We start from the raw sequence: 107,018 nt of genomic DNA on the forward strand, positions 1-107,018 counted from the left end.
GTTTGAGTTTGCCATATAGAAGTTTTAGTTGAGAACATGATCAAAAAGTGTTTCAGTCTGTTTCTGGTTTTCATGTCATTTTAGAAAGGCCTTCTCCATCCCAAGGTTAGAAGAATGTTCACCCATTTTTTTATTTTAATGTTTTGTTTCTACATTTAAATCTTTTGGCATAATGAATGAAATAGAAATCCAGCTTCCCACACTCTCCCAAGTAGCTAGTTGCTCAAGGAACAACCATTGAATAATATTTTTCCCCACCCTTAAAATACTACATTTATCATATACATGCCAAATTCCCATGTGCATTTGGAACTATTTCTGGACTCTATTCTGATGGATGTGCCAGTCCTATGCCAATCCCAGTACACTGTGCTTTTGTTTCAACTTTTTTTTTTTTTAAGATTTTATTTATTTATTTGACAGAGAGATAGAGAGAGAGCACAAGTAGGCAGAGAGGCAGGCAGAGGAAAGGGAGAAGCAGACTCTCCACTGAGCAGGGAGCCCGACGCGGGGCTCGATCCCAGAACCCTGGGATCATGACCTGAGCCGAAGGCAGACGCTTAACCAACTGAGCCACCCAGGCGCCCCTGTTTCAACTTTTAATATTGGTAGGCCAGGTCCCCCCATTACTCTTCTGTTTCAGAATGTTCTGGTTTTTCTCATTATCATTCTGGATGAACTTTTGCATTATTTTGTCAAGTTTCCCAACTCATCCTTTTGGAATTTAGAGACTGCATCAAATTTATGGATTCAGGGAAAACTGACATCTTTTATATTATGGCCTTCTTATCTAAGAATAAGTTATTACTCTGCTTATGCAAATATTCCTGGTTTAAAGTAACTCAAAGGACTTTAGTTTTATTGATTGATCGAATATAAGTCCTGCACGTTTCTTATTAAAGTTACTCTGAGGGGCGCCTGGGTGGCTCAGTCATTAAGCGTCTGCCTTCAGCTCAGATCATGATCCCAGGGTCCTGGGATCAAGCCCCGCATTGGGCTCCCTGCTCTGCGGGAAGCCTGCTTCTCCCTCTCCCACTCCCCCTGCTTGTGTTCTCTCTCTCTCTGTGTTTCTCTCTGTCAAATAAATAAATAAAATCTTTAAAAAAAAAAAGTTACTCTGAGATATTTTATGGTTCTTGTTGCTCTTATAAGTAGGATACTTACTTCCATTAATTTTCTAACTAATTATTAAAAAGGTATCAGAAATTGTGCTATTTGTGACAACATTGAGGCATTATGCTAAGTGAAATAAGTCAGACAGAAAGGCAAATACTCTATGATCTCACTTAGATGTGGAATCTAAAACAACAACAAAAAATTCACAGACATAGAGAACAGATTGGTGGTTGTCAGAGATGGGGTTGGGGTGTGGGCAAAATTGGTGAAGTGGATAAAAGGTACAAACTTCCAGTTATAAGATAAATAAGTCCTAGAGTAGTAATGTATACCATAGTGATTATAGTTAACAATAACATTTGAAAGTTGCTAAGAGGGTTGATCTTTAAAGTTCTCATCACAAGGAAAGAAACTGTAACTATGTGTGGGGATGGATGTTAACTATACTTATTGTGATGATCATTTCACAATATATACATACATCAAATCATTATATTGGACACCTGAAACTAATACAATGTTATATGTTGATATATCTCAATTTAAAAAATAAATAAAAATGTAGAAAGCTGGGGCGCCTGGGTGGCTCCGTCGTTAAGCATCTGCCTTTGGCTCAGGTCATGATCCCAGGGTCCTGGGATCGAGCCCCGCATCGGGCTCCCTGCTCCGTGGGAAGCCTGCTTCTCCCTCTCCCACTCCCCCTGCTTGTGTTCTCTCTCTCACTGTCTCTCTCTCTCTGTCAAATAAATAAATAAAATCTTTAAAAAAATGTAGAAAGCTATTTCTTGTTCATATTTTGTTCTTAACTCATATCTTTATCCAATTCTCCCTTATACAACTCAGTCTAGGCCCTGAGTATTATTTCTATGTTGATGATTCCTAATGTCTACAGTCTTCTCATCTTTCCCAAGCTCTCATTTCCTCTCCAACTTGGTGTTTCCTAAATTCCAAAAATTCTCATATTGCTGTCATAATTTTCCATATTCTGTATATCACACCTGTACCATTATTTATTTAACATTTTTCTTTAAAACAACTCATTAAAAATAAATTTAGCTTTATCTTGTGCAATAATATCCATGAAATAACAAATACTTTGATGTGCTGGTTATAATTTCTCTAATAGGAATGAAAATAAATAGAAAACTACTAAAGTTTAAAAAAAAAAAACATTCTTCTTGGGGCACCTGGCTGGCTCAGTCGGTAGAGCGTGCGACTCTTGATCTCCAGGTTGTGAGTTTGAGCCCCATGTTGGGTGTAGAGATTATTTAAAAATAAAATCTTCGGGGCGCCTGGGTGGCTCAGTCATTGGGCGTCTGCCTTCGGCTCAGGTCATGATCTCAGGGTCCTGGGATCGAGCCCCTCATGGGGCTCTCTGCTCGGTGGGGAGCCTGCTTCTCCCTCTCTCACTCCCCCTGCTTGTGTTCCCTCTCCCACTGTGTCTCTCTCTGTCAAATAAATAAAATCTTTAAAAAATAAATAAATAAAAAATAAAAAAATAAAAATAAAATCTTCAAAAAAAAAAAAGGCAAAAAAAATGTTCTTCAGATTGCTTAAAAACATCTCTTGTATCATCCACCACACTTTTTGAAAGTCTGTTCTAGCTGGTAACAAACCTTTCAACCTGGATATTAACCATTGTTTCCCATTCAAAGTTCTTCCCTCAAAATCCTTCTCACCCCCTTGCTTTGCTCTGTCAAAGTGATCATTTCCCCAATCACAGGTGTTCCAAAGTTGGGCTTCGAGGATGCCCCATTCGACTCCTTCATTCCCTACCTGAGGATGTTCTTTCGGCTGCATCTTGCAAACTGTCCCTTGCCCTCCATTCTCCCAGACACTTTTTTTATCCTCCTCCCTGACTGCTTCCTAAGGATCAGAATCTTGCTTTGATGCCTATCTCTCTGAATCAGCTTCATCGTGGTTGACTCATTGCCCTTTGCGTTATTTAAACACATTTCCTGCCCCACCCCCATCTTCTGTTCTGCAGACAATCATACGGTGTGTGTGATCTTGGGACTTTCCCTCCTCCCCTTGCTCATCCAAACCTTACCTGTCCTTTTAGGCTCACTTTCTAGAAAGCCTTCTTAGATGATTCCGTACCCACCTGCACCCCACTTACTGCTGTAGAACATCTAGTGTCCCAGGTGGCTCATCACCCTGAGCAGACGATACACTGCCTGAGGGCAGGCTTTAGTCTGAATGCTCCTTCTGCATGGGTGTATTGCCAAGCACACAGAGGCTGGCTCAGTAAATGCTTGCTGAGTCAGGGCATGGTGGCATTCCCAGACTTACCTCACACTCCACCTCTCCCTGTTACTTGTCACAGCCACTCACCCCTCCCTGCACCACCTCCAACTCCCACCAACCACAGGCAAGAGGGAAAAGAAACAGGTGTAAGAAAAGCAGAGCACACTGAAATATAAGAAGCCAGTTCTAGGATCGTTAGTCTTTTAATATATTATTCTGAAAAGAAAGGAATTAAAAAAAAGTTCCTGACATCTCTTCTGATTTTTTTAAAATTTAAATAAATACCCCGCCCTCCCCCCACCCGCTAAAATTTCCCTCCTTCCCCATCATCCCGCCCATCCCTGGTGCTAGACCCTCACCCCAGAGCTAAATAAGATGCCTGTTTCACAGCAGGCCACACTCACTACCAAATTCTGGCCACTCGTAAATACTGTAAATGAGTCTGCGGCCCTCAGCTCACCGGAGTCCCTCCCTTCTCTTGCTTGGCTCCCCAGTCCAGACCAATCCCCAGTGGCAGGGTGGGCGTGGATGGTGGGGCCTTCAGGCGTTGGGGAGAGCACAAACTTGGTTCCCTTTAATTGCCCACCACTGCCTACTCCCTGCCCAGAAGTAGGTCAGAAGAGCCCAGAATTGCCCTCCCAACTAAAATAAATAACGAAATAAATACCCCCTCCCCACTCCCGGCTCTATTAAAGAGCCCCTCTACCTCACACTCCCTAGCCTCGTCCTTCACCTGACCCGCCCCCATCTTCCCTACCCTTCCCTCCTCCCCCATGCTGACCTCTGGCTCGGCCCTCTCAGGAGGAGGAGGAGTCTACCTCGCCCAGTAGGGAGAGCAGCGGAGGGCCTCACTCCGAACCTCAAACCTTCCTCCCCCAAATTTCAGGGGGTGCGGCTGGTGCCCCATGCCCGATGGGCCTGGCAGATTCCCCGTCTCCGGGGGTTAGGGTGGAAGGCAGGGGGTTCTCCCTGGCTTTCTCTCACCTGGTCCTTCAAGTGTCCCTCTTTCAAGGCAAGTCTCCCGGAGAGCCGGGCACCCCCGCCCCGCTCCCCAGTCCGGTGCCCCGGTCTCCGGGCCTCCTCAGATGGCAGTGTCCCAGAGGACAGTGTGCTGCCGGCGGCAGGGCGGGGTGCCGGACTTGCGGGGCTCGGGCCCCCGCCGCCAGCTGGGGAGGATGGGCATGCTCTCCTGCTTGCAGAGGCCTCGGTCTGGGCGGTGGCGGGCCTTGATCTCCTTGCACACGCAGCGCTTGCGCTCTATCACCTCCAGCAGCTTGCCGTCGCGCTCCCGGGAGGGCTGAGGCGGTAGGGGCAGCGGCAGGGCGGGGTGGGTCTGTGCCCCTTCCTCCCGCCGCCGGCCCGCGACGAGGGGAGAAAGGAATGAGGGGGGCGGGTCAAGGACCTCAGAGTGACCAGGCCCTGTCCCCCACTGCAAAGACCAATGTCTTCCCCCAGAAACAAGTCCTCTCTTGCCCCCCAGGCCTCTGTCCTCTCCGCCTGGCTGGGGGTGTGTGTGTGTGGGGGTGGGACAGGAACAGAAACCCAGCTCTTGCACCCTCTTCCTGGCAGGGAGCCCTGGTGCCAGGCTGGGCCCATCTCACCCTGAGGAACGGGCACCTTTAAATCATTGTCTTCCCAGTAGAACGCACTTTTCAAATTGGTACCCCCCATTTTCTAAACGCACAAAGGCACACGGTAAGCTAGAGGTGGCGCTGCCTGGCTGGCTGTCCCCACCAAATACAGCCCTTTCCCAGGATCAACGCCGCCCCCCCCACCCCTCCCACCCCCCGCCACTGGGTCCCTATTCGACCATGCCAGGCCCCGGCTTGACCTCCTACTTTTCTTTCCACACCCAGGCCTTCTTCCCCACCTGCTCCTTCACAAATAAAAGAACACCCAACTTCGACTTCCTCCTCACCTGGCTTGGGGCATCTCCAGGCTGGCTGCAGGGCCGGGGGGTATGGAGCGCGGCCTGCCGGACTCCAGAGGTGGAGGCCGAGCGCCCCAGGCGGTAGCCTCCCGTGAAGTCTGAGGTGGAGAAAAGGTAAGTGAGGAGAGTAGGGGCCTCCAGGTTCCCCTTCTGCAGTTCCCAGACGGCAGCCCCTTCCAGGCTGCCCCTGACTCAGCAGGGGAGGCAAGGGGATGGCGCTGTGGTGTTAAAAAGGAGAGCCCAGGACGTGGACCCTGAGAGATCTCCCCCCCTTCCGGCCCCATCTTTGTCCGGGCGCGGGCGGGATGTCACCTCCATTGCGGTGGCAGGCAGGAAACGTCTGGCAGGGTACGGGCAGCGCCGTGCGACTCCCTCCTCGGTCCCCTCCGTGGTGGATCCTGGCCAGCAGGCCCTCTGCCCCCTGACTCCTCACTGGGATCCCTGATGCCATAGGGCCCCTGTCCTCACGCTCCACCTTGCCTGGACCCTCAGCACTGCCATTCCAGGCCCGGGCACCATCCTCGACCTCTGCTGGGATGACAAGGAGAGCTTAGTGCTGTACATGGGAAGGGTCTTGCTGTTCCCCCCAGCTACACACACTGCGGCGTGCATGGACCAGAAGTGACTGCCCTTTTGCAAGTCACAGCAGAGAAGGGAGGGACCCTATTTCACAGTCCCCAAACACAAACACACAGGAGGGACCCCAATACTGCCACTTTCCTTTCCACCCATTGGTATCATCTCTGGCCTGAGACACAAATATTTGCTGCTGCCAAACCCTTTTCTGTGGTCATAGGGGTCTCCCCTACCCCAACTTTAGCTCCAGAACCCCTCTGGCCTGATAGGGCCACAATGACCACCCTCTGAAACATAGACCAGGAGCACTGTTCCCCCAGGAGGGGGAGATCCCAAATCCTGAGCCAGGAAGTGGAAAGGGGGGGTGTTGGGGGAAGGGCTGCAAGTGAACTAAGCTCAGCTCCGAGAGGAGGCCTGGCAGAGCATTGCGTTGCCAGGCAACGGTAGGGGCCTCCCTCTCCTCTCCCTCCTGTCTGGATGGGTTGCCATGGCAACAGCTGGGAGGCAGCTGTGTTTAGCTCCTAGTGTGCGCACACTCACAAACACACACCCCTGCAGCCTAGCAAAGGGAAGGGCAGGGAGTAGAGCAGGACAGGGCAGGAGGAGGCGACCCTTGGGGACAGATTCTAGCCCCTCCCCATCGCAGATCTTCCTGCCCGTCCAGCACACACATGGGGACCCCAGCCCACCAGCCTGCTGCATGCCCTTATTCTCCAGTCTCCTTGAAAACTTCCCACTTCAGGACAATGGGTTGTGGCTTCCAAATAACCCCTCCAACACTTCCCCGAAATCATCCCAGGCATCCCCAGTCCCCCATCCCCAAATTCCCACCCCTCACTCACTGTCCAGCTCTTTTGCCTTCCTCCCTCCATACAGGACCTTCCTCTGCAGAGCCCAGCCTGCCCCAAATGTCGTGGCGCCCATCTCCTCTTCTTCCTCCTCCGGTGTCCCTGCACTGGCGATGACATGGGCGCAGGAGATGCTAGCAAAGGCACCCCCGTCGGTCCCCTGCTCCTGCAGCTGGATCTTGACCATGGGGGATGGGGCCCCCATTCCACAGCCCTTACTCAGCACCCCCCCGGCCTTGAGGCTCTCATAGGCAGGGGGTCTCTTGAGCCCAGCTGCTGCAGCTGGGTAGGTCCAGAGGGGAGTCAGGGGGCCTGCGGTTGGGTCCGGAAGGCTGTGTGGGGAGGCCAGGCAGCCACGATGGTGGAGGACCCCAGCTGCTGCGCCCATGGCCCCGCTGTGGGAGCTGGACTTCCCAGGCACTGGGGGCCTCGAGCTGGTGCACAGCATCCCGTGGAGGACTGAGATCTCCTTCTCCGTCTTTGGCTCCCCAACACCTAGGGGCGGACCAGCTGGCAGGACGGAGTGCGTGGTCACCTTGACTGCCGAGTACACCATGGTGTAAGACACAGCCTTGTCCTTGGGGGGGCCAGGGAGCAAGGCGGCCGGGGCAGGAGGGGCTGCCGGCGCCCCTGCCACCTTGGGGCAGATCATGCTGTGGGAGTTGGGGAGCTCCCGCTCCCCCCGGGGCTGGCCAGAGCCCTGGGGTGGCAACGGTGTTGAGTGGCTCCGGGCCCGGCCCGAGGGTCCCAGCAGCAGCAGGTTGGCAGCAGGAGGCGGAGGCGGTGGGGGAGGCGTCTCCCGCTCCCGGGCAGGCACTTGGGGAGCTGGGGTGGAGCCCACTGGCTCCTTCGAGTGGCAGAGGACCGGTAGCCTCGAGACCCCATCGCCAGGGGTTCGGGAAGCAGCCTTGGCTTGGGGGAAGGCCAGGAGCGGAGGACGGTGCTGGAGGAGGTTGGGGAAGGGCGGGGGGATTTCACAAGGAGTGGTCTTGGTAGGTGTCCCATCCCTCCGGCTTGGGAGGGCTGAAGCTGGCCGACGGTGGGTGTGGGGCTGCAGGGCAGGAGGCTGGTGTGGCGAGGAGCTTGCGGTCAATGGAGGGGCCCCGTTGGCCCGGCCTTCCCCTGCCTCCTCGGGCAGCGGGTACTTCATCTCCTCATATATAGCCTCGCTCTCCTCTGAGTCCGAGTCGGCGCCAGCTGGAGGGGTTGGGCCCCTACCCCCAAGAGGGGGCCCAGTCAGGCCCCCTCCACTTTGCCCTCCTCCCCTGAAGACATCCCCCACCATCTCAATGTACACGGGCTCCTCTTCCTGGGCACCCACCTCAGGGTCCCCAGCTACGCAGGACCCCCTACTGAGGCGCTGAAGGGGCAGATTCCCCCCTCGAGGAGAGGGGGCTGGGGGACAGGACTCATCGAAGGAGACAGAGAGCTGGGTGTTTGGGCTTCTCCTGGGCTTCTGTGGAGGAACCTTCCGGCTGGACTCTCGGCCCTCTGGGGTTGGCTTCTGTGAGCCTGGGCAGAATGGGAAGGAGAAAAACAAACTGGGCTCTTAGTGCGGGAAGGAGATGGGCAGACCCCTTCTGATCTCTTAACCCATCTGCAAGGGCACATGTGCGTCTTTATTTTCCCCACATTCCCCAACTTAAAGCACAGTGGGTTCCTTTTCTACCAGCCTGCTCTCAGTCCTTCTGATGAACTCCCCAGAATCTGCAGCTCCCGCCGTAAATTCTGTCCCACCTCATGTCCCTTCAAGGCCACCCCTTTCCCAGGAATGGACTTTTCAGGGAGCTTCCCCTGCCCTTGAATGGTTCATCTCAGGCCCTTCCAAAAAGAACCCCCCACCACCACCACTCCCACTGAGAATGGAAGCTTCCATTTCCTTGGTTCTTCCCTGAATGAACCCTCCCCTGCAGGCCTCTTCTTGGCCTGGAATGGATCCTCCCAGCTCCCGGGGACGGCTGGGGGTGTCTCACCTGCTTTCTTGCTGGGGGGCATCTCTGCCCCCGACCCTGCCATGCTGAGCTTGGTGCTGGGATGTCTCCGGGGCTTGGCAGGGGGTCTTCGGGCACTGCTGTCCTCTGTGAGACCCCCACCTCCCCCCCCAGGCCCACCCCCAACACTGTCCATGCTGCCCACTGAATGGCAGGAGAGTGAGCGTGGGGCCATGGCGCTGCGGCAGGGGTGGGGGGTGTGCTCCTGGGAGGCTGGCATTGTCATGAAGCCCATCCTGAGGGAGCGGCGCAGCGAGGCGATGTCCCGCACACGGACCCCAGGCCCCGGGCCAGCCCCGGGCCCTGCGGGGCCTGCAGGAGCCACCTCCTTACTGGAGCTGGGGAGAGAAGGCCAAGATGGAACAGAGGTTGGGCCTCAGGCCTGGGCCTCCCCATCCTCTACCCTCAGAGGGGGTGTGCAACCCTGTGGCCTCCCAGGAGGAGGAGGTAGGGGCCTGGGGTGGGGATGGGAGGCTGCCTGAAGGTCTAGGGCACCGAAGTAGAAACTTCAGGCAGAATCCCTCGGTTTTAAAACAGACAAGGAAATTGGGGAGGGATGGCGAGTAGGGATGAGTGAAGGGATGAGTACGTGTGCAGGGGAGCATCCCTGGAGCTGTCTGATCCCAGCCTGGGCATATCTGGCACGCGGCGCTTGTGTGGACGGCTTCATGCGCAGGTAGAGATGCAGACAGGCAGCACAGCCCCGCCTGGCACATACACCTGCCGCCACGGCTCTGCTCCTCGCGCGCGCGCGGGCCCACACCTGTCCTCTGGCCTCTGGCTTCTGGCCTCCCAGCGTGTCCGGCTCCTGCGGCCTCCGCTCCCAGATGAGGCCTGTGCAGCCGCATTGGCAGAACAGCCTCCTCCTGCTGATCCTTTTCCTCCCTTCCCCTCGCTCTCCCTCTCCCTCGGTGCTGTCCTTTCTCTGTCACCCTCCCAGGCTCACCCCCATTCCCTCTCACTGTCCCTGAGCTTCCGTGTGAGTGAAGGGAGGGGCGGCTGGTAGGGAAGAGGGGAGAGCCACTGTGGGGTGGGCTCTCATTAAGGCCCTGTCTACTAACCCTTCATTAGGGAGAGATCACTGCAGTCATAGCTCTGATTAATCTAATTAACAACAAGAATTAAACTCCACAGTTTCGAGGAGGGAGAAGGGAGCAGGGAGGTGGCTCTGACTCAGGCTCCAAGAGGCTGTGCTGTCAATGGGGGTGAAGAGAGAGGGGAGAGGCCAGGGTCCAGGTCCCGGGGAGGGCAAGGAGAGAGGGCAAGCAGGGGGAGGTCCCCAGCCCTGGCCCCTCTGCAGGGCCCAGCCTTCACCTCTCTCACCACCACACACACACACACACACACACACACACACACACACACCCCTGTCACTTGGCCACTGACCTCCCCCAGCAGCCGTGGTGGGGAGGGGGCCAAACGGATCTTTTCGGGTACCCCGCAAATGACCCCGTCCCTGGACCAGGAGGGCAGTAGGGCCTGCCCCTTCCAAGGTCAGGTGACAGGGAAGCCTGGAGCCAACCCCACATTGACAGAAAGAAGACTATAGGCCAGAGGTGAGTCAGGAAGGAGTGACTCGGGCCTCCAGGGGTCGGGAAGAGCCAACAGGGTGCTCCTGAGCTGGAAGCCCCCCCAAGAGGCCAGGACAAGGGCTAGCGCCAGGAGCCAGGAGCAGGGTGGGGACAGGGTGTATGCAATCCCAGCAATTCTGTACTGAGCACAGACTCTAAGATCAGACTCATGACCAGGCTGTTGGACCCAGGAAGGGCAGAGGGATGTGGCCCCAGCCAGCGGGGAAGCAGACGTGGGACAGCCCGGAGGGCAATCTGGGACTGCAGCCTTACCTCCTCTTGGCCTCCTCCTCCTTGTGCTGCCTCCACTCCAGCTTGGTTTTTCGGTAGAGGAGGTTCATGTCGTGGGGCAGGAGGTGGGGGCTGGGGGGCCCTGCTCAGCGCCACCAGGCCCGGGGGGCGGCCCTCCCTGGGTCCCGGATCCACTTGGTGGGGGAGATGGGAAGGAAAAAAAGAAAGATGTGGGGTGGGTGGGGGCCAGGAATGAATGAGAGAGAGAGAAAGAGAGAGAGAAAGGAGCAGAGATGTGACTTGGGTCCTCAGAGAGTGGAAAACAGATGGAGGCAGAGAAAACCCAACACTACCTCTAGGATCCATAGACAGACACGGAAGGCTATGTGTACACAGAGTCACACGCCCGACAAAGGTGTTCAGAGCCACAGATACACATCCCAGAGAGATCAGCTTGACACAGATTCCCATCCTGTAAATACATCCTGATCTACCACACAGACAGGCCCCACAAACACACATTCAGACACACGAACCACCAGGCCACAGACCCCTATCTACAAACAGAGGACCAGACCCATAGATCAGCGTGGGTAAACACAACCTAGGAACAGGCAGACACACACAGACATAAACACCCCCGACACACCCACAGCACACACAGACCTCCAGATACACACACCGGCTGCAGGGAACTGGACATACCTACAGACAAGGAGTTCTGCTACGGCCTACTTGCGTACAGTGCACCCCACTGGGGAAGGGGGAGATGGTCAGAATCCCCACCCGCTCTTGGGCCCTGAGGCTGGGGGTGTCATGAGGGCAGGGTGGGGATGCTAGCGAAGGGGTGGAGGCACTCGGAGTTGGGCATCTACAATACGACCCATCCGTCTATTTCCATTCCCTGCGGGCAGTTCCCCCTTCCAGTCCTTTGCCTGGGCCCCCGGCCTCTGTCCACCCCTATTCCTGTGCCCTGGCCCCTCAGTGACTGGCTCCACCTCCCTCGATGATGGCCCAGATCCCCTTCTTCCTCCAGGATCTGAGAGGCTCCCGGCTGCCCTCTTCCAGTCCCTGCCCTCAATCCCACCCGGGGGTCTCCGGTCTGGCCCCATAGCTACCTTCTGAGCTTCGGCCTCCAGACCTGCTCTGGTTTCCCTCCCCCCCCCCCAACACACTCTCCTTTTCGCCGTCGGCCTCACCTCTCCTCCTAGGCGCCCCTCCTCCCTGCCGTCCTCTTCCTTCCCTGTTTGTTCCAAACCTGGCGGCTTCATTCCCCTCTCCATCCAAGGGCCCCAGGTTCCCAGGCACCCCTCCCCTTCCCCTTGTCCTGCTACCCTGGGTTTCTCCGTCTCTCTCGCCCCGCCAATCCTCACTACTCCCTGCCCCCCACCTCCCCGCACCAAGGCTCCCCAATTTCCACATCACCGTACCTGGCCTGCCGGGCGCCGGCCCCCCCATGCCGGGCTCCGCCCGGAGCAGGAGGAGGGAGGAGGAGAGACAGAGAGAGACCGGGGGGAGCCGAGCTGGGCCCTGCCGCAGAGACAGCCCCGCCTCCGGGTCCGCCCCCAGACCCGCCCCCGGCCCCAAACCCACCCTTCCACACCCTCCAAGGACGGAGTGGGAGCGGCCGGGCTGCGCTGCGCCGCCGGGCTCGGGTGGGAGGCGCGGGGGACGCAGAGCCCGCGGAGCTCGCGGGGGCACTCGGAGAAAGGCCGCGGGTGCGGGGGACCTGCCGCCGGCCCGCCCCCGCTTTGAGGCGTCAGTTCCTCGTCGCCCCTCGGCCTCTGCCCGGCCGGGCGGTGTTCGGTTGGGTGTCCGAGGCCCCGGCAGAGCGAAGCGGGGCGTAGCGCGTAGCGGCGCCCCCCGGTGGCAGCCCGCGACCTGCAACCCCGCGCGTACCCCGCGCGCGCCCGGCGCTCCCTGGGTGCGCACCCCGCGTCCGGCCCGGGCGAGGCTGCAGCTGCGGGGCCGAGTGCAGTGAGGCGGCGAGGCCGGCAGGGGGTGCCGCTTTGCGGGCCGAGGGGCTCGGAGAGTCGTGAGCCCTACCATCCGCGTCTCTGCCCAGCAGGGGGCGTATTCCCTTGGCTGCGCCCCATCTTCCTGCCGCCCCCTAGGTGCGGGGAGGGCACCCGGACCTCGTTTCACGGCCTGGGCTCAAAGGCTTCCGCCAGTCCCCCCCAGCGGCTCGAGTCATCCTCCCGGTAACCTCTGACTCCGCGGCGGCGCCTGCCAGGTCCTGGGTGCCCCGGGGGTCGGCCTCTGACTGGCACCACCGCGGCAACGGCCCCGGGTGCGGTCGATGCAGCCGCTCAGGGTCGCGACCTCGCGCCCCCCTTCTCAATGCCCCATCACCTTTCTCTTCAGCTCCGAGAAATCCTCCCTCGGAAATCCCTGTGCCGAACATTAGCTGCAAGAAGATCTGAGTTCTACCCTTAAGTGGCTGAAAAACGGACCTCCAAAAGATATCCATCCCTAATCCCCGGAACCTGTGCACTTTACTTTATGAGGCAAATCTTTGCAGATGCGCTGTGTGGCTTTGGGCAAATCACACCACCTCTCTGAGAGATGCCTCATCTCGTACCTACCTCCATAAAGTTGTTGGGGGCAGCAAAGGAATTAATACAAGGAGCTTCGTAAGCTGTAAAATACTTAAAGGGCTATTGTTGCCCCCAGGAGAGGGAACACATTAAAGTATAAAACAGTCCTTTCGGGGCGCCTGGGTGGCTCAGACGGTTGGGCGTCTGCCTTCGGCTCAGGTCATGATCCCGGGGTCCTGGGATCGAGTCCCGCATCGGGCTCCCTGCTCCTTGGGAGCCTGCTTCTCTCTCTCTTTCTCTGTCTCTCATGAATAAATAAATAAAATCTTTAAAAAATAAAAATAAAATAAAATAAAACAGTCCTTTCACATTTACACCTTAGTGTGAATGAATTTTTATTTATTCATTCAATAAACATTTCTGCAGAGACCAGCCATGTCCCAGGGCCTGCAGACACGGAGGAGTCCCCAGCTGGTGCTGAGTGTCTGAGTTGGTGGGAAGGGAAGGGTCCAAAGATAAATTTTGAATAGTTTGTAGCGAGTCAGCGCTGAAGGAAGGAGGATCTGGGGGCGGAGCAGCGGGGCAGTGTTCTGAATATTGCCAGAGGGGAAAGAGTTGGGTGGGGGGGAGGGAGGTTTGTGTGGGAGGCTGCTTCCTGGACCTCAGGACTTAGGAGGCCTTTAGGACCTGGCCGTGGTAGCCACTGTTACTATGAGGGGAGGAGTGCAGATGCATTTTAACAAAGAAATTCAGAATAAATACATAAACGTGGAGGCAGGAGGCATCATTTTGTTTTTCCCTAACCCTAAAGAGTGGTGAGCTAAAGCTGAAGAAGGAGGGATGTGTCAGCCCAGTCCTAGTCTCAGTGCCGTCAAATACTAGCTCTGAGGCCTCGGGCAAATAACCGAATGCCTGTGAGCCTCTGTTTCCTCAGCAGAAACACTGGAGTTTAAAACCTACCCCACCCCTGCCCTGGACTGTTTTGAGAATCTCTGAGATAACTATACAAAGCAGACGAATATGAGGAATTTTCAATGTGCTCAAGAATAGTTCCATATGACCAAAATTAATTAGAATCCATTTCCTTCTGAAGCTAGGAGTGAGGGCAGATGTGGCCTTTAGACCCTGTTTTTGCTCAGATTGTCGGTTGAGGGTGCCAAAAAAGAGAAAATGGCCGTTGGAGGTTTATTTTTTCATGCCAAGCACACAGTAGGCCCTTCATGCGTGTGTGCAGATCCTCCAATAGCAAAGGAGGGATGGGTGGGAGAGGTGGGGTGCTTTGGGCCAGCTGGGTTTGTCTTTGGGTGCATCTGTGTGGGGGACTGTGTGTACATGATGTATAAATGTGTATGTGACCGGGGTTGGAGAGAAAGCGCAAGTCAGCACATTTCTGAGCAGATCTCTTTGTTTCTCTATATGGGGGCCAGACAAGGGTGCACCTGGGTATGTAGAATGTTCCAGTTGTACCACTGACAGCCTTTCTGAACCTTCCCGGTCTCAATATCCACGTCTAAGCAGGGGGATAATACGGTGCCTGGGATGTGGTTCAAATACTCCAGCACAACACTACAAAAGGTACTGGGTGGGAGTCGAGATGAACCAAGGCTGGTTGTGAGTTGATCATTGTTGAAACTGCACGATGGGGACCTTGGGAGTCCACCATATTCTCTCTCTACTTGGGGGCCTGTTTGCAAATTGTCACCATAATCCCCCTTTTAAAAAAAAATAAGGACAGGCGAGACTAACAGCACCTTCCTCATAGAGTTACTGTGAAAACCAGGGAAGAGACGCCAATAACAGCGAAGCAGCACCCTTACGGGGACGCGCTGCTTACGGGGTGGCGGGCTCCCAGGACGGCCCCGGGTTGGTAAGTTGCTTCCCACTCTTCGCGGTCTCGGTAGGCCAATGGTAGCGAGCGCCTACAAGTAAGGGAATCCCGGGCCTCCCTGCAGACTCCTCCCCTTTCACTCCGCCCTCCACGGCCCCGCCCTCCGAGGAAGCGCGGGGCTGGGGCCCAGCAGGTGTGGGGTTAAGCCCGTGCGGGGGCCCCGGGGAGCCGCGGCGGCAGCGGCGGCGGCGGCAACTGCACCAACAGCGGTGGTGGCAGGTCTGGCCCCGGGCCAGCTGGCCGGGAGCCCCAGGAGGCAGAGAGGGCGGAGGAAGGGGAGGAAGAGGGGAAGGAGGAGGAGAGGAGCAGTCAGCAGGCCGGAGGAGGCAGGACTTCCTGGTGTGGGGGTTGTCAACAGCCCAGAAAGAGAAAGGCAGAGAGACCGAAGCGAGAGGAGCTGGGGAGCGGAGAGAGACGCAGCCCGGCCACGCGGAGGAGATCTGGGAGACCCGCTCGCCCCCACCACCCAGGCGGCTCCACCTGGAGGCTCGGGGCGGGGGGCGCAGAGCCGCCTCTTCCCGCACCAGTCCCGAGACCCTTGGGGCTTTGAGAGGCCGCGCCTGGGCTCCACCAAGGAGGCGGGGGTTTCTTCTTTTCCGGAGAGCAAACTTTTTACTGAGATGCCTTGCGGGGCGAAGTGCGGCCCCTGAAGAGAACTGGACAGCCTCTGATCGCCGCCTGCGTCCCCGCCCCCCCCCCCCCCACGCTGCTGGGGCCAGGAGGCCCCGGAGGAAGGACAGCCCGACATCTTCGGCGGCCGGGACCCCCGGCCCCAGCTCGGTGGCCGAGGCCGAGAGGTAGGGCTCTGGGCCGGACGGGGCGTCGGGACTGCCCCAGGGATGGGGGAGCTGGGGTGCGAGGGGGGTCGCCTGGACACCCAGCAGAGGCCTCTCGGCGGCGGGGCCAGGCTGAGGAGCTGCTCACCCCTGCTCAACCAAGGCCCTGGAGCCCCCCTGCGGTCGGGCGACTGGGTCTTGTGAGTCTGAATCCCAGACAAGAAATGCCCAACTTTGGGTCTGGGCCGCCCCTTCCTACTCTGTGGGACCGCTGGGATCTCCGAGTCTCTGTCGTCTCTGCCTGTCTCTTTGTCTCTGGGTCTCTGGTGGTTTCCCCTTCCTCCCCCATCCTGCTCCCCAGAGAGGAAGCCCCGGAGGTGGCCTGCCCACTGCTTTCTCACACACACACACTCTCTCTCTCTCTTTTTCCAGTTTGCAAACTCAGCTCTGGACTTGGGCAGCGCCAGCGGCAGGAAAAACCTGCCCCTGCCCCCATCTCCCGCCACCTCCCCTGCCCTGTGCCCCCTTCACCAGCTAGGCACCCCCAGTTCCCTCAAGGCCCTCCTGCCATGTCGGACCCAGATGTCCCCAGGGGCCCTGATGCCCCCGCCATGTGGCCCCCCTGTTCCAGGGGAGCCTGAGCCCTTTGGAGGAGCCCCAGCTGCACCCCCCGCCCACCTTGGCCGAGTCCTGAGCCCCAGGGACCATGAGTGGGGGCAAGAAGAAGAGTAGTTTCCAAATCACCAGCGTCACCACGGACTATGAGGGCCCAGGGAGCCCAGGGGCTTCTGAGCCCCCTGCCCTGCCAGCCCCCACTGGGCCCCCACCCCGTCTGCCTAACGGGGAGCCCAACCCCGAGCCAGGGGGCAAGAGCACCCCCCGGAATGGCTCCCCACCGCCTGGGGCCCCCGCCTCCCGTTTCCGGGTGGTAAAGCTGCCCCACGGCCTGGGAGAGCCTTATCGCCGAGGCCGTTGGACGTGTGTGGATGTTTACGAGAGAGACCTGGAGACCCCTGGCTTCAGCCGGCTCCTGGAGGGAATTCGAGGGGCCTCGGGAGGCGCCGGGGGCAGATCTTTGGATTCCAGGTTGGAGCTGGCCAGCCTGGGCCTTGGTGCCCCGACCCCGCAGCCAGGCCTGTCTCAGGGCCCCACCTCCTGGCTCCGTCCGCCCCCCACCTCCCCTGGACCTCAAGCCCGCTCCTTCACCGGGGGGCTGGGCCAGCTGGCGGTGCCTGGCAAGGCCAAGGTGGAGACACCCCCGCAGTCAGCCTCCCCACCCCAGCAGCGCCCCCCAGAGCCCAGGACTGGGGATAGCGCTGGCACGTCCCGGGCTGCCACGCCCCTGCCCTCCCTGAGGGTGGAAGCGGAGGCTGGGGGCTCAGCAGCGGGGACCCCTCCACTGTCCCGATCCAAGGATGGAGCCCTGCGGCTGAGAATGGAGTTGGCTGCTCCAGAGGAGATGGGGCAGGTAAGAGCTGGGTTCTGGGGTGGGGGAGACACCTGAGGGGTGGTGCTTGCTCATCTCAGCCGGGGCCTAACCTCCAGCCTGGGCCTTCCTGCCTCCACCTCCATACCGCCCTCGCCCCACTCCATCGACACTGGTGTCAGGTCAGGTAGCCCCTCTTTTCTCTTCCTGCCCTCTCCCTGGGAAGGCGATCCTACTCTTCACACAGCCTTGTTTTCTTTCTCAGGCTCCCCTTGCCCCTACATTCTGCACCTTCTTTCTTTCCCTTTGGCCTTCAGTTTGTTACCTTTGGCCCCCGTCTCCGTTTCCATATAGCCCCCTGCTGTCCCCCCATCACAGAGATGTGCCTTCCTCACTTTGGTCCTCACCTTCTGTCTTGGTTTCACCTCTTCTGGCTTCGGGCATTGAGGGTGGGGGTCCCAGGTGGGGCTGGGTGCTTGGGTCTCTGGGAGAGGAGCTGCCAAGGTTGGCAGGGAGGGGTAAAAAGTAGGCTTTCCATTGTCAGTCTCCCTGGCAGCGCCATTCCAAAGGTGGGGGTCTGTCTTCTCATTAGCAGCCTATCCCAGCCCCATCTGCAGCTTTGTACCAAGTCAGATTTCTCCAAGGACCTGAAGGATTGGGTGGGATAGAGGGCTTGGTGGTTTGTCCTTTCCAGCCTCGGTGTCTGTCTCTGGTCCCTTCATCTAGGCCTCTCCACGATTGATAACTGGGGGTGGCCACCAGGGAGTGGGCGAGAGGCAGGAAGCAGTGGAGAAAGAGTTAAATCCTCTGCTCTTTCTGCTTCCTGTCTCCAAAAGAGGAACAAGTCTGGGCTGGGGGGCAGGATGCCTGGGTCCCTGGGGTGGGGGTGGGCAGCCAGGGATGTGGGGGATGGATGTGTCTGTCCTGAAGGAGAAAATAACACCTTGGACCTCAGGAGGAAAGGCAGGGAATGTGAGGATGAGAACTTTTCCCCCTTCCTGGCCTTGGGCACAAACCACAGTATAAAAATAACCTGGGACTGGATGTCTGGGCCCTGTCAGGACCGGTCAGGACGGCTCCCCCCACCCCCTCCTGGCCTCAAGCTCACATCTCTCATGTTGCTCCCCCTACTTTTCTGGAGCTTTCATTCAGTTCCTACCCCAGGGGAAAAGATGCTCTTTTTTTTTTTTTTTTAAGATTTTATTTATTTGAGAGAGAATGAGATAGAAAGCATGAGAGGGGGGAGGGTCAGAGGGAGAAGCAGACTCCCTGCTGCGCAGGGAGCCCGAAGCGGGACTCGATCCCGGGACTCCAGGATCATGACCTGAGCCGAAGGCAGTCGCTTAACCAACTGAGCCACCCAGGCGCCCCAAGATGCTCTTTTCTTTGCTGGTCCCTGTCCCCATGCTCTTGCATAGCAAGCCTCCTTTGCCCCAGTCTCTCTGTGTCCCTAAGCCCTGCCTGAGCTTCCCTTGGGCCTGCAGACCTCCCTCTCTCCCCAGTGCCCCCAGACCCTCTCCCGTGTGCACACCCCGATCCCTTCCTGTGAGCATGCATCTGTGCTGTCGTTTCCTGGCCCCTAAGTCTGGCTCCCTTCCACACCCCCCCATGTCTTCTCGAGAGAGAGAGAGAGAGGCTGGGAGGAGGGCCGGGGGGACACCACCTGGGCCCCCTTCCTCCGCTGTGTCCCTCTAACCACCCCGGACTCTCTGTTCTTGGCTTTTCCGAGAAGCAGGGGCCTCCTGGGGCCTCACAGAGGCGGCTTGTTCCTGTGGCCCCCGCCCCTTTGCAGCCAGGCTGTGTGGGTCCGTGCCCAGGCTCCCCCCCCCCCCCCCCCCCCCGTCTCCACCACCCAACCGCTCTCCCCGCCCCAGGGCCCAGCACAGGAGCAGAACTTCACCTGAATCCGAGAAGTTAGAGAGAAGAGGCTAGAATGGATAGAGTGGGGTGGGGAGGGTGTTGGGGGCAGGACCAGTTTCTGAGGATTCATTCATTCTACAAATAGCTATTGAACAAACTCTAAGCTCTGCCCTCTGGAGCTTACCTTCTAGCAGCAGGGAAGCAAAAATACTTTAATTTCAGATACTATTCGGTGCGCTTAAAAAAAAAAAAAATAGAGCAGTTCAGTGGAATTCACTAGTTGAATGATGGGGAAATGCCTCTCTGAGGAAGTGACATCTGAATCGCTTTAATAAGTCAGGTGACAGAAGGCAGACACCCTCTGACTAGCCTCTGACTGGGGGTTCCTGGAGGAGCTGGTGGAAGGGTGCTGGAGTGCAGACCAGAGCCCCTCTCTGGTACTCTGATACCCCATGGACCACTTTCTGGAAGCTGCTCACCCAGTCCTCAGGATGGGCACTGTTTTCCTTGCTCCCAATACCTGCCTAGTACCTCCACCAGACCTGGGGGAGAGAGGGCCTTTGGGGCAGGACTCCTGGGTCCTCAGAAGAGAGCAGAAGTACATGGGGAGAGCTGGGGAGGCAGACTACTAGGCAAGGTTGTAAGGTGGCTGGTCCCTCTCTTGCCCTTGATGTGATGGTTCCTACCTCTCTGCCTCCAGGTGCCCCCACTCGACTCTCGGCCCGACTCCCCAGCCCTCTGCTTGTTCCCCGATGCCAGTCGGGTTCACAAGTCTCCAGACCCCTTTGGAGCAGTGGCAGCCCAGAGCCTCAGCCTGGCCCGCTCCATGCTGGCCATCAGTGGCCACCTGGACAGCGATGACGATAGGTAGGTGGGCTCCAGGTCCCCACCCAACACGTGGGATAGCCGCATGAAACTGCCCGCTAGGTGTCCTTCCCCCAAGTTAAGCTTGGAGAGGGCCTCCTCAACAGAGAAACCTGGCCTGGGCACAACCACTGGGCAAAGTTGATCCGGGACCCACTCCCTCTCTGTGGAGAGAGCTGGGTGGGACTCCCTGGCTTAGGATTGTCAAATGGTAGACTTTTTTTAGAGTTTGAAGGGAGTCATTGTTGTCAAATTCCAGAGCTCTTGCAGATTTAGCGATCATTTGGCCAACCCTGAGGATTTACTGGCAAATGCGCTGGAGAGGAGAAAAGGGAGTGGGTCTCCTCCCTGGCTCGCACCTCCCTCCCCCTACTGAGGGGAATGGAGCTCCTGCCTTTGGAGTAACATCCTTAGGGACCATACGCACTACTTTAGGCTCCTAGGACCTCTAGTACCAAGAAGGCGCGTCCCTGGGGTTCTGTTCTCCGCACCAAGCCAGAGCCGGGGCAGGATGGCTGTGGGGGACAGGGGAGGCACGGGAGAGCAGGATCGGCTGGGGTTTGCCCTCCAGGGGAGAATGGCCGTTCGGTTCGGAGGCACGGTGGGCAGAACTTCCTGTTTCAAGGGCCAGGTTTCAACATAGGAATTTCAGCAAGCTGAAAAGGGAGGAACGAAATTGCGAGGGCGATAGGCAGGCTGCTCCCTTCTGGCGGCGGACTGATAGAAGGGCTGGGGAGTCACCTCCCAGGGATTTTGGAGGGAGGAGTGGGACTTCCTGTTTGAGGCTTGGGGGAGGGACTTCCTGTTTGGAAGGAAATAAGGGGTGGGGCTTAGCCCTGAGTTTTGTGGGTGATGGGGGGCATCTGTTCCAGAAGGGAGTCTCTCCTTCCTGCCTGCCCCTCGTGTGGCACCCGCCTGCACACCCTCACCCCTCGGAGTGAGGGACTAAGTCTCACCATAGAAAAGGGCTTGTGGCCTTGTGGGGAGCCTGAGGCAGAGAGGAAAGAGAAGGGGTGGCGGGGCCAGTGGGATGGAGGGCGAGGGACCTGGTGGCAGCTGGTGGAGAGTGAGGGACACAGTGGGGCAGGGCAGTGCGGCTTCTGGGCTCCCAGCTCTCAGGAATGTGTGAGGTGTGAGGTTGGCCAGGGCCGGGCGAGTCACCTGCCCTGTTGCTATTCTCAGCGCTTCCCACCCGTACTCCCTCCTACTTGGGAGGTTCCCTGGCACGAGGGCTCCCTATCCCTCCCCACCCCTGTTGATTTCAGAGCCCAGCCTCCTGCTTCTTAGAGGGCTCTGCCCTCCAGGAGCCTCCTCAGCTCTATTCTTTGGCTCGTGCCTTCCCTCTGTCCCACCCCTGCCCACACCCCAGTCTGACCGGTCAGGCACCCAGCCTCCACTTTATCCTGCTCCACTCCAAGCCTCGGGGGCTCTACTCTAGCCCAGCGCCTCTCTTGCCCCACCCTGCTGGGCCAGTAGGAAGGATTGGGTTGGGCCACCCCCTTGGTCCCCTGGAATGAGGCATGTAGCCCCCACCTCATCTCTCTGGTATGCCCAGAGCTGGCAGAAGAACAGGGTCTGAGTGGCATGGAATCTCCCTTTCAAGAGGGAAAGTGGGCTGGGGAGTTAAGTGCCTGGATCCCAGATGGGAAATTGGGGATGCCTGCCAATCTCAGAATCTGGGGATGGGAGAACAGAGGGTGCCTGGTGAATGGTGAATGCTCACGTGATCCTGGGTGGCAAAACCTTTGTGTCCCCGACAGGACCTGGCAGTTGGAAGGTATTGAATAAGTGGATGGATGGACGAATGGATGGGTGGGTAGATGGCCAGCATGGGGGATCCAGGCATTACAGGGAATGAATCCCAGGGACTTGGGAAAGAAAAAGTACATTTATTTATCCAGTGCCTCCTTTGGGTCAGGTGCTGCCTTTTATCTCACTAAAGCAACCCCATGATCCCCACTTTCCAGATGAAGAAGCTGAAACTCAGAGGAGTTAGAAACTTGCCCAAGGTCACCGGGCTAGTAAGGCTAGTAAGTGCTAGGACTGCATGCAGAGCCTGGGTCTGACCCCAAAGCCACATTCTACATTCTCCTACTGGGATGCCTACGTCCCAAGAGGAGGAGGCAGTCATCTCTAGGATGCCGTTTTTTTCCAGGACAGGGGCAGGGACAGCTTTCCTAAGCCGGGCAAGGAGCTCCCCCCCACCAACTCTGGCCTGGCCCCACCCCAAAGGCACCACAGATCCGGGAGGGCGTAGTGCAGAGAGGACAGCCCGATGCCACTTTGTTGGTCTCAGGCCCATCCCCTGCGGGCTCCTCAGAGCATAGCTAGGGAGCGGGGCTGGCCCTTGTCCCCAGGATCAGAACCTTTCCACCTCTCCCAGGTGTCCTGCTTCTTCGTCTGATCCTCATTTTGAGGCTGTTTCATTTGACCTTCAAAAAGGAAGGCCAGCCTCTAGGGCTGTCCTTGTCCCAGGCCCCAGAGTCCTCCTGCAGGGCTAGAGTCCTCAGCTGTGCATATCCTGCAGGCCCAACCCCAGGGGGCGCCACTCACATTTGAAGTCATTGTCGTGGACACTTAAAGTCATGACAGTTTTCCAGAAGATGGCAATAAGTGTCTTGAAGGAGGGGGCATTTTGTTCTAATGCACACAGTCACCTTTTGGGCTTGTGGTGGGGGCTGATCCCACACAGCCAGCTCCAAGTTTCGGGGTCCTGACTCTGCCTGGGGAATTCCGGCACAGTGCCCTCTCTTTACTTAGTGCGGGGCGGGGGAGGTTCTCAAAGGGAGGGTTTGGGTTGCCAGCCGGAGTCCTGGTCCCTTAAAGGGTTAACGTTAGAGTGTGACAGTGGAAAGTGCTGTCAAAAACTCTCCAGCACTAGACAAACAGGAGATAGTCATCTATCAGCCAAGAAATGTTTATTGTTGTATTATTCCTTTATTTCTGGCAAGAACAAACAACTTACTTGGCATCTTTACCTGAGTGTCCGCCAAGCAAGGCCAGTGTTCCTATTCCTGTGAATCTTCCCCTCTTTGGTCTCTGTGTGTGTGTGTGTACTGGGGGAGGGGGGACAGGGTGTGTGCCCTGTGGTCGCCCAGACTCCACCCAGGTGTCTCAGATTGAAATAGCTTAAAAACTGCCCTGGCTCTCCAGCTGGCTGGCTCACCCTCCACTCTTAAATTTGTCTTGTCTCCCCCCGCCCCCGCCCCAACCCCAGGAGTCCCAGTGTCCTTTCCTCACCCTACCCTGTCCCGCTCTCTCAGGTCTGGTCACCCCCTTGGTTACTCCACCTGTCAGTGCCTTCTGCACCCAGAGCTTGGACAGGAAATGGAAAATTCCCAGCTCCCTCGTGCTCCCTTCCTGGCTGCAGGGCCTCATCCAAGGGTCACCTTGAATGGAGTGCTCATTCCCCCACAGGGAAATGAGTTGGAGCCGACAATCAGGAGAAAGGGCTCAACAAGGGAGCACAAGAGTGCAGGATGCAGCATGTTGAGACCACCCACTCTGAGAGAGGCAAAGCTGGGGGCTGGAGGACAGGATCGATCCTGCAGCACAGGGAGGCCTGGGTGTAGAGCTGGCCCCAGGGCTGACGTGGCTGAGGGAGAAGCTGGACAGGGGTGGGTCGTGAGCCTTGGGATGAGGCAGGAGCCTGAGACCTGGGTGGTGACAAGAGGGAGACTTGGGGGAGGGGGGGAGGGCAAGGCAGAAAGGCTTGTGCAGGCCCTTCGCCTCCGAGAGGCAAGACATGCTTGAGGGATCCACAGGCTGACCCTGGGACCCATTTCGCTGGGCCTGAGTCGCCCTCTGCTGGCCATTTAACAAACTGCAGCCAGACCTGCTCTCCCCTGTCATTCGCTCCCAAGGATCTTCAAAGCCCCTGCTCCAATTCCCGATGTCCCACCTCCAGCCTCACCTTCCCACCTCTCCTCAAGCCTCTGTTCCCTCTAAGACCCCAGACCCGAGACCCAGGGTCCAGATCCATAGGCTGTGCTTGCCTTTCAGGGCTGTTTTCGTTGCTTTGGTGACCTTTCCATTTCTCTTCTCCCTCACCATGGGAGGTGGGAGATCCTCTCTGGCCAGGCCCCAGGTGTCACCCATGATGTGGGCTTTGTGTCTGGGATGGCCGGGGCAGGGGGCGATGCTTACAGTCCAAGGAAGATGACAAGTTTATCAGAAACGCCCGCTATCCCAGCTGAGTGGAGCTGAGAGCTTGAGGGAGGCCAGTATTAGCCCAGAGGGGCGGACGGGGTGGGGTGGGGGTAGGTCTCCCTCACCCTTCGCAACCCCCCCGACCCAGGCCTCTGGCCTCAGAGCCCCTCCCCTGACCCAGCCCACCAGCTGCCTTCCCTCAGCCTGCCCCCTTCCCTCTGCTCTGGGATTGGTGCCAGGGTGAGAAGGGGACACTGGCACTGACCGTGTCTGGGAATTCCCGCCCACCGTGGAGTCAGTGGGAGGGGGTCCCCGTGTCCCCGAGGAGCCAATAGCAGTCAGGCTTTGCCCTGGGGGGCGGCGTATATCTTGCAGACGAGCACCCCCTGGGCACTGTCTCCTCTCTGCCTGCCTGGCACCAGCCAGACCCCGCTGTGCCCCGGGGGGCTCTGAGCCCCCCAGGCAGTCCTTCTGATACAGCCCTCTCCCTTTGGAGGGGGCCTAAAGCCCTTTCCCTTGGGGATGGCCCAGCCAGGCACCTCTGTCAAGTCCCTGGTGTCATCTTATGAGACCCGAGTGGTGGGGATGGCGCCAGGGCCTCCCCGGAAAAGGGGCTGTGTCTCCTCTCCTTGCTCCCCTCGGGGAGCATCCCCCATCCGAGGGGCATCTGCACCCCCACCCCGCCGGGGCCTGGGGGTGCCTGGGCAACGGCCCCCACCCCGCCGGGGGACGGACAGAACTCTCCTCTCCCTGATTCTCTGTCACAGGTACAGGCAGGGGTGTGGGCGGGAGGCTGCAGTGAAGGGTTTGTGGAGGCGGCCAAAGCCCGCTCTGAGAAGCACCTGGAAGGCAGCCGGCTGGGGTGTCCAGACACCTGGCTTGGCACCTACTCCTCCTCACCTCTCAACTCCCTGTGTCTCTCCAGCGGCTCCGGAAGCCTGGTTGGCATTGACAACAAGATCGAACAAGCCATGGTAAGAGAAGCCATCTTGGTCCCGGGAGGTTCCGACTCGTCCTGCTGTCCTCATCAGGGAATTCCGACTCCTGGCTCCTCAGCCCGCTCCCCCCTGGGTTCCCTCCTGTCTCCACCTGAACTCCCGATCTCCCTTGGCCCCTGGCCTGGCCCCCTTCTCTGTCCTCAAGCCCTGACCTTGTCTCTGTCGGCATCCTTGCACACCGCAAACCCCCCTCGCCTCCCCCTCCCCGGCCTCTTCCCTGCTTTGCTGCTTCTCCAGTGGTCCTTCATCATTTGGGAGCAGGCAGGGGCATCTCTCACAGCCAGGCCCTCGAGGCCCTGGGCAGGGATGAGGTTGGGTGGCCTGGGACCCCTGACTCTTTGTCTGTCCCTGGGCCCCCAGGACTTGGTGAAGTCCCACCTCATGTTTGCGGTCCGGGAGGAGGTAGAGGTGCTGAAGGAGCAGATCCGAGACCTGGCCGAGCGGAACGCCGCGCTGGAGCAGGAGAACGGACTGCTGCGTGCCCTGGCCAGCCCCGAGCAGCTAGCCCAGCTGCCCTCCTCGGGAGTCCCGCGGCTTGGGCCCCCTGCACCCAACGGGCCCTCCGTCTGAGCCTCCCTTCCCTCACAATGTGCCTTTGGGGGCTGCCATGGCTGCCTGCCCCCCTTCCTATGCAGCTTTAATGCCTCCTGATCCCTGGGGATGGGAGTTGAAGGCTCAGATGTGGCCTGTCCCCCCCATTCTTCCTCAGTCTCTCCCTAGTGCCCAGGGACTGGGCGGGGGCACCCCCAGGCCTTGAAGGAGGAGGGAGGGCTTCAGGATGGGATGTTGGATGGAGCCCCCCTCCTGCCTCCCGAGGTGTCAGTGTTCTGGGACCCCTGGCAGTCGATGGCTGGGGGACTTGGAGTCTCTCCGGCAGACACACCATCCCCACCTTGTTCCCTCAAAGTACCCCTTCTCCTCTGCCCAGGGGAGGGAGTGTGGACAGTCTGCAAGTTCTGGGATTCAGGTTGTTATTAAAATAATAATTATAATTAAAAAATCCGAAGAAACTTGAATCTGGAGGTTGGCATCTCGTTGCTTGTGTCCAGATGTGGCCTGCAGTGGTATTTCCACGTGTGGGGGAAAGACGGAGGTGTGGGCTCCCTTGGAGATCTTGTCCAGACTGGGGAGGTTGAATGTGGTTTAGACACAGTGGTCGAAAGAGTTGAGAGGGGGGTGCGCCAAGGGCCCAAAGGGGAGTCAGCGGCCTGGGTCCTGGGAAGGGGCAGGCAGGGGGGGGGGGGGGGCGTCAGCCCACGTGCTGGGGGTGGGGGCCAGGGAAACAATGAGGCCTTTGGTGATTGTGCAGGATCCACCCCCAGCTTCCCAGTGTGTCCCCTCTGTGGGCTGGATCCCCGTGGCGGCGGCTTGGGGGGCGGGGCTGGGGGCCCTGAATGGGCCCCTTGTCTCAGCGCTGGGTGTGGGCCAGGTTCCCCGGGCACACGGTGCCCTCGCCAGGCCTGGCCGGCCTCCGTGGCTTCCACCCTCCGCTGGCTGAGGACCGGCCCTGTGGGTGAGCCGGGCCCCTCCCTGACAGCCTGGGCTGGGCTCCCACCCCGGGCAGCAGAGGCAGGTAGGGAGAAGGACCCCATCTAGTGGGGAAGGGGGGAAAGCAGCAGCCTCCGCTCAGAGCACCCGGGGCCCCAGACTAAAGGGGCCCCGTGAAGAGTGGGATACTGGAGGCCGCCCCAGGTTGGACTTCCCGCCCTATAGCTCCCTAGATTTATGACAGGTTCTTTGTGTTGTCTGCACCTCAGCTTCCTCGTGGGTAAAATACCTACGGGAGGGCCGCTCCGCTGGTTACGTGACATCATACGTGGGGAATGTCCAGGGAGGACCAGGAGCTCAGGAGCCCTCCCTCCTCCATCAAGGCCTGCTTAGTTTCCCTCCCCTGGACCTGGGGGAAGGAGGGCTGAGGGCACAGGGATTGGCTCCGCGGGTCCTGGAAGGGCCTCGGGGGTTGGGGTCAGGGCCAGGCAGGCTCTCACAATGGGCTAGAACTCTGCCTTCCTCTGAGTTCTCATCCACTTTGACTCCTCTCCCTGTCTCAGGGAGGGGAGGAAAGACTTAGGATGAGTCGTCGGTGAAGGCTTTCCCCCTGGATTCTCTCTTTCTTTCTTCTTGGCTGTGCCTGAAGCTCCTGAGAGACCCCTCAGGTGGTGGCCACTGGCCTGCAGCCTGTTCCCCTCCCCCCTTTGTACCAAATGCTTGTCCTGCCCCCTGCTTGGTGTTCGTGTATTGGGAGAAATGGCTGTGGTAATGCGGTTCTTCCGATGGATTTGGCAAAAGATTACTCGCTGGGTGAGTTTCAGAGAGAGCCCCTTCCTCATGACATGCTGGGGCGGGAGGTTCTGCTCAGTGACCTCTAGGTCACACAAACCCATTTGCGGGGGGAGGCGGGGACACTCACGGCCCCTTCCCCTCTGTGATGGCCTTCTTGCCAACCATGTGCCCCTCTCTTGTCTCTCCTCTCCCTGTCTCGGTTCTCAGGTTTTCTTCTGGAAACACAAAGCTAAGTCAACCGTCTTGGAACACCATGACTCCCAGAAAAGTGTAGTGAAGGTGGAGAAGAGTCCCAAGGTGATTGAGACTTTGAAGTTGGTTGAGCCCTGCGAAGAGGCTAAGGTCTCCAAGACGGCGGAGACCCCCAAGGTGGCTGATCCCTTCACGTTGGTCAAATCAACAGATAAGGGTGAGGTGGCACAGAAACGTGTGGGCCGGTCCCTGCTGCAGCTGCCCTGGACAGCTGTCAAGTCTGTCTCCACACTCATGGTCTCGACCCTGCACAGTGGCTGGCAAATGTGCAGCTGGAAGGTGAGCACCCTATTACCTGGTTCCCAGTGGTCCTTTCACCCTCCCTGATCCCTCATGACTCCTCCCCCGCTCCAATCACTTGGCTGACATTTGTTTTGTGTGCCTCTCAGGCACTGAGGCGGGCAATCGAGGCTACACGGTGAACGAGATTTACCCAGACTAAGGGAGCTACAGACAAGATCATAGGCATTGTTGGTTCAGTGTCTTAGGGCTATGACAGGGGAGGTCAGGGGTCTGTAGGAGCCCAGAGGAGGAGCATCTCATGCAGACTTGGCGAGTCAAGGAAGGCCTTCCTAGCAGAAGAGACGGTGAAGCTGAGACCCGAAGGATTGGCCCTGCCTTGGGGTGGAGTGGGGTGCAAGGAAGTGAGGGGGGCATTCCATGAAGACAGAATAGCAAGGGGGCTGGGGTGGGGGGTTGCCGGCCCAACGTGATGGGTTTGGGCAGTCCTGGGGCCAAGGGTCAGCTTGTACAAGGCAGAGTGGTTGGCCATCTGTGCAGTTTGGGTTTGACCCTAAGAGCAATGGGAACCCTTGTAGACATTTGAGCGGAGGAGTGACACAATCAGATTTTAATTTAGAAAGCTCCCCTGCTGTCATAGGTTGTGGTGTAACCGCTCTGGAAACAGTTTGGTAGTGTCTTTCTTTCTTTTTTTTTTTTTAAGATTTTAAAATTTTTATTTCAGAGGGAGAGGGAGCAGACTCCCCGCTGAGCAGGGAACCCGATGCGGGGCTCGATCACAGGCCCCCAACACCATGACCTGAGCTGAAGGCAGATGCTTAACCAATTGAGCCACCCAGGCGCCCCAGTTTGGTAGTTTCTTATAAAACTAAACTTGTAATCATCATATGCCAAGCAGTCATACTCTTGGCATTTATCCTAGATAAATGAAACTTTATGTTCACACAAAAATCTCCACGTGAATGTTCAGAGCAGCTTTATTTGTAATAGCCAAAACCAATCCAAACGTCCTTCAGTGGGTGAATGGTTAAACTGTGATGTCTCCATACCTTGGAATACTTCTCAGCCTTAAAAAGAAACAAATTATTGATGCACCCAACAACTTAGATGAGTCTCCGGAATTATGCGGAGTGAAAACAACTAATCCCCAACCAATATTATATATATATAATATATATAATATATATATAAAATGATTCTATTTATATTATATACCACTCTTAAAATAGCAAAATTATAGAACTGGAGACTTGATTAGTGGTTTAGTGATTGCCGGGGTCTAGGGGTTGGGGGTTAGCAGGTAGGTTGTTATAAAAGGAATGAGGAATTCTTGTGATGATGGAAATGTTCTGTGTGTTGACTGTGGCAGTTGGCGACATGAACCTGCGTATGTGAGATAAAATTGGGTAGAATTTAATACACACACAACTGAGTGCAAGCAAAGGGGGACATGTGAATAAGATCAGTGAATTGTATTGGTGTCATTATTCTGACCATGATTCAATATTATAGTTTCGCAAGATTTTACTATTGGGGGAAATTGGGTAAAGAGCATACGAGGACTCTAGTATTTCTCACAACTGCATCTGACTACAATTATCTCAAAGTCAGAAACGTAATTTTAAAAAGGGAAGTGTCTAGATCGCTACCAAACCAACTTATTTTGGCCTTGAATGAAGTATTACAGCACTAATAAAAAGTTCACTTGGCACCCTGTGATGGGCGGGTCAGAAAAGGACAAGAGGAGAGGCAGGGTATTTAAGAGGTAGAATTGTTGTACCAGCTGGTTGATTGGATGACAGTGAAGGGGGAGAGAGAGACAGAAGTCAGAGCGGGCTGGAGCCATTCACTTCGTTGGAGAATGAAGGAACAAGAGCAGACTTAGGGGAGCAAGTGATGAGTTGAGGGCATTGGGACAAGATGAGTTGAGATGTTGGTGGAATATTTGCATGGAGATACCTAGGAGACAGTGAGATATACAGGCCTGGAGATGCGGAGGGAGCTCTGGACTGAAGATGGAGGTCAGGGGGCCATTCTGACCTTAATTTTTTTTTTTTTAAGATTTTATTTATTTGACAGAGACACAGTGAAGAGAGGGAACACAAGCAGGGGGAGTGGGAGAGGGAGAAGAGGCTTCCCGCCGAGCAGGGAGCCCGACGTGGGACTCAATCCCAGGACCCCGGGATCATGACCTGAGCCGAAGGCAGACGCTTAATGACTGAACCACCAGGCGCCCCATTTTTTTTTTTAAGATTATTTATTTATTTGAGAGAGAGAGAGCACAGCTGGGGTGGGGGGCAGAGGGAGAGGGACAAGCAGACTCCCCGCTGAGCAGGGAGCCCCACATGGGGCTTGATCCCAGAACCCTGGGATCATGACCTGAGCTGAAGGCTTAACGGACCGAGCCACCCAGGCACCCCAACCCTGCCCTTCATTTTAACACAATCTCCCGGAAACCCTAGTGAGGACTCAAAGATGTGTGAGACATGGTGCCTGTCTTTCAGGAGCTCGAATTCTAGTGTTGAAAACAGGTCTGCAGAACAAAGAGCAGATGTCATGCCAAATGTTGAGGCAAACACAAGGGTAGAGACAAAGAACACCTAATGCAGCCTGGGAAGGCTTCCTGAAGGAGGCGGTGCCTGAGCTAGGCCTGACTGGAGGAGTTGGCTCTAGAAAAGCCTTTGCTGTTCATCTGGCAGTGGTTGTATCCCTGATTTCTCCCTAGATGAAGCTATTTACGTGTGCACATCTTCTCTCTCTCTCTATTGTAGTCCTCTGTGAGTTCTACCTCCATTTCCTCCCAGATGAGGCCTGGGTCCCCTCTGGAGACGCCGGAGGCTGAGATGCTGCGGGAAGTGCACCTAATATTGTGGGCCATCCGGAAACAGCTACAGCAGCTTGCTCGCAGGCAGGAGAGGCGGAGGCGGCGCCACATCCGGGTCCACACTGGCCCCCAACCTGACACAGTTCAGGGCCTGAAACAGGATGCCCGGAGTCCCCTCTAGGGGGGAGCCCCACATCCTCCAAAAAGCCCCACCTCACTCTTAGGTAAGGTTGATAGGAGAGGTTAGGGCAGCAGGCCAGGAGTTGTGGGTGAGGAGAAGTTTTCATACTGTCACCTCTCATCGGGAGCCCAAGTCCAGGCCTGGGGTCCCACTTATTCCCCTTCATTCCGTTTATTCAATTTATTTAAAAAAAAAAAATATTATCCAAATGTTGGGAAATAAATATCAGATATTTCGGAGTAAATATAGTCTGTTTGTGGATAGCCAGAGGCAATGAGGGGAACTTGGGTGGGGCAGGGCGGGGCACCTCGGGCTGGCCCAAACATGTGTGGGAGTAACTTGGGGGCTTGGGGGGGATCCCCATGTCCAGGGCCCCCTGGGCCCAAACCCACTTCCAGGGACTGATTGCCTTTGGCAACTCTGCCAGGCCAGCAACTCCGGGCATCCTGTCCGCAGCAGAACCCCTTTAGTGAAGATACGTGGCGCCTCCCAGGTCCTGAGCCCATGCTCTCCCTGGCAATCCTACAAAGACGGGCGTTTTGCAGAGGTTGAGGGACTTGAACAAACGAGACCTGCTGGAACTGCCCACTGCCCCGCCCCTCTGGCCCTCTGGGGCTCCCGCATAGCGAGGTCAGTGGGTCTGAAGACCCACGCGGCGGCGGCAGCCGGACCCGCATCGGTGGGTTAGGCTCGCAGGCCCTGCTGGCCGCGCCCTCGCCGAGAGCGGCCGAAAACTACAACTCCCAGGGTTCCGGGAGGCGCCGGGGGCGGGGCTGGGGCCGCGCGGCTGCGCCCGAGAGCCGACCGTGCTGCTGCGGGTGAGGGTGTCGGCCTGGCTCCTGGGGAGTTGGAGCGGGGGGGTGCGGGTCGGGGGCAGGCTCGGCGGGAGGCCGTGGTGTTTTGGAGGAGGTTGGGGGACGGGAGGCAACACGAGGGGAGACCCCTCTCGGACTTAGTCCGCCCTCTTGCCCGGCCACACGGAGGCGCAGCGGTGGCTCCCCAAGGAAAAGCAGAGATATTTCACAAAGTCTGCAAAATTAGGGCATTTCAGTGTCCACAGGGCTTGGGGGTGCGGTGGGGAAGGAGGAAGGGATGCCAGCAGAGGCCCCGGGGAAGGGGGAGAGAGGGAGAGGGGGAGGAGGAGGAAGGGTGCGGCTCGTTGTGCTGCTGGGTCTGGCTCGGGGAGTTGGTGCGAATAGCAAGCAGGTGGTGGGCGTGAGCAAAGCTGGGGTAGTGAGCAAAGGGGACGGATTGTTGGAAGCACCCAATTCCCTAGAGAAGTCAGCAAACTACTCGCCTCCCCCCAGAACCCCCTCCTCACCCCTCACTGCTCTGGAAGAGTTTGGGCCCCCTTGCTGGGAATCCGGGTTGCCTTTCCCAAAAGTCGGGAACTGCACCAGGCTGCCCAGCCCTATAGTCCTGCTACCCTGAGCCTATTAGCTGTCCACTGCACCTCAACCTTGCCAGCCAACGGAATACCAGTCACCGCTCATTAAGCTCCTACTGTGACTACTTTTAGGTCTCCTTCTAAGTAATTCTCACAACAGCTTTGTGATGAAGTATTAACTGCTTCCGTTTCTTGGAGGAGAAAACCGAGGGACAGAAAGGTCATGTTTAATAAGATCATGTAGCTTTCATTGATCCAACTGATGAGTCTAGCTCACACTGGACATGTAACATACATGTTACACGCACACATACACGTTACACTGCAGGTGTTCAGTACATGAAATGGCTTCACTGGGAATGTGTCTTGAGTTTGGCATGAAGGCAAAGACTGTTCGGGTGGGGAGTCAAAACAGGCGGATACACAGTGGCTCATTTCTGGGGCTTTCAATCACCAATTATTCCTCACCTCTGCCTGTGTGCCGGGAACCATTCTGGGGCCCAATGGCATTGGTGCAGGGTCTGTGTCCCCGGGTGTCCAGAGGCTGGAAGGTGCTTCACTGCGTGAGCAGCCCCTCCCAAGTCCTTAGAGACAGGCTCCTCTTCCGATTGGGGACCTTAAGGTTTTCAGTGGGAGGATGGTGGGGTAGGGTTAAGGGTGGCCTGGAGGGTCACTGGTAAATAGCCTTGCAAGTAGCTACAGGCCCAGGAGCCAATCCAGGCTGGAAGCTGGGGGCTTATGGGAGGGAATACTGCCTTCATTTTTCTTTGGCTTCTTTAGCATCTTGGGAGTGGGAGGGGAGGAAAGGAAGAAGGTGAGTTCAGCCCGCAGCCAAGGGAGCTGTTGGCACCTCCCATCGCTCCCTCCCTCCCCAGACATGATGGAGTCCTGTCTGGGCTTGGCCAAGCAGGGGAATGGAGACTTGTAGGAGAGAGGGGGGTGGGATGGAAGAGAAGTCCACAGACCTTGCTTTTCCTAGATGTCTCCGTGCACCCAGGTGGCCTCCTTCCTCCCCATCCTAAGTAATCCAGCCCAGAGCCCTAGGCAAGGCCTGTGGTGGGGCCTGGGGAGGAACTTTCCAACTGGGAGGGAAGTATAAGGAATCTCCCCGGGGTAGTGATTTACAGAGAAGGATGCTTACTCACCCCAGCCCTCTCCTGGTAGAAAGAAGTAGAGGACAGAGTGACCCCTGCAGAAATCTGCCTCCTGATGACAGTCTTGTGAAAAACTCCCACCTTGGACACCCTCCCCTCCCATCCCCATCAGACCTCAGGCACCTCTCCCCCAAAGCTGCTCGACTTCATGAGGCCAAAGCAGTAGGGCTATGGGTGGGCTGAGTTGGGACCAGAGTCCTCCTTTATTTTCAAAAGAGAGGGGCCCTAGGAATGTGGGGAGCAACATGAGAGTGCTGGTCCCAGATGCCCTCGCTCTCTGCCCCATCTCCCCTTCTCCTCCACCATCATCTGATGGCCTGAAAATGTCAAATCTTTTGTCCGGCTCCACCACACAGCAAAACATGTCATACCCTTGCTGAAACCTTCCAATAGTTTTCCATCCTTCTTGGAAAAAAATCCATACTGTTCCTTTTGTCTAAAATGCCCTTCTCTCAGATCTTGGCACCGTGGGCTCCTTGCCGGTCTGGATTCTGTGCAAATGTCGCCACGTGTCTTCCCGAACCCTTTCCCTGATGGCCTGACTTAGAAATCAAGAGAGACCCACTGTCCTGGCCATCCTCTGCCTCTTGCCATGCTTTGTCTTCGTGTAGTACTTAACAGTATCTGAAATTATATTTCCTTATTGGCCAGTATACTTGGGAGGCAGTGCAGTATAGTCGTGAAGAGCATGGGAAGCGATTTGAACTAACACTTTCTGGATGTGTAACCTTGGGTAAATCGGCTAACCTCTCTGAGCCTTGGTTTCCTCATCTGTAAAATGGGGAAAGTAGTAAGTAGTACCTGTATCACTGGGTTGTCGTGAGAATGAAGGAAATGATGCTCAGCACAACACAAGGACTCAGTACATGTTAGCTGCTAGGAGTATGATGATGGTTACGACGTACGGTGTACGGTTTCTATCCCCATGGCCTAAAACAGTACTGAATAAAACAAAGTAAACGTTCACCTAGTCTGTGGGAGGCACACTCCGACCAGCTGTGTTTTGGATGCCACGCCATTTTGGAAGTGACCAGAAATGCCATGTGCAGCGAGTAGCAGGAAGAGCACTTGACAGAGAGTCCAAAAGCCCTTGGTTCTGGACTCAGTATTGCTGCTACTGGGCCTTGGGCTCTTCAAATAAAATAATGGGTTGAAGCAAATGGTTCTGCTCCCTGCCAGCTTCCGGGGGTTCTGGTTTGAGCCCTGGGCTCCCTTTATCCACCACATAGTCTTCAGGGTTGGGGACACATGGTGCCTTCAGCTCCCCTCAACCCCACCACCTAACAGCCCAAAGCTGCCGGGAAGAGGGTCGACCCAGGGAAAACATTCTTGGTTTAAGCCCTTGAACCCAGAAACAAAGTCTCAGCCCTGGACAGCGGGTCTTCTCTTGACCCGCGTCACCCCCTCCCTTTTGGCCTCATCTGCTCTCCTATCTGACCGCTGGGGGGGAGCCAGCCCTGACCGAGCCCCACCAGGGGCTGGACCCAGGCCTGAAGGCTGAAGGCTTCGGCCTCAGTTATTCTCGGACGCGCAGACAGGGCGTGTGTGCAGAAGCACGCGCCTGTGTGCACTTGCGGGTATCGGTGGCTAAATTTTGACCTGTTCCTGTCTTCCCCCTCAGGAGTGGCAAGACCGAGATTAACTAGAGGGCTGGTAATGCTGTCTGCCCCTTTGCTGGAGGCACCTATCTGCTCCTTGGGTCATTCTGGGGGTGCTGGGCAGCCAGCCTGTTAAGATCTCTGAGGGGGAAATGGACCAAGGGTAGGGATCTCCTCTTTCCTTCTCGGTCCTCTTTGTCTCAAAAGCGGAGCCCACCCACCCCACACCTGTCTGCCCACCTCACCGGGGATGCTCGGGTCTGTGTCCCTGCCATAGCTGAGTCATGGACTTCTTCCTATTTCCCTTTCCCTCAGTGCCTCCCGGGGTGAGTGGCTGTAGAGGGGCAGGTTTTGCAAGACAGGCTTGGTGTTTTGTGTTGAAGGAGGAGTGCACAACTGAGGTGTGGCCGCGGCTGGCTCAAGCTGGGGCGGAGAAGGCCCTAAGAAGGCCGGTCCCCGGGATGCAGGGGGTCCGAAGCACCCTTCGCCGGCTTTCTCTCTCCCCTCCAAGTTTAAGAGCCAGCTGTTTTTCCTTTATTGTTTATATGCTCTGACACTTTTTCAACTGGGTTATGGGTCTTTTCTAGAGGCCCACGTAGTTCAATACAGAGTTTAAGAGCCTGCCCTCTGGAGCCAGACTCCCAGGTTTTGAGTCCCGGCTCTACCACTTACTAGCTATATGGCCTTGGGCAAGTTGCTTAACCCCTCTGTGCCTCAGTCACCTCAGCAGCAAAACGGAGGTAATGCAGGGATGTTGTGAGGATTGTATGAATTAAGGCACAGAAAAAAACTTAGAACAGTCCTTGCCACGTATTATGTGCTGTAGACATGCTTGCTTTTATTATTATTTCTTATTGATATCTAGAAGCTCTGGATATAGAAAGGGTGTTAACCCTTTCTGGGATATGAGTTGCTGAGGTTTTAACACAGTCCTCTGTTTTTTCTTTTAACTTTTTATTTTGGAATAATGTGGATTGGAATGCAGTCATCAGAAATAATATCCAGTTTTCCCACGTAGAAGTGAAATCTTTACAAAAATTACTTGGCATATATACTTTGTTTTTAAAAAATTATTCATTATCGAGGTGAGATCTTATGGTATCTGCCTTTCTCTGCCTGACTTATTTTACTTAGCAGGATGCCCTTAAGGTCCATCCATGTGGTCACAAACAGCAGGATTTCCTTTTTTTATGGATGAATAATATTCCATTATACATATATATACAGTTTCTTTATTCATCCACCAATGAGCTTGTAAGTAACGCCATTATAAATAATGCTCTCTTTTCTCCACATCCTCACCAACACTTATTTCTTGTCTGATGACAGACATTCTAACAGGTGTGAGGTTTTTACCATACAGATAGAGTTTTGACGTTTTTTTTTAAAGATTTTATATATTTATTTGTCAGAGAGAGCGAGCACAAGCAGAGGGAGAAGCAGACTCCCCGCCGAGCAGGGAGCCTGATGCGGGGCTCAATCCCAGGACCCCGAGATCATGACCTGAGCCGAAGGCAGACGCTTCACCGACTGATCCACCCAGGTGTCCCGAGTTTTGAAATTTTTTATGGGGTCAGAGAGATCCTTGTGGTGTAACTCGGAGCGCAGCGTGTCTCCATGTAAGACCTTTCCGGGGTGTCTTGTAGCAGTTAGGATGAAATCCAATCTCCTTACCTCAGTTCCTGGCTGGGGTCCCTGCCCACCTGCCTGACCTCATCTCTCCAGGTTTGTCTGTGCTGTCACTTCCACGGCGCTTGGCTGGTTTCCATTTATTTCCTCTAACCCCCCTGGGCCTTTGCAAATGCTGATTCTTCAGTTTTGGAAGTAGTTCCCCCACATTCTTCGCCTGGCTTGCTCTCCATCCTCCTTCAGAGCTGCTGCTTCTCCAGCTACCTCAGAGACGCCTTCCCGGAGTCCCTGCCCACCCTGTCCCCTGGGCCGTGTCCCAGGGCTTACCTCAGCACAGAGTCTGGCATGCAGAAGTGCTCAGTGGATGTTTGGGGTAGGGAATGCACTGCTTGGTCCTGGCCTGTCCGCTCGATGAGTTCAGCATGGGCTTCAGGGTTCAGGCCTCAGGGTTCAGACTCACTCCCTTTGGGGTCCTGCCTTTGGCTCCCTGACTGGGCTCCCCTTCCCAAGAAGATCTTTAAGACCCACAGGCAAGCAGGGCGAAGCACAAAGCTGGGGGCTGTAAGGGAGAGGCAGGGGAGAATAAGGACTGTCCAGAAGGACTGGGTGTGAAATAGACACGAGTAGGAAGTCACGGGGGAGAACCCTCCTCATCCCTAAAAGCCCATCCAGACTCGTTCTTTCCCCTGCCACACACATTGTCCTCTACCTGCTCGCTTCTCCAGCCCATCCACAGCCCCTGAGGACAGGGTGCTACTCAGGCCCTGTTGAGACAACAGCTCCAGGCAGCATTGACAGGTTCCCCAGGCCCTTGTGCGACAATGTCCCCTCCTTTCTCCTCTCGGGACCCAGCAGCCCTGCCTCCATCATCCTCTGGTGTCCTTCCCTTCTCCTGTTCCCTGGTGAATGTTCTGGAAACTCTGGAGCCAACCAGGGAGAAGCCAGAGGATCGTCCACTCCCAGTATGAATGCGAGCAAAGGAAGGAGGGGTCAGCACACACCACAGGTTGGCTTCCCTGTCCCCTCTCCGTGAGCTCTCTGCGCAAAGAACCTGGCACCGAGCAGAGTCAGTCCCCTGAACCCAGGGCCGTGTGGGAGGGGGACTTCAAAGCCCCATCGAGTACCTTCTCTGGCTTCAAGGGGTGCCGGCTTGACTTCTAGAGCCAGACCAAGCCCCTGGGAGCAGGTAATTAGCAGTTCACAGGAGGCGGGGCCAGCTCAGAAACACTTGGGTTCAAATCCTGTCCTTCCTGGCTGTGTGACCTTGGACAAGTGAGTGAACCTTTCTGAACCTTACTTTCCTTATCCAGAAAATACGGTAACTATTTATTTCACGTGGCTGTAGGAATGTGAAGTGTCTTGCACAGGGCTTGGTACCTAGGGAAGTGGCAACAGGTGAATAGCTCTTCTAACTATATTGGAGAAGTGGTTCTCAGGATGCGGTCCCAGACCAGCAGCGCCCCGGAAGCTGGCAGAAATGCAGACTCTCAGACCCTACCCCAGACCCACTGAAACAGAAACTCCCAGGGCAGGGCCCAGCAAACTGTTTTAAGGAGACAGATGAAGTTTGAGAATCACTGCCACTTTGGGAATGCAGACCGTCAGGTTCTGAAGGACACGTCAAAATCACCTGGGGGCTTGTTAAAAATACAGATTCCTGGCCTCAAAGCCAGGGATTGAGGTGAGGCCTGGGAACTATATTTTAACCTGAAATGAGTTTGGGGTTGGGGGGAGGTCCGAGCACCAGAGGCTGCCCTGGGGGAAAGTCATGGAAGGCACTTCGGGTAGTCGAAGGCTCCAGCCCTGGGGGGCTGAGGACTCCCATCCGGTGGCAGAGGGGATATAAAGCTGGAAACTGAAGGAATTTGCACTTTACCCTGAAGTCGCTGAGTAAGAGGGAGGACGGGCACACAATGAGGGCAGTGCGTGCCAGACCTGGCCACCCGCCCAACCCCGTGACGTCACCCCACAAGCCCGGGGACCCTGGCCGTCCGGGGGTCTCTCCCCGGCCTCCTCCCTCGGTCCGGCGGCTGCAGGGGGCGAGAGGCCCGGCCCGAAGGCACCACGCTCGGGGTGGGACGACGGCAGGACGGCCGCCGAGCCGGGAGACCCGCGCGGCCCGTCACCTCGCGCTCCTGGGCTCCAGGTGGCGCTGCGGTGCGCGGACGCGGGTTCCGCCCGGGCCTCCCCCGGGGCCCCGGGAAGCGAGCTGGCGGCGGCGGCAGGGTCCGCGAACAGGGAGGGGACCCCGTGTGAGCCCCCCGACGGCGTTAGCCCGCGGAGGGGCCGCCCGCCGTGGCGACGTGGGCCGTGGCACCCTGGTTCCACGGGACCGGGTATTTCTAGTTAGAACGACTACTCCGCAAGCTAGTGAAACCCGTCCCCTGTCCGGGAACAGCCGACCCCTCTTTTCCTCCCGTGTGTCGGCGGCTCCTGTTCTTGTTGCCATGTCCACCATCACGGGGCCCCTTACTTCAGGCCTAGCAGAGCTTTGCATCCATAATCTCATTTCGTCCTGAAGGCAGACCATCCCTTAGGCCCGAAAGCCATCACCGCCGTTTTCCAAATCAAAAAATTACGCTGAGGAGGGGTTCATAACTCCTCTAAGAGCTCACAGTGATATTGGACGGGACACAGGTCTGCCAGGCTGGAGCCTTCTCCGTCCTTCAGGGCCACCCGTTACTGTTGTGTAGGTTGTGCACTGCACAACTCTATAATCAACAAAGATGTATGGAACCATTAAGGCAATTTTCCATCACATGGCAGTGAAGGGCTTTGCGGAAGGGGCATTTTTCTAATTTGCCCAGAATTGCTTTCTGGGCTGCCCCAGTGTCCCTGCAGCCTTCTCTCCAAGTTTGCTCCTCCTCTTCCCAGCAGGTGCATCTGGCATCCAGATTCCACGGCCGCACTTGGCTTTCTGCAGGAGCCTGGCCCAAGGTATCTAATCTCAGGTGACATGGCATGACACTACTCCTCAGTGGGATCTGTACCTATTAACAAATCCATGCTTGTGTGTGTGTGTGTGGGGGGGGGTGTTGGGGGTCACCGCATCTGCCAGGCCATAACTATGCCTTACAGGTGAGAGTGTCTCGTGAGCAAGATGGGATTTTCCTAGCAGGATTCCTTGGGGGGCACAGGCCAGGTGGATGAGCCCTATGAACCAGGCATGTTGATCCTCCAAGCTGATACTATAAGGGCTAAGAGGAGGAACCCTCCCCTTCCCAGGGCCACACTGGGCACCCTGCAGTTTTGAGGGTGGACAGAGGGGATCTGGAGAGGATAGACATGGTCTCAGGAGCACTGAGCTCATTGCATGGATGGTTCCAGCACCAGTGGGGCAGAGATGATGCTGGGAGTGGAGTGACAGAAGCTGGCCTGGGGTCTGGAGAAGAGGAGGAGAAGGATATGGAGGACCAGTCTCCTGGAAGTGGAGGAGGGGAGGGATGCCTAGGCTGCACTGGGTGAGGGGGACCACCCCGGGCTGGGACCCCTGGCCTGAGGGTGGAGAAGGAAGAGGAGAGTTTGATCGGATCGGGGGACCCTGGTCTGGGTGCCCAATGTCCCAGCGTAGCTTCAGCCGGTGGTGGAGCTCTCTCGGAATGGTGGCTTCCCATTCCAGGGCTTCCTCTGTTCCTCCCTTACACCTCGGTTCCTTGCTCAATGGATGACTCCCACAGCACAGAACCTGCTCCTCCCCTCCAGCTATCACTGCACCCACTTCATGTTTCTAGGGTTTTCTCTATTGCCAAGGAGCAGCCATGACCTCAGGCCTGACTCTTTTAAGTTGCATCAGGATACCTGCTGCTTCCTGCCATGCCTGGTGGGCCTGGCTGTTGTGGGCACATCCATACAGTCATCCTGAGCTGCTGCTTCCGGCTGGGAGTGAGGCTTGGGGGGCTGGATGGGGAAGCTGCCTTGGCCAGTGGGGTGGGGGGAATGCTGGAGTCCTGAGGAGAAGTGAGGATCCTGGGCAGGAGAGAGGAAGAGGTTGGTTGCAGGGGATGCCAAGGGGAGGGGACCAGCTCTTGGGTGGTGGCAAAAGATTGAACTCAGTGTGTGTGTGTGTGTGTGTGTGTGTGGTGTTTTGGGGGAGGGGTTGTTCTCTCTGGAACACAAGCTGCTCAGAGATCAACTAATATAGCCCTGCCATTAAAAATGAGAAGACTGAGGCTCAAAGAGGAGAGAGATGGTGTTGTTGGAGGGGGCTGGGGGGTGGGAGGGCGGTCCTTTGACTTCTGGCCCCAGGCCCATCCTCTGCGGGATGAGTCCCTCCTACTCCTCTCTCTGTCCCCAAGAACAGACTTTGGACCGGGGACTGCAAATGTGGTATCTATGTGCACATGCGCACTTCCTCGGTGGCCCCACACTGGTGTGGAAGGCCTCTTTCTCTGCCACGTTCACGTCTTGCTGGGCTACCCCGTTCCCGCTGGCAGCCCCCTCCATCCGCCCAGCCCAGCACCAATCGACTCCAGCTCTCTGCTCATCCCGTTGGCGCCAGAGCAACAAGCCTTCCCTCAGCCTAGGATGTGGATAGGAAATGCACTGGGCCTCTGGGGGTTTTCTTAGGTCGAAGGACTGACACTGTGCATGGCAGAGACGAACTTGTGAGAAGGGGTGGGACCCCTGGCCTGAGGGTGGAGAAGGAAGAGGAGAGTTTGATTGGATCGGAGGACCCTGGTCTGGGTGCCCAATGTCCCAGCGTAGCTGATTCCTAGGGCTCTGCTTGCAGCCCAGGTTTCGCTCTCCTAAAACTCAGTGCCTAAGGCCTCAGTTCCTTGAGCAGGCTTCCTGGTCACCACGGCCACCTGACACTTTGGACATGATCAGAGACCAGTTGTGGGGCCCCCCAACCCCGGGCCTTAAGATGTGGGAGGCCACTGGATGGGCATGGCTGGACACGGGCCCTCCCCATTAACTTCTTGACATGGAGCTGACGTGGCTCCCACACAGAGGGACTCCCAGTCAGTCATTCCTCTACAATGTCAACACCAGGCTCCCCTCCCCAGTGCCTCCAACACTCCGCCAGTCTCCTACCTCCCACTCTTCCTCCTCTTGCCTTCACCTGTTTCCTTTGGCAACTCTCTGGAGCCTGGGGAAGCCCTCTCAGGACAAGATGGTCCTTCAAGACTAAATCCTTCCCACTCCGGGGCCTCCAATCTCAGCTCTCCAGGGATGGGGATGCTGCTGAGGTGAGTGTGTGGGTGGGATCCTGGGGAACACGGTGGCCAGAGCCCGAGGTGCAGCCCAGACCTGTCCCCCCAGCTGTATTCGTTTTCTGGGGCTGCTGGAACAAATTGCCACAAACCCAGTGGTGTCAAACACGAGAAATTCATTCTCCCCCAGTTCTGGCGGCCAGAAGTCTGAAATCCGTTTCCCTGAGCCGAAATCAAGGTGTGAGGAGAGTTGTGCTCCCTCCCGAGGTTCCGGAGGAGAATCCTTTTTTTTTTTTTTTTTTTTTTGCTTCGTCCCGCCTCTGGGGCCACATCACTCGGATCCCTGTCACATTGTCTCCTTCTCTTCTGTGTCACGTCTCCTGCTGCCTCCCTCTTTTAAGGACACTTGGGATGGGACCTCATATCTCTGGGAGGTCATTATTCAGCAGCATCCTACACCAGCAAAACCTGGAGGGGACAACCACATTTCTCCCCAAGTTGTGCATCCCAAATAGTATTTGCCCAAAGGCCTCTTTCATGTCCCCTGCCCCACCTCCTGGTTGGGAAGCACTAGGGTTTGTGGGTAAAAACCTGGGTATTCAGACAGACCCCAGCTGTGGTTCTCAAAGTGTGGGCCACGCCAGCAGGATGAGCATCACCTAGGAGTTTATTAGAAATGCAATTTCTAGGGGCGCCTGGGTGGCACAGTCAACTCTTGGTTTTGGCTCAGGTCATGATCTCAGAGTCCTGAGATCCAGCCCTGCATTGGGCTATGTGCTCAGTGGGGAGTCTGCTTAAGATTCTCTCCCTCTCCCTGTGCCCCTCCCCTACTCACACGTGCACTCTCTCTAAAATAAATAACTAAATCTTAAAAAAAAAAAATGCAGTTTCTTGGGCCATACTACAGACCTACTGGATCAGAAACTTCATGGCGGAGCCCAGCATTCTGTGTTTTAACACGCTCTCCAGGAGATTCTAATGCAGCTGGAGTTGGGAGAAACCACTACTTTCAACTCCTCATTTAGAAAAAAGTGAATAAAGGAGCACCTGGGTAGCTCAGTTGGTTAAGCCTCCGACTCTTGATTTTGACTCAGGTCATGATCTCAGGGTTGTGAGATCGAGCCCTGCATCAGGCTCCGTGCTCAGAGCAGAATCTGCTTGTTCCTCCCCCTCTTGCTCTTGTACACGGGCTCTTTCTCTCTCTCTCAAATAAGTAAAATCATTAAAAAAAAATGTGAATAAGACTTACAGCAAACACACAGTGATTGGTAGGATTAAAAGAAGTTATGTGCACGGAGGACTTACTCCGTGCCTGGATCTTCAGAGTAGCTGCTCAATAGATATTTGTAGCATAAATGAAGGAGCTATCCAGTGAGTAATGATGGAATATGAATGGTGTTTTTCACTTACTCGACAAACATTTACTCAGTCAGTGGGTTCTGCCTGGTATGAAAGGTAATTCCCCCCGACCTTGCCAGGTCACAGTGGAGAGGGGGTAAACTGATGTTCGCAGTGCAGGGTGAGAAGGGCCCCAGCTAAGGGGTGTTTGGATGGGCTGTATGAGCCCACAGATGGAAGGAAGGAAACCATTGTTGCTTTTCGTGCTTTCACACATGCATTATTTTTTCCATCTCTGAAAAGAGCACTAGGGTATGGTCTATTTCCTATGCTGACTTGCCGTGTGCCCATGAGTGAAATGCTTGGCCTCTGTGCACGCGGATGCATTTCCTCATCTGCAAAATGGGAATGAGCACACCCCACGGGGTTTTGTTTTAAGCAGCACGCACAACGCCTGGCTTAGAGGAGGTTCTGAAAGATGTTCGATCTCTTCTTGTAATTTCCCCCAGCGATCCTGTGATGTAGGTGTTAACATTCATTTTAAGTCCAGAAGGGAGAGAAACATGTTAGAGACCTAGGCCAAGGTTAGTTATTGCAATGGGGGGTGGGGGAGCCCAAACTGAGGCATTGAGCTCCCTGGCAGCGGGGGGGCAGACGATGAAAGGGATGGTTACTATCTTGAGAGCTCCTTAATTTACATAACAAAAGAGGCAACCAAGTTCCTAGGAGGAACCCTTAGGGCAGCTACCCCCAGGCTGGCCCTCTCCCGCTCCAGCTCCCAGATAGAGGCTTGTGGGAAGCACAGTTTGTTCAGCGAAGCTGCAACCGAGTCACAAGCCTGCTTTGATTCAAGGGGAGGGGACACAGACCTCACCTCTCAAGGAAAGGAGTGTCAAAGAAATTTTGGCCATTAAAAAAAAAAAAATCATCACATCGCACAAATCCCAAATTGTCAGAATCAGGGATAGTGTTTACAATGTGCAAAGAGTAATTTTCTCTTAATTATTCTTTTTTTAAAGATTTTATTTATTTATTTGACAGAGAGAGACACAGCGAGAGAGGGAACACAAGCAGGGGGAGTGGGAGAGGGAGAAGCAGGCTTCCCGGCTGAGCAGGGAGCCCGATGTGAGGCTCGATCCCAGGACCCCGGGATCATGACCTGAGCCGAAGGCAGACGCTCAATGACTGAGCCACCCAGACACCCAAGAGTACTCTTCTCTTATTTGACATTTATTTTCTCTCTCTGTGGCGGGCCAGGGGGCTTGGAGTCAGTGTGCTGGCCTGCAGCCTGACCTGTGCTCTCCTCTCTGGATCAGGAGAAAGGAGTGGTGGGCTCAGGGCACAATACCTCAGACTTGACCTTCTGCTGGGGGAAGGGGGTCTATCCTGCCAGCCCTGGGAATCAGGCAGAATGGGAAAGGGGGGCTGGGAGCATGGGTGTATGTGTGTGGCTGAGGGTGGGTCACAGCTGATGGAAGTGCAAGGTCAGCGACCCATCCTCCATCACTCCCCATGTGACGGGGACACAGTGTGGAAATGTCTCTGGGCTGGCCCCCACCTGTAGGCAGCAGCCAGTTGGGGAATGGGAGATGGGAAGTGAGGGTCCCTGCAGGTTTGCAGAGGGTGGTGGGCGAGGGCTGTTGCCTCATTTCTTTGACTGCCTTGGCTGTACTGGAGGGTAGCTTCCTGTGGAGCCTTTGCCCTTCCCCTGCCCTCTCCTCCCTGGCAGGACTCCTCAGCTGCCCTCTGCAATGGTCCCAGCCACTCCATGGGTCACTGCATTGGAAATCTCCCCCTGCCACTCACCAGCATGGTCCCTCGAAGGACCTCTGACCCTATCCTGTCTCCAGTCCCATCTAACCCACCCATAGCATCTGGCCCAGCAGAAGCTCAGGATGACCTTGAATGACCCCTTCCAGCACTCAGACTCACCTTCCCCAAACGAGGATCCAGGTCTGGAATCACCCCTCCCAGATGACTAAAGGGAACATCATACCTGGTGGGGTCTAACCCATCAAGACAGAACCTAAGGGCCTCAAGTGTGACCTCTTCCTGGGGACCTTCTCTGTGTCTCTTTCCCTCTTCCTTCAGCCTTCCCTCTTCCCTCCTCTCCCCACCCTTCCCTGGATGGGAGATGATGCAGAGGTGGGAGCTGCCCAGCCTGTGTGGGGGGGGCGGGGAGGGGTTAGTTGATGAGAGCTTGGGCAGGGCCCCCTCACTTGGCAATCTCAAGTAGTGCGGTCAGGGAAGCTTCTCTGCTTCTCCCCTCTTTTGCTTAGAGTAGAGGGGTGGGGGCAGTTACTGGACAATATTTGAAATTTCTCTCCTAACTCCTTCCTCCAGGGTTCCCCCTTCTCACCTTCTGCTGTCCCCAGACAGGGCTTGGTTTGGTGTGGCATGTAATTGAAATCCCTCTTTGCAGAAGAGGGTCCAGCTCTAGAACATGCCACCATGAGGAGACTCTAAAGTTAAGGATAGAGAAGGAGTCACTTGTCAGTACCTTCTTAAAGGGGAGTTTTGTTGTTTATTTTTTTAAAAGGAAAAGCAATTCTAAGCCTCTCCACTGGTCCAACCAAAAAATGTCTTAGGAAGAGTGGGGGCAGGACTGAGACCCCCTCCTTCCCTCACCTCCACCCACCCATCCTCACATGCGTATTGTTTCTGTAATGTCATTTGGTGGTGAACTTTCCACTTCCTGGAGGCCACCCATAAGCTGGCAAATAGAATGGCTTGTTCTTATCTCTGTCTACACCTAGGAGGAGGTCGTGGCTAAATTTTAAGGCTGAAATTGAGCAACTGAACTTACTGAATTCATGGCTAGTGTTCCTGTAGGGCCTTTATATCCCCTAGCAGCCAAGGCCTGCGGGCTAGTTTTAAGTTTCAGCTCTAACACTTCCTGTGTGCCAAAGCTATCTCAGCCTCCTTTAAACAAACAAACACAACTCTTTTTAAAAAAAGATTTTATTTATTTATTTGACAGAGAGAGACACAGCGAGAGAGGGAACGCAAGCAGGGGGAGTGGGAGAGGGAGAAGCAGGCTTCCCGCCGAGCAGGGAGCCCGATGCGGGGCTCGATCCCAGGACCCCGGGAACATGACCTGAGCCGAAGGCAGACGCTTAACGACTGAGCCACCCAGGCACCCCCAGACACAACTTTTTATTATAGAAACGCTCATATACAGAAGTAAAGGAGGGCGCCTGGGTGGCTCAGATGGTTAAGCGTCTGCCTTTGGCTCAGGTCATGATCCCGGGGTCCTGGGATCGAGTCCCGCATCGGGCTCCCTGCTCCTTGGGAGCCTGCTTCTCTCTCTCTCTCTGTCTCTCATGAATAAATAAATAAAATCTTAAAAAAAAAAAAAAAAGAAGTAAAGGAAATATTATAATAACCCCCCACGTACCCATCATCTGTCTTCAACAATCACCCACATTTGGCCAGTCCTGTTTCCTCTTCACAACCACCCTCAGACACTGCTCCTCTTCCCCAAACCAACATTACTTTTAATTAACATTTTTATTAAGATCCTTATAGATTCACACGCAGTTGTAAGAAATAACACAGAAAGATCGCTTGTACACTTACCCCAGTTTCCCCCCATGGTAACTGCTGGAGACTGAATATTTGTGTTCCGCCTTAAATCCTTATGTTGAAACCTAATCCCCAGTGTGTTGGTCTTTGGAGGTGGGGTTTTTGGGAGGTAATCAGGCAATCAGTACTCTTATAAAAGAGACCCCAGGGAACTCCCTTGCCCTTCCAACAAATGAGAAGACAACCATCCACAAACCAGGAAACCATTCCTTCCTAGACATTGAATCTGCCAGCACCTTGAGCTTGGACCTCCCAGCCTCTAGGACTATGAAAAATAAATTTCTGTTGTTTATAGCCACCCAGTCTATAGTATTCTGTTATAGCAGCCTGAGCCGACGAAGAGAGCAACGTTTTGCAAAACTATACTATCTCAAGGATACTGACATTCGTATAATCCACCAACCTTATTTGGATTTCCTAGTTTTGTACTCATTTGTGTGTGTATATTAATTCTATACAATTTTGTCACCCGTGTAGGTTCCTGAAGCTACCACTACAGTAAAGGAAACGAACAGTTCCAACACCAAAGGATCTCTGGTATTGCCCTTTTATGACCATGCCCACCTCCCTCCCTCCATTTCATCCCTAGCACTTGGCAATCACTAAATCTGTCTTCCGTTTCTAAACTCCTATCATTTCTGAAATGTTAGATAAATGGAACCATGTGGCATGTGGTATTTTATTTTGGGATTGGCCTTTATTATTATTATTATTATTATTATTATTATTATTATTATTGCCCAGCATAACCTAGCCAATTCATCCAAGTTGTCATATATCAATAGTTTGTTCATTTTGATTGCTGAGTACTATTCTATGGAATGGATAGGCCATAGTTTAACTCTTTACCTGGCGAAGGACATTTGGGTTGTTTCCAGTTCTTGGCTATTACAAATAAAGCTACTATAAACATGTGTAGAGGGTTTGAAGTGCTCAGGGAAATGGAATTAGCTACCACATTCTGGGGACCACAGGTGCTTACTGGGTCCATCATTGTTTCTAAGGGCTTTTCAGTGGACAGAATTAGAATATACTTTTCGGGGCACTTGGTGGCTCAGTCAGGTAAGTGTTTGCCTTCGGGTCATGATCACAGGGTCCTGGGATTGAGTCCTGCATGGGGCTCCCTGCTCAGCGGGGAGCCTGCTTCTCCCTCTTCCTCTGCCTGCCACTCCCCCTGCTTGTGCTCTGTCAAATAAATAAATAAAATCTAAGAAAAAAAGAATTCGGATATACTTTTCAATTTAAACTAAAATACACCAAGAGTTTCTAAGCTACTTCCTAAATTCAAGACAACAGGGAATTTGCATAACACCATTGATTTTGTATATGTATCTCTTTTCACTATGCCAAAATTCCAGTTCTGATAATATCAGCATAATTATGTTTTATCCTACACATTTTCACAGGTTCCTAACATGACTACTGAATACAATTTAAAATTTTAAGGCAGGGTTTTTTTTTTTTTTTTTAAGGTTTTATTTATTTATTTGTCAGAGAGAGAGCACAAGCAGGGAGAGTGGCAGGCAGAGGGAGAAGCAGACTCCGCGTTGAGCAGTGACCCAGATGCTGGACTCTATCCCAGGACCCTGGGATCATGACCTGAGCTGAAGGCAGACGCCCAACCATCTGAGCCACCCAGGTGTCCCATTTTTATTTATTTTTTTTATGGGAGTTAATTTTGTTCTTAGGGTAGATCTTTGGGATGTATAGTTAAATTACTGTGTTTTCAAATCATTTAGAAGAGTTCCCTTCTGTGTAGCTACCCCAGCAACTAGATACACATTTAGGTTCATCTGTTTCATTTTACTTTCAACTTAGGGACTGATTTTTTTAAATTAAAGATTTTATTTATTTACTTAACAGAGAGAAAGAGAGAGAGGGCGGAGAGATGCAGGCAGAGGGAGGGGGAAGCAGGCTCCCCGCTGAGCAGGGAGCCCAATGTGGGGCCCGATCCCAGGACCCTGAGATCATGACCTGAGCCGAAGGCAGACACTTAACCGACTGAGCCACCCAGGCACCTAGGGACTGATTTTTTTTAAAAATATTTTATTTATTTATTTGATAGAAAGAGACACAGGGAGAGAGGGGGCATAAGCAGAGGGAGTGGGAGAGGGAGAAGCAGGCTCCCCGCCAAGCAGGGAGCCTGATGCGGGGCTCGATCCCAGGACCCTGGGACCATGACCTGAGCCGAAGGCAGACGCTTAACGACTGAGCCACCCAGGCGCCCCCGGGACTGATTTTTAAAAATTAATTTTTGTCACATAATAATGGAAAACATAGGTTTCCAAAGTCAAAGAAAACGAACTATATTCAAAGTCTAGCCTGTTTTCCTTTTATTCTGTTCTCTCCTTCTCAATGTCAGTAACCATGAAAAGTTTTTGAATTATACTTCCACGTAAAAAAAACACACACACACACACACACAAGTATTTACATTTGTATCTCTCTACTCTCACAAATGAATAGTAGAGGGAATTCTCATACTTTCTTTTTCTTCTCTTCAGCAGGAAAGCCTGCAGAGTGTTTCACCCCAGAGATCCTCGGGAGCATTTTGTGTGTGTTAAATGCGGCCAGCTATGCATTCCACCTGATCTTCCACAGCAGTTTCTGGTAAGATAAAGCATGAGAAAACTATCAAACTGCAAAGTGGTACCCAAACGTGCCTGTTGACTGAATATTAACCCCCTTTGGGGAGAGCCTCGAGAGTCATGCGCCCGACTTAGCACATTTTGCACAAGAAGAAACAGAGGCTCACAGAACTGAGAGCACCTGCCCCAAGGAACACAGGGAACGGACAAGCGATCCAGTCTCCTGCCCCGTAGTCTAGAAGTCCAGGTAAATCCACCGAGACTTTCTTTTTAAAAACTGTATATTCAACATACAGATACGTATTTTTATAGAGACGAATACTGTAGGGAGCCCTCGAAGGAGGAAAAGTCACAAAAGGCCATAAGGCGGAACGAGGCAGTTACCGCCCGGGCAACCACGAACGCCCAGAGTCCCGGGAAGGAGCCCGCAGCTGGGCTCGGCGAGCCCCGCCCTCACTCATACTGGGAAGCTCCGGTCCCAGGGCCGAGGAACGCCGGGAGATGCTGCGGAGGCGCTGACGAGGGAGGGCCAACGCGGGGCCTCCTGACCTAAAGCTGTCTATTTGGCACCCCGACAGAAGGGACTGAGACACACTCTGGACTCGAGCAGAAGTCAAGTAAAGACTGCAGGACAGAGACGCCACATCCAGGTTTCCGAAGGAGAAATGGTCCTCGTGAGGACCCGTAGGGCTTCCGCGGGCGGCGGTTCCGAAACTCCGGCTTAGGGGCGGGGCCGAGGTTTTGCGGGCGGAAGCCCGCGGGAGACAGGCAGCCGAGGAACGGAAATGACGCTTAGTAGCGCCAATGGGATGGAGCGGGGGCTGGTCTTCCCGCCCCATTGGGTAGGGGCAAGCGGTTTCCGGTAGCGGCATCCGGGAGGGGCGGCGGAGGGGGTGGGGTGGCGATTTCGTGTCCCGTGACCCCTGGCCTCCGGAGACCTTGCACCCCCGCAGCCACACCAAGATGATGGGCTGTGGGGAGGCCGAGCTGGAGTCGGCCGGAGGGGAGGAGGCATTGGCGGCCCCCGGGCCACCCCCAGAACCCCGCGCCCCGGAGCCCAGAGCCCCAACGCCCGAGCCTGGCCTGGACCTGAGCTTGAGCTCGCGGTCCGAGACCCCCGAGCGGCCGACCAGCTGCCCCGGCCGGCGGAAGGGGCGGGCGGACCGGCGGGGCGGGGCCCGCAAGGGGCGGCAGGTGAGCTGGGGGAAGGCCTGGCCGCCAGGCCGCAGACAAGCCCGCGCCCACCTATTCACCGTCCCGCTCTCTGCTCCCAGGTCCGCTTTCGCTTGGCGCCGCTCTCCCCCGTGCGGTCCGAACCGCCGCCGGCCGCCGCAGCACCTAGCGAGAAGCCCGCGGCACCGCAGGACCTGGGGGCGCCCGCGCAGCAGAGCAGCCTGGCTTTGAGCCTCGAGTTGCAGGCCGCGCGGGCTGCAGCCGGCAGCCAGTTCGATGCCGCGAAGGCCGTGGAGGAACAGCTGAGAAAGTCGTTCCAGACCCGCTGCGGCCTGGAGGAGAGCGTGGCCGAGGGTGAGAGAGAGACGGCCGGCGGGGCGCGGGAGCGGGGATGAGAGGCGCCGCTCACCCCACTCCCCACTGCGGTCTCAGGGCTGAACGTGCCGCGCTCCAAGCGGCTCTTCCGAGACCTGGTGAGCCTGCAGGTGCCGGAGGAACAGGTTCTGAACGCTGCGCTGAGGGAGAAACTGGCGCTCCTGCCGCCGCAGGCCCGAGCCCCGCCCCCAAAGGTGAGGGACCTGGGCTTGTTTCCGTGTCGTGCCCCCTTCCCCTTCCCGAGTGTAACCTTGGCTTTGGGCTCCAATTCCCAACAGGAGCCACCTGGGTCAGGGCCAGACATGACCATCCTTTGTGACCCAGAAACGTTATTTTATGAGTCTCCACACCTGACCCTGGACGGTCTGCCTCCTCTCCGTCTTCAACTCCGGCCCCGCCCTTCAGAGGATACCTTCCTCATGCACCGGACACTGAGGCGATGGGAAGTGTAGACGTGGAGGCTCCCTGGATTGCTAATTAATATTTTTGTGTTAAAACTGTTTTTCAGAATAAAGTGGTTTTTGCTAACAAATGGGACTCTTCTTGGGAGACTTAAAAGGGGGTCAAGCCTCAGGATGAAAGCTGTCTGGAAGTCAAGTTTTTGGCCTTTTTGGAATTTGGTAGTGATGGCAAGTTGAGAACACTGTCCCACCTCTTCCCCTTACTTCGGTCATAGGACCACGTTGTTACTTTGCACTTTTTTTTTTTAAATAGTGAAAGCATGCGTGAGGGGGTAGGGGGAGATGGGAGGGAGCAGAAGGAGAGCGTCGCAAACAGGTTCCACGCTCAGCGCGGAGCCGGAAGCAGGACTTCCAGGAGTCTGATGCTCAACCCACTGAGCCACTCAGGTGCCCCTGCACTACTTATTTCTGATCACTTTAACATGTGGGTGGGTCTCAGTCTGTTAAACTTCAGGGAGTCCTTCCCTAATTACCTGGCTCAAGGACCCTGCAAGACAGCAGGCTGTTTGCACCCAGTTATTGAAATTACTTCCTTGCTTTTACCTCTAGGGGCCTTGCCCATCTTGTTTACACCAGATCCAAGAGTGCTCAATATTTGTTGAATGAATATTCAAAGTTCCAGGAACACTTGAGGAGCTGCTGAAGAGTTTCATGTTAATTGCCTATTCATCCAGTTGCACATCACAAAAAAGGTGGGTGGGTGGTCTGATCAATAGTGCCTTTTCCTAGCTCCACTGTTAATTCTTCCAAAGTTAGCCTCCTGTCCAAAGCTCCCACAAAAAAATTCTTGTCAGTGGGTTTTTTGGGGAGGGGAGATGGACTCTCTGCTTCAAGTTTCACATAAAAATTCACATTATATCCCTCCTTCCTGATTAGAGTTGTTTAGTTGTGTATAGATTTGACTAGCATTTAACTCAATCCTCCCAACCACTGAAAAATCTGTCTTCTTCTTGAGACTCGTTTGGGCAGAGGAAGCACAGGTTCTAATGGGAGGCACCATCCCTTCCCCATTAGCTAGAAAGTGCCAGACACAAGTGTGGGGGCCACTGCCCTAAACATCAAATTTATTGTGCTGTTCTTACATTCCAAACCCAACTCCCTCTCCCAGTGGGGGTCAGCAGAGGGAAGGATTTTCACAGTACCTGCATGCCACCCTGCCAAACTTCCCCCTCTTAACCCTCAGTCCATTCATCTGTGGTCGCTGAAACGCAGCTAGGGACAAGGGCTGAGGAGAAATGGAAATCTCCTTTGGAGAACAGGAGGAAGAGGCTAGAGAACTTGATACCCGCCCCCCCACACCCGAGGAGAACAGAGGTCAGCAAACAGTCCATGCCATCCAGCCCAGTGAGCTGGGGGAGAGAGGAAGATGTCGGTAACTCCAGCACAGCTGGGCTTGCCGCTTAGGGTGTCAGAAGTGTAGGGAGGAGGCTGGGGCAGCAACATAGGAAAAGCGTTCTTTGCAGATCCATGAAAGGAAACTTTTTTGGAGCCAAAAAGGAAAGACCTTGGGATACTTTCCTTTCCCCTCAGGTCCTTAAGAGCAGTGGGCAGCTTCTTCACACTTTCTGTTCAGGGGGCCACTTAGTGGCTGGGGGAACGGGCCTTGTGGAACAGGTACACAGAACGCTGGAAGCCTGGGGAGAGAGTGTGCAATCAGTAGGGCTGGCAGGACTTCCAAGACTCCATGGGATCTGCATCCCCTCTGCCAAGACCCCCCTCACCATCCGCGGCCCCCCATCCTCTCCCAAGTCAGCCAACCTTACCTCTGGAGGTGTTGTGGGGTGTAGCCACAAGCTCATAGCTGGAGAAGCCCACCTCTGGGGATGTCAGGTAGGAACTGAACTGCTCTGGCCTCAGCTGGATTCGATAGTAGTTCTTATAGATTGTTTCCTAGGGAGAAGGGCAGGGGACCACTTCAGCTTGCTGGCTTCTCCCCTGGTGAATGATGCCCACCCTGGAGAACTATTCACCTTGTTCAGAAAGTACTTCTCTTTCTGTTTCCTTGAGGCCTTTCTTGCCCCAACTAAAGGAAGGATATCGCAATATCCACCCGAATCCCAACTCACCGTGAGAGTCTTTCTCTTGCCATAGGATGACCAAGGTTGGGGCTCTAGGACCAGGATGCCCCCAGGATGTAGATGCCGATAGATCCGGCGAAACATGCGCTTTAGCCCCTCATCTCCCCAGTTCAGATGCACCCACTTGGTGAGGCTGAGGCAGAGCACCACATCATACTCGGGTGTTTGGGCCTCCACCAGTTCATCTCGATCCAGCACATAGTTACCCTGAAGCAAGAATTGGGGGCAAGGTCAACAGAGGCAATAAAAAGAACCACTGCCCCCCCCCCCCCGCTCTGCAGGCTCTAAGAAAGTCCTATAGCCTTACCTTAGCCCTTGGCCACAACCTTCTCTGACACTTGTCAGACTAACTCCCAAATGGTGCCCTCTTAAGTCTCATTTTCTTGGTTTATACCCTCCTGCCCCTGCTTTCTGTTGGTAGTAAGCCAAACATAAAAAGGGAGCATGGATAATTTTAAATTGAGCAAATTACTCAAGAGGTCTCCAAAACTGGGGTGAAATTTCAAAGAACAAGGGTTCTCCCGAGACTCCATCCAGTACTTAATCCCACCCCACGAACATTAAGCTGAGTGACTCAATGTTATGCAGAGGGACCTAACCCAGGTTTGAAAGGGAACCAACCTGTGGTTCCTTCCCCGGAGTTGGGGCTGGCAAAGTTCCAGACCTATTTCCTTTCTCGGGGAGAAGAGCCCCAGCCCTTAGGAAACCTTTTCTAGATGATAAGCTCATCAACACCTTCTGCAAAGTCCATTCTTGCAGGCTTAACCCAACCTGCCACCACCAACTGTTCCTGCAGATGGTCGAACCGGAGTGTTCTATGGAGAGCTATGTGCAGTCAGGGGACAGACACTCTGAAGACACAATACCCTCCCCTCTTGCAGAGGACTCTGACTCTTACCTATCCCACTATCTAGGGTCAACATGAGGTTGACCAAGCCACTTGGGGTTCTGACCACCAACATTCTTCAACCAACTCTGGATCGAAGTCCCTATCAAAATACTAGGCACTACCCTAAATCCTGCTCCCACCCCCAGGCATTCCGTGTCCGACACCTATCCCTTCGTGCACCTCCATTCAGTGCGCTGGAAGACAACTCTCCATCTGGATCAAGTCTCCGAGTGAGCAGCAGCAGCAAGCAAGGGAAGGCGGGCTAGTCTGGATTACAGCAGGGCAAAAGGAGCCCAACCCCATCTTGGGGCCAGTAGTCATGACAAAGGAGCCCAGGTGAGAGCCCCCACCTTCCCAGGTTATAGAAAAGGAGACACTCAGCAGTCATTCACAGATTCAGACCCTTGAGGATCTGGTTCTAGCAAAGAGTGCATGCAGAAATCTCTCTGGGTCTTAACTTCCCTGGGTCTTGTTCCCATTTAATCTCATCTTCACACCTGGCCCCTATCCCAAGAGCCTTCGGACCCTCTTACCGTGACGAAGACAACATTGTTGGGGAAGACTGAGGTGTCCGCTCCATCCAAGGGCACTTGGGGTGCAGCAATGGGACCCCGGCTGGCTGTCAGTGAGGCTGGGAAGCAGCTTCTCTTTCGGACGGTTACAGTCCCTTCCTCACTCTCTGCCCCTGGGTCCCCCTCAGAAGTCTGGGATGGCAGACGCAGCTCCTCAGACAGGTAGTGTCGAATATTTTGGCGGGCCGAGTGGATGAGCCGGGAATCGATATCCAGGCCCACCATGCGGGATGGACCCCACTTACAGGCAATGCTCAGGGTCAGATGGCCCACATTGCAGCCCAGATCTAGGACGTCCCGACCCCGAAACCACTCAGGCTTCAACACTCGAAGGCGCCCATCCTCACAGGAAGGATTGCGGTAACCATAGTACTTGCAATAATTCCCATACTGGAACTTGAGCTGTTGCTTTTTGAAGCCTGCTGCAGGTAATGGGTGGTGGTGGTGATGGTGGTGGTGGTGGTGGTGGTGATGGTGGTGGTGGCGGCCTCCCCCACTCCCTCGGCCCTTTTCCTTGGGACCCTGGCCTCCACCCCTAGCCCCTGCCTCTGACTTGCTGGAAGTCCTGCGACGTTTGCGATGTCGTGAGGAGGAAGACGGGGGTGCAGAGGTAACTGAGGCAGCTGGAGGGGCTGAAAGGGAGCCTGAGGGACCCTGTAGGGCAGACGGAAGGGGAGACACGACCTCATCCCTGCAGTTGATGGCTGTGTTGAGTTCATAGGGCTGGGGGGCATCCCGGTTCTGGCCCCTATGCCGCTGCTGCTGTGTGGTGCCCTCCCCATGGAGTGAGGGAGTGAGGGGGGCTGTGGGGAGCACAGAGTGGCTATCATTCCCTCCAGTTGCCTGCTGCTGCTGCTGGTGGTGCTGTCCCCGGTGTCTATGCCGCTTCCGAGCAGTCTTGAGTGGCGATGCAAGAACTACCTGGGCCTCATCAGTGCAAGTATTGAGACTGAGCGGGTCAGTAATATCTTTGGGGATGAGGATTTCCACTGGATCTCGCCCCTTGGCCGGAAGTGGAGATGACTTAGGGGTCTCTGCATTGAGTGCGCGGCTCACTTCCTCATCCAGGAGACTATTCAGGTTCAGTGGATCAAAGATATTGCCCCCCAGGAGAAAATTGGAGGGTAACACAGAATCACAGTCCGAATTAACCCGCCTGCGCCTCTTGAAGGCCGGATGTTTGAAGCCTCCACCACCTCCCCCTACGTTACAACTATTTCTCCTCTTGCCCCCGCCTCCCCCAGGGGGCCGGTGGGGCTGATAGCCATTTCGGGGTCGAGGAGGGGCAGGGGGGCCCAGTTCTGTTCCGCCCCCTCCCCGTCGCTCCTCCCCCACGTCAGGGGGAGCGGCTCGCCCGTGGGGATCCGACAAGCGGGCCTCCCCATGCGACTGCGCCTGGGGGCCGCCCCCTCGTTGCTGCTGCGACTGGCCTCCCCGAGTGGACGTAGCCCCAGGGTTCTCCTTGCCAGCCCCAGAAGCCGGGGCCCCCGCCGACTGTGCGCGCGGGCCCAGCCCACGCTGCGTCCCGCCGCAGAGCTCCCCGGAGGCGGCCTCTCGGTGCGGTTGCACCGTGGGGCCGCCCCCTCCGCCCGACTCATCTTTGAGCGGCGGCGGCGGGGCCGGCACCAGAAACGGCTCCTTCTCCGCCGCCATCTCGATCATTTCCTCCCCTTATTCCGTCCCAGTCGAGGGCAACGAGGGGGGGGACTGGGGGCTTAACCCCCCTCCCTAGAGCCCGCTCCCTTCCCCCCTTCCCCGAGTGCGCGCGCAGCTCTGCTCTTCTCGCCTTGTCTCGCGCCCAAGCGCCTCCCCCGAAGCGCGCCCCACTCGCCCGCGACACCAAAACAAGATGCCCGCGAGAACCGAACAACTCGAGGAATCAACCGCGCGTGCGCCGAACCCTTTCTCCTCCACCACTACCGCTTCGCCGCGAGCGCGCACTGCTAGAGCGCGTTCCTCTCGCCCCTGAATCACGCATGCGCACTCCACCACCACCCTGGTTGCGCGCGCATGAGTACGAACCAACTTAACGGCTCCGGGAGTTTAAATATAGCCCACCTCAGCCCCCCCCAAAAAGCCCACCACCCCAAACTGACACCCTACTTCCCTTCGCAGCTATGTCCGTCCCTACTGATATCCTTTGTCTCTGCCGCGCGATCCCACCCACCGTAGGCGGGAGACGGGGAGCTGGTGTGAAAAGGTCTCCTTGACACCCGACCCTTGTTCCTGAGGAATGAGTCTCAGCGGTCTCCGCCCGGCTCTAAACCCAGCAACCTCCCTACCCCGCCTCCTTCCTCCCCCTAGCGGGCAGCGCCTGCGCACACCCTTTTGGGCTTGCGCGGGTAGATACAGCACGTGCTGGAGCTAACGCCCCGCCCTGCACCCTAGGGGCGGGGACTGTTACGTCGCTTCCTCAGATTTGGTACACGCAACGTGCGTCAGCACGATTTGGAGGGGGCGTGTCCAAAGAATGGGGCGGACCTCATGAATTATTCATAATTTGGTCGCCTTCCTTCCCATTACCCCCCTACTTAGAAACGCTTCCGAGGGAACGGAGGGTGAACCTAAAAGTAGAGGAAGGGAAGGAGAGGAGCGTACAGACAGTTTTCCTACGAACTGTTCTCAGTAAAATACAATAAGTCATTGTAACTCACCCCCCTGGGAAATATTCTCTGCTGAACTGAAAAAAAAAAAAAAGGCACTAAAGCAGCCGATCTTGTCCAACTTCCTCTTCCCCCGAAATGGCCGAGTCGTTCTCTCGCTCCTCCGCCTTACCCCAATCGCGATCACCTGGGGACACCACGCCCTCCTCTCCGCCTCCACACCCACAACCCTGGCACCAAAACCTCCTCCCACCACCCGACGCCTGCGCGCGAGCCCCCAGCCCGCGGACTGCGACCCGACGCCCACCACAGCCACCAATAGCAGTACATTCACTACCACCACCGCCACCTCGCACGCAGGCCTCCCCAAACACACGCTGTCTTCACGCAGCCTTATATAAAAACGAGTGTGGGCGGGGAAGAGGGTTCGGCCTGCTTTGGGCCCCCTGCCTCGGCCAATGGGGAAGAAGCTATTCGGCGCCCTTTCCACAGGGTGCTAAGGTGGTGTGTTCTCCCTGCCAACAGAGCTTGGGGAGTGGGTCCTGCGGCAGAGAAGAAGGCGGGAGAGGCGAGAGTCGGGTTGCGGATAGTCTCAACTAAAATATCAAGATAGGGCGTGAAGGAAACTAAAAGGAAGAATAGGAATCAGGAAACGAAAAGGAGAAGGAAAAGGCAGTCTGGGGTAGAGAAAAAAGTTAGTAAAAGAAAGATGTGCTTCATGAACGATCAGGCGCTGCTCCTGCCGCCTAAAAAAAGTGAGGCCACTAAGGATTATGGGATTTGTAGTTTTACGGGGCATTCGGTTGGAATATGGCGGAAGTAACAGCTGCGCAAACGCAGAAGCACCTTCAACGGGGCATGCGTCTCAGTCCTGGAAGCACGCCGCTGGGGTGGCAGCGAAGCTAGTGCGTGTCCTCCTCACGCCTTTTCTTGGTGGCGGGAAAGCTGGGTCGCGGTTGGAGGGGTTTGCAGAATTGCTGCAGTGGCTCATTTTGCTCCTTGCCTTTAGGTTCTCCTTGTTCCAGAAGGTAGCTGGCTCTTCTCTGGTTGCAGATGAAAGTGCTAGGCGCTGCCAATCCTCACACCCGTCGCCTGAGGAGTTTTCTCTTCAGGACGACAACCAACTCTCATCCCTCCTCAGAATCTCTACCGCAAACCTACCCGCAACAAACAGACAAAAGTCACCCAGTATTCTGGCGGGCAGCTACGGGCTGAGCGGGAATGAGGATGCTGGTGCCTCCACTGGGGGTGGGGATGCGGGCAGGCAGCTGAGGGGAGATTATCTCATGGCGGGGGTTCCTGAGGTGGAAGAGAGGCTAGCAAGCCATTATTCTATCCACTGAGGGGAGTCAAGGACTTTTGGTTTTGGTACCTTCGATCTTAATTGCCGTCCTTAAGAGCAAATTGGTGAGAGAAGAGAGCGGGAAAATGCGGATCCCCAGAAATTCTTCCCTCTGGTTAGAAAGGTGGAGTTAGGACTTTTACTGTTCCAGACCTTGGCATCTTGTGAGGGGAAATGGTGCAGGGATCTGGGGGTTCATAGGAATGTGCTCCTTAAAGTGAAAACACCACACAAAGTCGAGTTAGAGGTCGGTAACGGGCACCTGTGGAAGTGCTGCAGCTGGCAGATAGCAAGAGTTAGAATGAAATCAGCGCTCCCGAAAGAAAACCCGTATTTTGGTGCTGAGTGGCCATATCTTTGTGCTCCCTTGCTCTCTGAACGAATAAGCTTCAGTTCATTTATTGATAAGGTTCTGGACAAGGTTTAGTTCAGGCAGTTACCACAGTAAATGTCTTGGTAGGTGTGGGCAGTAAAGGTAGCTGGAATCTTGTTTTTCCCTTCTTTCTTGTGAAATTATGCTCGCTGAGGAAAAAAAGAAAAAAAAAACCCACTATGGTTATTAATGGGGGCATGAAAATAAGCAGGAGTCCACATGCCATTAGACATTGATGCCAAAAGGAAATCAGGCTCCAGCTTAAAGGAGATTTTAAATAAAGTTTTCCAGGCTCATGGAGCCTGTGCAGACTGTGTGTCTGAGGATCAGAACCCTGATTCTAAAGGGTTTACTTGTATTCTTTTAGACCGAGGATTCCAGGAACAATATAAAGAGGGAATAATTGGATAGTTAGGAGAGAGAAATTTGTGAACACATTCTAAATGGGGGGAGGAAGGTTAACGGTTTTTGGAAAATATTGACATGACTGAATTGTTATTTAGCTAGATCAGTTCTCAAGCTTATTGGCCTCAGAACCCTCCTATACTCTTAAAAGTTATGAAGGATTCCAAAGATTGGTTTATAGCTACATATCTTTTATATCTAGTGTTATTAACATATTAGAACTTGAAATGAGAACACAAATTATTTAATGTTAAAATAATATGTTATAATTAATAATTATGTTTATATAATATTTTTTTAAAAAGATTTTATTTATTTATTTGTTAGAGAGAGCGTGGGTGAGAGAGAGTGAGCGAGAGTACAAGCAGGGGTAGCTGCAGGCAGAGGGAGAAGCAGGCTCCCTGCTGAGCAAGGAGCCCGATGCGGGACTCGATCCCAGAGCGCTGGGATCATGACCTGAGCTGAAGGCAGCCGCTTAACTGACTGAGCCACCCAGGCGTCCCGATATAAATAATATTTTTATGAAAAACATTTTCCTAAATGAAAGAAATTTAGTGTGAAGAATGGTGGTGTTTTACATTTTTGCAAGTCTCTTTCATATCTGGCTTAATAGAAGACAGCTAGATTTTTATCCGTTTCTGAATTCAATCTGTTATGATAGCTTGTTTTGGTTGAAGTATATGAGAAAATCCAGCCTAACATGGATAAGTAGTCGGAAAAGGTAGGGGACCCCCAGGGGTCTTTGGATCACACTTTGAGAACTGCTGAAGGAGACGATTTCATCTTAAACTCACTGTGATGACCTTTAGTGTTCTAAGTGAAAGAAAACTTACTCTTTTTTGGAACACCTCATTCACCTTCCCTTAGTTCCCTTCATTCGTTATTTCCAAGTTCTTTTTCCCCTTTTCACCTTTCTTACTTAAGTTGAGTGGGTAGGATCTGATAGTGCAATTTTCCTTTACTTTCATACTTAAAGCTTTATTGGATCCCCCCCCCCAATCTGAGGTAAAAACAGGAACAAAACAAAAAACCCTTCAAATGTTATTCCTGGCTCCAGAGCCCTTGGTTATTTAGTAGCTGGTCAGATGAAAGTTGGTGGTATTTTGTGTATTTATTAACTGTCTGGTTTTAAAAAAATTTCTCTCTCTCTGCACTACATTTTAATATTTCTTATTGTGGAAGAAGAAAATTAATCTGAAACAGAGGAGCAGAGACTTGAGTTGTCAGAAAGTGACTTCTTGGCTTTCCCTTCTCTATTGATCAGGTTAGATATTTTCTTTAAAAGTAATGTTCTTCATCAAACACACTCTAGATTAAGGGGAATTATTATATAATGCTGCTTATAAATTTACTATATCTTATTATAGTGATCCACAATTTTATCCAGTTGGTTGGGGCGCCAGTAACATACTTTGGCCTAGAGAGGTCAGTATAGGTTTAGATAATGATTTGAACCTAAATGCTGGAAAATTTTCCATTTTTAGGTGGATCAAAACACTCTATTTTATTTAAAGAATTTGGAATAAAAAAAATGACTTTTGATGTGGTAATATCAGCATGTTATAAAATGCTAGAGATATGCAAGGGGGTACAGTAAAAAGCTCTCTTCCACCCCCAGCCACCCAGTTCTATTTCCTAGAGACTCACTTTTGTCAGTTTATTGTGTATTCTTGCAGAGATAGTTTATGAATAAACAACCATATTATGTAGATGCACATTTTAAAAAATCAAATATTGTCATCTCAAATACACTAATTTTCATTTTGCTTTCCCCATTTAGTATAGCTCACCTTGTAATTTATATTATCTTCATAGGGACTTCTCATGATCTTTTTTGGGATTCTGGAATCTGAGAGAAGTGTTTGTCATTTGTGGTCAAATTAATATTCATTTTGCAGCCTAATTTTATTCAGTTTCTAGCTTCTATTTAGAATTATCATAAAGAAGACCAATTTGCTGCAGTGTTTCTCCCCCAGTTACCCACTTGCCTTTTTTCCTCGAGTCAATCGACTTAGGGGTTGGTGGTGATGAGTTAAGATGGAAATAGTGAGGAAATGTGCTCCGTAATACAGAGGAAAAGTAGTTGCTGCAGAGCTGCACACCTGAATTACTCACATTTATAGAAGTAATACAAGGAACAGAAAAATACCAAAAGATAATTTGAAAATACACTTAGCCATGTTGTACACACACTAAGTCAAGCCCCCAATACCTTTTGAATTCATCTTGGGATCTAGAGGGAGGAACTCTATACCCTGAGCAACTGAATGTTCACTATAGTTTGGTCATTTGAGGGTCTAAAATTTTCACATCCTTTAAAGGGATGTGTATATATCTTATATATAAGATCCATTTTATGCTGCTTTTGGGTCTCTTTATAGTGGGAGATGACATAGTTGGAAGATTGAGTTTCAGTTCCAGGGCCTTCAAATTACTCAAAACCAACAGCCAGAAATAAGATCATTGAGCAGAATAGATGTGTTATTAGTAGAATTTAGAGGCAAAAGGCCTGGGTTTGTCTTGGCTCTACCATGTATTAACACTGAGGCTTTGGGCAAATCACTTAATTGCGTTTTGTATATTTTTTTTCATCTGTAAAAAGGGGAGCTGGCACTTTATGACCTCTGTAGACCCTCCCAGAGCTACAATGCTTGTTATAAAAATAAGAATGGCTTACATGTGTTAAGCCTAGAGAAGACTGGGTGGAAGGGTTATAAGAAGTTGAAGCTGATAAAACCAGGGCATTTTTCTTCTAATTGCTGAGTAGAAATAGTATCGATAGTGGAAAGCAAATTGGAAAAAAATGTACAAATTATTGCAACGTCACGAGATGAGTCTTGGCACTCTGCTAGGCGGTAAATGGCTTATAGCTGTGTGCAGATACTGATCTCTTCAGCCTTTGATGTGGCTGGAGGTCCCCCTACTCCCACCCCTCAGTTGTCTATGGCTGTGAAAAGCCTGATCCTTTTACTCCAGACTACCTGGAAATATAATTTTCTGTGTATTTCAGCGTGTCTTTTTAATATATGCTTTCTATGTGTGCTGTGATATTAAGATGGGTTTGAAGTACTGAATTAGACTATTGGGATATACCATGCCACAGTTAATTAGCACAGACTTTCAAAACCTGAATTGTAATCTCTCAATTACCTATTATGTTTAAATCCCTCTAAGCCTCAATTTCTCCGAGTGTAAAAAAGTACCGATCTCAAAGATTTACTGTGAGAATTAAATGAGATGACATATGTAAAGGGGAAAGAATATAGCTGGTGCTCAATAAATGTCATCTATTATTATTAGTCACAATTTTGGTAATGATGGTGAAGCACACTGAAGTGTATAGAACATCTGCGAGTAGATAGCTATAGGAGTGAAGGTATCAGATTCCTATTACTAGCTTCCCTGGGGACCTCTGCTGGTTACCAAATATTTTTGAGCCACAAATAGAGAGAGACTGCTAGAATCCAGCACATTGGAAAATTTATTGGACTAGAAGATCTAAGTAAAGGGTAGATAAAGATTATGGTGATGTTAAAAAGGGGGGGTTCTCTATGCATAGGGACCTCTGAATTAGGTCAGAGAATTGCCAGATTATTTGTATCTTAAGTGTTTAGGAGAACCTTGTGAGATGAGTTTATCCTTCTGAAGAAAACTCTTACTTTTTTTTTTTTTTTTTAAGATTTTATTTATTTATTTCACAGAGAGAGACCGCGAGAGAGGGAACACAAGCAGGGGGAGTGGGAGAGGAAGAAGCAGGCTTCCTGCTGAACAGGGAGCCCGATGCGGGGCTCGATCCCAGGACCCTGGGATCATGACCTGAGCCAAAGGCAGACGCTTAACGACTGAGCCACCCAGGCGCCCTGAAAACTCTTACTTTTTAACTCCCAGGACTGTTCCTACTACTACTATTGATGCTTCCATCTGTTAACAAGACAACAGGCCCAAAATGCAGTTGCTTCTATTAAGCCCCATGTCACCAAAATAAGACTTAAAGTTTTGGCTCTCCCAGAAATAGAATCTTAGTTTACAGCCCATCAGGAATCACCTGATCAGCACTAGTTAGGTAATCTGCCTAACAGACCCCTACCATCTCCTACAGGAAAGTAAACTTGCCATAGCTAATGCCCTTTTTGGCCTAGTCTACCTTCCTTGTTCCTGCTCCTCCTGCCAGTACAAGTCTTTCGTTTCGTACAGCTCCTCTGAGTTTCTTTGTACCCGCTAGATCAGATGCTGCCCAATTCATGAATCATTGAATAAAGCCAATAATATCTTCAAAATTTACTCAGTGAATTTTTTTTTTTTTAACTCATCGCTACCACTACCACTTCCACTATTGACTAGTGCCTGCCTTATGTAGGACAGGACTCTAGGCACTTAAAACACTGAGGATTGTTGCTTATCTTTAAAACAGTAACTCTCATTATCCCCTGGCATGTGATTGACGCTGCTGAGGAGGTAGAAGTGTAGTCCAGAAGGCCGAAAATGTAGTTCAGGAGTCCCAGGCAAAAGATCCTGAGCCCAAGAAGACAGAGAAGAAAGTTTAAAATCATGTTCAATCAGAGTTCTAGCAGTTACTTTCTTTTTTCTAACAGAGGCACAAAGAAAGTGTAGCTTCTGAGCTGAATGATGACAACATTGCAGAGTAAAGAAGGTGAGTCAAGAGTGAAGGAGGTTCACATTTTATACATTTCTCTCAGTTTTCCCTTCTTTCTCAGTCCTTGGTCGTTTCGATGCCCTTCCCACCAAAGGGAAGCTCAGTCCATATATATTTTACGTGCACTTTGTTAAAGTTACTACTTTTCTAGAAACTTTGAGTGAAATGTGTATGACTTAGAAGCAGTCCAGCTCAAGAAATGCACGAGCTCATATGGAGACAAAAGATATTTTCATATCTATAACACAAGTTTGAATGTGGTAAATGCCACCAGAGATGCATGAAGTGTTGTGGAAGCTGAGAAGAAAAAGATACTACTTATACCTGGGAGGATCAGTGTAATTTTCGTTATACTAGTTTGTTTTCTTTCCCCTCCAATTTTTCTAATTTCCCATAAAATTTTGTTTAAAGTTAAAATGAGCAAATTTTAAAAATTTCCATTCGAAATACTCATCTTCCTGCATGTTCATATTTGTCACCTTTGAACTACTCAGTAGTTCCTAAACTCGGCATCAGAATAATCTAGATGGCCTTGTAAAATGACAGATTCCTAGGCCTCACTCCCAACTATTTCATCTGAATCTCAGGGGGTGGGGTGGGGTGGGAGAGGAGAGGCCTAGTAATCAGATTTTGTTAAAAAGCTCTCTCCAGATAATTCTGATATCCCCAGTCAATGGGCAATGCAAACGCTTTCTGTGCTAGACTCTGTGTTTCATAAATTCCATTTGATAATCAAATTTCTTTCAGAATGTGGGAAGGGGCCAAAGAAAACCTTTGCCCCACCTTCACAAAAATTGCATAGCTTGATGTGCTATAGCCCTAACCCACCCAAGGAGGAGACCCTGGAGATCAGTTCCCCAAAGGCCAGGTCAGAGAAGAAGGAAGAGAAAGCAACCACAGAAAATGGTCCAAGCGGTGGCCAGGAGAATAAAGGAAAGCCTCAAGACAAGCAAGCAGTGAAGAAAGAAAAGGTATCAGTCTCATTGACGGGTTCTAGTGGGACAGTTTCTCCTAGATATCCAGTCTAAACGATCTTTTATGTAGAGGAACTTTCAGTTTTTATTCCTTTCTTGGGGCTTCTATTTTCTTCTCCAAGAGGTAAAACAAAAAATCTTGATGAAAGCCTTTAGCTGGAAATAATGGCTGGGTAGGGGTTGAGGTGGGATGGAGGTGAGAGTAGATGTGGTCGGAGACTTTAAAAATTTTCCTTTTCTTTTACTCCTTTATTCCCAGGAAATCTGGGATAGAGTGTATAGAATCCTTAGGGACATTGACTTCATGCTTGCAGCCTTGCGAGCTTACTGCCTCGTGTAAAAGAGTCTTCCCTGACTGGTCAGAGAGGAGACCCGGGGATAGACGAGTGGTTTTCCTCTTCTGCCCTTGTCTCTGTAGGAAAGAGCAAGTCTCACCAATGCAGAATTTGAGGAGATTGTCCAGATTGTGCTACGGAAGTCCCTCCAGGAGTGCTTGGGTATGGCTTATAGTGAGAGAAGAAGATTTCAGTTAGACAAACTGTTATCTGAGGGGTAGAGTAAGTTGACATCTGTTCTCCTTTCTTCTAGTTTCCTAAGTAAGGAAATACTAGATGGACTTTAAAATATTTTTAAATAGTTCATCTTCTATCAACAGGACTATAAACCACCTTAGACAGGGGGTACAGGCTGTTAGAAAAGTGAGTTACATTGACTTCAGAATAAAAATACAGTCTCAGATTGCTTTTTAAAATGTAACTTAAATTCATTTTTACATGTTTACAATCTACTTAGAAACGATAAATTGTATTTCTCGGATTCTTTCTGATTCCAGTACTGTTTTAACATTATGCTCAGGGATTTGACTTTTGGAATAAAGAAGTCTATAGTGTAGGCCCTGAGGACTTCACCGTATGTCCTGAGGAGAAGGGGAATAGTTTGATGTTTTCAGCTATTCGTAGGTGTACTTCTATTCTTAGAGAAAGTTTCAGGAACAAATGATATAAAACACGGTGGTGTAAAATTTCTGGTATGTACACAAAATAAAATTGACATTACCTGGCTATCCTGGAATAAGGCAGATCAATCTGGAAAGACTTGCCGAAAGATACAGATTTGTAGTTTTTTTCTGAGAATTTAAAGACTTAAAGTTCTGTGATAATGACAAAACTCCAAAGGTGGGCTCTTCCAGACAACAGGTGGAAGACATTTTAATGGAAGGCTGCCATTTGGAAATAATCGAGTCAGTATTTTCTTAATTGCTTCTCTGCATATAGTATTTTGTTTTGGGAGAGATGGGATCTAGCCTTGATTTTGCAGATACTTCCTATGCCCAGCCCATAAGATGCACCCAATTAGACAAGGAACCAAGAATTGCTTCTTCTACTGTTAATGACAATGCTGATGGGTAAGTTTATCCCAGTGAGGCGAGTTGATCACAGGGTGGACTTAGCATTGGTAAATGGTTATCTGTCTATCTAGTCGTTCTCATATCTCTATGAATTTCTCTCAGGAAAGATACCTGTTTGAATTGGGAAAAATAGGCAAGTAGATGGATAAAATGGCCTCAGGAAGCCTTAGAGAGCCTAGGATTCTTCTATCTTCCTGACTTTTACCCTTGGGTTTTTTTTCCAAAAGGAGGGTATGACATATTCCTCCTTCTTGCCTTTTCATTAAAGAAAAAAATATTATTTTCAGAGAGAGGGTAATGGCACCACATATTCTAGAGATTTCAGCCACTGAGGAAGCTGGAGTAACCTCTGTGATAAAGAGATCTAAGCCAGGCCAGCCGGATCCTGCACCCTCTGAGAAGAAATTCAACAGATCTTCCCTAAGCAAAGGAAAGAAGGGAGCTCGTAAGTACAGTCAGATATACTTTGACATCTGGCTCAAGTACCTATGGCACAGAATTAGGGAATGGGACAGTGGGCAGGCAGAGAATCTTCAGCCCAAGGCTTGAAACTCTTAGGCTATGATTCTTCTTCCTTCTTTCACTGGCCCTTACTATCTACATTCTCTTCATCTCCCTACCCTACAGTGTTTTGTTTTGTCTTCCCAGAAGATGAGAAAATGGAAAAGGCCCAAAGTGGACATGAGCAGAGACAGAAAGACCAACTGAAAAAACCAGTTCAAGATGATTCTCAGACCAGAAACCAACAAAAAGGAGAAGGCGGTGGTTTTGGTGAGTTCAGCATGATTTGGAAAACTTACCTGGGCTTGAAAATTGAAGATAGAGAAAGAGAGAGGCAAGGGTTGGGTTGCTGGAGGAAATTCTGCAAAGACTGTAATTTATCTCTCATAGCTACTTGTCAGGGATATGCCATGAAAGAGAAAGAATTCATTAATTCATTTATTCAGTCATATAATCCATAGTTGTTGGGTGCTTACTATATACCAGCAATTTTAGGAGGTGCTGAATAAATTCAGAAGAAATTAATATATGCCTGTTGGAAGGGAAGCGGGCTTGTGAGGAAGGCAAACAAGAAAGCTGCAAGTCGGGAGTAGATCTGGAAAAGTTTCCAAGAAAAGATACGTTTTGAGCCATATGTCAGAAGTATAATTTAGTCAGGTGAACCGAGGTGGGGATGGGGGTCAGAGTGATATTTATTGGCAAAGTTATGGAGGAGAGCTAATGGTTGTAGCTTTTGGGTGTATGGGGGTGGGTAGGAGGTTGTAGGGGGAGATAAGGCTAGAAGCATGCAAGGGCCTTACATGTCAGGCTAAGGAATTTTAATTTAATTTAATTTAATTTAATTTAATTTAATTTTTTTTTTGAATTTTATTTTAAAAGTAAAGAGGAGGGGTGCCTGGGTGGCTCAGTCGTTGGGCGTCTGCCTTTGGCTTAGGTCATGATCCCGGGGTCCTGGGATTGAGCCCCGCTTCAGGCTCCCTGCTCTGTGGGAAGCCTGCTTCTCCCTCTCCCACTCCCCCTGCTTGTGTTCCCTCTCTCGCTGTGTCTCTGTCAAATAAAAAAAAAAAAAAGGTAAAGAGGAACCACTGGCATTAAGTAGGGAAAACTTGGTAACATTTGTATTTTAGAAAGCTCACCCTGCCACTGGCATGGAAAATGAATTGGTGGGAGCACAACTAGACCCACAGAAATAGTGATCCAAGTGAGGAAGACAGTAGCAGTGAAGAAGAAGAGACAACGTTGAGATTTTTAGGAGGAAAGACCAGTATGGTATGGTTGCCAGTTAGATCTGAGAGGTGAAGGAGAGTGAGGCCTTCAGGATGATCCTGTTTTCTGACCTGAGTGGCTGAAAGAACCATCATTTGAAATGGAGAATATAGAAGAAAGAGCACATTTCAGATGGTGAATTCAGCTTTGAACAAGTTAGGGGATCTGTGATGAGCTTTAGCATCCAAGAAAGAGCTTTAGTATCCAAGAAAGAGATCCAGGAATACGGATTTGGGAATCTAGATGAAATTTTCCAAGAGGAAGACATGGAGAAGAGCAGTGAATAGAAAACCCATAATGTTTAGGGGGAACATAATGTTTAGGGTTGAGCACAGGAAGAACTGCACGGGGAGAAAACTAAGAACTAAGAGAAAACTTATGGACGTGGAAGGAGATCTAGGAGAGTATGACATCACAGATGTCAGGGTAGGAGAAAATTTCAAGAAAGAGGAAGTGTTTAGCCTTGTCCAGTGCTGCTACAGAGACATCAGAGGATAAAGATTTGAAAATGCTCAATGATGTTACAGTTAGGAAGTTACTAAGGTCTTGATTAGAGCACTCATATGGGTTGGTAAGGGTGAATGGCCAGTTTAGCTGGTTGAAGAATAAGTACTTTTTTAATTAGTTTAGATGTGAAAACCAGGATGAAGAAAATGATAAATAGAGGGGAGTGGGTGTAGAGTTGAGGGGCGGCTTTTCTTTTTTTAACTTTCTTTTAAAAGAAAGAGACTTGACCTGTGTGTTGTTAGCATATGTATATGCTGAGGGAAAATTGTTTATAAAGAAGGAAAGATTGGGGTGACTGGGTGGCTCAGTTGGTTAAACTTCCGACTCTTGATTTTAGCTCAGGTCTTGATCTCAGGGTTGTGAGTTCAGTGCCTGTGTTGGGCTCCACTCTGGGCACGGAGCCTACTTAAAAAAAAAGAACAAAAGAGGAGACATTGAAGGGAATGAGAAGAGAGCCACAGGGCTTATTCTTAGAAAGGACACTTTAGCCTTTGAGATTAGATGGAAGGAAGATAAACGTGGATATAGATTTATTTATTCTTTTAACAATAGTTATTAATGCCTTATGTTCTATTCCAGGCAGTGTGCTAGGTATTGGAAATACAGTGGTGAACAAAATAGATAATCCTTTCTTTCATAGAACTCATGGTTTTAGTGTATTGGGTAATAAACAAATATAGGTTATAACCATGATAATTTTGAGAAATTTTAGAATGAGAAATAAAAGAGATCAGATGTGTTAGTATGTTTAAAATTTTGAAAATAAATACACTTAACAATCTGGGGGGAAAACAGGCTTGCACCAAAAACAGGCTTGTAGGTACTTGAAAGAAAACTCTAAAAAAAAAAAAAAAAAGAAAGAAAAGAAAACTCTAGGCAGGAGCATCTGCGTGGCTCAGTCGTTAAGCGTCTGCCTTTGGCTCAGGTCATGATCCAGAGGTCCTGGGATCGAGCCCTGCATCGGGTTCCCTGCTCAGCTGGAAGCCTGCTTCTCCCTCTCTCACTCCCCCTGCTTGTGTTCCTGCTCTTGCTATCTCTGTCAAATAAATAAATAAAAATCTTAAAAAAAAAAGAAAACTCTAGGGTATCACACAGGATAGTCCAAGGCAATAAACTGCTTCTTGTGTTATGATGACATGGTAACATAAGGAGCCGGAGGTGTAAGTCTCATTTGGGCAATTGGATGGTCTGGGTGGCGGTGTTCCATCTCCTGCACCTCTCAGTATTAAGGCAAGGATTGGATTTTCACTGGGAAATGGAAAGTCCACTCCTTAGGCAGTGCTCATTGAGTCAAATTGTGATTGTCGTGAATATGTAAGCCTCTGGCTGTAAATGGACTGCTCTTCCTGTTTCTTCCAGTTGCCAGGGACAGGTGAGTCCTCCTGGAGTAGGAAGGAGGAAGGGCAGTATCTGATAAATACAATCCATTTGTATGAAGTGAGGGAAAAGAATGGAGTGTCATCACAGGAAATAAGGGAGACCTAATCAAGATTGGGCCAGTCAGGGAATGCAGCTGTAAGGAGATGGCTGTTAAGCTGAAATCCGAAGGAGGAGCAGGAGTAGGAGAAAGAGTTTAGGGAGAGTGCAGTTTGGCATATTCTGGGTATTAAAAGGAAGTCAGTGTGATTGGAGTTTGGAGAGCAAGGAGAAGCAAGGCAGGAAAGTGGCTCTGGATGAATGTACAAAGTGAGGATTTTATCCTCAGTGCAGTGGGAAACCACTGATGAGTCTTCACCAGGGGAGTGATGTCATCAAATTAGTATTTTAAAAGGCTCCCTTTGGTGATTAATTGGCGAATGAAGTATGTAGGGACAAGAGTAGACAAGTGAGTCCTAGGATTAGATACTTTGGTGGCTTGGAGGAGGATGATGAAAGTGGAAACAGAAGTGGATGGTTTTAAGATATGTTTTAGAGGTAAACTTGTCAAAACTTGGTAGTGAATTGGATATTGTGTGTGAGAGAGACAAGAATATGTTAAAGATGATTGGTTTCTGGCTTGAGCAGTTACATGAGAGAAGGTGGGGAAAAGTGGAGGAAGAACACATTGTGGGATAAGATCAAGCATTTGGGTTTGGGCCTGTTAGGTTTGAGATCTTTGTGAGACATCCAAATGGTGAAGTCAAAGAGCGAGGTGCCTGTAGGGATCTGAAGCTCAGAACAAAAGCTAGAAATATTATTCATCTGTCTGTGGTCAGGTGTGGAGATGGGTCTCAAACCTGTAGGAACGGGCGAGCTCGCCTCAGGAGAAAGTGTAGCATGGGAGCAAAGGCCCGTGACTGGGCTTTGGGATCCCAACATTTGGAGACTGAGTGGAGAAGGAGGAGGAAAATGCCAGAAAGAGTGGAGGCGGGGGAGAGGGCAAAACGGAAGGAGGAAGGATCACAGAACCCAAGGAAACAGGTGTCCACTGAAATGCTCTTTGTGTCTCTGTGCCATCAGTCTTCATTATCATAGAGCTGTGTCATGAGCCTCAAACAGTTTTCTGGAGCACATCATCCTCTCTTCTAAGTTGTTTGAAAGGAAACTTTAAAGAACCGTGTGTTGCTGTCATTAGAAATTTTATCCCAAGCCGCACAAATATACCTAGTTCTACATCATTAGGATGACTTTTCTCCATTCATTTGCTCACGAATATTCATTATTTTCACAACCAACCATTTATTTTATTAATCTGTGTTTACTTTTATGGTCCCTGGCCCCTTCTCCCACTCTTTTTTCTAGTCTTGGTAGGTCTCCTCTATAAACATCAAAAACTATCATTGGCAGCTCTTTTTGTTTTGTTTTGTTCTGGTTTGGCTTTTTTGGATGATACTGTTTTTATGTATACAAAGTTTCCAGATTTTATATTATCATATCAAAGACACAAGATGCCAGCACATAGTGATCAGAAGAAAACCCAGGTAGGAAGCCAACACAGAAGGTTGCAGTGGACCTGGGCTAGCCGGGCCTGTGCAGAGTCCTGATACCACCGTCCATTGGCCCAGAGGCAGGGCTGGCTTGTTGGGCACCCTCACAGGAGGCCTGTGCCTGAGCCAGGTCCACAGGGGCTCTCTGTGGATTGCCCAGTGGCATCCGCCTCTAACTCCGAATTATAGTCCTTCTGTCTTGGTCCTTGCTCAGCTTTCTCTGGTTGCTGAGGCAGAAGGTAAAGATCTGTTTGGGCTAGACATTCTCATCGTCGTGGGACGGGGGTGGTAGCAGCGATGGAGGGGCTGCCCAGGAGCGCAGCGTGGAAGAAGGCAGGCCCCAAGTGGCATGGCTGCCTGTCACTGCAAGCCTTGCCTACCAGCATTACTGGAGGCGTGGATCTCACTGACCCACAGCAGTTGCTGTGGTGTCGCCCACGCGTGTGTGTTCCAGGCTCTGCTGCTGTCTTTTCAGACTCACATATCGTTCCTGACCAGTGCTTTTTTCTTCAAATTAAATTAATTCAGAATGTGATGCATAATATGAACTACCTTGAAAGGACCCAAATAAAAGTCAATTGCTTCTCTGAGGGCCGATTTCAGGGGGATGGAGGGCATCCCTTATGTTCAGGCATGGAAGGTAAAACTTGACAGTGGGCAAATGAACTCATTGGAGAAACATACTGGTTGATATTGTTAATTGTGATGGTATGGTGTAGACTCGTGTGCCTGGTTATGTGATATTTCTCTAGCAATGCTCAGTTGAATGAATGTAGGCACAGAAAAGGTAGAATGTGTTTATTCAAGGTTGTGTTGGGCCAGCTAGGTGGGAAGAAGGACAGAGGGCAAGGGAGTTGAAGATGTCTGCAAGAGAATCTAAGGAGTCAAACCTGAGTAAGTATAGTGAAGAAAGGAGGTCGCTACTAGATTGGGAAGAAGTTAGGGGCCAGTGGATTGGTGATCTAGATAAAGTGAAAGTTCCTTAGAGGTCTTTGGGCAAGTGAGGTGGAAGGATAGGGCATTTTTTTTATCAGAGAGGGATGTTTGGATAAGTGGGTTCAAGGGTGTGTGAGGTCCCTATGGATGACTGAGTGGGGCATGCAGGAGGAGAGTGCATCACGAAAGTGAAGTGCATTACTGAGGTGGCATGGAAGAAAAGACCAAGGAACTCAGAGAATGGGGTGCTTCTTTGAGTTACCTCTTCATCTGGAATGAGGGTAGGAGATGGATAGGAGGAGGAGAAGGCTGAACCAGATGCCAGCATCTTTTCAAGGGAGACGAGAGGGTGGTGTAGTCCCATGGCATGGATCTCAAGGAAGGAAGCGTTTTTGTTTTTTTTGTTTTTTAAGATTTTATTTATTTAGGGCCCTCGGTGGCTCAGTCGTTGAGCGTCTGCCTTCGGCTCAGGTCATGATCCCGGGGTCCTGGGATTGAGTCCCGCGTCAGGCTCCCTGCTCGGCGGGAAGCCTGCTTCTCCCTCTCCCACTCCCCCTGCTTGTGTTCCTGCTCTCGCTATCTCTCTCTCTGTCAAATAAATAAATAAAATCTTTTTTTTTTTTAAAGATTTTATTTATTTATTAGAGAGAGAGAGCACACGAGCAGGGAGAGGGGCAGAGGGAGAAGCAGACTCCTGTCTGAGCGGGGAGCCCGATGCGGGACTTGATCCCAAGACCCCAAGATCATGACCCAAGCTGAAGGCAGATGCTTAACCAACTGAGCCTACCCAGGTGCCCCAGGAAGGGTTTTTATAGGAAGGAGGATAGTAATGGTCTGGAAGTGGTGATGAGTAAGGATGATGCTGACCCCACTTTCTGGCCTGGGGTGTGAGAGAGGGAACAGACTCCGCTTAGAGGGCTGTGGGTGAGGTGGGGTCGGGTAGGGACATTGTCATTAATGCATCACCAGGTTTCGAAAAGGAGATGGATGTTCAGAGAAGTTGAAGATATGTGGATTTTTTGTTGCTCTTGTCTAGAATTCTAAAGAACATAGTGGAAGGGTTTGGGACAGAGAGAGGAGAGCCTGTGAGGGGCATTGGGTCAACTTAGCAGATGTTGGGATAAAGAAAGGTGGGGATAAGGGTTTGGAAGGTAATGGATGAAAGGAATGCTTGGCCTTTGAGCAAGGCCTGAAGTAAATAGTTGGTTGAGTTGGTAGGCTTATCTCTGTCTTTTGGAAGGGGTTAAACTCAGGGCTGTTGGTCCCAAAGACTGCAACTTGGTGATTTGGTGACAGGTAAATCAGCTGGGACTCAGGAGCTCTGGATGTTGTACACAAAAGAGATGCTGGTTAGCTCTTCAAAAGAACTTTCCAGTAGTGACAGGCCAGCAGAGAACGAGGCACTAGCTGGAAAGATGCTGGCCAAACTTTTCAAGAACTGTCAATACAGGAAACACTCCTTTTCTCCTCGGGGGAAGGAGAGATTAATAGTATGGCATAGGAGGGCGCCTGGGTGGCTCAGTTGGTTAAGCGACTGCCTTCGGCTCAGGTCATGGTCCTGGAGTCCCGAGATCGAGTCCCACATCGGGCTCCCTGCTCGGCGGGGAGTCTGCTTCTCCCTCTGACCCTCTCATGCTCTCTCTGTCTCATTCTCTCTCAAATAAATAAATAAAATCTTAAAAAAAAATAGTATGGCATAGGAGAAAGACTGATATGTGAGACCTGGGGCCCGAGTTTAGCTCTGCCACCAATTTAGACTGATCTTCAGCAAGTCAATTATCTTCTCTGAGCTTAGTTTTCCCATTTATAAATCTAGGATTAGACTAGTTGATCCCTAAGGCTGTGTGATTTTGAAGGGAGTACATTGATTTTAGTTGGACTGAAGAAGGAAGGGCATATTTTTGTTTCATTTCAGTTTTTTTTTTTCTTCTTGCAGGTCAATGCCTCGTCTGGGTCCAGTGTTCCTCCCCAAACTGTGAGAAGTGGAGGCGGCTTTGTGGGAACATTGACCCCTCAGTGCTTCCTGATAATTGGTCCTGTGATCAGAATACAGGTAGATAGGACTGGAGATGGTTGGGTTTCTTTTTTGTTTTTTGTTTTTTTTTGTTTTTTAGTTTTTAATGGTTCTTCCCTTTCTTTCTCTGTATGTATCCCTTAGATTAAATATGTCATAGATGTAGTTATAATTCCAGGGGTCCTTGTAGTGTTTGGGAGAGAGGAAGGGATCATCCTGTTATATCAAGATGAATCTGGCATAATGGGCTAGAAGAAGACACCCTGAAGAGTTATGTTGTGGGAAGGGCCTGGGATCTAAATGTAGATTCTGAGTGAATTCCCCCTTCTTCAGCATTAGTCTGACCCGGTTGGTCCTGGCTAGATTGTTGGTATTGGGTTGGTGGATAAGAAGGGATATGGGATATATGGGGGGAAAGTAGGTGAGAGAGAGCCAGTGGCTTAGAATTCTAGAATGTTTGAAACTACTTGAAAGAGATTATGATGATCTAAGCCCAGCCCAATTATTTTCACAGATGAGATAACAGAGTCTCAGAAAAATGACTGTCAGTCAGTGTCAGTGTCAGATAATGTGGGATATAGGCCGAAGTTTGGAATCTCTGTAAAGTACAAGGAGGCAGCACTCCTCCTCTGCCTGTAGCTGCATATCCTCCACGGGTCTTTGTTCTTCCTCCATGCCTGTCTCCCAGGTGCCCTTTTGGTCCCACCTGCTGCGTATTCTTGTCCTCTCTCCTGCCCTTATCCAGATTTTTCTCTGATGGGGTTCTTTCCTTCCCTTCATTCCTTCTCTCTTTTGCCAGACTTGAGGTATAATCGCTGTGACATCCCTGAGGAGTCCTGGACAGGGCGTGAGAGTGATGTGGCCTATGCCTCCTACATCCCAGGATCCATCATCTGGGCCAAGCAATACGGTTACCCCTGGTAGGGCACCATGGCATAGTCAGAGCATCCTTCATGAACTTGGAGGTGGTAGATTCAAGCAGAGAGGGAAGGAAATGGAGAGTATTTATAATGGAAATGGTACCTGCCTTACAAAGAACATGGGATGAGGGAAAAGATAAAGTCCCAAGCCTGGAGGCTTTGAAAGAATGCATTTTCTAGAGGTTTCACAGGGAGGTATCTCCCTGGAAGAAAAGGTCTACCGATTCTACCCTGAGTGGATAGAAAAAGGAAGATGGCTTTAAGGCATTTTTTTTTTTTTTTAAAGATTTTATTTATTTATTTGACAGAGAGAGACACAGCGACAGAGGGAACACAAGCAGGGGGAGTGGGAGAGGGAGAAGCAGGCTTCCCGTGGAGCAGGGAGCCCGATGCAGGGCTCGATCCCAGGACCCTGGGATCATGACCTGAGCCGAAGGCAGACGCTTAACGACTGAGCCACCCAGGCGCCCGGAAGGCATTTTTTAAACATTGAGTTATGACGTATATATAAAGTAGAGAGAATGAAGATGGGTAGGATGGTTTCTTCTCTGGAGATGTCCCTAATCAGAAGATTTTTTCTCAGGGTTGATGGAAGGCCTAGAAGGGTAAGATACTCTTACTAGGAAGATTTTGAGTTTCTTTGTACACTGATAGAAGTCTCTTTAAGTCATTTGTTAGACTACTGAGGGAGATCCACAAGGAGGGGTCTGTCTTTGAGATCCTTTTTTTTTTTTTTGCAAAACCTATTTCCCCTTTCTGTACATGTGTATTGATGAGTTTGTGTTGTGTTCATCTAAACCCTTCCTCTTCTGTCCCCTAAACCTGTTTGTTTTCTCCAGGTGGCCAGGCATGGTAGAATCTGATCCTGACCTGGGGGAATATTTTCTTTTTGCTTCTCATCTTGATTCCCTGCCGGTGAGTTTTCCTGGCTCAGGCCAAAGTAATGAGCAAATCCATCCTAACAGGTGTACAGAATTAGAAACAGACATAGCCAGCAGACATCAGCAGAAACAGACACTTAACTAGAGTGACAAAGACAGAAATAACTACCCACATATAAAAATAAACTTGTATCTAATTAAATATTTAATCATTACTAGGACATTTATGGTTCTGATAAATGTGCGTTGGTTAGGATTCCTGAGGTCAGGACGGAACAACAGACTGAGGTAGGGTAGGTGGGTCAGGTTTATGGCATCAGATGAGGCCCAGCACCTCCTTCCTTTTATGAATCCTCAGTTCTTCCCCCACCTTTTCTGGCTAGAGGGCCAAAGCAAGGAGAAGGACAAGAGGCCGTAAGAAAACCATTTTTTATTTCAGTCTAAATACCACGTGACATTTTTTGGAGAAACAGTCTCTCGTGCTTGGATCCCAGTCAACATGCTAAAGAACTTCCAGGAGCTGTCCCTGGAGCTAGCTGGAGTGGTAAGCAACCCCTGGGGGTCAGTTCCCTGTGATACAGGGAACCTGAAAACTAAATCTGCCTTTTATTTAACCTGATTTTCTCCCAGGGGAAGCTGTGTTGGGAGGAAGTCCCATGTCTGACCAAGTGTGCAAAGGTGACGTTATTCATGAGGGACTCTTCTTTCTACCCAGGATTGCAGTGGGATAATGATTTTTCTTAGTCTCCTTCCTTGCCTGCAGGTAGGGGGTCTTCCTGAAGACTGCAGTTTTCTACAGTTTAGCCAAGGCAGGTGTGGCAGAAATGAGGGCACATATCAACTCAGGGTTTCTCAGTCAGGTACCATTTGGGGCCTGATAATTCTTTGTTGTGGAGGGCAGTCCTATGTATTTTAGCATGTTTAACAGCATCCCTGGCCTCTACTGACATCTAGCCAGGGGATGCTACTGCCTCTGACCTCAGTTGTGACAACCAAAAAAAATTGTCTCTAGACATTGCCAGATATCTTCTGGGAGGCAAAACCTTCCTTGGTTGAGAACCACTGAATGAAATGAACTAAATAATATTTCCTGCCGGGGTGCCTGGGTGGCTCAGTTGGTTAAGCGACTGCCTTCGGCTCAGGTCATGATCCTGGAGTCCCGGGATCGAGTCCCGCATCGGGCTCCCTGCTCAGCAAGGAGTCTGCTTCTCCCTCTGACCCTCCTTTCTCTCATGCTCTCTGTCTCTCATTCTCTCTCTCAAATAAATAAAATCTTAAAAAAAAAAATTTAAAAAATAAATAATATTTCCTGCCTATAATCACTTTGGGTTCAGCCAGCCTTAGAAATAAGCAGAGGCCCAGCAGCTCTGGGGCCTTCAAAAATTAAGCAGTATTAAACCAAGTTGCTGGATCTGAAGAAATTTGTGAGAAGCTTAAAAGTGGAATCACCTGAGCTCCTTTAATCTTGCCTCTCCAAATTTTCATGGGATTTACTGTGGAGAGGACACCAAAATGTTGGTTGACTGTATTGCTAGCAACTGGTAACAGGTTTGTTATGGGGGGATAAAGGGAGATTGTGTCTCTAAGCTCAAAAGATTAAGAATAGGAGTATCAGATCAATATCAGAAACTGGAAATAAACGTAGTTAAAGATCATGTCTGGTGAGTAGCAGTATGTTGGAGTCACTTCTTAAATATTTATCATTGACTTTAATCTTCCTCTATTTCAGAAAAAGTGCAGGAACAAGGACTGCAACCAGAAGCTGGGAGCTGCCCTGATGATGGCTCAAGAGGCAGAACAGATCAGTATACAGGTGAGTGTTCAGACCACACACCTGCTCCTCTTTGGGACTTGGGACACAAAGCAAACCATGTACTCTCTACTACAGAAAAGTGGCTTGTCCTTCCCCATCATCCTGTCTTAGTCTTAGAATTAGTCTTTTCTTTCCAGGCCAGATTCCCTTGACTTCTTAAATCATTTATTCTTGGGGCGCCTGGGTGGCTCAGTTGGTTGAGCGACTGCCTTCGGCTCAGGTCATGATCCTGGAGTCCCGGGATCAAGTCCCACATCAGGCTCCCTGCTCGGCGGGGAGTCTGCTTCTCCCTCTGACCCTCCCTCTCCTCATGCTCGCTCTCTCTCATTCTCTCTCTCTCAAATGGATAAATAAAATCTTTTAAAAAAATCATTTATTCTTTCCCCTACCCTTGGACAAATGGGATCTTCTCTCATCCCACAGAGAGACAGTTTGTAGTAGGGGGCATCCTACCTCCCTATTTAACTTTAGATCTCAGATGTATGTGTCTTAACCTCTCTCTTATGCAGAGTCAGTGTTTACCCTCAAATTCTGCCTTTGGGGGTGCAGTGGAGAATGACAAACTGAATTATAAATAAACTGGAAAAAAGAGATTATAGTAATATAGCATATAATTATATAACAATATAAATATAAAGATAATACAATAGTTAATCTTCACAGAAATTGAGATAAACAGAACATGAAATTTCAAGTAAAAATGGTATAGAATATGAATATAAAGTCCATAACTAAAGTCTTAAAGACAGAGAGCAAAAATCATCCCTGGGAGATAGTGGATGATGCTTTTTTTCTTGGTTTCCTCAGGAACGGGTTAACTTGTTTGGTTTCCGGAGCCGATACAATGGATCTGACAGTAGTGGGGAAGGAAAAGGTAGGATCAATAGGAGGATGAGGACTAGAGAAGGAGGTGAGGAGAGGACATAGGGAGGTCCTTCATGAGGGCAGCAACTGAACCTTTATTTTATATCCAGTGTCATCCACCTAGTTCTGGATTCTCTAACAGGAGGCTCTGCATGAATGCCATTGACCAAGTGTCCAGGGTGGATGGATGGATAAATGGATGGGTGAAGAGAGGAATGGAGAAAAAAAGAGGGTAGGAAGGGAGGGTGTGTGTTGAAGAGTGGTGGGACTTTGGAAAAGGTGGTGCCGTGATAATCTAGGGCCATGTTTTATGGAGAAAATGCCACTGGGACATGAAAGGCAGAGTTAGAAGACTGCTTCTCTGGGATCAGCGCCATTAACTCATCATCTAATTTATTGGATAAATTCTTTAGCCTTTCCTTCCTATTCCTGTTCTAGACTTAAGTCTTTCTGGGGCTAACAGCCCAGATTCCTGCATGGAGGAAGAGTCAGAGTTGGAGGCGGAGGAGTTGGAAAAGGAGGAAGAGAAAAAAGTAAGATTGATCTTGGGGATTGCTTTTAGGAGATTCCTGTAGGATGTCTGGTTGGGCATGGATTTATACTTACTAGGGGACCATCCTGTGCCTGGCTTAGGGTGGCCCTGACTAGCTGGTCTTATCTCTTAGGGGTCTTCAGGGAAGGGGACTCTCCTCTTTCCTCAGTTATTCTCTCTAATATATCACATTTCTAGGAACTTATTTCTTGGTTATCATCTCAGTTCTTAATGTAGTGCTTTGGTTCTTACTAGAGCAATTTCAGCGAATAGCAGGTTGCCTCTCTTCACTCTCGGTCCTCCCTTGTGTGGACCCTTAATCTTAAGTGTCTTAATAGTCATTCACTTGCCTCCTTAGGCTCTTTTCAAGCATATGAAATATAGACTTTTAAAAAAATTTTAAAGGGGCGCCTGGGTGGCTCAGTCATTGAGCGTCTGTCTTCAGCTTAGGTCATGATCCTGGGGTCCTGGGATTGGGCCCTGCGTCAGGCTCCCTGCTCGGCGGGAGGCTTGCTTCTCCCTCTCCCACTCCCCCGGCTTATGTTCCCTCTCTCCCTGTGTCTCTCTCTGTCAAATAAATAAATAATTTTTTAAAAAGATTTATTTATTTATTTGAGAGAAAGAGAGAGAGTATGTGTGTGGGACGAAGAGGAGAACACAGGGGACGCAGAAGGAGAGGGAGAGAGAATCCCAAGCAGACTCTGTGCTGAGTGGGAGCCCAATGCAGAGCTTGATCGTATGACCCTGAGATAATGACCTGAGCCAAAACCAAGGTTGGATGCTTTAACTGAGTCACCCAGGCGCCCCAGCCTGAAATACAGATTTTAAAAAAATACTTAAGGGCGCCTGGGTGGCTCAGATGGTTAAGCGACTGCCTTCGGCTCAGGTCATGATCCTGGAGTCCTGGGATCGAGTCCCGCATCGGGCTCCTTGCTCAGCGAGGAGTCTGCTTCTTCCTCTGACCCTCCCCACCTCATGCTTTCTCTCTCTCTCAAATAAATAAATAAAATCTTTAAAAATAAAAAATAAAAAAATAAAAAATAAAAAAATACTTAAGACTTTTTTATTTTTTATTTTTATTTTATTTTTTTTATTATTATTTTTAAAGATTTTATTTATTTATTTGAGAGAGAGAGAATGAGAGAGAGAGAACACATGAGAGGGGATAGGGTCAGAGGGAGAAGCAGACTCCCTGCCGAGCAGGGAGCCCGACACGGGACTTGATCCCGGGACTCCAGGATCATGACCTGAGCCGAAGGCAGTCGCTCAACCAACTGAGCCACCCAGGCGCCCCAAGACTTTTTTAAAGAGTGGTTTTAGGTTCACAGCAAAATTGAGAGAAAAGTACAGAGAGTTCCCATATCCCTCCTGTCTCCACACGTGCATAGCCTTTCCCATTATCAACACCCCCACCAGAGTGGCGTATTTGTTTACAGTTGATGAACCTACACTGGCACATTATAATCACCCAAAGTCCATTGTTTACGGTAGGGTTCATTCTTGGAGTTGTTATATTCTATGGGTTTGTACAAATATAGAACAATATGTATACATCTTTATAGGATCATACAGAATATTTTCACAGCCCTGAAAATCCTGTGTGCTCTACCTATTCACCCCTCTCCCCGCAACCCCTGACAACCCCTAATCTTTTTATTGTCTCAATAGTTTTGCCCTCTCGAGAACATCATATAGTTGGAATCAGACTGGCTTCTGAGAAATATACATTTAAGTTTCCTTCATGTCTTTTCATGGTTTGATAGCTTGTATCTTTTTTTTTTTCATCTGAATTTTTCCGTTTTCAACTCCTTTGGGTAAATACCAAGGAGCTTGATTGCTGGATTGTATGGTAAGAGCATGTTTAGTTTTGTAAGAGAACAAACTGTCTTCCAAAGTAGCTATACCATTTTGCATTCCCATCAGCCTTGAATGAGATTTTCTGTTGTTCCACATCCCTGCTAGTATTTGGTGTTGTCAGTGTTCCAGATTTTAGCCATTCTAATAGGTGTGCAGTGGTATTTCATTGTTGTTTTAATTTGCATTTCCCTGACGACATATGATCTGGAGCATCTTTTCATATTCCTATTGGCCATCTGTACATCTTCTTTGGTGACGTGCCCATTAAAATGTTTGGTCCATTTATTTAATTGTGTTATTTTTTTTATTGTTGAGTTTTATGAGTTGTTTATATTTAGATAACAGTCCTCAATCAGATGTGTCTTTTTCCAATATTTTCTCCCAGTCTGTGGTTGGTTTTCTCATTCTCTTTTTTTTTTTTAAAGATTTTATTTATTTATTCATGACAGACAGAGAGAGAGAGAGAGAGAGAGGCAGAGGGAGAAGCAGGCTCCCCGCAGAGCAGGGAGCCCGATGCGGGACTCGATCCCGGGACCCTGGGATCATGACCCGAGCCGAAGGCAGACGCTTAACCATCTGAGCCACCCAGGCGCCCCGATTTTCTCATTCTCTTGACATTGTCTTTTGCGGAGTGGATGTTTTTAATTTTAATGAAGTCAGTCTATTAATTGTTTCTTTCATGGATCGTGCCTTTGGTGTTGTATACAAAAAGTCACTGCCATACCCAAGGTTATCTATATTTTCTCCTATGTTATCTTCTAGGAGTTTTACAGTTTTACATTTTTACATTAGATCTATAATACATTTTGAGTAAGTTTTTGTGAGGGGTGTAAGGCTGTGTCTAGGTTCATTTTTTTTGCATGTGGATGTGCAGTTGTTCCAGCATATTTGTTGAAAAGACTGTCATTGCCTTTGCTCTTTTGTCAAAGATCAGCTGACTATTTTTATGTGGGTCTATTTTGGGGCTCTCTGTTCTGTCCCATTGACCCATTTGTTCTTTTGCCAATTCTACACTGTCTTGATTACTGTAGCTTTATAATAAGTATTAAAGTTGGCTAGGGTCAGTCCTCCAGCTTTGTCCTTCTTCAGTATTGTGTTGGCTATTCTGGGTCTTTTGCCGTTCCATATAACTGTAGAATCCGTTTATTGATACCTACAAAATAACTTGCTTGGGTTTTGTTTGGAATTGCGTTGACTCTATATATCAAACTGGGAAAAACTGTTGAAATATTAAGTCTTCCTGTCCACAAACATGGAATATCTATTTATCTAATTCTTTGGTTTTATTCATCAGAGTTTTGTAATTTTACTCGTATAGATCTTGTACATATTTTGTTAGAATTATACCTAAGCATTTAAATTTTTTGGTGCTACTATAAAGGGTTTTGTGTTTTTAATACCAAATTCCATTGTTCATTGATGGTATATAAGAAAGTGATTGACTTTTATATATGAACCTGTATGCTGCAACCTTGCTATAAATGTTTATTAGTTCTGGAGTTTTTGTTGATCCTCTTGGATTTTTCTATGTAGGTGATTATGTTATCTGCAAACAGAGATAGTTTTCCGGTTGATCCTTGAACAGGTTTGAATTATGCGGGTCCGCTTATATGTGGATTTTTTTCCCCATAAATATAGTGCAGTATTGTAAATATATTTTCTCTTCCTTATCATTTTAATATCTTGTTTTCTCTACCTTTATTGTAAGAATACAGTATATAATACATATAATGTACAAAATACATGTGAATCATCTGTGTTATTGGTAAGGCTTCCAGTCAACAGTAGGCTATTAGTAGTTAAGTTTTGGGGGAGTAAAAAATTATACACAGATTTTCCACTGTGTGATGGGTCAGCTCCCCTAACCCCTGCACTGTTTAAGGGTCAACTGTATTTATTTCTTCCTAATGTCTCTATCTTTTATTTCTTTGTCTTACTGCATTAGCTAGAACTTCCAATATGATGTTGAAAAGGAGTGATGAGAGGAGACATCCTTGCTTTGTTCCTGATCTTAGGGGGAAGGCTTCTAGTTTCTCAGCATTAAGTATGATATTAGTTATAGGTTTTTTTTTTTTTTTTTTAAGATTTTATTTATTTATTTGACAGAGAGAAACACAGTGAGAGGGGGAACCCAAGCAGGGAGAGTGGGAGAGGGAGAAGCAGGCTTCCCGCAGAGCAGAAAGCCCGATGCGGGGCTCGATCCCAGGGCCCTGGGATCCTGACCCGAGCCGAAGGCAGACGCTTAACGACTGAGCCACCCAGGCCCCCAGTTATAGGTTTTTTTGTAGATGTTCTTTGTCAAGTTGAGGAAGTTACCCTCTCTTCCTAGTTTACTGAGAGTTTTGACCATGAATGGGTGTTGGATTTTGTCAAACGCTTTTTCTGTGTCTATTGATAGGATCATGTGATTTTTCTTTTTTTTTGCCCCTTGATGTGATGGATTACATTAATTGATTTTCAAATGTCAAACCAGTCTTGCATGCCTTGAATAAATCCCATTTGTTCATGGTGTATAATTCTGTTTATACATTGTTGGATTTAATTTACTAATATTTTGTTGAGGATTTTTTTATCTCTTTTCATAAGAGATACTGGTCTGTAGTTTTTTTGTAGTGTCTTTGACTGGTTTTGGTATTCAGGTAATGGTGGCCTCATAGAACGAGTTAAGAAGTATTCTCTGCTTCTTTTCTCTGAAAGAGATTATAGAGAATAGGCATAATTTCTTCCCTAGTTTGATGGAATTCACCAGTGAACCCATAGGTCTGGTGCTTTCTGTCTTGGAAGGTTGGCTACATGTTACTGATTCAATTTTGTTAATAGATATAGACCTATTTAGATTGTCTGTTTCTTCTTGTGTGAATTTGGACAGATTATATCTTTTAAGGAATCGGTCCATTTCCTCTTGGTTATCAAATTTGTTTGCATAGAATTTTTCATAGTATTCCTTTATTATCCTTTTAATGTTCATGGACTCCAGTATATTGTCTGATATCAGTAATTTGTTTCCTCTCTCTCTTTTTCTTGGTTAGCTTGGCTAGAGGCTTATCAATTTTATTGATCTTTTCAAAGAACCAGCTTTTTTGTTTCATTGGTTTTGTCTACTAATTTCCTGTTCTCATAATCCCATCAATTTCTACTCCAATTTTTATTATTTCTTTTCTTCAGCTCACCTTTTTAAAAATTTTAACTGTTAATTTATTTGATTTTTGAAGGTGAAAAACTATTTGAGGAATCAAGTCAAACACTAATTGGGAATTGTGGTGGGGAAACACAAGGCTCACTTTGCTAACAAGCAGTATTTGCTGGAAGAATTTCAGAAAACAGTGCCAAGAGGCCAGCCTAGCTGTGTGGCCCTAAGGGAAGTCACAATATCTGAAACCCCAGATCTGCTTATCTGTTAAATGAAGAGATTAGGCCAGGTGACCTCATGACCTCTAAATGTCCTTCCAGAACTTAATTTCATCCTGCTAGGCTCAACAATTAAGGGCAAAGGACCATAGGGAAAGTGCTGTCCACTCAGGAGCCACACAGAGAAATTAAGAATTTTTAGAAAAAGCTTCAGGGATCTCTGTCATCACTTCATTCAATCTTCAGCTCACTTTGGATTTAACTTGCTCTTCTTTTTCTAGTTTCCCAAGGCTGAAACTTCAACTACTGATTTTAGATCTCTCTTCTTTTCTAATATGTGTTCAATGCTAAATTTCCCTCTAAGTACTGCTTTTGCTGTATCCCACAAATTTCGATAAATTGTGTTTTCTTTTTCATTTAGTTCATATTTTAAATTTCATTTAGTTCCATATTTTAAAATTTCTCTTGAGATTTCTTCTTTGACCCATGTGTTATTTAGAAGTATGTCATTTAATCTTTATGTATTTAGGGACTTTTTAGTTACCTTTCTGTTACTGATTTCTAGTTTAACCGTGTTGTGGTCTGGGAGCAGACACTGTATGATTTCTATTATTTTAAATATGTTAAGTTTTGTTTTATGGCTCAGAATGCAATAAATTTTGGTGAATGCTCCATGTGAGCTTGAGAAGAATATGTATTCTGCTATTGAATACAATGAAGTAACTTGTAGATGTCACTTATATCCAGTTGATTGATGGTGTTGTTGAGTTCAGCTACGTCCTTCCAGATATTCTGGTGTCCATGGATCTATCCATTTTTGATAGAGTGGTGTTGAAGTCTCCAGCTATGATAGTGGATTCAACTATTTCTTTTTGCAGTTCTGTCAGTTTTTGCCTTATGTGGTTTGGTGCTCTGTTGTTAGGCTCACTTTAAGGAATGTTGAATGTTCTTGGAGAATTGACCCCTTTATCATTATGTAATGCCATTCTTTATCCCTGATAACTTTCCTTGCCTTGAAATCTGCTTTGTCTGAAATGAAATAGCTACTCCTGCTTTCTTTTGATTAGCGTTAGCATGGTGCATTTTTCTATTTACTTTTATAGTGTGTATATATATATATCTTTATGTTTAAAGTAGACTTCTTGTAGACAACATATAGTTTGGTCTGTTTTTTAATCTACTCTGACAATCTGTGTCTTTTAATTGGTGTATTTAGACCATTAACATTCAAATTAATTATTAATATAGTTAGCTTCATATCTACAATATTTGTTACTATTTTCTATTTGTTGCCCTGTTCTTTCTTCTTATTTTTGTTTTCCACTCTTTTTCGGCCCTAAGTCTGTGTGTGTGTGTGTGTGTGTTTAAGATTTTATTTTTTAAGTAATTTCTACACCCAACGTGGGGCTTGAGCTTAAAACCCCTGAGATCAAGAGTCTCATGTTCTACCAACTGAGCCAGGCAGGCACCCTCCAAGTGGTTTTTTGTTTTGTTTTGTTTTTGGAGAGAGGAAAAGTGTGTGTGCAAGTGGTGGGGAGGGGCAGAGTAAGAGGGAGAGAGAGAATCTTAAGCAGGCTGCATGCTCAGGGTGGAGTCCCACTCAGGGCTTGATCTTATGACCTTGAGATCGTGACCTGAGCCAAAACCAAGAGTTGGGTGCTTAACTGCTGAGCCACCCAGGTGCCCCTCCCCACCCTGCAAGTGTTTTTAACTGAGCATTTTACATGATTCTATTTTCTCCCCTTCCTTAGCATATCAGGTTAAGATGTTCTTTTCCTTTGGCTTTTTCTGGGCTTTTTTAAAAGTTATTAAATTCCAGGCAGTTAACATACAGTGTAATATTAGTTTCACGTGTACACTCTAGTGACTCAGCACTTCCATACATCACCCGGTGCTCATCACAATAAGTGTACTCCTTAATCCTCAGGGCTTTTCTTTATCTTTGATTTTTTATAATTTGTAGATAACATGCCTACATGTGGTTCTTTGGCATTTATCCTTCTTGGTGTTCTCTGAGCTTCCTGAATCTGTGGTTTGGTGTCTGAGAAACTTCTCAGTCATTATTGTTTTTAATTATTTCTTGGGTTTCTTTCTTTTTTTTCTTCTCCTTCTGGTATTCCCATTGTGCATATGTTACATTTTACAGTTACCCCACAATTCTTGGATATGTTAGTTTTTTGGTTTTTTTTTTTCTGTCTTTATTCCCTTTGCTTTTCAGCTTTGAAGTTTTCTGTTGAGATAACCTCAAGCTCAGGGATTCCTCCTCGTCCATGCTCAGTCTACTAATAAGCCCATCAAAGACATTTTCTGCATTTCTATTGCAATGTTTTTGATCTCTAGCACTCCCTTTTGATTCTTTCTTAGGATTTTCATCCTTTTGCTTACATTGCCCGTCTGTTCTTGCATGCTATTTTATCCATTAGAGCCTTTTGCATATTAATCATATTTGATTTCAATTTCCAATCTGATAATTTCATGCCATGTCTGGTTTTGATATTTGTTCTGTCTCTTCAAATTGTGTTTTTTGCCTTTTGATATGCCTTGTAGTTTTTTCTTGATTGCCAGACACAATGTACCAGGTAAAAGAAACAGTTGTAAATATGCTTTTTTTTTTTTAAGATTTATTTATTTATTTTAGGTGGGGAGAGGGAGGGAGTGTGTGAGTGGGGATAGGGGCAGGGGGAGAGAGAATCTTAAGCAGACTCCCTGCTGAATGTGAAGCCTGATTCAGGCTTGATCCCACAACCCTGAGATTATGACCCAAGCCAAAAATCAAGAGTCAGACGCCCAACCAACTGAGCCACTCAGGCACCCATAAATATGCCTTTAGTAATGTGGTCGTAAGGGTCAGGGGAGGGGATGTGTTCTATAGTCCTACTATTAGGTCTCATGTCTTTTTTCTTTTTTAAAAAATTTAACTTATTTAAGTAATCTCTATACTCAATGTGGGGCTCGAACTCACAATCCTGAGATCAAGAGTTGTACCCTCTTCTGACTGAACCAGCCAGGCAACCCTAGATCTCATGTCTTTAATGAACGTGTGCTCTGGACTGTGAACTTCAAAGTGTTTCTTAGTGTTTCCCCCCCATACACACACACCCCCGATTAGGTGGGACAGGATGGTTAGAGTGGGCTGGGGTTAAATATTTCTCTTCCCCCTGGACGGTCAGGCTCTGATAATATTCCGGTAGATTAGGCTGTGGTTAACTAGTTTCTCCTGAGAGCAGGCCTTTGTCAGAAGGATAGAGTGCTCTGATATATTTCAAAATGGTTCCTTTTGCACTCCTCCTGCTGGAAGCATGAAGGGATTTTTCTCTGATATTTTATGTGAGAACCTGGTCAGATTCCTGGAGGTCAAACTCACAAAAGTCTGGGAGCACCTATAAGACTGGGCACCACTGGAGTTTTTAACTCCCAGACTTGTCTGCATTGAACAATTTATTTAGTACTGTTGAGGTTTTCTTGCCCTGGAACTGGTTCTTGTGAGAAGTACTGGTTCTTCTGCTTCTGAGTCTGTGCTCTGGTAAGTTATGTCTTCCTGCATTTGCCTCTCTGTCTCTTCAGGGTTGGTGGCCCTGTGTCCTTCCCTCTTTGATCAAAACAAAAAGAGTTGTTGATTTTTCAGTCTGTTCAGCTTTTTTACTTGTTGTTAGAACAGAGTGATGACTTCCAAACCCCTTACATGTATAACTGGAAACTGGAAGTCCTGAAATACAGATTTTTTACTTTCTCTTTTAATCATTTTCTTATTGAGGAAAAATTGGCCTGTAACATTATATAGGTTTCAGGGGTACAACATTGTAATTCAATATCTACATGCACTATGAAGTGATCAACACTAAGAGTCTAGTTATTGGTTTAACTTTTAATTTAACAGTTTTTTTTAAATCATGTTCATGGCCTAACTTTATTTCTTTCTCTTGTGCATAAAGCCTTGTACTGATTAATACCAAATAGAATGGAAAGGAGAACAGTTTTATCTTTGTTGTCATTGATTTAAACAGTATCAGGCTACAGAACCCAATGTGACTCCCCTAACCACCCATCATTTCTGTAGCATCCCACTCTATTAAAAACACAATTATATGACTTCATTTGTATTTTCTTATTTTTCTCTCCCATTCTCAGGACCCGACTTTGCCCAGTCCCAAGTCAGCCAAAATTCAGACCAAAAAACCCAAGGCAAGAGGTAAGCAAGCCAGCTGGGAACAGGTATATGTGGCCATTAAGGCAGAGCAGAAGCAGACAGTGGGAGGGGTCTGCAGGTCACCGGATCTTACTGACTGTCTCAGCTCTAAACTCTGCAAAAATGGTCAAGATTCCTACTAGTGTCACCAGGGAAGCTGTAACCTCCTCGCTTCTCTGTTCTGATTATAAAATCTTAAGTTAAAGGTGGAATGAATGTCTTAAATTCTTAGCCAAGAAGGATGACTTCCTGGAGGAGCCAGGCTATGAGGAAAAACATAATAAGAAGAAGGTCCAGAACGAAAAAAGGTGGGGGTGGGGGGTGGGGGCGGGGGGTAGAGAGAGAGAGGGAGGAAGAGAGAAACAAAGAGAAATATTTGGGAAAAAGGAAGGAACTGAGAGAACTCACTAGATTGAGAATGAGCAGAGGATGCAGGGCAGAGACTAACTGTGGGGAGTCCATGGACCCTTGCCAAACTGTCATTTAGAGAGAAATAAACAAATGTCCTTCATGGTTGGGGGGTGGGGGTGATGCAGGCCTAACAGATGGACAAGATGTGACCCTGCAAAAGAAGACAATGAAGAGAGCTCTGGGAAATGAATCTGCAGCCCCTCCTGTACCCATAATAGGAAGGAAAGAAGGGCGTGGGAAATCGGAACCTGACCAGCCAGGTAAGGCTCAGGGCCTGGGCAAAACTATGGGAAATGAGGTTCAAGTCTGTGTCTCCCCTCCCTGGATCATTTCTTAACTTTATAGCTTCTCATTACTTTTAAAAAGAATAAAAATTAGGGGCATCTAGGTGGCTCAGAGGTTAAGCGTCTGCCTTCGGCTCAGGTCATGACCTCCAGGTCCTGGGATTGAGTCCCATGTTGGGTTGCCAGCTCAGTGCGGAGTCTGCTTCTCCCTCACCCTCTGCCTCTCCCCCTGCTTGTGCTCTCTCTGTCAGTCTCTCTCTCTCTCTCGAATGAATGAATGAATAAATAAAATCTTTAAGAAAAGGGGCGCCTGGGTGACTCAGTCGTTAAGCGTCTGCCTTCGGCTCGGGTCATGATCCCAGAGTCCTGGGTTCGAGCCCCGCATCGGGCTCCCTGCTCAGCGGGAAGCCTGCTTCTCCCTCTCCCACTCCCCCTGCTTGTGTTCCCTCTCTCGCTGTGTCTCTCTCTGTCAAATAAATAAATATTTTTAAAAAAAATCTTTAAAAAAAAAAAGAACAAAAATTAGGTATCTCAGATTGCAGAGTGTAGCACAAAATGGTTATTGATGTCATTTGATCCAAGGACAGGAGAATGGTGAGGAGTGGGGGAAACTGATGTTTATTGAGTATTGCTGTGAGCTGGCTAGATAGATACTCCTTGCTGGTTCCCTTTAATTCTTTCAATATCTCTATGACTAGACAGTTGCCATTTTAGAGATAAGGGGATTAAAGCCCAAAGGGTTTAAAATTTGCTCAAGACCCAGGACTAGCATATGGCTAGATCCGTGGTTTAAATCCAGTCTTTCTAACTCCAAAGCCCATTTTCTTTCTATTGAGAAAAGTCATCTTTCCCAGAGATTTTTTTGGAAATAGGAATTTAGGAGTTTGACTTGTAAAAGGGAAGGCCAGATGGCCTAATAGGACTCTCAGTTTCATCACTTTTTCATCCAGGCCCTAAGAAAAAATTTAAAGCTCCTCAAAGCAAAGCCTCAGGAACCAGCTTGTCTGCGGACAAAGAAGCTAGTATGGTGCCCAAGGGCCTGACCCCACCAGCTCATCGCAGGGTCTGTCCTGTGGGAGGGAAAGAAGGCTGGAAGTGTCCTCCAGAGGCTGGAAGTGTCCCCCCTGACGATGACACCTCCAGTGACCTGGACCTGGAGCAACTCCTAGAAGATGTTGGAAGAGAGCCGGAGCAGCTGGAGGGGCCGCGGTGTGGAGATGACCCTGGGGAGTTCACCTTGGCCTTCTTCGAGGAATAGCTGTGTGCACCTGCCTCCCTGCTGCTCTCTCACCCCCTTCCCTGCCAGCAGCAGGGAGAGCCCCTCAGAGGGTCCCTGAGAGGCTGCTAAGGGTGGGGCTTGTTCATCGGCTACAGGTCACCTGGCTGAAGTCCCAGCTGTGCAGTTTCTGTGTTAATAAAACAGGTTACGGCTTTCCGCAATTGGTCTCTAACCACATGCTTCCCTTCGGCTTCCCTCCCTCCCCTCCGCTCCGCTCCCTGTGGCACATCCCTGTTTCCATGGGAGGCTGGCACAGTATAGAGATCTGGGAAGGCGGGGACACCCGAGTCCTGGAAGAAGGCTGTCGAGAAGGGTAGGTCTGGGTTCAGACCCCTGGCTCAGCCACTTACTAGGTGCGTGGCCTGGAGAAAAGCACTAACCATTGTGGTCTCTTCACGCCTCAGGTGAGTGCATCCAGTCCCAGCTCAGCTTGTTGGAGATGCTTAATGTGGTGGTGCACTTGACACATGCTCGTTCTGATCAGAGGGGAAAGAGAATGGGTAGAGGAGGGGCAGACCCTGGGTTCTGGGCTGGCTACCAGCATTCCGGGTTTACTGTTCCCCACCCCAAGGCAGTCACCGAACTCCAGGACTGGGGGAGGGATCTCAGGTGTGAGCTCTTTATTATAGTTCATTTTTGGCGAGAAGGAAAAGACAGAAGTGGAAGGTGCCATCAGTTTTCTCCTTAGATGCCTTGGGGCAAATTCTAGGTACTTTTATTCTTGTGGGCAAGGGCTGGGAAGGCAGAGAGGGAGTTGGAGCAGATGGCTCTGTTTTTCTGCGGTCCTTGGTGGCCTTCCACACCTGCTGACTTCTGAGTCTTCTGTGTCTGGCCGGGGTTATTATCAGAAGCTGTGACCCGCTGGGCAGCTTAGTCTAAGGAGGTCGTCCTTCAGTCCCACTCATCAGGCCTTTATGAGAGAATATAGGGTCTCCTCCTGGGGGCTCTCCTTGGGAGGGATGCAGGGAGATGCTGCCAGTGATGAGGAGCTGGAGAGAGTGAGGGAGGCATAGAGGATGCCGCTGTTGTCCTGGGCTTCATTCTGGCGAGAAGGAAGGAGAAGGGGGTGAGACAGTGGAAGGGGAGCTGTCCCCACCTGAGAGCAGTTATCCGGCACCTGAGGGCTCCACCGATGCTGCGAGCAGTCCCTCTATTCCCTCCACCCCACCTTCTCCAAACTTCTCTTTAATTCCTTCAGGCCCTACTCCGAGATGCTCACCTTGGGCTCCAGCTGGGGCTCCAGCTGGGGCTCTGTTTGTTGTCCTAGAAAAAAATCAAGGTGTGCTGGGGTCAGGTGGCATGCCGGCCAGGGTAGAGAAATGGGCAGGGCCCTCCAGCAGTGAGGTCATCTGCTGCATCAGGACCAGGGTCAGGCAGGAGGGATGGGTGGGGCATGTGTGTGAGCAGGGAGTGTGTGGGGAAGGATTGGCCAAGGTGGAGAGTGGGGGAGTGATGGCCATAAGAACTTACTTTGAATCCCAATGTTCTCATATTTCTCCTCAGTGTTTTGGAAGGATCCCCTGTATAGGAAGGAAAGGGCGGAAAGTGGGTTAAAGGCTGAGCAGAAGAGAGTTCAAACCTGTGTGGGGCTGGTTCTCTGTGGGGGGGCTCTGTGACCCCGTGACACTCTGAGGTGAGCTCTCATTTGAGGCTCTCTGGAGGCCTCCTGGAAGATCGAGAGGCAGTGTGCAGTGTAGCCAGTAGAGGTCCCAAGGGCCCATTGAAGGCGGATTGTCCTGGAGAAGCAGCCTTTCCCAAGGCTCTTCCTTGGGAAGGGTGAAGTCTTGTCTGCCCTGCAGTGTTGGTACAAACTGGAGAATGAACACCAGCTCCACCCATCTCAGGTCTTCAGGAGGGTGCCCAGGTTGGAAGGGAGAGAGGGGAGGGAAGGGGCTGGAGAGAAGGAAAGAAGTTGGAAAGATGGGCTGGAGGGAAGGAGAGGTGGGAGGGTGGAGAGGAAGAGGGCTCCAGCGGGAGGGAGGGAGGCGAGGCTAGGAGCTGAGGAGGGAAGTGGCTCTGAGAAAAGAGACACCCACTGGGAAAGGACCAGGAGAGCGGAGTGATAGGTGCCCTGTGCTCTTCCCATAAGGAACTTCCTGTTTCCCAAGCAGGACAAGCACTCACCTAGTTACAGTTCTGGCTTTAGTCTGCAGGCCTGTAGGGGAACAGCATATGTCAGGGTGCCATCCATAGAGGGCGCCTCTCCTCCCTGCCTTCCTGCTCTGTGTGCTCTGGGACCAGCCCCCAGAGAGACCAGGGCAGTGGGGCAGCTCTGCTGAACACACCTGGGACTCCTGAGGCTGCCCAACCCTGTCCTGTGGTTGTCCTCAACACCAAATCAGGAGAGCTGCTCTTACCTGCACCTTCTCCCTCCCTCTCTTCCTCCCTCCCACTCTCTCTCACCTTTTCCCTTTGTTTCCTTCCCCCTTCCTTGAATTCCCTAAGCATCCCTCAACCTTGCTCCTTCCACTGCTGAGGCCCTGCCCACCCATTCCTCTCCTTCCACCCTTGCCTCAGACTCATTGCTTCCTCCTGCCCTGAAACACTGGCTTTTTGTGCTTTCCTAAGCGGTGGTTGTTTCTCTCCTGCCTTGTGAATCTCATGACGGGGACCTGGGTCTGAACTGCAGCCCGTTCCCCTCCACCCTCTGCCACTGAAACCCGCCAGTCCCCCCCCCCCCTTCCCTCCTTGTCCTCCTGAGTTTCTCTGCGGCATCTCCCAAGGATTGGCCCGTGCTTCACAGACATCCCCTCCATCACCCAACACCCCATCCGAGGAGGTCCTGTCATCCACGGAGACAACCCTCTGAAAACACGGGACTCCTATGTACCCCAGACTCCAGGGCCTTCTACTCCACCATACCCTGGACTTTTTTTTTTTTTTTTTTAATCTCTGGGACTGAGAACTCTGAAATAATAAATGCCAGCATCATTTTTATGCTACAACTTTCTTTCCTTCCAGCTTTCTCTTACCATCATCCTGCTTGCTATACCTGTGCGTTGACCCCATGAACTCTCGTGCCTTAATAATCCACTTTCTTTCGGGCTGTCCAAGCTTCCCGCTGATCCTCTACTCTCCACTCCCCTCTCACGAGCTCCTTGAACTCTCCTGTTCCCCTGTCCTTATGCCACACTTAGCTGACACATCTTTAATTCTGGCTGTGGCCTATGGTGGGGGTGCTATTTGCTTACCCAATGTCCATTCATTTCTTCTTACCCAGTTACAGAACCTTGATTTTATTTGGGGCGGCAGTGTGCTCCCCTCCTGATAGATGTGGGACATATGACTACATCCTCACCAATACGATTCAAGGGGAAGTTGTGGTCTTTTTGTCCTTTCTTCCTTCCTCCTGTTTCCTGCCTGGATTCAGAAATAATGGCTGGAGTCTGAGCAGCCATGTTGGATCATGAGGCAACCTTCAGGGTAGAAGCCAGTAGCCAGGACAGTGAGCAGGAAGATGGAAGCCTGAGTGCCTGAGGACAGTGGCCTCTGCCATCCGCCTCCTCATCCTTTTATATGAGGGGAAACAAGAAACTCTGTCTTACGTAAACCCTGTTATTTTGGTCTCTGGTGCCAGCAGGGAAACATAACTTCTAAACAACAAGTTCTAGAAGTTTCTAAACCTGCATGGTTGAATACTGCGAGGGGAAACATCATGGGCAGCGAAGCTGTTACAGAGCTCTGGCTTCTCATCTGGGTGGAATCCTGAAATACCATCTTCCATTCCCTCAGTGACTATAACGGCTCTTCATCTCTGACCCTCATCCTCACTCTAGAGACAACCGCTGTGATTTTTCCTCTGCAGAATTAGAAACAATTTGTATATCGTTGAGTTTATCAATATTTTTATTCATGGCTTTAGGTTTTATGTCATACTTAGGGAGGCCATCTCCACTCCATGGATATAAGAAGGTCTCACAAGCTTTCCTCTAGTACTAGGGTTATTTTCCCCCTCATTTAACTCTGATTGATCTCTGTGGAATTTATTTTGGTGCAATTATGAGATCACATTATTTTCTCAGATGGCTGCTCAATTGTTCCAGCACCATGTATTGAATGACTCCTTTTTCCCCATTGATTAGAAATGCTACTTATTAACCTACTAAATTCCTGAATGTATTTTGATCTGTTTCATCCTGCCTATATTCGGGCTTTTCTCTTTTCATATACTGGTTCATCTGTGTTTCAGTATGACAGCATCGAATCATTTTAATTATTACAGCTTAATACTTGCAGGTGCTAATGCTCATGTGGTCCTTATTCCGTGCCAGGATCTATTCTCAATGCGTTACATTTAATTGTCACGACAACCCCCAGGGTAAGTATTATTACTCTTCTCATTTTACTGATGAGTGAGTTGAGGCATAGAGTAATAGTATCATCGCACCAGAGTTTACTCGGCCAGGATTGGACTGCAGACAGTCCAGACTCTGTGCTCTTCACCTCTGTGCTTTAATGTCTGATGGGGCTAATCTCCTCTCACTGAAAATTTTCTTCAGAGGAATTTCAAATCAATATTGGAGCGTGTTGGGGTCTAAATAATGAATGCCTCTAGCCCTGTCCTCTTGAGCTATAAGTGCATACATCCACATTTCTGATGAACATCTCTACTCAGATGCCACACAGGCATCTCTAACATATCCCAAACTAGAGAACCATCGTTCTCCCCCAAACATGGTCTTTGACCTTCTGTGTTCTCTAATTTACTTGGTGATTCACCATGGATTCATTCACCCAAGTTCTACTACTCCCTCACCTCTACACCAGTCCAATCACCAAGTCATACTGGTTTTCCCTCTTAAACTGTTCCAGGATCAGGCTCTCTCCCTCCATCCACCACCAGCGCATTAGATTGGCCCCTCATAGCCCACTTCTGGCCCCTCCCAAAGACTGATGTATCTGTAAGGCAGAGCTGAGGTTGCCTCTGGGATCAGAGGCTCTTGGGTGTCATTTACAAACTTCTCTTCTCCCATCTCCAGCCTCCCCAACAGCACTGAGCTACTTAGAGTTCCTGCACTGATTTCCTGCACCTGCGTGGACAGTCACCTACTCACCACCCTCACCATTTGCCTGGCTAATTCTCTTATATTCTTTGAAAATTTTTGCAGGGTAACTTCCTATGGGAAGTCCTCCCTGATTCCCCTCCTTTCTTCCAACCTACCACAGCTCTTTCCAAATGAGGCAGTCACTCCGTCTCCCCTCGCTCCTTGAAAGCAGGACCTATGCTTTATTTACATTTGCAATCTCCAATGACAAGCCAGACCCTGGAAAATAGGCCCTCAACCAAAGCTTGCTGAGCTGAGCCAACTTCCTGTCCCTTCTGTTCTTGCCTTACTCTTCCCAGGGCTGACCCTCCAGTCCCCATGAACTAAAACGTGAGGATTGATGAGAAATGATTAAGTCAAAAGACAAAAACTAGAAAATGATCAAATTTGTGGAGAGGGATTGGTCTGGAGCAGTGGTTCTCAAACTTGATCACACACAGACACCACTTGATGAGACCTTTAAAAATGCAGATTCCCAAGCCCAGCCCGGATCTGCATTTTTTAACCAGTACCTGGGGTCATTCTGATGCTGGTGGTTCTGAGAAACACTCAGTTGGGAAGCCTGGTGGGGGGCGTGGCCCAGAACCACTTACCTTTTCTTCTCTTCCACCTGAGGTAGAGTATCAGTCCCAAAATTGCAATTATGAGCACAGCACCAGCCAGTGCCACCCCAACTGCAGCTCCCCCACTCAGGGGTGAGGACGCTGAGCTCCTAGGGTCTTCCAAGACACTGAGGCCAGTGGTGGTGGGGGCAGTGGTGGTGGGGCCCTCGGTGGTCCTCTTGGCAGCTGAGAAGACATGAGAATTTAGCAGATTCTCCCCTGGAGGACTGGAGGTTTCTGGATGAAACTTGTCACCTTGTTCCCTAGTTTGGGGAATATTGGGGGTGGGGAGCAACTCTCTGAAGCCATCACACAGGGAGGGGGTAATGAATCCACATCACCCAGCTTAAATGCTGCTCTACCTCCCATCAGTGTTGTGACCTCAGAACCTCATTTCATGGTCGACAAATAGGGATCACTAAATCACAGGAAGAAAAAACATTTTTTCATTGTGGTAAAATACAGGTAACATAAAATTTACTGTTTTAACCATATTTAAGTATATAATTCAGTGACATTAAGTACATTCACAGTGTTGTGCAACCATCACCACTATCCTTCTCCAGAACTTTTTCATTTTCTCAAACCGAAACTCTGTCCTCATTAAACACTCACTACGCACCCCCTTCCCCAGCCCCAGACACCCACTGTTCTGTTCTCTGTCTATGAATTTGACTGCTCTAGGGATTTCTGGTAAGTGGAACCAAACAGTATTTGTCCATTCTGGATTGTTTTAATAAGTGACAAAACATCTGTAAAGCACCTAGTATATATTAGAAATATGTTTTTAAGATTAAATTAATATATATTGAACTTTACTTCCTACAAAAAGATTGTACCTTAATGCACTGTTTAAAAACTGACAGAATGCTAAGCCACAGGAAAAAATTCAACTCCAATAAAATCTTCAGGTTAGTGTGGACCAAATTTTCTGTCAACCCTCATAAGAAAGAAATAATAAAACCATCTTTTAATTGAGATAAAAATTTTAAAGTCTTAAACAAATGTATATAACATGCTATTTAGAAAAATAAAAACCAGAGGAATACATATTAAAAAAAAAACAACAACCTCCTAGAATGTGACTAAAGCCACACTCTAAGCCAAATTCATAGTATTAAGTGCTTTTATTATTTAAAACAAGAAGAAATTTGAAAAATGAACAGAATAGTCGATTCCTTAGAAAAAGTATCAAAACCTGAAAGAAGGCAGCCCTATGAAAACATAGAGGAAAAAAGTAATGAAACCTATGTAGGAATAAATTTATTAGGAATCAGGACAACAGAAATAAATGCAGGAAGTGGTTATTTAGGGGAAAACCAAACAAAAAAAAACAAGAAACAAACAAAAAAATAGACAAGACTCTTGCAAACCTAACAAGAGTCTGCTGAAATCATTTGTGAGTATATGCTCAATTATAGGTTGATAAATTTTAAAAAATGAATTAGATGATTTTATGAAATAAAAATTTTTGAAAATAGAGTTAAGTAGTACACTTTCAGTGATAGGTAAACAAAGAAGTAAGAACTTTAGGGATGCCTGACTGGCTCAATCAAAAGACATGAGACTCTTGGTTTGGGGGTCATGAGTTTGAGCCCCACATCCGGGGTAGATTTTACTAAAAAAAAATAAACTTGAAAAAAATAGTGAGAACTCTATTAAAGAACTACCTATCATAATTAGGATTCCAAGCTCAGGAGGTTTTATGGGTAAATTCTTATAAAAATTTAAGGAACAAATAATTCCCAAATAGATTCTAGAACACAGAGAGATATGGAAAACGATGCAATTCTAATTCCTTTCATAAAATTAATGTAACCCTGACGCTACTTTCCATTCAATTTTTTTTTTAAGTGCAGGTTAAAATGATAAAGGCCTATGTTTCTTACAGATCTGAGTGGAGGAAAATACCCAGGACTGGTACATTGGGAGCGTAGGTTGACACAACCTTTGGGAATGCATTTGCAAAATGTAACATACCCAGGTATGCCCTTTGACCCAATGATTTCAGTGCTAGAAATTTATCCTGTGGAAGTGCTGAACAAATGTTCAAAGGCCTGTGTTTAGGGGTGTTCTTTGCAGCTTTGTTTGTGATGTGGTAGCAACTTAGAAGACTGAGGGGCGCCTGGGTGGCTCAGATGGTTAAGCATCTGTCTTCGGCTCAGGTCATGATTGCAGGGTCCTGGGATCGAGCCCTGCATTGGGCTCCCTGCTCAGCAGGGAGCCTGCTTCTCCCTCTCCCTCTGCCTGCCTGTCTGCCTACTTGTGATCTCTCTCTCTCTCTGTCAGATAAATAAATAAAATCTTAAAAAAAAAACAACCCCAAAACCCAGAAGACTGAGTAAGTAGATTGTGTGATACATCGCTGCGGAGGGACATCCTGCAGCCTTTTTTTTTTTTTTTTTTTAAAGGCAGAGCTGTATATGTACTGAAATGGAAAGATACTTTGTGGTACGGGGAAATGTAAACAAGTTGTAGAGCAGAATAGTACATGGCTTGATTCTATTTGTGTTATGTATCTGTATCTGTATCTATTATCTGTAAGAGAGAACATTTTGCAGAAAGAAGTAGTGGCTGGGGAGATAAAGTGCAGAGAAAAAAAATATAGTCTTCATTTGACTCCGTATGTATTGTTTGACCTTTTTTTTTTAATGATGTGCAAGTATTACCAGCACCTTTATTATTTTCAAAATTTAACATTTATCAAACTTGTATAGGCACATAATTTATTTTTTAAAAAAGATTTATTTATTTGAGAGAGAGAGTACGGGGTGGGGGGCGCAGAGGAAGAGGGAAAAAGAGAATCCCAAGCCGACTCCCCGCTGAGTGTGGAGCAGGACATGGGCTCAATCTCAGGATCCTGAGATCAGGGCCTGAGCCAAAACCAAGAGTCAGTTGCTTAACCAACTGTACCACCCAGGCGCCCCCCAACAGGCACATAATTTAAAGAGTCCACAAATTCCATACAGTTTATAAAAACAGTAGCCCCTGCGTAAACCCACCTTTAGCTATTTCTTCTGACATTAACCTTGTATTTCTAGATCACATCAATATATAGCTATTGCTTGACTTGTCTCAAGTCGTGTTTAATTACTTCCTACCATTGAAATCGAGGATTTAGATCTCTCACACCCCCATTTTCTCCATTTTACTTGACAGTCCAGCATTTGATGTTCTTTTCACGACATGGGTTCTTCACTTGGCTTCTGGAACACCATTCTCTTTGTTCTTTTCCTGCGTCCCTAGCAGCTCCTTCTATCTTCTTGTTGATTCCTCCTTTTCCTAACCTGTAACAGTCATGGGACCTCCTTAGTTCAGTCTAGGACCCCCTCTCTATCTACACTCACTTCCCAGATAATTTATCTGGGATAATTTATTAATCCCATGGCATTAATTATCAGCAACATGCCAATCCTGCCCAAATTTACATATCCAGCCACCTCTCTCCCCACTCTTCTGACTCTTGTATCTCACTGCCTACTCCCACCTCCATTTGTTTGTCTTATAATGTCTCAAATTTCAGATGTCCAGAACAGAACTCTTGATTTCCTCCCAAGCCTGTTCCTCCCCCATGTCCCCCTCTCTGTAAATAGCAACACCATCCTTCAAGATGCTCAGGCCAAAAGCCTTAGAGTCACCCTTGCTTCTCCTCTTTCTTACCCCCACATCCCATCATCTGCAAATCCTGTCTGCTCAGTCTTCAAAATATAAGCAGCATCTCCCCTGCCCTTGTTGTCACCCTATTCAATACATATCACCTCTCACTGGTGTCCCTGCTGGTGACCTTGCTCATCTTTACAGTCTGATTCTCCATACAACATCTGGAGGGACACTTGCACAATGCACATCAGAGCACAGCAGGAAACGCTCACTAGACTCATTGCGCTGAGTGAAAGTTCTTTCCCTGGCTTTCAGAGCCACACAGGACCTGCCCCCACTGCCTGTTCTGATCTCACCTCCTGCCACCATCGGCTTCTTCATCTGCTTCAGCTGTACTTGTCCCACCTCATGGCCTCTGCCCTTGCTGATCCCTCTTGACTAGAACATTCTTCTCCAGACCTCTCCCTCACTTCCTACAGATCTGTGCCTAGGCTGGTTTTCTCTGCTGGCTTCTCTTAGATCCACTCCCCAACTCTTCTCCACCTGCTTTGTGCCTTTCGAGGCTGGTTTTAGTGGACTCCATCCATGGGCTCTCTCACACACTGGTTCCTATTCAGTGGCCAGTAGGAGTCACCATCAGGAGATAGAGGGAGAGGGGCGCCTGGGTGGCTCAGTCGGTTAAACGTCTGCCTTTGGCTCAGGTCATGACCCTGGGGTCCTGAGATCGAGCCTCACATCGGGCTCCCTGCTCAGTGGGCAGTCTGTTTCTCCCTCTCCCTTTGCCCCTCCCCGCACCAACCCCCAACCCCCACTCGTGCTCTCAATCTCACTCTCTCAAATAAATAAATACAATCTTAAAAAAAAGAGAGAGAGAGGGAGAGAGGAGGGTAGGTCATGGCATAGCCCTTGGCCCCTCTCCACCAGGTCTTGTATTAATCTGGTTCTCAGAGACATAGAACCAATGGGGTATAGAAAGAGATGTAGAGTTTTGAGGAATTGGTTGATGTGACTATGATAGCTGAGAAGTTGTAGTTTGCTGTCTGCAAACAGGAGGCCCAGAAAAGCTGGGGTTTTAGTTCCAGGTCAGACCTATAGGTCTGAGAACCAAGGGGACCATTTATGTAAGTCCCAGTGTGATCCTAAAGTCCCAAGAACCAGAAGCTCCAAAGTCTGAGGGCAGGAGAAGCAGAGGTCCCTGCCCATCCTCTATTTTTTTGTTCTTTTCAGGCCCTCAAGGATTTGGATGATGCCCAACCACTGCTAAACTCTTCTGGAAATAGCGTCACAGACATATCCAGAAAGAATGTCTTACCATCTCTGTGGGCATCCCTTAGCCCATTCAAGTTGACACATAAAACTAACCATCCCAGACATGTTGACTCTATCTCCTCAGAGGCTACAGCTCCTCTCTGGTCCCAGTACCTTCTCTCTACCCTGCTCCTCAGTCATGGGGATGGTTGCAGGTGTCTCCCAGCCCTGACTGGTTTCCCTGTCCTGTGCTCTACTCAAAACTCTCCTCAGTCCCCCTGTTGCAGTGGCTGCTTCCTCCTGGCTCTGACTAATATCTCTGGGGCCTTTCTGTTCCAGCTGAATAGAGTAACACCCCTAGCAACCTTTATCCCCCAGATCCTGCTCCATTTCCCTCCTTTTCTCTTTTCACCACCATTCAACACACAGAAGTAATTTGTTGGCTTTCTCTCCCGTCTTCTTTCCACATTTATGTGCAAGTGGCATTGTTGCGAGCATGTTTTGCTTTTTTTCTTTCTTTCCTGCTGTTTCCCCAGTGTCCGTATTAGCCCCTGACACATAGTAGGTATTCAATCAATATTTGTTGAATGAATGAATGAATGAATGAATGAATGAATGAATGAATGAATGAATGAATTTTCTCTTAGGATTTCAAGGCATTCAACCATTGTCTTCCAGCTTCCTCTGTTACTATGGAGACCACCAAAGCCATTGTGATTCCCAAGTTTCCTGTGGCCTGTTTTTTCCTCCTTGGAAATTTTTTGGATCATCTTTTTTTTTTTTTTTTAAAGATTTTATTTATTTATTTGAGAGAGAGAGAATGAGAGAGCGAGCACATAAGAGGGGGGAGGGTCAGAGGGAGAAGCAGACTCCCTGCCGAGCAGGGAGCCTGACGCGGGACTCGATCCAGGGACTCCGGGATCATGACCTGAGCCGAAGGCAGTCGCTCAACCAACTGAGCCACCCAGGCGCCCTTGGATCATCTTTTTGTCCCTGACATTTTGAAATTTCATGTTGCTGTGTCCCAAGGTAGGTCTTTTTATTTTTACCCATTTCTCTGGAAGTAATGTGGTTCTGATGGACATAGTCTTATCAGCCACTGAAACATGACAAGTTACAAACCCTAGAACAGTGTGGTAGCAGCAAGATAAAAGAACAGGGAAAAGGAGTTGACAGACCAGAAGCGGGTGCTATCCTACAAGAAGGCCAGGCCTATGAGTCAATGAAGAAGAGAAAAAGGATTCCATAAATGCAGTTGGGACGATTGATTTGTTTCTTGGTATAAAGATCAAATTAGTTCTTTACCTCAAACCATACACCAAAAGAAGTCCTCACTACATTAATGAGTTTTACTGTCAAAAGAAAGCAGACAAAAATCAGGAGAAATTAAAATATTTTCAGCTCCTAGTGCAATACAGGATTTTGGGCTAAGAAATAAAAGAGGAATTTACAAAGGAGAATATAGTGAGGAAACATCTGTATGTAAAAAACATTATTAAGCCAACCACAAACAAACTTATCAGTTCTATTAGCTGCAAACATTCCTTTGGGGTGATGTTTTTGCATGGTGGTACTTATCTTGCGTAAAAACATTTCTTTTTATTACTTTCCTGTATTTTAAAAAAATATATGAGCATGAATATCCAATTAATTGCATTAATTGAAAAAATTAACTTACTGATGAAACTCATAGCAAACGTGACTGAAACTGAGAAATGAGAAAAGTCAGGAGGATTAGGGAAGGAGGAAGAGGGGTCTGAGGAGAGCCAAAATCTCCCCAAAAAGGCCATTTAAGAGAAGATGGAAGAGGTGCCCGAAATATAAATCCAAGGCTGTCTTGCCTAATTCAGGTTGTGAGCCACTGCTGTCTACTTGCTCTAAAACCAGCATGGTGGTCCTACGGGGCAGTGGTTACCAAGGGTGGGGACACAGAGAGTGTCCTTCCCACCAGGAACAGTGATGCATTGCTCAGAATTGGCAGCGCAAGTGATTGTAAAAAGGAAACCTACGATTTTTAGTTTTTAAGGAATTGTCTGCAGACAATACACCCTCCAGTCCCTGCTCCTCAGAGAGACGCTCTCCCCACACTGCTCTGGGGACAAACCTAGGTTCAAGTTCCCACGGCCTGCTGAGTAACACGGGAAGATCTATTAATGTAACACATCCCATTATTGGGTGAACAATAGGTCAAGACAACGATATGATCAGGTCAGCTGGTGAGGCTGAGCAACTACTGGTTAAGAGTGGAGACTCTGGGCTTAAACTGAGTTCAAGTCCTGCCTGCACCAGGCTGTGGCTTTGGGCAGGTCAGTGTTTAGGATCTTGGAGCCTCAGGGTCCCGCTATATCTCTAACAGGAAGACGACAGCAGTACTTACTGTTACTGTGGGGTCGTGGGGAAGGTTAACTAGGGCGATGCATACCAAGTTGTTCAACCCTACACAGTGCACAGTAAGCGGGAGCTGCCGTATTTCTGCTGCAGACGTGCCTCTCGAGGGCCAGCACGGAGCAGTGAGATCAGAGTGGACAGTGGGGACAGTACAGGCAGAGGTGGGGACTAGGGATGGGGGGAGCAAGGAGGGTAAAGAGGACAGAGGCGGGGAAGAGGGAGATGGGAAAGGAGAGGAGGGCTGGGGCTGGGGCGGGGAGCATCGTGGGCGGGGTTCCGAGGAGCAGAGCAGGAGAGGAAGTGGGGGTTTTGGGAAAACAGGTAATGGGGTGTTGCCAGGGGACCGGGGCTCTCGGTCATCATTGGGTACCTGCTGTGTGTGCTGGGCTGAGCCCATGGCTGTGGGGAGACGCAAGACTCGGGGCTAGCTGGGGCTGCACACACGGACACATGACAAAGGGAAGGCAGCCCACATCCTGAAGAAGTCAAGTCCACCTGGACGGCATGGGGGGAGGGTAGGGAGGCAGGGCTGGAGCCCCAGCTTGGGGCAAGAAGGGAGGATAACTGGGAAGCCCAGGAGGTGCTGAGGCCGGGGCCTGGGGGGGCCTGGATCCGGAGGGGGCAGTGAGGGGGATGGTCAAGGAGGGCAACCCAGGCCTGGGGAGATGGAGGAGAAAGAGTAAAGTTGGCAGAGGCCTAGGGAGGGGGTGAGTATGGGGAGAGGAGTCTGAGAGAAGGGGCGAGCAGGAAGATTGAGGCCTGGGCCAGGCCTGGAGGACAAGGGCACCGTGGTCTTTAAGAGCCTCAGCAGGGTGGGCGTGGTGGCTGCCGGGGCAGCTGGACTCACCGGGGGTGACGGTGAGTCTGGTCCCCTGGAGGGACTGCCACACCTTTGTGCCGTCTCTTAGTGTTTCCACTTGGACCCGGCAAAAGTATATATGCTCATCCTCCTTCCGCAGGTTCGATATCTGCAGGGAGCCAATCTTCTGACCCTTTGGCAAGTTCAGGAAGATGCGGTTCTTGTACTTCTCATGGATGAAAGGCTGAGTACTGTTGTAGATGGCCTCCCCATGGAAGTGTTTCCATCTCAAGGCTATACTCACTCTGGGATCGTTGGCTAACTCCCAGCAGTAATAGAAGGAGAAATTGATATGGACGGAGCCACCCATGGGGGCTGAGAGGTGAGCTGGTTGCTCGATCCCAAAGTCAGGATTTAAATCACATTCTTCTGAGCTACCTGCAGGACGGGGGAGAGGAGAGACTCTGAAGCCACTGGGAGAGATGAAGAAGATAACCCCAGACCTTCTGACACCCTCACCACGGGCAGTAGTGTGACAGATGGTAGGACCGGCTCTCTCACCTGGGTGTCCCCCTCGCCAGACTTGGGGTAGGGAGGAGGGTGAAGGGTTGGGGCTGACTAGCACTATGGGACGAGCCCGTCGCTTGCTGGGGCTGGGAGGCCTGGCCAGCGACCCCGGCAGACCCCTTCTCCAGCTGCCCAGCCTCAGCCCTTCCTGGGGACTTGCTGGGCCTCGGGGCAGAGCCAGGGCGTCCCGGACACTCACCAGCCTGCAGACATGTCGGCAACAGCAGCAGAGACAGCAGCAGGGACAGACCCATTGCCTCACTTCCCAGGGGAGGAGAAGACAAGCAGCTCTGTCAAGGCCAGGGGAGGCCCTAGGGGGCGCCTCCTTGGGGAGTCGAGAGGCACCTGGAGAGCGTGGATCAGGCCCCTTCAGAGGAGCAAGGGAGGGTGAGAGCCTTCCCCAAACTCACCAGCACCCAGAGTAACCAGCACTTCCTTTATCAATCTGGTTTCTTCTTTTCCTATATTGCAAAAGTGCTTCCTTGTTGTCAGAGCTCAGGGAGCCACAACAGAGGCCCCCAGCCTCTATCTTCATGCTGAGGACCATGGTTCTGACCTTGGCCATGTGTGGCCTCTCCTTTCTGCCTGGACTCCTGACCACTGCCAGCACCTCTACCTCCTTAGGAGTCAGTGTTTGTCTCTCTAGCTCTCCTTTTCATTGGCTCTCTGAGTGTCTCCTGGCCTCTGTCTGTCCTTCCAGGTGAAGGGGCGGCGGCAGGACCAGCTCCAGCTCTTGCAGCAAGAAGGCGGGCAGCCATGAGTCTCTGCCCAGCTACAGCCCCCTAGAGAGGAGGAGGAGGGATCCACTGGTGGTCAGATGCCCTCGACCTCCAGCCCCAGCACCAGGGACTCCTAGCTTGCTCTTGGTCCTTCTCCCTCCTGGCAGGGGCTCCCCTTCAGCAGCCCCCGGCAGTCCTGTGCAGGACCCAGGCCTTCCAGGCCCCTTCCCTGCCCTGATCAGCTCCTCTTGTGCAGTCTCACACCCTCCCTGGGGTTAAGAGGTGAGGGTGGGCCTTCTGAAGGCCACGCCTTGACCCCAAGATGCAAGACTGGATCTGCAGGTCCTTCTGTCCCCCACTCTAGATGAGGAGACCAAGGCTCAGAGAAGCCCTGCCCCAGGTCGAATGACTCTCAAGTGATAGGTCTAAGACTCAAACTCCAGCCTCACTGAGTCCACAAAGCATTCGGTTCCTTCTGGATGCTTCCGCCTGGTTGCACCACACAACCTCAGGGCCTCAGCTCCCAAGAGCAGAGTTCTGGGGGGTGACTTCCAGGAGGCCCTATTTTTATAATGCTCCTTAGATGATTCCCTCCCCAGCTGTGAGAGCCTTGGCTAATCCAGACCTTCCTTGACCAGGGGGGATATAAGGCCCAGAGCAGTAGCGTCATCCTGGTGACAGTCCCTGGACCATCTGCAATGGAGGGCACTGCCAGCCTGTGACTGGTGGTGGGTGGGGGTGAGAGAGTGGGGCTGGGACTTTTGGTGACTCCCTGGGCAGGTTGTAGGAGGCTGGGCTCCCTCCCGCCCCCGGATGAGGTTGGCATTGGCTTACTGAGTAGATGGTGAAGGTGGGAGAGCATGATTTCATCACAGGAAGTAGCCTTGTCTTCTGGACGTGGCAGCAGGCAAACTGACTTCCTTTCTCTTTTTCTGTTTCTTCCTCAAACCCCATAGTTTTCTTCCACGCCTCTCTCCAGGCCAGCCAGGCAGCCCCTGCCCTTTCCCTGTGTCTGTGT

At 50.3% G+C, this 107,018-nt stretch overlaps 7 protein-coding genes and 1 long non-coding RNA gene across 22 annotated transcripts; 5 read left to right on the top strand and 3 right to left on the bottom strand.

Moving 5' to 3' along the window:
* Positions 1–3,668: 3,668 nt before the first annotated feature.
* NYAP1 (neuronal tyrosine phosphorylated phosphoinositide-3-kinase adaptor 1) lies at positions 3,669–12,761 on the bottom strand. 2 transcript variants are annotated; one of them, XM_064593235.1, is made up of 7 exons: positions 11,941–12,761; positions 10,553–10,704; positions 8,691–9,046; positions 6,712–8,229; positions 5,606–5,824; positions 5,282–5,391; positions 3,669–4,696 (listed from the first exon to the last, which is right to left on the bottom strand). In XM_064593235.1, the coding sequence occupies exons 2-7, from the start codon at positions 10,618–10,620 to the stop codon at positions 4,445–4,447; spliced, it is 2,523 nt and encodes an 840-aa protein (XP_064449305.1). In that variant the 5' UTR covers positions 10,621–10,704; positions 11,941–12,761; the 3' UTR covers positions 3,669–4,444. The 2 variants fall into 2 exon arrangements, with proteins under 2 accessions (XP_064449305.1, XP_045731638.1); XM_045875682.3 differs by having other exon boundaries at positions 5,606–5,821; positions 11,941–12,753.
* A 2,294-nt stretch (positions 12,762–15,055) lies between these two features.
* Positions 15,056–26,030, top strand: TSC22D4 (TSC22 domain family member 4). Its single transcript, XM_045875683.3, has 5 exons — positions 15,056–15,732; positions 16,144–17,179; positions 19,698–19,864; positions 24,936–24,984; positions 25,369–26,030. Exons 2-5 carry the CDS (start codon positions 16,418–16,420, stop codon positions 25,576–25,578), a joined length of 1,188 nt encoding a protein of 395 aa, XP_045731639.1. The 5' UTR covers positions 15,056–15,732; positions 16,144–16,417; the 3' UTR covers positions 25,579–26,030.
* Positions 26,031–26,184: 154 nt separating this feature from the next.
* Positions 26,185–50,622, top strand: SPACDR (sperm acrosome developmental regulator). 4 transcript variants are annotated; one of them, XR_010412012.1, is made up of 7 exons: positions 26,185–27,309; positions 27,499–27,822; positions 30,555–30,831; positions 39,431–39,493; positions 47,110–47,169; positions 49,137–49,242; positions 50,495–50,622. XR_010412012.1 is itself a non-coding variant. In XM_045875684.3 (3 exons), the coding sequence occupies exons 1-3, from the start codon at positions 27,256–27,258 to the stop codon at positions 30,786–30,788; spliced, it is 612 nt and encodes a 203-aa protein (XP_045731640.1). In that variant the 5' UTR covers positions 26,185–27,255; the 3' UTR covers positions 30,789–31,011. The 4 variants fall into 4 exon arrangements, 1 of the variants encoding a protein (XP_045731640.1); XR_010412014.1 differs by having other exon boundaries at positions 49,140–49,242; XR_010412013.1 differs by lacking the exon at positions 39,431–39,493.
* Positions 49,969–54,493, top strand: PPP1R35 (protein phosphatase 1 regulatory subunit 35). Of its 4 annotated transcripts, XR_010412011.1 has the most exons (5): positions 49,969–50,414; positions 50,495–50,747; positions 50,826–50,962; positions 51,779–51,921; positions 54,343–54,493. XR_010412011.1 is itself a non-coding variant. In XM_064593240.1 (4 exons), the coding sequence occupies exons 1-4, from the start codon at positions 50,184–50,186 to the stop codon at positions 51,833–51,835; spliced, it is 678 nt and encodes a 225-aa protein (XP_064449310.1). In that variant the 5' UTR covers positions 49,969–50,183; the 3' UTR covers positions 51,836–52,125. The 4 variants fall into 4 exon arrangements, 3 of the variants coding, with proteins under 3 accessions (XP_064449310.1, XP_045731641.1, XP_045731642.1); XM_064593240.1 differs by lacking the exon at positions 54,343–54,493 and having other exon boundaries at positions 51,779–52,125; XM_045875686.3 differs by lacking the exons at positions 51,779–51,921; positions 54,343–54,493 and adding an exon at positions 51,047–51,300 and having other exon boundaries at positions 50,036–50,414.
* Positions 52,267–57,725, bottom strand: MEPCE (methylphosphate capping enzyme). The gene is made up of 4 exons (XM_045875687.3): positions 54,730–57,725; positions 53,296–53,514; positions 52,993–53,119; positions 52,267–52,863 (listed from the first exon to the last, which is right to left on the bottom strand). Exons 1-4 carry the CDS (start codon positions 56,428–56,430, stop codon positions 52,811–52,813), a joined length of 2,100 nt encoding a protein of 699 aa, XP_045731643.1. The 5' UTR covers positions 56,431–57,725; the 3' UTR covers positions 52,267–52,810.
* ZCWPW1 (zinc finger CW-type and PWWP domain containing 1) lies at positions 54,393–91,193 on the top strand. 7 transcript variants are annotated; one of them, XM_045875688.3, is made up of 17 exons: positions 54,393–54,532; positions 64,084–64,142; positions 64,893–65,116; positions 65,538–65,616; positions 66,437–66,524; positions 66,815–66,972; positions 67,176–67,298; positions 74,580–74,696; positions 75,457–75,577; positions 76,417–76,492; positions 76,898–77,002; positions 78,188–78,271; positions 79,079–79,145; positions 79,574–79,668; positions 89,001–89,061; positions 89,595–89,729; positions 90,704–91,193. In XM_045875688.3, exons 2-17 carry the CDS (start codon positions 64,115–64,117, stop codon positions 91,009–91,011), a joined length of 1,869 nt encoding a protein of 622 aa, XP_045731644.1. In that variant the 5' UTR covers positions 54,393–54,532; positions 64,084–64,114; the 3' UTR covers positions 91,012–91,193. The 7 variants fall into 7 exon arrangements, with proteins under 7 accessions (XP_045731644.1, XP_045731646.1, XP_045731647.1 ...); XM_045875690.3 differs by having other exon boundaries at positions 67,179–67,298; XM_045875691.3 differs by lacking the exons at positions 79,079–79,145; positions 79,574–79,668.
* A 60-nt stretch (positions 91,194–91,253) lies between these two features.
* PILRA (paired immunoglobin like type 2 receptor alpha) lies at positions 91,254–105,856 on the bottom strand. Its single transcript, XM_064593239.1, has 7 exons — positions 105,481–105,856; positions 104,763–105,152; positions 96,671–96,865; positions 93,157–93,187; positions 92,503–92,552; positions 92,252–92,295; positions 91,254–92,074 (listed from the first exon to the last, which is right to left on the bottom strand). The coding sequence occupies exons 1-7, from the start codon at positions 105,533–105,535 to the stop codon at positions 91,937–91,939; spliced, it is 903 nt and encodes a 300-aa protein (XP_064449309.1). The 5' UTR covers positions 105,536–105,856; the 3' UTR covers positions 91,254–91,936.
* LOC135364588 (uncharacterized) lies at positions 95,212–105,096 on the top strand. 2 transcript variants are annotated; one of them, XR_010412016.1, is made up of 3 exons: positions 95,212–95,350; positions 98,571–98,663; positions 104,875–105,096. It is a non-coding gene; the product is annotated as an uncharacterized LOC135364588 (long non-coding RNA). The 2 variants fall into 2 exon arrangements; XR_010412015.1 differs by lacking the exons at positions 95,212–95,350; positions 98,571–98,663 and adding an exon at positions 102,387–102,556.
* Positions 105,857–107,018: the final 1,162 nt, after the last annotated feature.

Source organism: Mirounga angustirostris, unplaced genomic scaffold, assembly GCF_029215605.1.
Source record: "Mirounga angustirostris isolate CCGP_5_RB_7025 unplaced genomic scaffold, mMirAng1.0.hap1 SCAF_5, whole genome shotgun sequence".
NCBI lineage: Eukaryota > Metazoa > Chordata > Mammalia > Carnivora > Phocidae > Mirounga > Mirounga angustirostris.

Excerpts from the sequence above, each read along its gene's own strand:
- ZCWPW1 (XM_045875688.3), top strand. The coding sequence starts at position 64,115 with ATGATGACAACATTGCAGAGTAAAGAAG. Across the intron at positions 75,578-76,416 it reads AAGCAATACGGTTACCCCTG|GTGGCCAGGCATGGTAGAAT; the intron begins GTAGGGCACCAT and ends TGTTTTCTCCAG. Across the intron at positions 79,146-79,573 it reads CAGTAGTGGGGAAGGAAAAG|ACTTAAGTCTTTCTGGGGCT; the intron begins GTAGGATCAATA and ends TTCCTGTTCTAG.
- TSC22D4 (XM_045875683.3), top strand. The coding sequence starts at position 16,418 with ATGAGTGGGGGCAAGAAGAAGAGTAGTTTCCAAATCACCAGCGTCACC. Across the intron at positions 17,180-19,697 it reads CTCCAGAGGAGATGGGGCAG|GTGCCCCCACTCGACTCTCG; the intron begins GTAAGAGCTGGG and ends CTCTGCCTCCAG. Across the intron at positions 19,865-24,935 it reads CTGGACAGCGATGACGATAG|CGGCTCCGGAAGCCTGGTTG; the intron begins GTAGGTGGGCTC and ends GTGTCTCTCCAG.
- PPP1R35 (XM_045875685.3), top strand. The coding sequence starts at position 50,184 with ATGATGGGCTGTGGGGAGGCCGAGCTGGAGTCGGCCGGAGGGGAGGAG. Across the intron at positions 50,415-50,494 it reads GGGCCCGCAAGGGGCGGCAG|GTCCGCTTTCGCTTGGCGCC; the intron begins GTGAGCTGGGGG and ends CTCTGCTCCCAG. Across the intron at positions 50,748-50,825 it reads GGAGGAGAGCGTGGCCGAGG|GGCTGAACGTGCCGCGCTCC; the intron begins GTGAGAGAGAGA and ends CTGCGGTCTCAG.
- PILRA (XM_064593239.1), bottom strand. The coding sequence starts at position 105,535 with ATGGGTCTGTCCCTGCTGCTGTCTCTGCTGCTGTTGCCGACATGTCTG. Across the intron at positions 96,866-104,762 it reads CAGACTCACCGTCACCCCCG|CTGCCAAGAGGACCACCGAG; the intron begins GTGAGTCCAGCT and ends ATGTCTTCTCAG. Across the intron at positions 92,553-93,156 it reads AAAGCCAGAACTGTAACTAG|GGGATCCTTCCAAAACACTG; the intron begins GTGAGTGCTTGT and ends CTTCCTATACAG.
- NYAP1 (XM_064593235.1), bottom strand. The coding sequence starts at position 10,620 with ATGAACCTCCTCTACCGAAAAACCAAGCTGGAGTGGAGGCAGCACAAG. Across the intron at positions 5,825-6,711 it reads GAAGGCAAAAGAGCTGGACA|CAGAGGTCGAGGATGGTGCC; the intron begins GTGAGTGAGGGG and ends TTGTCATCCCAG. Across the intron at positions 4,697-5,281 it reads CTGGAGATGCCCCAAGCCAG|ACCCACCCCGCCCTGCCGCT; the intron begins GTGAGGAGGAAG and ends GAAGGGGCACAG.
- MEPCE (XM_045875687.3), bottom strand. The coding sequence starts at position 56,430 with ATGATCGAGATGGCGGCGGAGAAGGAGCCGTTTCTGGTGCCGGCCCCG. Across the intron at positions 53,515-54,729 it reads ACAATGTTGTCTTCGTCACG|GGTAACTATGTGCTGGATCG; the intron begins GTAAGAGGGTCC and ends TTCTTGCTTCAG. Across the intron at positions 53,120-53,295 it reads GCAAGAGAAAGACTCTCACG|GAAACAATCTATAAGAACTA; the intron begins GTGAGTTGGGAT and ends CCTTCTCCCTAG.
- SPACDR (XM_045875684.3), top strand. The coding sequence starts at position 27,256 with ATGGCTGTGGTAATGCGGTTCTTCCGATGGATTTGGCAAAAGATTACT. Across the intron at positions 27,310-27,498 it reads GGCAAAAGATTACTCGCTGG|GTTTTCTTCTGGAAACACAA; the intron begins GTGAGTTTCAGA and ends CTCGGTTCTCAG. Across the intron at positions 27,823-30,554 it reads GGCAAATGTGCAGCTGGAAG|TCCTCTGTGAGTTCTACCTC; the intron begins GTGAGCACCCTA and ends TCTCTATTGTAG.